Genomic DNA, 121,896 nt, shown 5'->3' with positions numbered 1-121,896 from the left:
AGGTTGAGTCTCATTATTCACAAGAGTTCCCTTCCCAGAACTCACATGGATGGGGAAAAATTGCATTAAAGCAAATCCATTTAAAAAACAATGTCCCTTTCCTAGTCAATTTAAAAAACAGCCTCACTGACCTTTATGATGTAAGATAGAGTCTTTAAGAAGACAATCCATCAATCAGCCTCCCTCCAGGTGCTTAGAAAGGCTTCACTCCAAGCTAGGGACTTCTCCTTTCACCAGTGCAGAGTGATTATCTTTCTTTCACATGTTCATGGGGAAGGGAGGGATTGCTGGCCTTGGAGTGAAGCTGAAGCTGCCTGGAGAGAGAATGATTGATGGATTGTCAGCCAGCTGCCCTTTCTCGCATTAATGAGGCAATTGTTAAACAACCCCTTTGCTTTAATTTAAAGGGCCCTTCTCAGTGCATTGAGATAGAAAAATATGTGGTGAAAAGTCTGTGAATAATTAGGTTATATCTGTAATCGCTTGCACGGCTCTCTCTCTACAACAGTAAGAAAAGCAGTTTTTTGAACTGTGAATTTAAAGGGATATGTTTTTCCCCTTCTCCAGGGATCAGCACATTCTTTCTCATTTGCAGTGGCCATTCATGTTGAGTCAAATTTGTGTATAAAAAAACCCGTGTATAACAAGGTTGGACCTGTAAATAGTTACAAAATCCACATATTTTAGGGACTGTGAAATGATTTAGTAAAAACATCAATTTTTTTTGCTTAGTGAAAAAATTCAAAATATCTGCTGCAATGTGTTGTGTGTATTTGACAAGACTAGATTACCCTAGAGCAGGGTGCAGCAGGGAGCAGTTAGTCCAACTGGCTTAAAGCTGGCCCTGAGTGGCAAGAGTGAAACTGCAGCCTGCTTGCCTAGGAAGCATCAGGAGACCTACGGCCCTATTTAAAAACTCCTTGGGGCTTGGCTTCTCAGTCTGAACTTCTTATCAATGGATGAAGGTGCTTAATAGGCTTGCTTTGTTTGGAAGGCACTGAGATATTTATTTTATTTTATTCAAAAAATATATATCTCACCTTTCCCAAGCCAAAGCAAATGCCCAAGGCAGCTTACAAAGCTCCAAAATAAATGTACAATGTATCAAAACAATAAGAAAAAAAATCAAAATAAAGCATTAAAACATGAATTTTAACATTCAACATGAAACATAAGAACATTAAAACAAAGCAAAGCCCCAAAGCACACATTGTCAAGCCAATGGGGGGACAATGAGAAATTAGTCCAAGGAAGCAGTCAAGGCATAGCACTATTGAAGATGGGCAGAGAGCAAACATCCACCCATCAACCAAATGCCAGATGAAACTGTGTTTTCAGCCCTCACCAAAAAGCCATGAGGAACAGAATAGTTGTCAGTTCCCCTGGAAGGGAATTCCATAACTGTGGTGCCACTACAGAGAAGGCTTGCCCCTGAGCCACCACCCCTCTCACTTGGCATAGAGGCAGCACTTGTAGAAGAGCCCCCTCAGATGACCTAAGAGGGCTGTTTGGAATGTATGGGAGAAGGCAGTCCCTCAAACATCTGCATCCCCATGGCTGGTGTCAGGAAGTGTTCTCTCAGGCATCCATTAACCCTGGGACTTTCATCTCAGAGGAATTATTTGGAAGAATTCTCACCATTCTTAGCTAAGGTTTAGGAGGAAGAGTCCGTTTCATCCTTCTCCCTACTCATCTCCACGGACTGGGTGAGGAAAAAATGGGACAATGCATACTGAGGGAACTCTAACCCAATTTCAGTGATCGTGCAAAGGCCCCTCCGTCCCTGATCAGCTTAAACTGCAGGACACCCAATTGTAGTAGTTTGATTGTGTGTCTAGGAAGTGATGCACAGTGAAGTGAATCTCAAAGTGTATCAGGCTGCCCAGCTGTCAGATCTTCAATTTCTTAAGACCAGAAAGATCCATAACTGGTATAAAAAATAAAAATAAAAAGAGAGAAAGTGCAAAGGAAGCTGTGTTATACCAAATTAGAACCTTTAGGTCAGTATTGCCAACACTGACTGGCAGAGACTTCCCAGGCTCAGAGAGGAATTTTTTTCTACCGTCACCTTCTTTGTGCCCAGTATGTGAGTTTCCTTGGGGCATCTCTGTGTTGTGAATCTAAGGCTAGATGGATATTTTGTCTGATCCAGCAGGGCTTTTTATATTATTGGGGAAGATGATTTTATCAACAGCTTTTAAGCTGGAAAGCCCAATGAAAACCTCCATGTACAGAAGCAGTCTACCTTAAATTGCCAAGTGTCAGGAGAAGTAACAACAACAGAAGGGCTGTTTCTTTCCTGCTCTGCTTGTGAACTTCCCGGAGTTATCTGTCTTCTCACTGTTCGAAACAGGATACAGAGCTAGATGGGCCCTTTTCACTGGTCTGATCCAGCAAGGCACTACTTAGATCCTTCTGTGTTTCTCATACACACAATGTTTTGCCAAGCTACACCTTGTGGTTTTGTATTTGCACCTATCTGTGTCTCCTGTGGATGTTGGCAAATGGGTTGAGTCTTTCTGACACTGGTGGAGGGGGGGGGAAGAGAAGAAAAGATGGCGCTGTTTTGGGTTGGACCAACGTCAAATCTACCCCACCCCCTGACACTCTCTACTCAGTCCAAAATGCCTATAAACACACCCCTTGCTGTACTTCCCATCACTAGGCAACAGAGCAAAGAGGCAGAAATCGTGCCTAAACCGCATCCTCCAGGGAGAAGATTTGTTCAGCATTTCATAAGCAAAGTTTGGGGGGGGCGAAGGAATGATGCAGCAATGTCAACAGAGAGGACCACGGCACCCCCAAAATGCAAGGTGGACCATACAAAACCGAAATGCTCAGCCAACACTGATGTCTCTACCCCCTCCCATTTTATTTGTGCTGCCCTTTTGGTCCAATTTCTCAGAGCCCCCACTCAAAGATGCTCTTATATCCCTTGTTTAATATGCAGCTCAGGTTGTCACCGTGAGAATAGAGGCCTAAGCAGGAAAACAAGCAAAGGAATAAAACCAGCATTCTGTCCTCAGTTGGTCCCCAGGGCTCTCTTTTAGGTTTTCTCTTTAGCCCACTCCTTTGGAGAGACAGGCAGGAACATCCCCAAAGGTCATTGCTTCTCCTTTCTTAAAAAACCCCAAAGCTCTTACCTCATCACCAAAGAAGGTTGAATGGAGAAACGAGAGAATCCACAGCAATCCCATGTATACCGCATCCTTCACCAGGCTGTGCTGACTCTGCCTCCTCTCTGTGGATGGGCTTGGCTTTCAGGAGTAGGAAATGTCATTTGGCTTGCTCACTAGAGGGCAATGCTGAGCTGCGGATGGGTTGCTAGGGAAAATTTTGAAGAAGGTGAAATGCGGGGGGGGGGGGGAGAAAAAGCAGAAGTTGGAGGACCATTGGCTGGAAGGTTCTGAAATAGAGGGGTTTTTTTGTATTCAAGAATATAAAACCATAATTTTGTCCATTTCTTGGCAACCTCTCTATGTTATTAAGGATTAATATGTCAGTTATTCTATCTCTTTTTGAGGAAAGCTGTAGCAAAAATAGTTAATTTGTCCAGGGGAGGGGGAGGTTGGTGAATATTTATTTATTTATTTAAAGAACTTATACCCCACCTTTCTACGGATGATAATGATGCCACGTTTACATCTGGAAGGTCAACGCAGTGGCTACATTGGCTTATTATTTAAGACAGTGGTCTTCAACCTCTTGCATGCCAAACAAACAAAGTAAGAGACTGGGGACCAACCTCCTGGGACCTGATCCACCTACCCTCCTCCCCACTCCATTTCCCCCTACTTATTGTATCTTCAAATCAAACCTGCAAGGTAGTAGCCTGAGCAGGACTGGCCTTAAGAGCTGCAGGGCATGACAGCAAGAAGAGGCTGTGCAGGATTATATAAAAAACTCAGTACCATTATTGGATTGGATCCAAGTCCTCTCTTGCACAGGCTTTGAAAGATTACCATGACCCCCCAAATAGGGCTTCACAACCCCACTGTGGTCAGGAATTCTGATTTAAGGTAGGTTGAAGAACACTGGTTTAAGATACAGCATGAGATGTAAGCAGATACACTTATCGACCAACTGAATTTATCTCAGCTCAATCCTAGACCTGTCTACTCAGAAGTAAGCTCCACTCAGTTCAGTGGGCCTTACTCTCAGGTTAGTGTGTGTAGGATTGTAGCCTTTGCTGCATTTTGGAATATTATGTTTCAAGATTCAGTTTGTACTTTGGCATTTTTGTTACAACATAAAGCTACTGTGCAATATTATATTTTACTTAGCTTTATATATTTGTATGGGCATCAAAGTTTACATTTACATGGAGCATGATTTTTTTTATGTCATACATTGTGTATTGATTTGTACAGCACTTCTGTAGCAGTTGGATGAGTTGCTGTGATAGCGCAGAAATTTCGTGATCATTCCAAGTGTGTGGGGAACACCACTGTAAGGTTTGCTGTCCAGTTTCTGTGAGAGGAGAAGGAACGTCAACTTGACTGAGGTTGAACTCTTGGACTGACCTAAGGGAGCATAGCTTTGAGAGGCAAGTTGAGGATGAACTTGAGGTTCATCTTGAATGGCAGTTCACTTGAGGTTGAACAAGTTCACTTGAGGTTGAACTTGAATGGCAGAATAAAATGATGAGGTTGAGAGGTCGGGAAGCTAAGGGATAGGCAGCTCTGAGGCAAGGCATTGAAGGAAAGGTGCAACATACACGACAGAGAAATGGGAGCCTAAGAATGAGAAGGTGAAGGGGATTCAAACTTTCGGGTGAGACAGGGAACTGGGAGAGGGAGTAGGATGAGGAGGATGTAGGGAGCTGCATTTCACATATTTCTCAAACTTTTTAGCACTTTTTAGAATGAAGTCTATCAGGACCCGCCGGAAGTGATGTCATAGCCGGAAGTGGCATCACCAAGCAGGAAAATTTTTAGCAATCCTAACCACACTTACCCAGGAGTAAGCCCCATTGAGTATCATCGCTAAAAGCATATTCATAGTCGCCTGTTTAAAGGACTGATTTGTCACATTTCCTCAAGTGCAGTCACATACCCTAGCAGCATCAAGTCTAATATATAAAAAATAAAATATTGAAATGAATGGGGACCCACCTGAAATTAGTTCACAACCCACCTAATGGGTCCTAACCCACAGTTTGAGAATTACTGAGCTAAACAGTTTTTGGGTCTACTTGTGCAGCTAAATTCAGATTTCTAGAACCCGGAGAACGGAATTCAAGCAATTCTGATATTCCTGCGAGCAAACAGGTCACAAGCTTTTGTTTTTAATATATTAATTTATTTATATTTTCAATACTTTTAGAATATCTTGAGAGTCCTAAGGTGGTTTCCTAAGGTGGTTTCCAAAACAAATTGCAGATTGTAAGCCCCTCAGGGCAGGGTTCTATCCTCTCCTTCTCTGAAATGCACCATGTCTTTTTACTTTTAATATGTATTATATGTATGTATGTATATCTGTACATAATATACATACATATATAATATACATATTATATGTATGTATATATATATATATATGTATACATACATATATATGTATATAATATGTATAATAAATAATATTTGCAATTGTGCTGCATTTGCAGTGGGGGAGCCTTAATAAAGTGTTAAGAGAATGGTAACAACCAGTTTCCTAATTGCCAGATCCATGTGGGAGGAGATGCCCAGATCTTGTCCTTCTCTGCGTCTCACCTCTTGGTGTTTTTTTCTCTGCATCCCCAGCCTTTTCCACTCCTAACCTGACACCTCTGCTTCTAACTCACCTGAATGTGGATCTCCACCCTGAGCTCCAACCATCACCTTGTTTATATCAAAATATACCGAAGAGAGAAACCATTTCCTGGTTTTTTCATAGTTGTCCTTGAGAAGAGAAAGGGCAGCTTCAGGGAGCCACTGCTGTCAAAGAACATCCACAATCTCATACCACAAGTTCTTTGGAAACATAAGATTTGTAACATCCTTGAGAAACAGACCACCCAAGATCAGATTCAAGAGACAGGTAAGGACTTCACTACTGGTTGTCAGCCTTTTTGGTCTTGAGTTTTGCTTCTTAGGGCTCCAATTCCATGCCAACCATCTCTTTGATGACAGTACGTAAAGAAGTACAAAATTTCCTAACTTGGCATGTGAACTGATGGAGCCCAAACTGATGGGGTCAGTGCAGACTGATGGGGTCTGGCATGAGACAAACAGAAAAAGAGATCTGGGGTTTTTGGCAGACAGCTCAATGAAAACATCAACAGATAGTGCAATTCTATGCCTGTTTACGTGGAAGTCCGTCCCATGGCGTGCAATTGAGTTTTCTCCCATGAAGTATGCATAGGATTGCAGCCCTAGTGTGAGGAAGCAGGGGATTTCTAGGAAAGGAGCTGAAAATTAAACTACCTCGATTGTAATGCTTTTATGTAGCTACACTTGGAATACTGTATACAATTCTGGTCACCACGTTGCAAAAAGGCAGTGTACTTTCTGAATACCAGTTGCTGAAAAGTGACAGCAGGAGATTTGTCTACATGCCCTGCCTTCCTGTTCTTATGTAATAGGTATACAATATTAAGATGACTTATAGATGCAGTCCAGCATTGGGATAGGTATAACTATCTCAATCAGTTGAGCTGAAGTTAGAACTTTAAAACATGCCAGAGATTTTATGAAATTGTAAAACTGATTTTTTTTAATTGCATGTGTTGTCTTGGTTTATGTATGTGTAAATTGTTGTGTGTGGTGAACTGTTATTTTTTCTTAAAATCTAAGTACCAAAACAAAAAAAATTTGATATAAAGTTGAACAGAAAAAGGCACATGTGAAAAAGTCAGAAAAGGAGTGTTATTTAAATACTAACTGGATTTTAAAATATGTGCAATATTACCATTGCAGATTCCCCATGGAATCAGATGCTCTGACAACCCTGGTGAGTGGCATCAGTGCGCAGGCTCCCCGCCTGTGCCGAGCTGGCCTCTCTGTCCTGATGGTGCTCCGGCTTGGGGCTCTAGCTTTTGGAGCCAGGACACTTTGGAGGGATGAGATTGGTGACTTCACCTGCAACTCCACTACTGAAAGCTGCCTCTTGGCTTGCTTCGATGCTGCATTTCCCATCTCACCCTTCAACCTCTTCCTGCTGCAGATGATTAGTGTCTTGACCCACAGTGTGGCCTGCTTCTGCCTGTTCCGCCCACTGGATAGCCAGGGAAAAGGCAGCTGGTGGCGTGTCCACCTCCGTGGCAAGTCCCAGCAGCTACAGCTGCATTTGGTCAACGTCTTGGCAAGGATCCTCTTGGAAGGTGTCTTCTTAATCATCTTCCATGGCCTCTACAGGAGATATCCACAGACATTTTACTGTGCACCTTCCATTTCCTGCCCCAAAGCCCTATTATGCACTGTCAGGAAGTCTAACTGGAAAGAAGCATTCAACCTCTTTGTATCTGGGACCTCGTGGGTTTCTGTCATATTTTGTTTCATTGCACTGTACCCTGCACTGATTGAAATCCTCCAACACACATCCCGCTCTACAAAAACTCAACTGGGCCAACCTCTCTTAGCACGATCTGCTTGACATCTCCTACCCAGTTGGAGCATTGGGAGAAGACTTGTGCTGAACCCAACACAGTTTAGAGTTCACTTTAGGGTCAACTCTGCAGCAGCCCTGGAGTAACTATATTACCATTAAAAGCCTTTAGATTTCAAACTAAGCTTCTTTCAGGTCAACATGCAGCTGTTCAGACATGCACTTGGCCTGGGAGATCAGATCAAGCTTTTTCTTTCATCCCTCTTATTATCTGTTTGGCCCCTCTTACCTCTATTCAGCACTCTGCTTCTCATTGCTCCACCCATTCTTAAACCTCTTCACATGTCTCCTATCTACTCTCTGATCATAATATATCCTTACCCTAAGACATTCCATGATTGCCCCCCCAGCCATACATCCCAACACCTCTCTGGCCTGTAATGTCTACTCAACAAGTTCCATTGCCCTCAGCTACCCTACATGTAAATGAAATAATGGCATCACCTCCCCTCCTTTGTCATCTCCCTTGTAACTCTTTAGACCAGCAATTTTCAACTGCTGTGCCACAAAAGGCCCTAAGGTGTGCCACTGGAGTTTGGAGTACAGCAGCTGAAAATCATTAACTCTTGCCATTTCTGTGGTTCTGTTTTTAAGGCAACTGCCTGCAGGAACAGAGCCAGCAGAACAAGAGGGACAGACTGTTTGTCACTACAGACTGTTGCCCTGAGAACAGAAATACAGAACCTGTAAGAATCCTTGGAAGCGACACCACAATAGATGAAGACCATAAAGGTCAATGTGCCATGAGAAGAAAAAGGTTGAAAATCACTGTTTTAGACTGCGAGGTTTTGGGATAAGGACCTGTCCTTTCTAAGTAAAGAGCTATGCAGGTGGATGGTATTAATGATCTTTATGTGCAAAAATAGAAAAAGTTGTTTTTCTTTTTCAAAGGCATTTTTTAATTTAAAACACACACAAACACATTTTCAAAATCACAAGATTAGAATCTCATTTTAAAAAGTATGGTTGGGATTCTTGGGAAGTTTAATTTTGCATCATTCTGGGCAGTAGGATATACGATGCCTTCAATGGAACAAAGTGATGTCTGTAGACCAAGTCTTCTGTGCAGCTCAGAACAGCACAATTCATCACAGTAGGAAAATTTCCTCAACATGAAGCGACTCAAGTATCAAATGTCTCAAAAGTATCAAAAGCAATTGGGGAGTCTCCCTTTCTAGTAGCATCCCAGGTGCATCTAACCCAGGTGCAGTTTTGAGTACTGTTTCTAGACAAACCCTCTAAGTTGACTACAGTGGGACACAATCCATGCACTTAACCATTGACAAATGCACTGGTTCATGCTCTCACTTTTAGGAACTGGTCACTCCACCAATAGCACTTCTGTTCTGAAACATTCACACTGCCAATTTACTTAGTAAGCATTTTACAGAAGTAACTTTACTGCAGTGCAGAAGAGGGCATCAAAAAGGCTCATGAGGCTGCAACTAGCATGAGAAAACTAGCGCAGGTGGTGGGGAAAGATTTTTGAAGTAGGTAAAAAGGTGACAGAGGTGCACAGACACTGTAGAGGTTTAGAAATGTCGCATGTGGTGCAGAAACTGTACTTCACACAGTGTAAAACTAATAGAACTTCTTGCCACAAGATATACTGATGGCCAACAACCGGCTTTAAAATGGGGATAAAACAAATCCATGGCCTATTAATGGCTTTGTAGAAACACCATGAACAGTGTAGCACTGAATACTAATTGGTGGGGAGCAGCAGAAAGGAGTTCTTTCTTCATGCCGCCTTTGAGGGCTTTCCCACAAGCATAACAATCTTATGTTCTTGGTATTAATCATAGCAGTAAATTGCTATTTGAGAGTGCAGGTGTGAACCATTTCCTCTCAAACACACCCAAATGGTGCATCATCTACTCTCCAAGCTTCTTCAGATGAAGGGTACCAACCAAAATAGAAGAGCAGCACCCATCTTGAAAGTTTTCTGTAGCATAGCTAGAAGTAAACATGACAGACCTGGCACATCTGGCACACACAATATTTGGAGAAACTAAGCTGGTATACTGGCTGTTCAGCTCTTGTTTGGGTGTTGAGGCTACAATCTTTTATCAAATCAGTCTGAGCAGGCTTCTTCAGGGAGGGCATACAGTATCCCTGCCCAGAAAGCTGCACATCAACACCCCCTACTGACTTTGGATTATATCACCGTTTTATCATCATAACCCACCTTGCCATCTCTTTTAGCAAATGGGCATGGTATTCAATATTGTACAGTAGGCAGTATCAGACTAGAATTTGAGAGACCCAGATTCAACTCTCACTTGGCCATGAAATTCAGTAAGTGATGGGCAGTCACTTTCTCTTCGCATAACCTACTTCACAGGGTTGCTGGGTTGATAAAATGGGGGTGCAAAAAAAAAAAAAAAACTTATGCATTAACCTGATGAAAATATAATTGATCTTTTTTAGTTCAGAATTTACACTTGTTTTTTAAAAAAAAACATGCATGGGACAAAGGAGCAGGGTTAAGGGCACTGATCTTGAAGTCAAACTAATGTATCTAATATATTAGTCAAACTAATATACTAATATCAGTCAAACTAATATAGGACACAAAGGATGCCAGAACAAGCCAAGGAGGGACGAAGTGGGGGGAAGGGAACTGTTGTGACTTCTCCTTACCCGTTTCAAACCAACAAATAAAAGCCGTAGTGAGGCCCCTTCATTGAACAAACCAGCCAAGGAGGTATTCCTAAAGAATAGAGCAATTCTCCTCAAAGGGCATACTGTCTAATAAAACAGCCTCCAACTACAGACTCAGAACTAGGGATTGTTGGACTGGTCTCAGTACTGAAACTGAGGCTACACCTTTCATATATCGAGCTTCTGTTTCTTTTGTTTCAAAGCTATGAACAACATAAAGCATACTCTGCCCAGCATCCTGCCATATTTTCACAGAAGCACAAGAAGCCCAGTGTGATGCAACTGATAATTCAGAAAGGTCTCAATACTGCAGAGCCAAGAAGATTTCCTGGAGTCACTGGAATGCCTCTATCCTCAACAAGATGCTCTGTGGGAGCTGCAGCAAGAACTGAAATTCAATACACTCAGGAACCCAACTGAGAAAATTCAGGACATCCCTTGCCAAAAAGAAAACAAGAATAATTGTTGGGAAAAAGCTTTATTTACACATAGAAATTTTCTTCCCAAAATGTCTCATTTTACTTCAGTGGAATGAACCGGGATGAGTGGGTGGCCCCAATACCAGGTCGACCATGCTTCACGGGCTTGTAAGTGATGGAAAACTCACCCAAGTAGTGGCCAATCATTTCAGGCTGAAAAAGAATAAAGAGAAACTATGTCCATGGAGGAAAAAAAATGCAGTTGGAAAAATCTCAGGATGAATTTTCAAAGATAAATGTGAAGCGGCAAAATGAAAGTCCACCATAGGTGTTTCTATGCTTCAAGGAAAAAGTACTTGGTACACAACCCCTGTAATAAATGCAAGTCACAGTATATGGAAAAGTGTAATGGATGGACAGTCAGAGCACTGGAGATGAAAGAGAACCCCCATGTTACAAGAATGGTGGTTAAAATATATGAAACGTAGCTGTCATGTGTGAGCCAACAACTCACATTCATGCTGAAGAAGCCAAAATGAGAAAGGAAGTGGAAATTGTTTAGCAGAATGGAATGCTAGATGGAAGGTAATAAAAGCAACTGACTTTTTTAAATTAAGAAAATATTTCATGATGTAGCAAACATTATAACTCAATACAAAACTGATTAAGAACTCCTGATTATTTTTATTATTGATCTTTGTTTAACAAATGCAAATGAATGTATCAGGTCACTTGCCTGGTCACCTCTAGGCAAGCCACAACGTTCGACAGCCCTGCACTATACTGTATTTCCTGAATGACTCTTTCACCACTTTTCATTTCAAGTTCCAATAAATTAGGAAAAGATTTCCAGTATTCAAGAAATTGGATGGGCTTATCCTCCACAGGCTCTTAAAAGTTAGCTTGGCCATAACCAAGGATTGGCCCATGGAGAGCAATATATACAGACTGATTTAAAAGGCTGAAATAGTTCAAACAATCTGACATAGTAGACAGCCCCTTCCAATATATAAGTTTATCTAGTGACCCAGTGCAGAGTTGCTGATAGGCATTTACATGAAACCAGACTGATTATAAACCTGAAATGTTTAAAATCTAGGAGATTTAATTTCAATCTTAGAGCCCCAATGACATAAATGCCTTAAAATTCATCCAGCATCAACATGCTGAAATGTATTCAACATGCCACACATTTCAGAACAGCCACCAATATTTTCAGGTTAGGACTTGAAAGTAATGGAACCAGAATATTCCATTTGAACTCCACTTCATGGCAAGTCTAGTGTCAACTGCTGTCAATGTAATACTACACCCATGGACCTGATACCCCATGCAGGTTCGAATACCATCAGTGATAACAGAACACTGCTTTCTTGCCAAAGGCTTGTTTGCAGTGCAGCAGAAGGCCAAGTAGAGATGCTTGCTATTTCAAATCAGTTCCTTTACCATTTCCCCCTTCCCCACCAACTGCTCACCTTGATTTCCACCTGGTTGAAAGTCTTCCCATTGTACACGCCAACCATGCTACCCACCATCTCTGGAAGGATGATCATGTCGCGCAGGTGGGTCTTGACTACCTCAGGCTTCTCCATTGGTGGTGCCTCCTTTTTTGCCTTACGGAGGCGCTTGAGGAGTGAGTGCTGCTTGCGTCGCAAGCCACGGTTCAGACGCCTGCGCTGACGGGCACTGTACAGCTGCATCAGCTGCTCACTGTGAAGAGCAACAAAAAGCAACTTGTCATCTCTAGGACAAAAGTCCACACAGAACCCAGAAATGCACAAGATCAAGCCCTTATGTTCCACATGGTTCAATCCAGAACCACCACCATGGAATCAAACCAGACCTAAACACCACAAAAATTCAGAGAAGGTTTTTTTTCAGAGAACTGGAATTGAATCTAAAATCCCTTGGGTGCTTTGAACCTGAACTGAGCTCCTCAGACCAAGAGGTTTAAACCTGTTCAAATTAAGTGGTTCAAGAATCAAGCACTCATCTCATAACTGAGAGATTAAGATTTTACCTTATCATAACTAAGATTTTATGCAGTGGATACAATTTCAACTATGAAGATCCAAGCTCAACTTCCAGCTCGGCAGGTGGTTTCAGGCCACTCACTCTGTGTCCACGTAAGCAGCCTCCCAGTGCTTTTAATCAGGATAAGGGTGCAATCCTAACCCAGATTCCAGCACTGACCTAGTCGCAATGCAGGCCCAAGGTAAGGTAAGAAACATGCCCTTACCTTGAAGAGGCCCCCTTGACTACCTCCCACTGCAGGATGCAGTGCACGCCACATTGGCACAGCTATGTCAGTGTTGGAAAGTTGGTTAGGATTGCGCCCTAAGGTAAGCAAAACACCTCTACTCGCAGGGTACTATCATTGCAGGAAGGGCATGATAAAAACGTAAGTAATGGGGAGGGGGGCTATACCACCAGTGGGCCCATTTGCCAATTTCTTTGAATCCACCCCAACAATCCAATCAATTTTTCAAAATTCAGATCTACAATCTGAATTGAATCTTTTGTATCTACAGATCTACAATCTGAACTGATACAATGTCAATCTGAATTGAGTCTTTTGAGGAGTTGTATTTTTTTAACAAGATTGCGCTCCCATGTCATGACTGGGAAGGGCTATAAAAGGCAGGCTAAGTTGACCACTCCAATCTCAGATCCCAGAGGATGATGCACTTACACCCATGCTAAGGGGCTAACTGACAAACAGAGAAATTGCCTACTAGGACATGTCTAGGAGCTGATCCAGGTCAACACCCCGGTAGGTGAACTTCCTGAAGGTACGTTTCTTCTTCTGTTCCACTTCCGCCTGTCCAGGAGGAGGAAAAACACAATGATCTTAGAACAGGGACACTCAGAAGGAGAACCTCATTTCATTCTCCCACTACTCATTCATGCTACTCCCACATCTCTGTCAGCACACACCCTCAATTGTTCCCCAACCAAAGGCAGCAGCATTCCTGCAGTCACCATTTCAAGTCACCTCCCACACACATGGATCAATTAAAAAGTTGCTAGTTTTCATCTGTAACATCTTATCAAGTTTGGAATAAAGTTATCTGAAGAACTATCTCCTTTCACACCAACTTAACCATGCATTACAGTAAATCCGGAGGCATTGGTGGTCCTACTGCACATCCCAACACTGTGCAAGGTGCAGACAGGAACAGGGATTTCCAGACAGCACCTGGCATGTAGAATTTCGTCTCAGCAAGTCAGGCAAGCCCACTCACCTTGCTTACTTAGGTATTGCTCCTTCCTCTTAATTTTCTTTACTATTGACAGCTTTGCTCTAAATTGTTATGCATGCATACCTATGATTTGTTAACAGCACTCAGGAGCTGCCTTTTTTATTTAAAACTGCTATATCTAACTCTTTAGGACAACTCTTCCCAGGGCAGCTAACACAATAAACAAATCAACACAGAAGATGAGGGATAGAAAGCAACTTATAAAAGAACCATGTTTTGTTCCCAGCATCATCTAAGACCAAAATAACTCATTCTCATACACACACCACAGCTTTTGTCACCCAGCTTACCCACCAAACAATTTCTTCCCTAACATAAACACAGTGTATTCCCCATGCATTGGGACAGCACCCCACATCAACTGGGCCACACTCTTCCCAAAAGAGATGCCTATACTAATGCCTTACCCAATCCTATGCATGTCTACTCAGAAGTAAATCCAATTATAGTCAATAGGACTTACTCCCAGGTAAGCGTGGATAGGATCACATCCTTTATCTCTTTTGGATTTAATAGACTGACACACTAGTACTATTTTGAACAGCACTTTAATGGACTGAATGGAACTCTAATCCAAAACAGTAAGTGTGCTGTAGCACCCTAAAAGCCAGTATATCTACTGGGGAGCAAAACAGTGAGCAGATGCAAAGGTCACAGCAGATGCATTCAATGGTGGGTGCATTCAAATTGCACACCAAAATTCACTACGCAGGCCCATAGGCAACTCCATAGGAGAGCAGCAGAGGGATTTTACTCACCACCCAGACCTCAAGGCTTATGCAACTCCATATGCACACAGGAGAGCAGCAGGAGTTTTCTAGGAAGCAGAGTCCTCAACGGTCTTTGAGGGTGTGTAAGAGACTGGGGCAAGCCACTCTGCTCATGCTCAGAGGCTACCTTCTTCAAACCTCCTTCCTCTCTAAACTGGGGTGTTTCATTGAGAAAGAGAAAACAGGCCCTGCTGGGGCCTAAGCCTATTCGCCTACCTACTAGGCCCAGTTCCTACCTCCCTTCATGTCCCTATTTCCGACCCTCCCCACACCCCAATAGCCCCCTTAGTAAAATCTACCCCACCCCAATATCCCGAATAAGGGGGTCTGAACCCCATATTCCACCCCATCCAGTCGGATGGATCCAGATTACAAACCCCCACAGCGACACCGCAAAGAACACACCATCTCGGCTGCTGTCTTCGCCGGAAAGAGACCGGCCTCGCGCGGGTGCCTCTGGGTATCGCGAGAGCTTACAGTGGTGGGTGGGTGGACAACGTCGCCTGAACTCCTAGAGCGACCAGGTAAGGGCAACGTCAGAATTTCTCACGCTGCGTCAGCTTCAGTGCTTCCGCCCCTACCCCCCAACCAGATTGGAGTCTTAAAGGGACCGCAAAGTAAGGAAGGTGGTATCTTCTTAGCTGTTTCCAAGCCCAGGGTTGAGAAGCGTCCCATTCAAGGACTTGAGAGGGCCTGAAGTTGGAACCAGGGAGGTGTGGTGGGTGGTGAAGCAGGTGAGGCAGAGCCTCCCCGCCCCCACCTTAGTCCTTTGAAAAGCACAGCCACAGTGGGAGGTGTGCGAGCATACACAACCCAGGTGAGGCAGTGTGGGTAGGATTGCACTCTAGGATTGTTAAAAATTTTTCCTGCTTGACGATGTCACTTCTGGTCATGATACCACATCTGGTGGGTCCTGACAGATTCTTATTCTAAAATGTGGGTCCTGTTGCTAAAAGTTTGAGAACCACTGATATAGGTGATGTAGTGTCAGCAGACGCAGTCACAGTATTATTTCTAATGGGAAGAGTTATCTATTTTGATTTTGGGAAAATATCTTCAACACCAAAATGCAGTGTTTTGGGTTTTTATTTGGATATTTTAGAATCATAGAATTGGAAGGAAACAATAGGTCATCTAGTCCAACCCCCAGCTTGTAGTAGGAAATCCTCCTAGAGCATTTCCAACAGGTGCTTGTTGAGCCTTTGCTTGAAGATCTCCAGTGAGGGAGAGTCCATCACCTCTCTCTGCAGCCTGTTCCCGTGCTGAACCATCCTTACCATCAGGAATGCTTTCAGTTCTACTTTTTTTAAAACACAAAATGTGGTGTTTCATGTTTTTAACAAAGCAAACATTAAAAACCTCTAGTGTTTGGACAGAATGGCTAGTTGGAATCTCAGTGAATTCCATTTCATGGATGTCTTCAGAATTTCAGAAGCTGGATATACTGTAGACAACTGTTGCCTTCTTCCAGCATCACAGAAGCATCTGGTCAGCCACTGTGGTGTCTACCAGGGTCTGATCTAGCAGGGCTCTTCTTATGGAAGAATATAAATAGCTATTAGCCATTGCAGCAAAATGATGGGGACAACATGGGAGCCCAATCCTATGCATTATAGGATTATAATCAATGGGACTTACTCCCAGATAAGTGTAGATAGGATTGTAGCGTAACAGGGGAGATACTGTTGCCTTTATACTGGGCTTGCAAGCATATAGCTGTCCACTGTTGGAAACAGGATGCTGGATTAGATGAACTCGTCTGATCTAAGTTCTCTTTTATGGAGGGCACACGTATTGAACTTACATGTTCAGAAGCGCTAATGCCTCTGATTTACAGTTGCTGGGAAGCAACAATGGGGGGTGGGCTGTTGACTTTATTATAGGTTTCATGTAGGCATCTGGTTGACCACCACTGGAAACAGGATGCTGGCTGTATGACCTACCATCTTTGGTCAATCTTTGGTCTGACCTACCAGGGCTCTTCTTGTGTTGTTAAAAGACAAATTCATGACAGAGATAACAATGGCTCTTAGCCATGAAAGCCTAAAAGGAAACTTATGTCCAGAGACATAAAAGATCAGAAGATCAGATGCTGGTGACATAAGGGAAGCGCTGTTGCTTTCATGCCATTTGTGGACCTCCAAGGCATTTGGACTAGATGGACCTTTGGTCTCAGCCAGGGCAGGTTCCTATGATCTGCACTTTTCTCACTGTTCTGTAGGGGACTCCACCCTTAATAATTTGCACAGCAGTTCTTACAACTTTGATTGCTACAGTTGAGGATGCACAATTATTGGAGGTAGTGAGGAAGGGGGGCTTCCCTCCACTTGAACTATGAACACATGCTCCTGGATGCAGATATGCTACACACACCCATGCACACACAATAATAGGATACAAACAGGCACATAAAACAAATAAAAAAAAACCCACTTTTGAATGATCAGCCAATATGACCTATCAAGCAACAGGTTGGATGTTAAGAATAAAGGCAAGGTAGGATAGCACTAAGCCCCAAAGCCTGAACTTTATGGGTTTGGAAATGGATTATACCACACGCAGTTGTATCATACTGATAGGTCCTAATAATGCCTAGACAGTAGCTTTCACATTCTCATCACAAACAGCAATGTCTTAGAGTGGCTACATCTCAAAAATAGGGGTGGGGGAGCACTCATTTCATTAGTTTACAGCCACTCACCCCCTAATTACTTTTTAAAGACATGGTAGGCAGGAACCAGGACAAGAAGCAGGCAGAGGGTCAAACATGTGCTGAACCAGTGCTTCACTGGGACATTCTGCATGAAAGCACATGCTCTGCCACTGAGATGCAGATGCCTCACACCAGGCCCATCTAGGCCAGTATCAACTACTATGATAGACTACAGCTCTCTGGGATTTTACAAAAGGGTCTTTCCTAGCCCCACCCCCCCACCCCCCTTGGAGAACTTTGGGTCTTCTCTATATAAAAGCAGATGCTCTACCACTGAGTTACAGCCCTTTCCAAACGATAAAGTTGCTTTCTGTGGCAGTGGAGCTCAGTACTGTCTCCTCGGCAGACAGAAAAAGTTCTTTCCCATCACCGACTACAGGTTCATTTTAAGTGGTGATGCCTGCAATTGAATGCATGACCTCTTACATGCAAAGCTATGTATAGTGCTATCTCTGCACTATGGGCCTTCCCCCAGGTGCTCTCAGACATCATCCAACTGCACTTGAATCATGCTCTGTAATGTCATTAAATCTTTTTCACAAAATGATTAATCCCCCTTTCCAACCTAGTGTTCACCAAGTTGTGTCCAAATTCATAGCACAATTTACATCACAAGCCCCTGCATGCCTACTCTGAAGTAAGTCCCACTGAGTTCAAGAAGGCTTTCTCCTAGGTAAATGTGCATATACAGCCTTAAAGTAGGAAGCCAATGGCCTGTTGCCTACCTCCTGCACTTATGAGGTCACACAGGCCCACATGCAAGCAAACAATGCTGTTTGAGATGTGTTGTTTAAAACCAGCAGAGTCCAGTAAGGTAGGCCCCAGTTCCCAAGATACATCCAACGAACTGCTCGGCATTTCTGTGCAGCCAACCAAACTTGAAGCTGCTTTTAGGGCAGAGATCAAGCAAGGAGAAAGCACTAGCTTGTTTTGTAACCCACAAGGGAAAGAACTAGTCAGACTTTTTTTTTTAAAGAGTTCAGATGGGGCCTCTATATCTACAGATCTAGCTCAATGCAGGTCCCCTGGACCCATGGCGAACTAGATTAGGCCCTACTTAAGCCTCCAGAGGCTGTGTGTGGCCTCTGCAGGCCTTAGGTCACTTCTGGTTTTCGCGCAAAACCAGAAGTGACTTTGAGGTCTCCCAGAAAGAAGGCTTTCTGAGGCCCTCAGTGGCTGTGCTCAGCCTCCATGGACCTCAGAACAGGCTCCAGAGGTGACCAGAGAACAGTTCCAGTTGCCTTACTGCAGATTTTTATCCTTGGTTTTTTGGTATCTGCAGGGGGTCTTCGAACGGATCCCCTGCAAATACCAAGGCACCACCTGTAGCTTCTTAAGAGAGGAGTGCTGAATAATTAAGTAGCACTATGACTCCTGACATCTAAAAAAAGAAATAGTATTTTTCATATTGATCAAGGTGTGGAGTCCAGGAGGGTAGGAAAAACAGAACAGATACGTATGGAGCTTGGGAGATTCTTACTTTTATGAGTAGGTGTGAAGTTTAGAATCATCTCCATGCAGGAAGCTGCCGAGTCAGAGCATCCTGCCAGCAAGTACGCTATTGTCTACCCTGCCTGCGACACCTCTCCAGAGTTTCAAAGAGGGAATGGAGATGCTACCAGAGATTGAATGTGGGTTCTTCTGCATTTACAAATTGCACAGAATCTCTGAAACCTGCTGCCCATCAGAAACTCAATGTAAAATGTCTTCTTGGAGCATTATGAAAATGTGAGTTCAAGTGTTTGCAGGGAGAAAAAAGTAGAGAGACAGGTTTGTGTTTCTAATCCAAATGTACTTCTCTTTATTCAAACCAGGGGTAATCACTGGTTAGTGCGAAATGCAACCCCCCCATTTTTTTTAATTTTGCCTGAGGGAAATCTACATCTTTGCAAGGCCTCCATTAACCCCCTAATGAAATCCACATCCCCAAAGAATTTTTTAAAATGTTTAAAGAACCTGAAGCCCAGATTGAAACGCTGTGCTTCAGAAGTGACACTGTGCCTTTCAAATAATTCCGCCCTGCCACTGCTATCAGTTTAGAAACTGATAACAAAAAGACTAAACACAGTAGATTCCTTTCCTCTTTTTTTTTTTTTTTTTAAACTCTCAGAGTTTCTGGACCAACCACACTAAACAAAGGAGGTTGGGAGTTGATCCTTGCTTGCTTCTAAGCAGTACTAACGGAAACCCTGTTTTTTTTTCTCTTTTTAAATTAAAAAATAAGCCAGCATACATAGTAGAAAATTTCTCTTAAAAATCTCACAATCTGTAAATGTATATATTTTTTCTTCTTCTTTAAACATAAAGTTTACAATATATGGTAAAACAAAAGGCTCAGGAAAAAAAAATTAAATTTCCAACAAAAATAGAGAAACCTGAAGTTTTTAATTAAAGCTGAGACTCTTTTTTTAAACCCTGTAGTTTGAACCAGTGACACTCTCTTTATTTGTGCTGATGGGTTAAAGAAAGGGGAAAAAATTAAACTGCAGCCCAATCACCACCCACAGCTTTGCTTTCAAAATCAGCCCCTCCTCCCCCAATACCCCCCCAAAGATGTTACATTTGTGGTTTTTCTTCTCCCCCCCCCCCCTCCGGCAAGTAGGTGATTGTCACAAGTTCAGAAGTGTGGGATTCCTGGGTTCAAGCTGGTACCAGATATCCTGCTCTGGACAGAACTCCCTGATCTCTATGTTGGCGCACTAGCGTCGGTAGGGGTGAAAACCTTGAACGTTATGGTTCTGTCCACGGCCAAAACCACTGCCCCCTGCGGGCGGCCCACTTGAGGGTGGTACTGAAGGGCCTCCATAGGAGGGGGGCTGTTGGCTAGGATCCGAGAAGGCTTGTCCAAAACCACTCAAGTCTTGTCCATATCCTAGAAGGAAAAAAAGGGGGGAGGGGGAGAAAATAGAGATGAGCCTCTGTCTCATTCAGTGCCCTCCAATGCCAGAACACCAATGAACAATACATTCATATCACAGTGCATAGTTCTATGTATGTGCAAACAGTCTCCCCCTCCCTCTCACACTAACATTTAGTTTCTGTTCAGTTGATAATTTCCTGTGTTAAAGGGTGGGGAAAGCAAGATTGGGAAGGATGGAGCAAGACTCCCCCCTCCCCCCACGCACACTGGAAGTTTCTCTACTGCCAGTTATTACACAGATCACCACAACCCAGAAGTCTTACCCCAAGGGATCAAGGTGCCCTTGTATTTAATGAGGCCGAAAGATAGCAAATTGCCCAAGACTTGTTTCAGAATAAATTCCGAGTCATTTGGATGCAATTTGCTGAAAAAACCAGAGCCCAATGGAAGGTGATATGAAACTTAGATTATCTGAACAAAGCTTGCTATGGCTGCGATTATGTGTGATCCACTCTCCCTTTAATATGGCAAAATTAAATACATATAAAGAGCAGCAGAGAAGCTATAAAAAGGCAGAGCAGAATGCTGGCATTGCTAACTCTTTGGTTTGTGCAAGGAAGGTTTTCTGTGCTGATTTCTGTAATAAGGGACCCAATCTACAAAAGTTTAAAAACCAGTACTTTATTGAAGTAACTGCAAAGATATGGTAGAACACTTCCGTATTGGGGGCAAGATGGCTGCTAACTACTCTACTACATTATCTAGACAACAGATCTTATGGATTATCTTCTAGGAGATATTTCCAATAATATTCTAGCTGGTGGTCTTCAATAAACCTTTCATGTGTGAACAAGTGTATTTAATGTGACCACAGTCATGCTGGAAGGATGAACTGAGTGAGACTACAGCTGAGTCTGGGAATAAGAATGCTGGCTTTCCTGTCTGCAGGAAGAAAGAGGCCATCTGTGCAGTTTCTCCTCTTCTAACATTACAGCGCCCAAACAAGTAGACCTCTGGAAAGCTCATCATCCCACTTGGAAGTCATGGGTGCCTTGAAGCAAGCAGAAATGGATTCAGAACAGCACATCAGGAGGTGGCAAGAAAGCCCCTGTTGTAAAAACACTCTATCCAAAAGGCAATCCAACTGTGGATAGCAGCTGCCAAGGATCTAGATTACTTCTGCCTACATCTGCAACACATTTTCTATTGCCTTCTCCTTATCTCAAAAGCATCCACTCACAAAAAAGTGAGAGAAAAGTCCATGTCAACACACACTGCTTAATACACCTTGCTGTAATGGCAAAGGCTAGGTTTAAGAGCAATCTCTCATTCCAGCACTGTGGCCTTGTGTCATTAAAACAGAAAAATACATCTACAAGTCTGACCTCTCCCCCACCACTTCAGTGGAGGGAACCACAAAAGAATGCTGCATTCCAATCAACATATGAAGGGAGTCCCAGAAGCTCTCATGGCTATGCAAGACACAGATAAATATCTGATGCTGCCTTAAACAGAGTCAGACCACTGATCTATGTAGATTAGTATTATCTCTCCAGCTGCCTACAACTCTTTAGGGTCTCAGGGACTCTTTTTCATTCTTGTTGCTCAAAATTCTTTTCTTCCTAACTGGAGGACACCAGAGATGAAATCAAGGGCATTCTGGCCAATAAGCTGTGGTCCCTCCCAATAAATGCAGAAGCCTATATGCTTCCTCCAGGAAGGACTGTCACCTCAGTGGTGGTGGTCAGCAAGGTAGGCCAAGTAATGTTCCTGCTTCCTCCCATCAAGCATATCTTCACACATGTGGGACGAACATGTGGAAGCTTCTCCCCGTTTCCTTTCTTCACACCATAATAGCAACCAGCAAAGATGACTAGATGAAAATATACACAGTGAAGAATGCCCTGCTTTTTTCCACCACCCCCATTATTCCTTGTTTTTGGACATTCCTAATTTCCCAGAAGCTTTTGGTGAAGTTCAACAGTTCACAAGCAGTGGGGACATTAGCAGCCTTTTGCCCTTTGTTTAAAACTCCATTTTCTTCCCAGCCATATGTTGGATGTGGATTGGAGTAGTTTGTCTACATAGAGGTAGCATAGCATGCCTTTGCACTGGGCAGCAAACCTGTCTTTCTAGATAAATGGGTGAGGTGGCCAGGTGGGCTCCATGCCAACTATCAGATTACATCATCAAACCTAACTTATGACCAAACACAAGGAAGCTCTGCCAGGTCCTGCCTCTGATAGCTGATTTGTGGAGAATGGACTCACTCTCTAGTAAGTGTAGGGATTAGATTCCTGGGACAAAGTATCTTTGTATCTAGGTTTAGGGACCATATATTTAGCTAGATGCATTTAGGGAATTAATTTTATTTCATTTATTTCTCTCACTCCAAAGCCACTTGCCATATGTACAGTAGCCATATGACACTTTTGGGGAAGGAGAGCTTGTAGCTTTGTTCTTAAGTAGCATCCCGACTCCATCTGCTGGGTGCTACTGGTTATTGCATCCATTTGGTCAAGCATCAACTGTGTGTGCATCCAGCTGAATCTAAGCATTTCTCATCAGCCTGCTTGTACTTTTATTCATCCTGCCTCCTTTCCCCTTTAATTCCTTTTATTTTGGATTTTAATGGACTAGTTACATTGAGTGGATTGTCCCATCTTTTTGTTCTTGCAGATACTACTGTAGTTTTGATCTTTTCTTTTAAAATAAGAACCCCTGGGGTTCAGTACTTTCCCGATAGGGGGTCTTTCCCTGGGGAGCCTTCCTCTGCCTGGTCTCTGTAGCCTGGGATGGTGGCAGCAGATGAAAACTACAAGTTTTCCCCATTCAACTGCTGCCCCTGTGAAAAGAAAAAGTAGGGAGCAGGAACAAATGTGCAGGCACTAACTGCTAGATGATACTCTCCCACCCATTAGCTTGCTTTCTCCTGGTAGCTTTCCCTTCTCTCTCACACAGGATTTTTATTTCTGGTAATGAACTTACATTTTCCATAGTACTCTGGTTAATTACCCTATAAAGGCAAGGTGGATAAATCTGTACTGGTCAGTGGGCCAGCCCAACTATTGAGACTAACTGTATAACTGCATAGGATGCCAAAATCCTAGAAGCAGCTGGCTCACTTATGTAAATGACTGCAGGGAAGAGTGAGGGGGAGGCAAACATTTCCCATGTTTCTAGATTTACCCACTTTCCAATATGCATTTTTAAGTGAAAGGGGATCATAATTTGCTCTTGTTATGATAATGAGCCAGCAGGATGCAGTTGTTATGAGTGTTAGACTTGGCCAGGGAGACCCATCATCCAGTCTCTGTTCCCCAGGGGAGATCTTCAGCCAATCACTCTCTCTCAACCTCATCCACCTCACAAGATTGTTGTTAGGATAAAAAGGGATAATCCATATCCATGTATGCCACCCTAAACTCAGTGGAGGAAAGGAAATATGATTACTACTACTTCAACAAGACATGACTGGGGGATTTAAAAAATCCTTCTCCCTCTACAGTAGAATCCATCCAGTCCCCCAGCAAGAACAGAGAAAAAGGATTAAAAAAAATACTTACATTCACCAAATACAGTGCCCTCACAAAAACCCCTGCATGCTTGACCTAGACAAGACAAGAACTGGGAGAAGACTCTCCCCCTCCCCCAACTAGTAAATTTAGCCTAAGCCCAACCTCCAAGAGAAGTTAACAGATGTTTTCATCTTCCAAGGCAGAAAAAGCAGCAGTTTGGGCCTTGCCAATTCTGACCATGTACTGATGCAACCAAGGGGCATTAGCAAAAAACTCTGACCTCCTGCAGGTCTGATGCACAAGTTGTCACTGAATATTACTGGGATCATTTTGTGTTGTTTGACGGACTCCCTCTATATGGACAAGTTTTCCCACACTACCAAACCAGTAGTATTTACTGGTTTGTTTTTTTAAAAGCATGGTTATCTGACCAGGACCACCAACTAATTTGAAAGGCGTATGGACTCTTCTTGAAAAAGAAGTTGAGCCTCAAATTGCTTGCTCAGGTGTTGTCTGCCTTGCATCCCATCACTTCTTTCAGGGTACCACTGTACACTATAGAGAGGACAACTTCCCTATTAGCAAGTTGTGAAGAGGAGAACTTGAGGGCAGGGAGGGGATCTCTTACATCACTAACAATTCTCCTACCAGTAAATGGGAAAAGAAGCAGGAAACTGACTCCTGGGTATGATTGAGGTATATAAACAGAGCTGAAGATCTTCACACCTGAACAACTCCAAGCTGAAATGTCTAATGCTTTTCATGTGAACACAGCCAGATTCTGGTGCCAAGTGGTAAATTTAAGGGGTTGGGATACATCTGCTGGTGACACAGGGCAGGAGAACAAATTGAACAAGACTAACAAGATCTGTTTTTCTTCAGTTGTTGAAGCAGCCATTTTATTCCATTGATGGTTTTCTTCTTTTACTTTGTGCAGTACACTACAGAGTTTCATTTTTTTAAAATAGTAAGCCGTTTTGTGCTGCAGTTTGTGGAAAAAGTGGGCTGAGAATTTTTAAAGTAAAATTTAAAATAACAATGACTGAACTTGAGAAACCTCCAGGGAAGGGCATAGGCCAGCCCCCCCCCAATCTCTTAAAAGACAATACCCCTGGAAGGAAAAAAAGGTTACTTCCCCCACCCTCCCACATAGATTATAAGCAAGAGGATTTGGTGTAAATAGGCTCCACCTACCTAGGGTAACTCACTTCTCAGCCTGACCATAAGTGTGTAAACAAAGTATTGGCCCGAAGCCTGAAGGGTCTTGAGAATAGGTACCCAGCCCTGGTAAGAAATGGAGGAGACCAGGGTGACTAAACCCCCAAGAGAGCCCTTCACAAAAACCTACAATTCTCTCCGAAAGGGCAAAGGAGAACTTACCCACAACGCAGCGCTCATGGCCGCCCTAGCTGAAAAGAACAGCAGCATTCGAGAAGATGCTGCTCAAGGATTTTGTTAGATGCCAGAATCACTTCAAGTAATATCTATAAAGCTCCATTTGAGGAATCTTAACAGCTATACATATTAAAGTGAAAACATGCAGAATAGGAAAACACACCCTTCCTTTGCATAATAACAACAATAATGCTTAGTACTCAGGAAGTGGTACATATGTGTCAAAGCAAGGTCTTTGAAAGGTGTGTAGAACCATTTTAAACATAGCAGCCTAAGATCTGGATATCCAATGGGCAGTACACTGAACCACTCAACTCCTGGGCACAAACATTTTGAAGAAGACTGCCTTATTTTAAGAGCTAGGGATTTGGCTTTTATTGGTAGTTTGTGTTTTAAGAGTGTAACCAAGGAAAAATTCACACCACAACTCTAACTTAATTGTCTTCACTCTCCTTACATGTTTCTTTCTTCACTATCCTCCCATCCCACTGAGTATTTGGATAGTGCAGTCATTCTACAGAAACTCCCCAGGTACAAAGTTTTTAGAATATAGATATGAGTGTATAGCATTTTAAGACCAAGAGCATACAAAAAGGAATCATGTTCAACCTCCTCTGCTGACCTTCTGCCTCCAACCATTCTCTGCTTAATTTTGGCCATTAAAAACTCCAGGCCTTTTGGATGTCACAGCGGCTTGCACAAAACAGTTTTCAATGTGGTGCAGAATTTGTGGGCAAGAGTTTGCCCTGCCACAAAACCATGGAAGCTTGGAGCTCCTTTTTCCACCACTCTGATCCACTAGTTCTCTCCAAAGGTCAGCATTTCTCTTTCCCCTACAGGCAGCATTTCACTCACAGAGAAAGAAAAAAAAAATGCTGCTTGAGAAAGGTTTTTAAAAGTCAGTTGGAACTACCTAGACTTTTTAGGCAGCCTGTTTTCAACATCAGATAAAGAATCTTTTCAAAGTGAATGGTTGCAGAAGCCTTTTGCTGTTTGGATCAGAATGACAGTCTGGCACAAAATGAGCAGTAAACTTCCTCCATTGCGTGCAGACATATGCTGACAAAAAGACTTCTAGCAGTGCCCAGATTGGCAAAGCTTTTCAACATGCTGAGATTAAGAACATTTTTTTCATCTTTCATCATTTTTCAAAGTTTCACCTTCAACAACCACAGACAGCCCACCTCACACTACCCATTCCCATCAGAAGTCTCCTAAGGGACTAATCAACAGAAAGACTTATTGTAATAGCATAAAAAGACAGGGTGCTCCAGAATCTATCGCAGCATCAACTATGCTCATAGGGGTGAAAGATCTGCTGAGACAGAAAAATTGTGCATTTTTAAAACAACCTTTTCTCTTAAAAGGACTAGATTCAAGGAAGAAATGGGAGGTGCTTCTTAGTCCAGCATATCAGTGTCCACACCACTGGTACAAATAGTGGGAACCACTGAATCTGTACTGGGACTGGTCACTTAAGTTTTGTCAGTAAGAAGACAAGAAAAACATCATGATGACTGCCTGACTTCTCTCCTCATCCATTCTGGGTTTCCTCTTAAACCAAGAACACCTGCAGAGCAGATTGTCTGTTGTTCTCCTCAAGGGAAGGGAAAAAAAACAGTTTACATGCTGCTAACAAAAAGATGGAGAAGGAAGAGATAGGTCTGCATGATGCAGAATGGAATTCAGGAACATATTGGGGACTGGGAGTTCATTCTGTGGAGTACTGTGCCCAAGAGGCAAGGACCCACTGAAGATAAGATGCAGAATAGATGCCTAGCTTCACACCCAGTCTGCTACCTTGCTTCCAGCAAGTGATGAAAGCAGAATGGAAGCTGGTAATTGCTGTCCCGTCTTTGCCTGTAATTTTTCAATTAAGCTGGAAGTACTACCAGGGTCCATAACCCTGCAAAAAAAAGGGGGGGTGCAATCTTCTAAGCAACCCTAGCACTAGTTCTTATTTTTCCAGGAATAACTTGGGTCAGATCTTTAAAATGGTTAGAACACCGTAATTTTTCTACAATTGGGCCATAACCCTAATAATACAATAGCCTTGTGCTACTGAACTTGGAAGACTTCTTTCATCCATATGCATAACCCCTAAAAATCCAGAAGCAAGACTAATCTGGAGCCACTGAGGGCAAGATAAGAGGCAGCTGGATTAAGTTTATATAGTTATTTACTAGAATATCAGAATGTTAAGTAGCTGCTATCAGAAAAATTAGCCAGTTGAGAAAACAAAGGCATGAAGTTTACTAAACACACAGCAAAAGAACTTCAGGAAAAAATATAATAATGGGGAACCATCTTACTAAATTCAAGACATAACTGCTCAACTAAACATCCTACAAAACTTGGTTAAGGTGCTGGAAGTGCCAAATGTCTTCCAGTGAACAAAGGGGAACCTGCACATTGCAGTTATATTCACAAGTTGTCACATGGATGAGCACACTGAGCAACTCCTGCTTGCAAGCTCAGATTCCATGCTCACTTCTGTCAATTCTATGTAGACAAAATTATGAGTCACGAGACATTTGAAGTCTCTTCACAAGTCTGAAACATGCTGCTAAGAGACAAAGGGCATAAAAGCCAGTCTCCACTTAACCAATTTTGCCCAGCCCACAGGTGTACACATTTGGTCCCTGTCGCATATATGCAACTTTGGGCAGAAATGGCTTAAGAATCTAAGGGAATCCCTCCCACACAAGTCCCTGCCCAATTCCTCATGGTAACAGTGATTGCCAGACAGCTGTCATTGAAGTACCAGTGCTCAGATACTCAATTTATCCCTACCCTAGTTTCTTCCCTTGGATGGGCACCATCCCTGGCAGACCTGCCTGTCTGATGTGACACAGTTTTGAGTGGTTAGGGGAAATCAGTTTTCCCCAGGACTGATGTTTATCTAAGTCAAGAACATAGGCAGGACTTTAGAAAACTGGAAAGCACACTCTCAATGAAGGTTTTGTAAATCTTTTGGCAGGTGTAACATGCACACAAATCCCCAATTTTATTGACTTTCCAGCTGAGCGATTAGGAACAACATCATCAAAAAGAAAAGCTAAGAAAGTTCACAGATTCTGGTTCACAGATTCTGAATCAAGACTTACCAAATTGACTATATGGGAATTCTGGTTGGGCGGTCGGTGGTTTGCTCATATCCTGAGTTGGCTGAGATGGCGGTGGTGGTGGTGGGAAAGCTAGTGGTGTTGCCCCAGGGGTGGCAGGTGGTGGAGGAACACCAGGAGGGGCAAACTGATCAGGTGGAGGAGGTGGGGCACCATATCCAAAGCCTGGAGTTGGGGGAGGGAAAAAAGAGTCAAAAGGACAGTCACCACAAGTACAACCTGGATAGGTAAAAGAGGTTGTCCTGCTGTTACCTTACTTATGTGAAAAAAGACATGGCTGCTAATCATGATGACCAGTAGTTATCGACAGGCTTGGCCTTCATGAATTTTTCCAATTCCCTTTTAAATCCTTCCAAGCAACTCACCACCACCACATCTTGTGGCAATGAATTCCACACACTATGAAGTACCACTTCCTCTTCTCTGACCTAAATCTCCCAATTCCCTAAGATGAACCCTAGTTCCAGTAGTGTGAGGGGGGAAAAAACTTCTCTATCCGCACAGTCCACACTATGCATAATTTGTAAGCTTCAACCATGCTCCCATTAAGCACCACTCCCCCCAAAGCTAAAAAACCAAGCATTATAGCTTTTCCCAGAATGAAAAGCAGTGGTGGTTCTGGCCACTGTAGTACCCAGGGGCATGCCTGGAGGTACCACTGCCCCTTCTAAGGCCTCTGGAGGGCCTTAAAATGTCACTTACAGTTTTTGGCTAAAACCAGAAGTGATGTTTTTAAGGCCCTCTGGAGGCCTTAAAAGGCCTTCTGAGGGTCAGAAAGGACACGTGTGGCCTCTTTGGCACTCAAAACACTTTCGGGGGGAGGCAGAGGGCACAGGTGGCCCTTGGGGTAGCACAGTTGGGGTGATGGCAGCACTCCCCAGTCATGCTGCCCAGGCCCCATAGGCTCTCCCCCCAGTATGCAATTAGGAGGCAAGAGTCATTTGTTCTATCCTGGGCCCTGAAGGGGATTGCCAGACTGCACCTCAACCCTCCTAGAGTGCTACAGTCTTGGGTAGGACCTATGGAATGTTTCTCCTTCTCCTGTCTGGCTGGGTTTTTGGGATCCCTTTCAATCCAGAGGGTTGAAGTCCTCACTGCTTCTACTCTTTGTCTCCCCCCGTTTGGCTTCTGCCCTCTCCACTCCATCCTGCCTCTACTGCTGTCGCTTTGACTATCTTTTCACTTCTTCTCTCTCTCCCCCTCGTTCTTCCTCATCTCAGCTTTTTCTCCATCTCTCTCATATTCTTATCCTCCCTCTGGTCCACCTGCTTCTCTTCCTGTCACCCTTTCTGCCTCTCCTGCCTCCTTTTAATATACTGTATAAGTGGAAAACTAACACATACATACACCTTTACAATTGTCAAGAATACTTACTGAAGGGTGGAGGAGTACCATATCCCTGTGGGAAACCCTGTGGGGGTGGGAATCCTCCTGGAGGTGTTGAGACAATGTATGAGGTAAAAGGTGGCGGCGGTGGTGGTGCTCCTCTACCTGGAGGAGGGGGACCATATCCACCTGGGAGAAGGGAAGGCAGAGAGAGAATAAAAAAGCAGAGGATTGAGAACATGTAACATGATAGACTCTGTTTGCTGTAGCAAGCTACTGAAAAATGTGGTCCCAGCATAAAGTAATCTATGAAATTTTAAAGTTTTTATGCCACGAAATATAAGACTTGCATGATAAACCAATACAGATGATTAACTAGTAAAAACAAGTGAATTGTGCCATGATCGCAGATAGGTTGCAGCAACGCTACTGCTGCCATTTTGTTTTGAGGCTCAAGTCTACAAAATTTATTCAGTAGGAGGGGTCTCAAAAGTAAATCACATTGAAGACTTTGGCCTTGGAGAAGGAGCTTTGATCAAGCCTCCCCAATCTTCCACAGGTCTTCCACCTATGCCACAGTATTCCCTCTGCTCTTTGCCTTGCTTATCTTTCTAACTGCAACTTTCAAAACTGCACGTATGCTTCTCTGCCACTCTATGCCCCTCCTTTTCTTCCAAGTGACCTGGTAGGGAAAAAGGGGCAGAACAACATAGTAGCAGTGCATGCTAATGGGCCAGCACTAAATGGGAAAATTAGAGGAACTGTGGCTGCTCTTGAAAGGGGTCCTATGTTGCAGGCTGGGATCTGAGGTGGGTCCCAGCTCTTGACAAGTTCAAGACCACTGCTCTAATCAATCTATTATATTTAACAAGTGAACCAATTAACTACCTATTCTAAATTGATTGTATGTGTCTCAATAATACAATTTACCATTACAAACACTATAGAAAAAATACCAAACAATCCAAGATGAGTCCTAAAAAAGAAGAATTTGGCCACACATTTAAACTACCACAAACCTGCAGTTCCATTTTCTTCCACAATGCAATCAAAATTATTAATATGCAGGTTTCATTAAAGGTTAATAAGACTTACAAACTATGAACTGTTGCAGAAAGCTTAAAACCCTAGGCCTATCACAATAAAGACACAGTAGCACAACTCACTAGATTGCAGAAATTGTTCTGTGGTGCAGAGACTTACAGCCCAATCCGATCCAGCATAGGAGTAGCTGCTTCAAATGGCTACCTGTGCTGGAAATGAGCAGGCAGGAGGTCTCCCTGGGTTAAGGGGACATTTGTCCCCTTATCCCAAGTAAAGTCCCAGATTGCTCAATGAGGCTTGAGTACACACCAGATATTTTGTCTGCCTTAGCTTTTGAACCCGACACAGGATAGGATTTGGCAAAGGAGGTCTCCACTGGTCCCACCCCCTTCTGAGACTGTCCTACCCCCTGTTCCGCCCTCCCTTTGCCCAGAACGCTTCCCCCATGCACCCATGCAGCTCCATGTTTACCTACTCTCCAGCAACAGTTCCCACTGCAGTGTAGATGGGGCGGTGCAGGCCTCTCCGCTAGTGCAGCTTATTTCCTGGGTGGTGCAAACGCACGTTTGCAACACCCAGTGCTGGTGCTGAAGCAGCCCTCTGAATTAACAGAGCTTCCCAATTACTTCCCAAGTTAAGAGAGATGCTGATATGGCTAATGCCCAATCTGTGGATTTTTCATTGCTCAGAAGTCAACCGAGATTTTGAGCCAACAGAAAAACTAGCATGGTAGAAAAATGAAAACCTTTTTCATTTTTTCATGGTAGAAAAATGAAAAGCAACTTTTAATCCAGTTGTTTTTGCAGAGCTCCAAGATGGACAGCTTTTTGAAAGAGAGAAGCTTCAAGTTGTTGTGTTGTGAGAATAAAGACTTAGGGCAGGCTTGTAAACCATATACCCCATGTGTGTTTATTCTGCCCTAGTTTCTCAGTTGGCCTCTTGGTTATGCATTATTATTTTGGACTGTTTTATCATTTGTTACTGTACTTTTTATTTTAATTAATTTTTAAAAATTGCTGAAGTCACCTTGAAGTCCTCTTTGGGAACAGAAAGATGGGGTATAAATTTCAAAATGTATATAAGGTCTAAATAATAATTTGGATTTGCATAATTAACTATGGCTACAACATAAAACTTAGAAGTCCATAAACACACTTACCGAGTGCTTGTCCAGCCGGTACCCACATACCTAAGATGGAGGCAGGTGAGGAAAAAAGAGAGAGGTAACACACAAAAGGACAACAGGTTAAAAAACTACACCTGTTAGATCAGCATAGTGCAGGTGTTATAGAAACTGAGCTTTCTAGAATGAATGGAAAACTCAGGGAACTATGAAGTCCACTTGGGGAAGTCAGTCACATTACGCATAAAAGGTGGGGGAACCTCAAAAGGAACCTTATATGCAACATCACACACTACAGAACTCCCTGTCCAAACTGGGTTGGGATAACACCAAAATCATTTCAATATATGCTGGAAACGTTCAATTCAGCAAAAAAGCACCCAAGGCAGAAAGGGGTATAGCTGAGGCTTATAAAATGCTGTACAGTTGGAAGTGAAAAAACAGATTTTCATCCTCTTGCACGATACTAGAACAAGGCATCATTTGATGAAACAGATTGGTAAGCAAGTTAAGACAGACAAAAGTGCAGCACAGAATTAGTTGTGTGCCATTAATTTGTTGTGCTGCCACAATGTGCTGTCATAAGTTGTGTGATGGCCACTAACTTAGCATCAAAGCACATGTTGCATTACATGAAAGGGCTGACCTATTCATTTACTTTTGTTCTTAAAAAAAGGCAGCACAGCAAAGCCCCTGAAACAGGGTGAAATTCTGATTCCAATTGTGACCTGCCTTGCTGCATGTGCTGTTTTGGAGACCCTTCACCCCTCATTAAAAGTGTGTGTGATCAGAACTGCAGCAGAGGCAAAACATTAAAGTCACTCTATTCCTGTGCTGCAGTATTGCCCTCTTTTGGGCACCTCTCCCAGCACTGTGTAGAAAAACACAGACAAGCTCATGCATTTAATGCAACAATTGCTTTGGCACAGATGGCTTTAAAATAAGATTAGATAAAATAATGGAAAATAGACGTATCAGTGGCTACGAAACATGATGGCCGTGTAGATCATCCATGTTCTGGGGCAGTATCTTTGAATTCTAGTTGCATAAGAAGAGCAGTTGCTTCACTAGGGTTTGTGTCACCCAGTGCGGGAGGCCAGTGTGTCACTCCAATGATAGAACTCCTCCCATGCAGTGGGTGAGGCAATGCCCCAGGTGGGGGCATGGTGATGTACCATCACCTCACCTCCAATTGTTTTTTGGTTATAACCTTTGATAGAATAGAGATATTTCAACTCGGTTTGTTTCATTGAATTCTGCAAGAATTACATCACTAGAACATGATGGTAATATTCAAAAAAACCAAGATGAAAAAATTTTTGGCCAGTAGTGGCATCACCCCTCCCCCCATGCGCATTACCTGGTGAGGCCTGCATCCCGTGCACCCCACTAGCAACACCACTGAGGAAGAGCATGAAATAATTACTGCTTTCATGCCCTGCTTGTGGGATTTTCAGGGGCATCTGGTTGTCCACTGTAGAAAGTAAGATACTGGACTAGACTGACATTTCGTATGATCTAGTAGGGCTCTCTACCTATATTCTTATGTAACCATCAATCAGGACCCTAAAACCAATTTGAAGATGCGTACCTTGAGGTCCGTATCCTTGTTGCCAGGTAGGTGGGGGTTGCCCTGCCCAGCCGTTTGCAGCACTTGGCATAATACGGCTTCCCCACTGGCTGGTGCCTGTTGGCCCTGGAGTCTGGCTTTTGCTATCCCGAGGTTCGGCCCGTTTCACCTCCACCTAGATAAAGAGATAAAATGTTCAGGAGAGAGATGCTGTGAATGAACTTGCCCCCCTCTTCCCTTCACACACACACACCCTTAAATTACATTTAAAATCTATATCTTAGCACCTTATGACTTATGGCTAAGTACTTTAAAACTTATTTTTAAAGGCCACTTAACTTAAATTTTTTAAAAAGTAAGTGTTTCTCAGGTACAATGGATATCATGAGTAATCCATTCCAAGAATCTTAACTTTGTATTTAGGCAGGGCATAATATATATGTGAATTTTTGTTCTATTGTGTTATTTTATCAGTTCATTTTAAAACAGCAGTACCACCTCCTCAATGAATTTTTCATTCCATCTGTAGCTCTGACCTCTTGCTTCATAAGTAAGATAGTTTACAGGCATAGTTGAAAGGAAATGGCAGAAGAAGGTACTAATGTTTTAGCCAGAACTTTTTTTGGGGGGGGGATTTTTTGGGGGCAGGGAGAGCATAGGAAAGGGTTAAAAAGTGGTAGAGTTTATAGCCCAAGTCACCACATCTAAATGGCAATTTCAGCTGCATTCATACCTGAGAAACACACACACATTTGTTTTTCGGTTTCTCTTTTTTTTTTTAAAGAAAATCCTCTTTTAGACTTAAGTTTGGTTTTATTATTTAAAAGTCTAATGGAAGATAGAGACTTACCTTCCCCAGGCTAACGCTTAAAGAACCTCAATTAACTCAAACAATGTCAGAAGGAATGGATGTGATAAGAGAACCTTACATTACATCTAACAAAAAAAGTAAACAAACATGCAGGTAATAAAAAAAATGGACAGTTGAGTCAATAAGAAGCAAAAACCTTCATACTGTGTTAAGTCAGAGGGAAAAGGTTGCTTTGCAAAGAAAGGGGTCACACTGCATTTAAAAGGTTAAAGTGGCCCAGGACTTTAAGACACTAAAACCATACTTGGGCTGCTTAAAATGATTTGCCCAGCCAGTATAATCATTGTTCAAGAATATCCAGTTTTAAAACAAATATGCTGAGCCAAAATCACTCATTCTAGGGTGAAAAATAAACATTCTGAAGTATTAGTGAACCTGAGCAATGCACATAGGAGAAAGGAACAGTAACCTGCCATCTTGATCAAATCCACATTACTGTCCAAGAACACACATAACCATTAGGTTCTTCTTAGTTAACAGTTACATTATACATTTGCCTCCAAAGAGGCCAGGGCGTGGTCTGAAGGCAACAGCACAGGAACTATACTGAAACTAAGCAAGCTTGGGTTTGGTAAGTCTGGATGGAAGACTGCTTGGAAACTCCTCTGAGCTTCCAGGAGAAAAAGGATACAAAATGTTAAATATTAATCAAGTACTCAAAGTAATGATATACGTGGGAGGTTGTACAATTGATGCTGACAAGGGGAGTCCTAATGTCCCCAAATTCACCCTGTCCTCTACTAGGCCTGATAGAGGAGACAATTAGGGGAAATTCTTTTTTTGCAAAGCAATAAAACCCTCATATTCCTTGAGACAACCTGTTTACAATTTAAATTGACAAAGGAAAATGTACCCGGTTTCACTTTCAAATCATAGATAGTAAAAATGCTTTGTTGATATGATTTCATTAATCTGTCAGGTGGTGGCAGTATTTTACCAAGTTTTAAAGCTGCCATTCACAACCACAAGAAGTGATGTGGGGGGAAGGGTGTCAGTGACTTGCACTTGGACTGGTGAACAGGATTTGACCTAAAGATACTTTGGACCAAGGTCTGGAATTTTACACAAGCTGCGTTGAAATGCATTCAACGTCCTCCTGCTTCAGCTCCTGTAAACCAGCACAAACAGCATCACTGCAGTGCCTTTTCTAGACTGCCTAGCAAGTTATTTCCCTTGTTCTGCTGCCATACATACTTTAGGTCAAGAAAAATATGGGGATATTCAACCCTTCTTCAGAGCAAGAGGATATGGAAGACACTGCTATAAAAAACCAGCCACTAATCTAAGGACAAAATGCCTTAGACCTCTAACCTTATTCTTTGTCAGTCCTACACAGAGACTCTCCTGGGTGCTCAGAACTGATGCCAACATGTGACTGAATTTGATTTAGCACCAAATTACTACCAGAACACAGTAGCTCCGAATTCAAGTGTGGATGCAGGTTTTACCCATTATTGTAAATAACACCAACCACTCCCCTGTATGAACTATTTATTGTAAATAACCTTAGTATGCATTTTTTGATTCCAGAGAATCATATGGTTTCTGCTTTCCCTCCCTATTTTAAACAAGCCTCTAATCATTATTATAAAGCTTGAAAATCAGCATAGTTAGGGTCAAACATGTAGTTTAAGACCTCACTTTGCACACTCATCTTTCTCTCACAAGGACCTTTTAAATCCCCATTGATAACTCTGCAGTGGCTTTTTCTAGACAGGCTATCACTAATCATGCCAAGTCCAATGAGACAGCCAGAAGCCTTTTTTAAAGTTTGGCACTAGAATCTCACACTGTCCCTTCAACTTTCCCTTTTCAGAAGCTGGAACAATTTAGAGATTGAGGATGATCTGTAAAACAGGCACTCCTCCTTTGGCCAGCTTCCTTAGGTGAAGCTATGCATAGAGGTAAGCAACTTAATCCAAGCAGGAAGGAACAGTCAATTCATCCATAAAACCCCTGAAACTGCTGACAACACAGTATGAAGATGACAACAACCAAAAGGTCACTTAACTGTATTGTGTTAAAATACATAATATATAAATATATATAAAAGAATATTGTGAATTCGTATCAAAGTCTCACAGTAAGTGACCCATTTTTTTTGTTTAAACCATTCCTTCATGATGCTCTGCTAATTCTTTTGTTAAAATTTCACATTCGAGTGAGCATTGTGCACACCTGGCCACCCCTCCCCCCTCCCCCCTGCTGAATATGAATAAAGAACACACATCTGAAGGAGTGGTATTGGGGAAACTGAGCCTTGGGCAACGTAGAGATTTCACTGGCGGTTTGGAAATCAGCTTTTACCCCAGCTACTCAACACTGACTTTTGTTCATTCAATGATCTCCTGATTGGGGAGGAGGGGATGTGCTCCTAGGGAGTGAAGCCTTACAAGAATACCTGATTTTGTCTGTTTGTTTGAATGTAGCCAAACAGGTATCTTGCATCTGATAGATCAGAATTTTTTTAACCTAAATGGTCTAAAAATTGTCAAATACTATTTAACCATTTTCAGCTTTGAAGGATGAGGGAACCTTTTTTGTAGTCACTGATCTGGTAAAGGGGCCCTTGTACTACACAAAGAATCTGGAAGGCATCTTCTAGAATGGTATACTCTTTAACCACACAGATCAAGTCTTTTGGGCCTAACTCTTGCCCTGGTTTTACAGTGTATCACATTTTCTCTTTTCTCAAATTTCTCCTCAAAATCCCTTCACTTTTTCCATGAAGATCTTGAATTCACCCTTAGTCATCTATAACTTACTATAACTAAGCATCACTGGAACAATCACATATTCTTCCCATTAGCTGCTGCCTCTATTTCCCTCTGTTATCCTGGGATTAAGACCAGCCCAAGACCTCAATACCTGAGGCAGCAAGCCAAATGCTGCGCCCTACTTACCCAATAATATGCCAGCCTCTACCACTCTCCAATGTTCTATCTTAGCACTCTTCTCCCCTCCAAATTTCTTTTTCCTCTCTGCTCCCTTCTTCCTTTTCCAATTCAGGAAATCGAAGGAACAGTAGTAGTAGTGAAAGCAAGTAGGTGGACATAGATGGGTGTCTACCCCCACTATTCTGCTTCCTGAGACATGCACTTCAGTTGGCCTCATGGATGGGACAGCCAACACTAGGAGATATAAAACATAATAGCCAAGGACCTGTCCTCTTGTACTCTGTAAGGTACCAGGGACACTGATGGTCCTATAAAAACAGCTACAACAGGCTCAACTTATTCCTGTTGCTATGTACTGCAGGGGAAGATGGATAATAGTATTGATCTAGAAAGCCTGTCTGTGGCAACTGAGCCTCACCTGTAGGAACCCACACATGTAATGAATACTTGAATAACCCATTCAATATTTTGATGGGGCACTGCTCCAAAATTCCATCTTATGACAAGGTTAAATTAGCCTCCAAGAGGAACAGGGCCTTTTCTGCAGCAGCCCTGGCATCCCAGAACTTTCTACTGAGAGAAATCCATATAACAGGAGTGGCCAAACCACGGCTTAGGAGCCACATACAGCTCTTTGACATAATGTGCAGCTCTCAGAAACATGTTACGGAGTTCCTTTTGGCACCACAATTAATATAGAAGGTAAATAAGAAGTTTTCAAGCTTTATAATTTACCAGGTATAAACTGAGAGTCCACTGGATTAAAACACAAGATTAATGTCCATGGTGAGTAAATATGTTTAAGAAATTAAATGCTTTTTAAATACTGCATCTCTCAAACATCTGAAGTTTATCATTTATGGCTCTAATGTTAAGCAGGTTTGGTCTCCCCTGCCATATAACCTTTTACCTGCTTGCATTTCAAAAGCAGATGTTTTCATTATTAAATGGCCAATATCAATTTTGAAGTATTATTTTTGTATTTTTGTTTTAGTTTTCTGGAAACCACTGACAAAGTTTCACATTAACAGGTGGTATACAAATACAGTATTTAATAGAAATTTTAAAAAAGGAAGTCCTATTAAATGCTGAATATTAAATACCCCTGAGTTATTAGAAACAAACCGAGACATAAAGTCTCCTTAATGGCAAGGTTTCAAGGGAGTTGCTTTCCTTCCATGGAAAGGGTGAAAAAGGAAATATCTATTCCAGTAAAAGGAGACTTCCAGAACACACGCACACAGCAGATAAGAAATGCAAATCTGAATATCAATACAATGGCAGCCTGGTTCTCTTTGTGTGGTTTATTTAAGTTCTTCTCCCGAACAAGTAGACACTCAGATAAAAGTGTGCTCATTTGCTAAGCACACTTAAGATACAACCCACTGAAATTAATGAGACTTGTTAGTCTTTTCTTGTCTTCATTTATTTCAAAGGTATCTAGCCAGGATTAACTTTAAAGACCACTGCCATTATCTTATCCTTTTCTCCCCCCCCACCAAGTGTAGAGATTCATTCGATAATATTTTAAAGCAAATAATTTCCCATTAAGCAGCCATGTTTGTGTTTTTATTTTTTTTCTATGTTTTGGATGTATATGCATTTAATTGTATGCTCCAACTATAATCCTTTATTACTTTTAGAAAACAAAATTGTTTTCAATTAAGTTCATGTTAAACAAAAAACCAAGAGGCACAGGTTTCTGAATCTGGTTTCACTCTCCAACTCTCCTATTACTACCCTACTGACTCCTATTCGCCAGCCAAATTGCCAGTTGCCTCAAGCCTCAGCTTGGTCTTAAGGTAAAATAAAACTACAACTACACACTTTTTTGCCCATGATGTCGTGAAAATGCATGTTGACAGCCTGGTCCACTGATTGTTCGTCCTCGAAAGTAATAAATCCAAAACCTAGCCAACGACGAAGAGTGAATCAAGGTAGCAGGGTGTTGTGACACAAAACAGGATGATGAACAGTATTAGGGACAGACCAAGGGTTCAAGCAAGGGTTTCAGGGGATGGACATGGCATGTGCACACACCCAATAATCAGATCTTGGGAGAATGGGGTAAGTTAGCTGCATGTTACTTTCATTGGTATAAATCTGTCTGGCCGAGAACATACGATGGACCAACATTCCAGTTATGTCTTTCTTTTGCCTAGGTCATTTGTGCTCAAACCGGCCGACCAATTCAGTCCTGGGTATAGCAGTACAACAACTGCCACACACCTGAAAACTATAAACAGTAAAGTCAATTCAGATTTTTTTTTTAAAGTTTGCAGTTTGGTAAACTTAGAGGCACATAGGCACACAAATGAAAAGAAATGGTGGTGGGTAAAATAAATTTTGGGTGGTGTTTTTGTTTTCTGTTTCTGAAACCCCAGATCTCCCCCTTGGTTTCATTTTGCTTTGCAGCTAGTGCTGACAGCAGCCATTTATTGCTCTAAAGCGTTCAACAGAAAAAAAGATACAGTCTTTGTAACAGTTAGTGTCTCTCAAAGCTTATCCAACAGGGTTGGGTAAGCCCATGGAGCCTTATCATAAAGAAGAATTGTACTTAAAAAAAGACACAAAGATACAGGCCAAAATAGACTGCAGAAGGTCAAAATTCTGCTGTCACCAACAAGAGCAAGGAACTAATTAAATAAAAATAAATAGATGGGGTGTGTAATTTAAAAGCAACTCCTGCATACAGGAGGTAGACAACATAGATTGTCAGTATTATAATGGCCTCTAAAGAATGAAATGTGTTTTTTCATCTAAACACATCTAAAGGGAGAAGGAACTCTTAGCAGCATAAAAGCTCTATATGGACCATAACCTGAAGGAACTCACACGTTCCTTACCTATGCACTGAGTTCTCTATGGGGGCTCTCCGCCCAGCACCACCTGCTTTTAGAGTAGGAAGCAAAACAGGGAGAGGACCTTCTTGCCAATGGCACTCGGTCTGTGAAATACCATCCCCAGGGAAGCTTGTGTGGTGTCAACACTAACTTACTTTTAGGTACTAGGCAAATATCTTTTAGTGAAAGTTTTTCTTAGCTGCTTAAGTCTTCTGTTATTTTATATTTTAACTGTTTTTGTTTGCTTCTCTACACTTGGGAAAAAGGAAAGCAGTCAAAAGATTTCCTAAATAAAAACATTTAAAAAAAAGTGAAATGAAGAGCATAACTGCGTCTGACAGATGCTAGTAGACTTAACATTTAAAAATGGTAGGGGGTTGTCAAGGGAAGGTTTATTAATCAGCCATATAGAAAGGGTTCCTTTTTCTTGATTTACTCAAGTTTAGAGAAAAGGAAAAATAATGAGGGGAAAGTGGAAAAAAGCATTAAAAAAATAGAAGACACAGACTGACAATGATGTAAGTCTTGGAAAACTTGGAAAAGGATTTTCCAGATGATGTGGGGTCATAACAAGTGCTGTCATAGAAATGGGGTGGGAGATGTCTTTGTACTCATTTCACAGATAGGACAAGAAATAAACAAAACATGGGAAATTGAAGGTCCAAGTAGATTTCAGGAGGATGAGGACTGAAGCAGACGAGAACAAGATGGTGGAATTCTATCTTCAAGTAGAAGGAGAAAAGGTGGAGGCATCATAGGAATCTAAATATCTTGAAGTAGGGAAAAATTGATTTAAAGGTTTAGAATACCTGCCTCACACGATAAAGCTCTGGAAGTGTTAAGAAGCACTATGCATGGTTTCTGGAAGTAAACTTGGTATGGTAGGCATTAACTGTGCAAACAGATTTTTTCACTTGAAGCCAAGAGGACTCTGACCTACTGGAAAACTGGAGTAAAATGCAAGCAAGAAGCTTAAATACAGGAAGCCCTAAGGACAGGCTGCAGATTAAGAAACTAAAGCAAACAGAAAAGCTTTTCATTCAGAAAAATATAAACTGCACTGACATGTATAGGTATATATTGTCATACTGGGTCCTCAAGTTAGATATTCAAGCCACAGATGTGTTCCTGCTTCCTATTAGTCTAGCAGCCTGCATGTTAGGCTCTTCAGTGCTGCAAGTGCTTCTACATAACACGGAGGTTTGGGGGGGCGCTATACGTACAGTTGTCCCCATATCCACATCTGCAGGGGGCTCCGGAAACCCCTGTAGACACAGGGTCCTGCCTGTATCAGTTTTCATATTCTAAAAAGGAGCACCTAACCTTCTCCGAATTGCATTTAATATGCAGCAGAGTCCACATACCAATAAAGGCTGCAAAACTTTATATACCCCTTCAAGCTCTTGTGGGATATGTTTCTGTTTGTCAGGGGAAGGGAGATCTCCAGGTGCACAAAGATATGCTTAAGTGACAGTATGAATGCAGCAGACTCAATGCTGGATTTTGCTGCAAGAGACCCAAGTTCAAAGCACAGCTCAGCACACAAAGTTCATGGGGGGAATGCCTTTGGAGAGTTGCTACTAGCCAAACCAACTTTAGGATATTTCTTGTTCTCATTCCTTCTTCAGCATAATCTCCAAAAATGCTGGCTTTGACCTCACCCATGGATCGCAGTAACTCATCTACATGGTGGCAGGAGAAAGATTGTCTCTAAGGGAGGAAATGGGAGGTGCCTTGTAATTTGGCCCCCTAGCCAGAGCTTTCTTTCAAAGCCACCACCTGCTAATGGACAAGGAGGGAGAGCACTCTACTGTCATCCTCCTGTGAACAAGATAGGTAGGGAGAACAGCAGGAGCTGGGCAACTCAAGTTTAAATCATAGCTCAGTCTTGAACTCACTGGGCAGTTGTGAGAATACCATGGTGTCTCAAAGTTTACTTATGAGATAAAACACTGACCAAGATACTGTGTTAAGTTTCTGAATGCTACCTGCTGCAGATTAACACAAAGAAGAAATTGAGTAAGAAGATATTTAAAGCAAAAGAAAAAACTGTGCAAAGTCTTGAGGGCTATTTAAGTTCTGGAGCAGAAAAAAGAGATGCCAAGAATGCAACCAAAGCCCATGAGAAGGGAAACAAAAGTAGTTACCTTAGCATTTTCTGAAGGACTGTGGAAGTTGGGCTGGCATGAGGGCTACAGAAATGATGCACTTGAGAATGAAAAGCAAATAGTAGCCAGACTGGCTAATGCTAAAAAGAGGCGCTTCCCTCCTCACTGCAAGGGTTAAATTTACATGACACTTATGGTAAAGTTTATAGTTAAATAACAATCCAATGCTTTCTCCTCACAATCGAACTGGGCATTACAAACAAGTACTTAAAGTACAAGTAACAGAAGCAAAGCACTTGACCAACAGTCCTATTACCTGACAAGTGGCTTGGGGTGCAGTTGCTGAACCATGCCTAGCTGGTTGAATGCTGCAGGCCTTGAGTCAAGTTGGGCCTTCTGTTCTATCATTGTAGCATGGGAAGTGCTGCTATAGCACCAGCCACACTGAGCAACAAGTTCTGCTCATACCCGTTTCGACATGGTGCCTGCAGGCAGAGTGTCACTTTGATTGCCATTCCTCAGATAAAAAAAGTTTTCTGGGTCAGAACAGATTGCAATTTTCACTTGCAACTCATGCAACCATAGCAGCTATTCTAGGAGGCAGCTTTGAAGTAGTGAAAGAAATGCAGATGGATCTTGCAAGAGGGTTCCAAGAAGGAGAGAAAAACCATGTGAACTTCCTGCTTCATTATGAGAAACAAGTCAAAAGGCTAGACCTTCAGTGTGATTTGGTCCAAATAGGATTTGGTGCTCTTTGCAAATCAGAGGGTGTTGGGGTAATGGACACCTGTTGCCTCCACTAGTTAGTTTTTGTTAAACACCACACAAACACACTAAAATATACAAAAAGATACTGCTCTTTGCTGTGTCAGTGAATTTTTCTGCTGAAAACAGTGCAAAGCTCTTGCAAAACAAATCAAGGTATCAAAATAAAAATGACCACCTCCACCCTACCCCATATTGAAACTTTGTTTACACTTCAGTAAAGGACAAAGCCTGATCCCTCCTCGATTTGCGGAAATGGCCTGTACCTCTGTGATTAAATTATCACCTAGAGAAGAAGAAATCTAAAGAGATATTAATCACAAACAGTTCACAGAGAGAATAAAAAGGGAAGGGGAGAGAAAGAAACTTAACGTTTACTGTACTTTTACTATGAAACACTTAAATATGCCACTAAGGATGTATGTCTAAATTAAAAATAAAAACTAAGACTTAACAGCTTAATAAATATGAAGTGAAGAATTTACATATTGCTTTAAAATAATGGAGTCAAGAAGGAGTGGAAAAAGTCCAGATGGCAAACTGTTTTCCAGCATGTTTGACATGCTACAGAGTGGTTGGGTGCAACTCACACTGATGAAGTTGTATTTTAATTTTTAAATTTTAAATACTGCCTCTAAGACCAAAATGAAAGGTGACTGGTGCAATGGAAAGTGGGACAACATGACTACTGCTTCCAGTTGGGGCTGAAGATGAGAAGACATGCTTACCCAAACCATCAAGGAAAGCAACTTCCCCCTTTTGACATAAAAAGCAGCATCTCAAGGTTACCCTGACCCACTGACTGCCTGGGTCCTTATCCAAAGGAATGTTTAAGTAGTGGTTTATGAACACAAAGTTTTACAGGACCACAAATTTCAACTGCAGCCAATTAATAGCAACAGCAGCAAAAACAAGACAAAGCACAACACAGACTAAAATCTGTTTGTGTCTTGTTGCTGTAATAATTCTAACTCTGAAAACAGGAAGTTGCTGGATATGTCCCCCCACCTTCTAAAACTGAAGGTATATTAAAATGCATAAGCAAGTCAGCTACTCTTGCTAACTCCTCTTCCTTTCCCTGTCTGAAACAAGCAGTTCAACTTAGGTGTCATGTTTTTGTTAAAGACAACACCTTTGTTGGGGGGTGGGAAGGAGAGATGGGCATGCAGCATCCAACTTCAAAGAGCATGAACACACTGAATGAAATTGCATGAAAAAATGATGTGAACTAATTTACTGAGGCAATGTAGAAAAAGAAATTACGTATACAAATTTTGGTGGGATTTTTTTATGTTGTGAAAGTTTGCCATCTGACATAGGGAGAGGATAAAGAAATTTCAAAGACAAACTAGATTCTCCTTTACCTCGAGGCCTCTGTTTCTCTGCATCATAGATCATTACCACTTCAGTGACCTGGAAAAGAGAAGACGAAATTCTACTAACACTCCTACCAGGTAAGAACTAGCAAATGGCAGTAGCGCATGGCAACAACAAATATGATACGTGGCTTTCAACATGCATCTTCCAGAGAATAATGTGAATAAGCACTCCTTGGAAAAACTCCATTGCTCAACACGAGTTCTGACATGGAAAGTCATGCTTCCCTTAAGGCACCACACAAAAGATACAATGAATTTTTTTTTTAAAAAGATTAAAAATGGATAATCAAGAGTGCAAAGACTGAAAGGACAAAACATCAAAGAGAAATATTTCAGAAACATGGCCCTATGGGTACACAATCAACTACATTCCTTTAAAGATTCATTGAAAGAGGACTTAATAAATTGCGCTGAGCAAATACGGTACCATTTTCAAAAACATTTCAGAAAAATGTTCAGAAAAGGAATTTTTACAGACTTTTTCTGTATTTTATTAGGAACCAGGAGAATTAGATAACTTGATGTGTTTTTTAAGAGTGAACTTGTCAGTCATTGTTACAAAAAAGCAAAAATCCTCAAGATGACTACGGACTCATTCATATAGAAAATTGTCCAGCACCGAATATCCCTTACTCATGAACTGAAAACCAGTGACAACTGGGGATATCTAATAGCTCAAGTGAGAAAGAGATCCAAAAGATATATATACTCACATAAAAATCGATCACGCTGATAAGTCGAGGGCAAATTTTGAGCCAAAAATCATTAAATTTGATATGAACCATTGTTAAGTTCATTGTTAAGGCAGGAGGTCTGGTCTAGAGGGTAGAGCCTCCATTTGCCTGAAGATTAACATCCACAAGGTCGCCAGTTCGAGGCCACCGGCACCCTGCGACCTTGAAGCAGCTGGCAAGCTGCAGCTGAGCTGTTCCATCTGCTCGGAGCATGGGAGGATGGAGGCCAGAATGTTAAACCAGATCGGAGTGTGACACCTTGAATGTGGTGGTTCTTGAAAGAGAGAACCTTCTTTCAATTTGTAAAAATCCCTGCGTGGATTTAATAAGCCTGCCTGTGTAAACCGCCTTGAATAAAGTCTTGAATAAAGACCAAGAAAGGCGGTATATAAATACTGTATATTATATATTATATTATTATTATTAAGTTGAGTGTAAAACTTAAGGTTTTATGAAAATCTTTGAATTAGATAATTTTATCTGATTTTACTAGAGGCCAGATCCTGGAGAAGCTGGCAGTCATTAACGCATGTCAATTGACTTATCTGTAATTGTTACTTAAAAATTCTACAAATTTGTAAGAGTAGTAAAAAAACTGAAATCATAAAGGTACCAAATGAAAATGTACCTTTTTAATTTTAGGGCCCAATCTTATCCAACTTTTCAGTGTCAATGCAAAAGCAATGCAGCCCCAAGATAAAGGTACAAACATTCCCTTATCTGGAGAGGAGGCCTCTGTGGCTCCCCTCTCCTCACTGAAAGATGCAGCGCAAGCCCCATTGGCATGGCTACATCACTGCTGGAAAACTGGATAAGACTGGGCCCTTGGTCTTCATTTAACACACAAACACTATAACCAATTGGCACAACACACATAATGGTAGGGTGACCCTAGTTGTGTGTTTTAAACTTTGGTCAAGTAAAGCCTGCGAGCCAGATTCAATAAACTTTCTGTTTGAGAACTGCCATGAAAGAAGATTTTCTTTACAGAACGCATTTTGCAGTGTTCTTATCCTATTTTATATGGAGCAGGACATGATGAAAGTAGGAACAAGGCCTATCAGTACCTCACACCTAAGGCAGTATTTGATTATGGCTATTCACAATGCAGCACAGAACCATGAGATCCCCATGAACTGAAGTGTATGGTAGAAGTTAAACAACCTTTTTAGAATCAAAGCATCAATTTACAATCTAGCATGCATGAAAAGATTCAATTTTGGAGGGAGGAACCAAACAAGGATGCCCACTCTTCTTGTTTTTGTGAGAATACTAACAAAACGTGAGAAAATCCTCACTCCCCTGAACACATTGCAAAAATACACCATTGACAGTGGTGCACAAACTCACCTACAGTAGAAAATGGGTTTTAACTTGTTAAGAAGTCAAACAAACTTTTAAGGGTTGATTTTTAGGCTTAAATTTTTTGACTTATATATGAGTATATCTGATACAACAGCAGGATTATCACAGGTGGATGAGCAAACAGATAACCTCGGCAATTTCCCAAAATAGCAAGTAACAGGTTACCACCTTGAATTCTCTGCATGGGCTTCTGATTCAGAGTTCACAACAGGTATCCCCAATTATGTCACTAAACTTTGGTGACCAAAGAGGAGGATGCTATTTAGTTCCATTGTCCTGCATGATGAACAGCAAAAGATCTAAATCTTCAGATGGGCCAAACTGGGGTGGAAGAGGCCTGAACCCAACTAAAAAGAGAAAGAGCAGGAAAGCAGGATTATTTCTCCCCTGAAAGCATGCAGCTTAGCTGGTTCTTTGCTGTGGTTTGAGCTAGGAAGCTTTAGCCTACATTTGGTCCTGTAAGACAGATAGGAAATTAAAGGAGATGCCATCAAATTTCAAAAAGTGTCCACCAGCTGTAAGACTATGCCAGAGTGGCCCCATTCTATACTCAAAAGCAGCTTCCTAGGTCTCAAACTGTGCTGCAGTAAAAGGGTTTTTATTGCTTATACCCCAAGAGGTGGTTTCTTTTGCTTATGCAGACTGAGGCCATGCAGCAGCAGCAGAGAGTGATCCAGGAAAGATCACTGGAAAGGAATGCATTTTTTGGTAGCACCATTCAAATGCCTTTTAGACAGCAAGTGTCCCAAAAGTCACAATTACCCTTTGGCGCTCAAAATACACTCCAGGGGGCAACTATGTATGAAAAGCAAGATGCCCAATTTACCCAGGACAGTGGTTCTTGAACTTTTCTGGCCCTGATCCTTGTGGCCATTGGCTCCCCATTACAACACCTCACCTCAGTTACCCCCAAAATGGGGATGAAGGTGTTATAATTATATGCTAGAAACAAAAAAAAACAGCTGCCGGAACTCTGAGGCTGCAATCCTAACCACACTTACCTGAGATTAAGCTCCACTGAACAAAATAGGACTTACTTCTGAGTAGACCTGGTTAGGATTGTGCCCTGAGTTTGTTAGCAGCACACCTGGAGGGTTTTAGAAAGGGACAGGGGAATGATGAATTTGCTGGGGGAGGGGAAGACTTTGTTTTGTGTGTATCTGCTAATTGCAAACTGAGAGCCAGAGACTGTTTGGCTGCAATCCTAACCTCACTTTCCTTGGAGTAAGTCCCATTGAACACAATAGGACTTACTTCTGAGTAGACCTAGCTAGGATTGTGCCTTTTGTCTTACAATAGCAGCCAACATGGGAAGTACCCTCTCCCCCCCCCCCCCCAGGCAGGAAGAAAAAGGGGGATGGCTGAAAAGGAATGGCTATTTTTATTTTTGAACCAATTTTTGGAGACAAAGCCATCAAGAGTGGTTTTTTTTTTCTTTTTTGAAGGGGGAGGAAAAAGAGAAAGGTGAGGATCCTTGGTTAAGCTGACACAGACCCCCAAGCCTATGTTGGTCTACTCAGAAGTAAGTCCCATTTGAGCCAATGGGGCTTACTCCCAGGAAAGTGTGAAAAGGATTGCAGCCACACAGAGCAAGATTACAACTCACCCCAAAGTAGATGGGGCATGCTCATACATACACACCCCAGCAGATGCTGATGCCACCCCTATTCCCCCCATGCAAGACAGAGGAATGCAGGCTGTGGCATTTGGACACCCCCTCCCCACTAAGAGGGGGCTGGACTCCCTCCTTCCCAAGCGGAGGAAAGCACTGCGCTGCCTGTACTTACTCTGCCCTCTCAGTTTGAAGCCTGCCAGGAGCGCGCCCTGTGCTGATGAGATGCAGCATCTCCGCCTCTGCCTAGCCAGCCTTCTCTCCCACCTCCCCCCACCATGTTCCATAGCTCGCCCCACCTCACAATGCCCCACCCACCTGATTCACAGCTGCAGAAAAGCAGCAAGTCAGCAGGCAGCGTGCAGCTGAGCAGAGCAGAGCAGTGCTCTGCAGACGCCCCTGGAGGCTAGCCACGCCTCCCTAGGGAGCGGGACGCACAGATTGAATACCTAAAACCCAGGACAATGTCTAGTGCTAATTTGAAAAGACAACTCGTTTTGCAGAGATTGAGTTACCAAGCACAAGAGGAAATCTTTACAACTTGGATTAATTCCCTTAGGAGAAACCCAATTATGCCTTGCACACTGCCCCTCCCCCCCAACAGCAGAATTGGGTATCTGGTTCACCTGGGAAGAAAGTAGTCAATCAATTGTTGTTGGATGTATTTGAAGTTTATTTCTGGCTTTTGAGATGCCAGTCTCTTTTTTATAGTCCATCTCAAACTGATTTGAGTTCATTTAACAAATGTAGCACACTCAACTTCACCCCATATTAAAGGAAAGCAAGTATGTGAGTGACCCACTGACCACTTCAATTTGCAGACTAGGGTGGAGGTAGGAGTCTTACAGTGCAATCCTATCTTGCGCTGGAACAGGCAGGCCAGGAGGCCTGTGCTGTATCCAGTGCAAGATATGTGCCCAAAGTGGCTCAGTCAGAGGCAAGGGGAAGCTCTTCCCCTTACCCCCAGGTAAGCCACTGCAGCTCCAATAGGTCTCCTCGAACTTGCACCACCACCCTTCACCTGCTCTCCACCTGCCCCAGAATGCCGCCCTCCTGCCTCCTCCTCGCCCACCCCAGACTCAGCCAACGCAACCTACCTGGGGCAAGTCAGCGCAGAGACTGCATTCAGCATCTATGCTCCAGCGCCTGTGCACTGGCACGGCTTGCTCCTAAGGAAGTGTAAATGTGCTTTACGGCATGTTTGTGACCCTCCTTGGCTGGCACAAGGGGCTTGTGCCAGCCCAAGGGTTCTTTAGGATTGTACCCTTAACTGCATTATGGGAAGCCTTCAGAGATGCCTAATCCCATAGCCACGATGGGTCGTAGGAAGTCATACCACCTTGCAAAGTATATAGACCTGCTGAGAATCAGGCAAGCTTGCAAGGTTGAACCAGCCCTTTCTGCCCATGTCAGTTGCCAATACTCAAGTTACAACCTGTCAATGTGTTAGTCAGCCACTTGCTGGATTATGTCAAGCAAAGTTTCTGCTGGCTTGCTCAAACCAGTTCCAAAATTTACCTGCAATGCTGACCAGCAAAAGCTTAGGTGTAGGAGTGGTTCCAGAATATCAACATTTGATTTTAGATGGTGGGGTGTGCGTGTGTGTGGTCCATGCCTCAATGAACTTTAAGGATTTATTATTAGTTTTTAAAAGGTTATTAGTCCTGATGGTGAACAGGTAGGCGGTATGGACTAGTTCTGATGATGAACAGGGTGGCACCACATCAAGCGCAATGGTTCTTTGTTCCTGAAACGTTGCTATAGGACACCTGGCCAGTGCTTCCAACAATCAAAAAAGCTCAAAACCACACAACTTCTTGATATTATCCTATTCTTACCACTGGATTCCATTGCCCACCTTGGACCAGTTTCTGCTCCATTCTCTGTAGCTGCTGTAAGAACTCCCCAAATTCTTTGAAAAAAAAATATGATTTCAGCAGTATGACAAACTGTGCAAAATAAGTAGAAAAAAAATACTGCTTGAGACCCAGGATGCTGCCTTGATTCAGGAGTTGGATTTAAACCTGAAAGAACCAGGATCAAATCCCCATTCAGCCATGCAGCTTTCTGGGTGCTTTTGGGCTAGTCACCATCTCTCAGCCTCCCCTACTTCACAGGATTGTTGTGAGGACAAAAGAAAAAAAAGGAACCTGAGATCCTTGAGAAAAGGGTGGTATAAAAGTGTGCAAAAAATAAATATACATGCATAATAAAATAAGTGATATTCTAAATTACATAAAAATTGGTGATATTCTAAATTACATACGTAAAGGAAAAAGATTTGTAACACAAACCTTCCTAGCAGCGTGCCTATTCTGAGCCACAGTTTCTGACACTGCTACATTAACAATTCCCCCAAGTCTTAATATAGTTGGACCCTGGTATCCTCGGGTCTGGAATCTGTGGATTTGACTCACCACGGATACCGGCAAACACTGGGGTACAATTTAAATGGCTTTAAAAACAAAAAAGCAAACTAAAATTGAGGTTCCTACCCTTTTTGCAGCAAAACTGTGCCATTTCCAAGCTTCTAGAGCTATTTTTAGAACTGAAAGATAAACTTCTGGGTCATGCAGAGTTCCTTTCTCCTCCTAGCCTCACCCCAGAATTCATTGAAGCTATGACAGGAAATTTCCTTGTTTTATATCTGCCCGTTTTCTATGTGACCTTGTTTTCAAATGTCAGCTAGAACAAGTCAAGGTTTACTGGGTTTGGATGTCATAGAACATCCTGGCTTGTTGTTAAGACACAACTGGCAGCAAAAATTCCCTCCCTCCCATATGCAGGAAAGGGAAAATGGAGTGCGCAACCTGAGAGGGATAAATCATGGTTCTGTGCAACATGTGAACAAGATCTTTTTGGCAATCAACTATCATGGCCATTTGAATGCAACTGCTTCAAAGCCCCATAGTGGTTACAACACAGAGGTTTCAAACCTCTTCAGAAGAAGAAATATGGAGAAGACTGTGTTTCAGAGAGAGTGTATGTGCACGTGTGTATTCCCACACAAAGTAAACACTCGTGGCTTTATGTTAAACCTATGCTAAGCCGCTGCTGTTATAATTAAATTGGCTTTGTTGGATTGACAGAATCCTATTCCTAAAGCTTGCTAGTATCATTAATACTTAAAGACACATGGTCTCACTTCCTCCCAATTGCACTAATTGTCTGGCATACAGAAACAAGAGTAAGGGCTATTCATAGACTGGGAATCTTTAAATTATTTTATTGGTACTCCAGTCAGAAAGGTCTTACAAATAAATTTAGGCAAGACATCCATATAATGAGCTGCATACTGCTTACCTGCTTGGGAAGAGCAGACAAGGGAAAATGTGGACCAGACTCATTCATGAATTTAGCAGGTAAACCAATGGCAGCAATACCAAAAGATGGAAATAGTTGAAGTAAAATGTACCTTGACTTTGAGGTGGATCAGACAGTGCAAAAGCCCTGGTGTAACATTCGAATCAGTGCCACTTGGCAAGCCATGCTTGCAAATGACCAAAGCAAGATCTGAAATTACAGTTTGTGCACAGTGTGGTTCAATGCTACATTTGACCTGACAAACCATAGATGAGGACACTGGTTCACCTTTTGAAGCTGGCACTTGAGATAGCACCCAGGGATTCTCAAGGAAAGCAGGAGAAAGAGAAGCCAAACCAACCAAGGTTTGCCTATACATAACACACAAATCATAATTTGGGGTCCAAGAATAATTGCCTGCAAGATCTGCTTACAGGCTTCCCAGAAGCCTCTGGATAAGCTACTGTGGGAAACAAGTGCTATAGTAGATAGGCCCAATTTCCTCTAATCCAGCAGGGCTGCTCTGGTATCTTAACAGTACCCTCTCATTAATAAAAGGCAAAATGTAGCCAGTTATGACTCACAACACACTTAGGGCACAATCCTAACCAACTTTCCAGCACTAGGTATAGCTATGACAGTGAGGCATGTGCTACATCCTGCAGTTGGGGGGCAGTCATGGAGGCCTCCTCAAAGTAGGGCAATGTTTGTTCCCTTACCCTGGAGATGCATTGCCCTTATCTCAGTGCTGGAAAGTTGGGTTAGGATAGCAACCTTAATATCATTGTAACATGTCTAAACCAAACCGAGTGTAAAAATACCACCTGCCGTATGGCAACTCACCACTCCAAATTTCTTGAAGTATTCCCTGAGCTCTGTCTCACCACAGTTATGAGGGATCCCACCAACAAAAATTTTATTGGATTTGCTATCACTCCTGGATCCTTTCTGCTAGATTAGAATAAAAAAGAAGAGAAAATTCTATTAAAGCAAATTGTCTTGCAAAAGAGCATGGTTTTAGTAAGAGCTGACACCCACTATCAGCTGAGTTTGTGCTCAGACTGCAGAGCTCCTTGCTTATTATTCAGATAATATGAAAGAGTGAGATCCACATCTTTAAGACTTCAATATTCTTAAGTGATTATCTTCAATCTGCAGACTAATGCCCCCCCCCCCCCAAGGTCCTTAGCCTGGTCTACCTTTTTCCACACAAACCTCTTGGTCCTCTTAGGACACTGGGGGGGCATACCCACCATTTTGTTTAGTAAGATTTGCTAGAGCAAGGCAGTCCAACTTTGGGCACCCAGCCACATTCAGCGCTGCCGAGATTATTCAGCAGGCTCAAGGTGGGTGTGGCAGGGCTTTTCGGTCTCACTGCTGTGCCATTCCAGCTTCTCTTTTGGAGAAGAAGCTAGAACGGTGTGGCAGGGAACCAAAAACCAAAAGCATGCCCTATCTCACTCCAGGTGACCAGTGTGAAGACACTCCATACTGCCTTCACACTTGACTGTTCAAATTGGGCAGGACATGCTGGAGAAGCCGGGGGGACGACGACGACACTGCATGCCACCTGAGGGCTGCCAGAACAGGACTTATGGTCTGCACGCAGCTCACAGGCCATGTGTTGGACCACTCCATGCTAAAGCATCAAGCAAGCTCTTCTGCATGGTGGCAACTATGTATGGAACAGTCTCCTGGGTTGTCTACTAGGCTACTTCACTCCCAGCCTTTCAGTGTTTAGCTAAGGTATTTTATTCACCAAGGCTGACCAATTCCTCTCCCAGTCTACTGCTATGTTTCTCATCTTACACCAATTGTATTTTAGGGTTTGCACTGATGTTCCAATTGTAATTTTTATACCTGTTTTTTATACACTGCCTCAGGTAATTCTTTTTGAGGACAAAGAAAGAAATGTTTTTAAATGATAGCTAGAGGTATTTGTTTCCATTAAGATAGGATTACAGTCTAAGTCTTACTGAACACAATGGGCTTACTTCTGAGTAAAATAAATAACACTCTTGCAAACACCTTGACAGATAGAGCCAATACTGTTGGCCAACAGCTTAGCTTAGGTGCTTCCAAATTGGAGATTCTGCACTCCTTCCTCTCCTGTTTCACAAGACAGCATGTGACATGCCCAGCTGCGACCAAGAGATACATAAATATCAAAGCTACAGGCATCCCTCACACAGTCTCAGATCACGGAGCACAATGGACTCTGCTGAGAGTGCCAATAATACTGCTGCCACAATTGGTTGGAAACCCTATGGAGTATAAAGTGGAGCGGCTTTCAGCAAGTAGCGACATCTGGCAAGCCAGCCTCAGTCCCAAGAGCTCCATTTGTTTCCTGCCAACATGCTCAGATTTCACCTGCTGCTTCCAGCAGGTTAACGAAATTCGTCAGAATTTGGACAAGACAACGCAAGAAAAAAAAAATCAACATCCTGGGGAAGAAGAGAACAAAACAATGCCCAAATAGCTCTCTTACCCATCCCTCCTTTGGTCGCGTTCTCTCTGGTTGCATTCCTCGAGGGGTACAGGGCTTTGGATCAATCTGTCAAACAAGGGTGAGTGCGAAACTAAAAGCATTGCAAGTTACAGCTCAGAGAAAGCTGATAAAATGAAGAGTCAGCTTTATCAAGTAATGACATTCAACAAGCAAGCTACAGAGTACCAGCAGTTGTCTTTCCTGCTGTCCCCCATAATTTCCTGAACAGTCGATATCATGCATGAAGAAACTCACAGGGTGACTGACTGAACTTGTATAACAGTGCTCTTGCCCTACTGAGGCAAAAGTGCTTGAAGCTCACTACAGACACAATTTTACAGCAAAAGGAACCAAATACAAGGCCCATCTGTCAATCCTAAGGCCAAACAACTCATTATTCTTATCTTATCTTAGTTATATGAATTTGTTTAAAAGAAGTATATAGATATTCTTAATAATAATAATCTTACCTCAAGTCTATAAATGGCTATTGTCTACGGGCAAGTAAGAATGACTTGCAAGTACCAGGCAGGTAAGAGGACTGGCTCTCTCTCTTTTGTAAGAAGCTAATGTGCCTTAAAATAGTGTTTTTCAACAGGCAGGCTAATAAAAACTGTGGCAAACTAATAGGTTTGGTAATCTATTTCAGATTTTGAATCAGAAACTGGTAATCTATTGGTAAGGCCACCATATTTACAACATTATTAAGCTACATCTTATCTTGTATTGGCATGGTGGAGGCAGCAACCTACCAGTTGTCAAGCACACTTCTCAGACAAGACAATAGTGGATCAAATGCCTGTCATTATATACTTACCCTGACATATGCTACATAAGGGATTCTTTTGGAACTGTAGCAATTCAAATAATAAGGGGGCACACACACTCATTTTGTAATCATAGTGGAAATTGCTCTTCACCATCCATTCATTTCCAGTTATGACTTTAATTTGGTGCTCAAAAAACAGAAGGATCAGTACATTAGATATTAAATAAATATGTATATACTGGCTTTATGCAAGAGTTGGGCTCAGTTATCAGACAGGATAACAATAATATGAAATATATGAATCTTTGAGATTATATTAAATGGTCCACCGGTTCTCAAACACTTTGGGCACTTACCTATGCCAGCACCAACCTCTAGGTGGTGCGGGGAGCCCCATGGACCACTTTGCAGGGCTCCCCGCACCTCACAAAAGTTAAAAACAGCAATCACAACCTATTTCCAGTTTTGCTTTTTTCACTTTCCTGAGGCAAGGGGAGTCCTCAAGGGGTCCGCTGGGATCCCCACATACCTCCCGGAGGATGGTACTGGCATAGGTAATTGCCAAGTCCCCCTTCCATCCCCGGCAGTGGCACAATCACGGTGATTGCATCACAACCATCCTCCTGCCCCTTAAGGGGGCAGCAACAGGCCTTCCCTGGCTGGTAGCTCGCGACCCACCAATTTGAGAACCGCTGCAATAGTCTATTCAAGATAAGATTCCGAGAGCACCTTAAGAGATGAACTCTTAAGCTTTTAGCTTCAAAAACAATCACCTCTGAAAGAAGCAATAACTAACTTTTTTCAGTCAGTCAAGCTGATGGTGCCTTGGCTGTTTTAAGAAATAACTCCACAAGTAGCCACATTTCTGCCCCCCAAACTTAGGGCACACTTACATTTCGGCCATCTAATGTATGAGGTCTGCTGGCTAGGACCGTCCCCACACAGTTGGGATCTTTGAACTTGACAAATCCAAACCCTCTTGATTGATTTGTTGTCTTATCTTTCATTATTACACAGTCGACAACCTCCCCATATTGGGAAAAGTAGCTACGGAGCGTTTCTGTTAAAAGGAAAAAAAGAACACACGTACATACACACATACATGCTTTGGATCAGGATATTGACAGAAATGAATTAAATGTACCCTATTATGCACTATTCTCAAGGCATGTTGTACATTTCAAGAAGGATGTTCTTAGGGATGAAACAAGGCATGCTTTCTTCAAGGAAATCAAAACAATGCACAAACTATAAATTAAAAAGGGGTTTCCAGGCATTCAATGCTTAGAGAAGCAATTAAGCTCTACTGAGAGCAGATTGGTAAACCCAGAGATGGCTATACAGTGAAGGCAACAGGGCTAGTGGACATAGGCCACATTTATACATGGGGGGGGGGGTGTGAGTGTTCCCACTGTAGCAAGGTTTGAGAACTCCTATTTTAACACAAGTAACCACCTTACTCTGCACTATATTTTTGTATACACATGTGATAGTATCTCAGAGAAGCAACAGTTCTTAGGGAGCTCTTAGCAGCTGGGTAAGGGGAAATTGATTTTTCTTGCTGCACTGGCCCTAGCAAAAACCTTAAATGGAACACAGCCCTCTCCAACTCATATTACGATCAAGAACTGCAGTCCACATTACAAGTACACAGAGACTGTCACTGGAAAGCAGAAATGGGCAAGGGTCTGAATTGAGATTTTTACCATCATTCATTAACTTCTGGATAATGATCACAAATACATTAAATAAAATATTTTGAATAAAGTTAAATCTCCATTTACTAGCTTATAGAAAGGGTACTGGTGTTACTTTATCTTCTTATAGCAGCTAAAATTGTGTTTAAGACACTGGAAACCAACAACCCCTACAAAAATGGAATACTTGAGGAAAATTTGGGATACGGTTCAATTGGTAAAATTCATTATCAGATTATAGAAATCCAATTAGATTATAAAAATCCAATTGTGAATTCCAGTAAGTATACAATTCACTGTGAGTGGTAATCAACAAAATATTTGAACAACTGTTTGCTTTTGAAATAAACACAAATTAAATACTTTTTTGCTGTTCTGAAAGCCACGATCAATTCAGAAAGGGATTACCTTGTGTAGTGCTCCAGTCTAGGCCACCGACAAACAACTTTCTGCAATTCAAAGAACACATTGGTTAATAATCTGCTCTATGAAAGCACGAGCCATTTTAAAAGCCCACACACAGCCTTTTCAGACACGCTCTTCTAGCAAAACGTGTGATGCTCCAATATGATTTCTGTTAGTCTGTATGCCTGATCGGCTCAAAGCTGATAATTCAGAATTTCTTCCACATATATAATGAAGCAGCTACCAAGCATGTTGAAACAGTATTTAAAACCTACATACACCACCTAGCTATTCTAGGCCATAAGCGCTATTAAAAACACAAACAGGTTATCAACAATTTTATTGGGTTTCCCATGGTTTCCCAATATTTGTTGTTATTCCATAATCACTCCATCATTTCAAAAGGCATGATTTACTATTGAAGAATGTACAAATCACTTTTTTTGGCAATGGGTCAGTTCTTATTCATCTCAACAATCTTTTGAGGATGGTCATAGGCAGAGATTGCAATTCAGTAATACAGCACATGATCTGTAAGTGACAGGTTCTAGATTTATTTCCTCACATCTTCACTCAGAAAGATCTCAATCAGCAGGGCCAGAAAAACCTCTATTTCAATGCTTGGAGAGGTACAAACCCTCAATGCAGATCATACAAGGCTAGACAGATCACTGGTTTGACAAGGTATAAAGGTAGCTTCATACGTTAATTACTTTTCCCATTTTACAAAAGAAGCAAGTTGCCAAGAAATCCAAAAGGTTTCTAACTCTGCTGAGATTTGATCCTCAATATCCTTCTAAGACACTACTTACTTTTCATCAATCCATTCAAAATTTACGTCTAACAATTTCAATTCCCAGCAAAGGACTTGAACAACAGAGTATCTGATGTGAATGTCACGAAAACTCCCTTGAGTTTGCCAACTAAACACAGTAAATGCTAGAATCCCAGGTGCACAGCAACACAACATGTAATTTGAACACTGCTGCAGTCATACGATAATGGAAACACCATGACTGCAATCATTATGCTTGCTGTACCAATGGAATTACTATATCCAGGGAATAGGAGTTGATGCACCAAGTGCATCACGTTATTAATATTATACCACTTTTCAACTTTTTAAAAAAGGACTCCTGTTAGTCTTCATATAGGTGGGAAGTAACCACATAAGGTGGCTCAGCAGGTAGAGCCACTGTTCTGGGAAAAGAAAGGCATCCTGTTGGTGCAGTGAACCGCTTGTTGGCCACCAGCTTGTATGTCTGCACTGAACACAATCTGGACAGAGAACCTCCCTGCATCTCCTGTTTCAATTAAAGCAAGGACCAACACTCCCACCTTACAATCCCCAAGGGCTAATCAACACCAAGAAGCACACAGTGCTTCATTTGCTATGTAAAGAAGTACATAGGGGCCTGGGGATAAGAACAGGCCCTCTGTTTGGCTGTACTTGTCGTATGAGGCAACTAAACAGTCACCGGGTAGATGGGACTCATTAGCCTGGGAAGTCAGCTCATCTGAGAGAAGGAAAACTCTGATCCCAAACCTCCACTGCCTTGTGGCTACATCCAGTTATGGAAAAGGTTTCAGGAGTCAACCTCGAGGCAAAATCCGGAGCCGGAGTCCCTGAGGCAGTTCATGGCAGTACACAGAACTCCCTGAGGAGTCCCTGAGGCAGAACACAGTCACGTTCTGGCAACTCCTGTGACGCCGCTGGAACCAACCGTATTGGCCTCTGCCTTTCCATTGGACCATTTCAGTGACGTGGAGAGGGGGGATTTGCTGCATGGGTAACAGTCTATCCTCCATATCTACTTTACCCAGGCTTCGCACACTGGAGAGGACACTCTGTTCCAGAACCACCATTCAGAGTGTGATACCATAGTCTTCCAAGACTGAAGAATGCCAACAACAACATAGCTTCTTTATGTACTATAAGAAGAAATTCTATCCCACAGCAAGGATGTTGTAGTGGAGGCATTCTGGCACTGAAATCAGGTAGAGGAAATCACCACTTCCCCCTAAAGAAGAGTACGTCTCCACCTTTGCAGAGGAGCTCTGCAAAGTGATGCCTCCACAGAAGTCGCATTGCTAAAAGGGCCCACATGATAACTGAGCTCTCTCAGTACCTTGGCAGCTTTGCCCTTCTTCACCTGCCTCTTCCTCTGTACCATTCCTCATCTTCTGAGGCCTCCTTCCATCTCTTCTTCCCAGTACCTTGGCAAAAGCAGTGCTGATAAAAGGTTGGCATTGGGAGAGTCCAGCTATCATGCAGGTTACCCTTTCAGCAGTGACACCTCAGCAAAAGCAGCACCGCTGACAGGTTGGTCCACATGATAATTGGGCTCCCAGTGCTGCCATTTCAACAGTGCTGCTTCTGCTGATGCATCACTTCACAGCTTAGCAGCTGAAAGCAGCTGATGATGGCGCTAGGAGAACCCAGTTATAACGGGGGCTGGATAAAGAGCTCCCAGGAGATGTAAGTCAAACAATACCATACATCAGCAAAACAAAGGGATGCTCACACTGCTCACATGCCATATGGCAGAAGTGTGTTGGGAAATTGTGAACAACAGAGATGAAGCCTTCATTTTAAAGCACAACAAACAAGGTGCAACATAAAAGATATAGGCACCATTAACTCTCATCACCTCCATCTCCTGCACTGCACTTCAACTTTGACCCAATTATAAATTGCAGGGATAAATGCAAAGTTCTGCACTTGGGCAAAAACAACCAAAGATGCAGATATAAAATGGGAGATACATGGCTTGGCAGCTGTACACGTGAGCAGGATCTTGGAGTCGCGGTGGATCACAGGATGAACATGAGTCATCAGCGTGATGTGGCTGCAAAGAAGGTGAATGCAATTTTAGCCTGCATTAACAGAACTGTAACTTCCAAGTCACAAGTTATGGTGCCCCTTTGCTCTGCACTGGTTAGACTTCACCTGGAGTACTGTGTCCAGTTCTGCACACCCTGCTTTAAGAAAGACGCAGCCAAACTGGAGCAGGTTCAGAGGAGAGTGACAAGGATGATCAGGGGGCTGGAGGACAAATCCTACGAGGAAAGGTTATGGGAACTTGGCATGTTCAGCCTGGAGAAGTGAAATGATAGCTCCCTTCAAATACCTAAAGGGCTGTCATGTGGAAGAAGGGAATAATGTATTCTCAACTGTCTCTCAAAGTAGAACTAGAACCAATGGGTACAAACTACAAGAGAGGAGATTTCGATTAGCTATCAGGAAAAAATTCCTGAAGGAAAGGGCGGTTCGGCAATGGAAAAGATTGTGAGAGGTGCTGGACTCTCCCTCTCTAGAGATATTCAAGCAGAGGCTCGACAAGCACCTGTTGGCGATGCTCTAAGAGGATTTCCTGCCTAAGGCATGTGGTTGGACTAGATGACCTATTAGGTCCCTTCCAATTCTATGACAGATTTAAAGAATGGTTAAAATTCCTCCCACCTTCCAATTAATGCACTTTACCCCCCAGGGAAAGTTTTTTCAATTTGTCTACCTTGTTCTAAAAAATAACTGAGGTGGGGGGGGAGATAAAAGGCTAGTAGGTGACAATACTTTAAAATGTTCTATTTGTTAAACATTTTCCACTCTTAAATGCGACCTAAGTTGTACAGATAATTAAAAATAGAAAGGGGAGGGAAAATATTTTCATAGCATGTCTACTGACAAAGAATGAAATCAACACATTTGATACCAAACTTAAAAGGCTCCTGAAAGCCAAGTTTTGGAGAATGGAACATTGTGTATCACTGAAGATTTCACTAAACCAAACAGAAGACTAGGTTTACGCCAGTATGGTAGTACCGGCAAAATACAATTGCTATCGCAACTCATTTGCTCTATGAACATACCAACCAGGGACAAAGAATCTGAACCCTGGATACCATTTTGTTGTTGCTGGTTAGCTGCCATGTCTGTCTCTTTTCTATTGCTATACTTTCATTTTGCTGATATTGTTGTAAAGGATACTGTACGTCACCTTGAGCATTTTTAAATGAAATAAAGTACAAGTATATTAACAAACTATACCTGTACCCAACCCGACAGGATGCTATGGGTCACTGCGTCCTAAACTCAAGTTCATTGGGGTTCATCAAATCCACTGTACTGCCTTACCCCTTTTGTTTTAGGAAATGCTAAGAACTCCATCCCCTACAAGTCACCAGGAATAGTGTGGAGAAAGAGATGGCAATTAGTACACTTCAGAGATCATATGCACCTTCTCTGAGATAATCCAACATAGGCACTGTAGTGGAACACCATCCTGACCACAGAAAGATGGAAAAAATTCAGAGAATATTCATGCAACAGAATAGCAATACGTCTGCTCAAATATATAAGCCTGAATAATTTCCAAGTTGCCCAAAAATCTGAAATATTTATGTGAGGATCACATCCAAAATCTATCATTCCCTACTCCTAAAAAAATAAAGCTGGTGCTACAGACTTAGAAATACTATTTCCAATTCTGGCCATATCAATGAACATGTAGACCCTGTGTCTGACAAACAAGAGACACAGGGTAACAGCCATAACAACAACTACATCAGGAAAAAGTTTCAGCTGCTTCATATCTATGCTCGTCTTAAGACTTCCTCTGCCCAAAAAGGATGACTGAGATGGTACATAGGTGCAATGTCACAATTTTTGATGCTCTGTTGGGAATAAAGATGAATCCGGCTGGTCATAAATAAATCACTATATCTAGGCATTCTGTAAAACACCATCACCATAATGGCAACTCATCTTCTTTGTCATAGAGGATTCCATACAATACATATTTAGACATGTTCAGTTAGTTGAGTCTCAGTTGATAGGTACAATCCCATTCCCAATTTGAGAACCAAACTTGAAATATTCACACAATATACAGCATATGGTTACAGGACACTGGTATAATAGAGCCAGAAGAGTAACACATGAAATCTCCCTTGGGTAAAAACTTAGACATTAAAATAAACATCTACTTAGTCAATGGGAGAGACAGTCCATAGGCACCTTCCAATTTAGTTTTTCTGGTAAATATTTTCTTTACAGTTCAGCATTTTAGTGTTACCTTGTTCTCTCCCTCTGGGGTGGGGGCAGATATTACATTACCCAATTCCTACAGCAAGAGCAGAATTGGCCAAAATCCAGCTGTAAGAATTTCATTTTTAATTTATCCCACTTCTTTATTCTAAAGTGAACATGGTGGTTGTTAACACCTTAGGTATGTTGACATCCGATTCTCCCCCCACCCCTGCTTTATACAGAATTCTTCACAAATGAGTGTTTAATCAGAAAGCTCACTCCATCACTTTGAACACAGAGATTGCTCCATGGGATCAATGGTACAACCTACAACCATTAACCCAGGTTAATTGATGGCACACATATATATCTTACAGCAACAAAAAAGCAAGGAAGAGAGTCGAGGCTACTGCACTAAGAAAACAATTCTTTCTCAAGGGAATTTTCTCAACTAGATTCAAACGTATGCAGTGAACTGTTCTGTAAGAGAATATTTCCTTGAGAAAGAATTATCTAAAATGTGTTGGGTACATCAATAAAGGAATAGATCATTTTGGGCAGCTGCTCTTTTCTCTTTCTAAGTATACCTATAACCCATGCTGGCAAGGTATTTTTGGTTTCTTTACTGTGATCTTTGGCTGCAGTGGGAAGGGATATGCAAGGAGCCAGCACAATGCAACCTGTGAAAACAAGGAGGAATGTGTATGTGTGCATGTGTCCTTGGAGCCAAGCTTCCCATGTTAAAGGTTTTGTAAACAATCACCCCTAGAGGAGAAATGGGGGAATCCATAACTGAGAATGAATTTCTTACAGCAACAAAGATGTGACATTCAAATGCAGCAACTGGCCCCAATTCTCAGAATAGGTTGCTCTTCTAGAGGAGCATCCAAAATCAAAACATTTTCTTCTACATCAGGAGAGAAAAGTAATTTTTTGCAGTAAGAAGAAACCAGTAGTTGGACTCTACTGTAGATCTATATCCAATGGGATTGCTAAGAAAACTCAGACACTGATCCTTGGGACCTACTTAGAGATGCATGTGATGTAATAAGCAGGTGTTCTTTAGAAGAAACAGGATCCTTTAGGCAGCAGATAAACAACCCAGACCTATTTAAAAGCCTGTTTCCTCTTGTTAGCACAGACTCAACATCTGCTAGTTTCCACTTGTAACCAGCCTGGCTTCCCCCAACCTATATTCACATGGACACTTGCAATGCAAAGCCATTACCCCAAGGCTCAGAAGTGAAAACCTCAGGACCATGCAACAAAATTGTCAGAAAAGTAAGCTACAATTTGAAGACCTTACAACAGCACTGTAACACCACAGATAAATCAAGTAATCAGAGATGTTTTAAGACATCTAGTAAAATACATGCTTAAAATAAATTACTGAAACTTACAGACTGTTGATAGGCCACTGTTAGACAAAAGCACAAATACAGAACAGGTCTCACAGCCGGCAAACAAGCTATTAGAGAATCCCTGTACACAACGCCATGATTAACCCCACAGGCAGGGGAGCCAGGTGGATAATAGGAGATGCTGAAAGGAAATTTAAGTACCATAAAAACATCTCATTGTATGTTCACGTCTCTCGGAAGGCCAAAATCTTTCAACACAGAAAGTCAACTGAGTATAAGCAGACTGAAGCCACATACATATGCCCCTTCAGCAAACCAGTAAAGTGAACATGCAGTTTGTAAAGCAAATGATGGGTTGGATGACTCCTCATGAATTCTTGGGCTTATTTTGGAATGAAAAACCTTAACACAAAAAGCAAAAAATGTGTATATCCATAAGAATTTAGTATTAATTATGATATAAACATCTTTTAACATAAACCTGATCAATCTGCAGGCTATGTTCACCAAAGCAATCACCTGAGCTTTTGGCAACCTGCAAGAAGACTGGCTAGGAAAAATGGGTCCTTGAGAAGCAGCAGAAGCAGATCCAGCATGACTAAACACACAAATATAGAATTGTTAGCCATGTATGGTGTACAAAGCATATGCCATTGGAAAAAACAGTTTTGCCAACTCTGTCTGGATGCGTGTTTTAAAATTTACAAAATTATGATGACAAGGCTCTTCCTTTAAAAAGACAAGTGCAGCCTAGCTGCAGCTAAGGTAGCAAATCCCTAGCCCCAAGTTAATGGGCTTAACCCACTTGGGGTTTAAATGATCCACAGGGATTCAGAGAGGGAAGTCATGCATGAGCGCAGTCAACAATTGGAATGTCACATAATTGTGACCTTTGGCAGATGGGTTTGGAAAATGAAACTTCCCCATATCGACCCCTTCAATGTGACAAACAGCACACTGGAAATGAAGCTACAACTGAGGTGATAGTACTGCAGCTTCAGCTATAGTTGCCATATGAACATACACAACAAAGCTGTCACTGACTGAGTCAGACCCTGGGTCCATGTGTCTTTATGTGATTACATCAGTACTGTGTACAACAAATGGCAACAGCTCTTCAGAGTTTCAGGTAGAAGGCCTTCCTATAGATGCCAAGAAGTGAATTTGCATGAACTCTGCCATTAAATTACAGCCCCTCCTCTCAAATGTCCACCAATGCCTGCTTCCAATCCATTCAACAGAGGAAGACAGACCAACCTTTGGGCCCACCTCTTCAAAAGCAACTTGGCGCTCAACCCTATCGAACTTTCCAGTGCTGATGAAGTGCAATGTATCCCCTGGATAAAGAAACAAATCTTCCCTTACATTGACAGAAGGCCATGACTGTTCCCCCACACTGCAGGATGCAGTGCACACCCTGTGGGCACAGCTGCATCAATGCTAGAAAGTTGGATAGGATTGGGCCTTAAGAAACTGTAGGACACTTCTCAGTGCAGGTAAGACCCTTCTTTTTGTTTCTATACTTCTCAGGCACCAAGATAAAAGACAGCTGCTATCCTCCCAGATGAGTAAAGGATTTGTCTCACCAGCTTGATCCAGAGGCAACTGGATCTAATCTATAAGTGGGTCACACCTCTGGAATAGCTGCCATTAGACAGCCAGGCCCTGCTGGTAGTTAATTCTAAGAGTTATAGGTGGTTGAGCAAGAAAGGAACCTCTTTGGGGCAAATTCTGCTGGATAAGAAGCCACTGATGGAATCATGAAGTTCATTAACTGAGTACTACTAGGAAGGCAGAACTGATACTCCTCAGTGTAAGGAAGTAGTGCTAGAACAATTGGAGAGAGAAAAAACCCAGCATCTCTTTCCATAACTAGGTATGTTATATGAATCTGTTCCAGGATATTATCTCCTCAGTTTTATTACTACCTGTTACAAAAAAATCTTTGTGAAGGAAAAGTCATGAGTGCAGTAAGAGCCTGCTGGATCAGACCAAAGGTTCATCAAATCCAATGGATATCTCTGGAAAGCCTAGAAGAGATATAAGAAGGCAGTGTAACCCTCTCCTGTTACTCCCCAGCAGCAGGCATTAAGGCAGATTAAGGCAAACATGGAAGTCTCAGACAGCCATACTAACAGTCAGTGACAGACTTTACCTCCTCTATGATATTAGCCAATCTCTTTTTAAAGTAATGTAAGCTAGTATCCATCACTGCATTGTGTGGCTGCGAATTCCATAAATTATGCACTGTGTAAAAAAAATTTCCCTTTTTATCCTGAATCTCCTACAAATCAGTATCATTGGATTATCCTGGGTTCTTAAGGCAAAGTGAGAGGGAGTAAAACTTCTTTATCCACTTTCTCTATAACATGTATAATTTACTAACCTCCATCATGTCCTCCTGTCTTTATTTGCCTCTCCCTCCCATAAACTGGAAAAGCCCCAAACACAGTAACGTTTTCCTGGTAGAGAAGATAGTAATCATTTTGGTTTCCTTTCCCAGCACAAGTCAATCTAAACACAATTCTAACACATGAAGGGCCACTGAGAGTCTCTAGATCAGCGTTTCTCAAGCTTAGTTCTCCGATTTACCACTACTCATGGTCTATCTTAAGTACCACCAATACCAGTGATGTCAACCCATGGCCCTGCCCTTTCTGGTCCCACTGAACCACAAAGCAGGTAGAAGACAAGAAACTTCCATGCTCATACCAGCTGGCAGCTCACTAGCTGATTATTAGCAGCACTGCCAAACAATCAGCTGATGAGTGGGAGCCTGCCTGATAGACAGACCACTTTAAAATGACCTAAAAATTTTATGGTGGGCCTAGGTATCAGAAGTATCTTTTTCAGCCTGTGAAATCCAATGATTAGAATGGGTTAAAATAGGAAAGTATGGACAAATTGAGAGGTCATCACATGGAGAGAGTCTGCCTCAGACAACTTTCAACAATTCGACAGCTAGCAAAACTGACATGCTAACAAAACGCTTTTGCCTTCTGAAACTTTACTCCAAAAATGTAAGCTCAAGAACATCATTCTACTCCAATCCTTCAGCTGTCTTTAATTACGTACACTGCCCATCAATGCTGTGCAAAAAAGACATATCATACCTACAGATGAAGGTTGCTTGGGGATACTATCAGCTGTGCCTCATATTAAAACACATTGTCATAACTGTTACCAAGATAGGACTCTTGCACTCAACATCCACATAACTTCTTTGGCTCAAAGAAGATGTTCAGGTCCTATGCTTATCCCAAAAGTTCAAAGAACTTTTAGTAGGACATAGTAAGACAACTATGCACACGGTACAGAGCAGGGACGGGCAAACCTGAGCCCAGGGGCTGTTTGTGGCCCTCGGGGTCTCCCAATCTGGCCCGCAGGGAGCCTCCAGTCTCCAATGAGCCTCTGGTCCATTGGAGACTGTTGGAGCCCACACTGGTCCACGACTGCTGGTCATGACCAACAGACATGAGCTGCAGGCCGAGTTAGAGCAAGGGTTTTTATATTCTGTGTGTTTTCTGCTTTTCCTTAGGCATTATTTTAACCCCTGTCCCCATTGCCTCTGAACAACTTATGTTTCAATGTGTTTCTGGTTTGGTCAATATGTTTTCACTGTGCATGACAAACAGTTCATAATTCTCATGTGGTTCTCCATGCCTGTATTATAGTTCTCATGTATTCATTCATTCATATTAAGTTCTGTCTCTAATGTATTCATTTAGGTAAATTTATTCAAATTTGAAATGTAAATTAATTCTTTTTTCCCCACCCACCCACCCCCACAGTGTGAGAGATATGTGGCCTCCTGCCAAAATGTTTGCCCACCCTGGTATAGAGGATCACATTAGAGCAGTGTTTCTCAACCAGTGGTACTCGTACCATCGGTGGTACTTGAGGTGGTGTGCAGTGGTACCCACGGGACCCCCCAGGCCCCCACCGCCTGGCGGTGAGACTAGCAAGCAACATGACAAGCACCAGTAGGAGGTTCAGTTCAGTGGGCAGAGCTCCAGCGTGTGCATTTCGCACTCGAAAAAGCCCTCCTTTCTGACCTGAGCCTCTTACTGGTGTTTGTCTCATTGCATCTCGCCTCCCAATCTAGAAGTAACTGGTGATGATATCATCAACCACATGGATCATGTGAAGTGGTACAGTGGGGACAAACGTTGAGAAATGCTGAGTTAGAGGGTTACAATTTACCTGCATACCTCAGATGCCTAAGATTAATGTGAACTGCATATAGAAGAGTACAGGAACCAAACTACAGAATGCTCACATAGTGACCTTATTCTATAGGAGGATGACAATTCAGGCATGCTGCTTACAATAGTTCTTCTGACATTCAACACATGGAGCACTTTTCAAGCCTCATTCACCATCAACAATTCTACAAGGCAAATATCAATATTCTCATTTTATGTTTAAAAAACGGAGGCCAAGAGACTTTAGCCAAGTCTTTAAAAAGTCTTTAGCCAAGTCTTTAAAAAACGGAGGCCAAGACTTTAGCAAGGTCACTAGCTGCTGAGATCAAGATTTGAAACCGAAGTGTTTCCAATGTGGATTTAGTTCTACTTGCCTCTTGTTGTCCTCTATTTTCTCCTTAAAGATATCCTTCCCTCTTATTTCAGGGACTTAACCAAAATATACATCCTTGAAATTTCATTAAAATGACACACAAAAAATAAACATAACCATTTTCCAAACTAGACATTTCTCTGCAAAGAGGAGTTAGAAATGTCACTGAGTGAGAGAACTGGAGTCTGCAAGAAGTGCACATAGGCAGCACTTTTCTTTAAAAAAGGGGGGAAAGACACAAGCTATTAACTCTCTATAGCAGGTATATGTAGCATTATTAGTAGTACCAACTCTCTTGTGATTCTGGCTGCTCAGAAGTGTACATTTTGAGATATCATGTAGCAGTTTGACTGCAGGGATTCTCTATTCTCAATGACCATTTCAGGCTTCCATTCTAAATTATTTCTGGCCACCTTGACAAATATTCAGACAAAAAAGGACAGGGTTTTCTGAGGTCAAGCAGAGCAGCTGTATGTAAATAAAGTACTGCTATTTATACACAGCTCTATAGATTGCCACAAGCTAAGACAGTTTTGGCCTTTGGCTTTGTGATAGATGGATTCTGGTACACTGAACAAATGCAGAATTAAGCAACACTGCAGCCTGGGAACAGAGTGTGAAAAAGCAGAGACAATGAGAGAAGCAAAATACCTTGCACCAAACTGTTCAAGAAAGCCTTTCATCTGCTAACATCATCTGTAACATTTGGCCTCTGCCATCCACCTATTTTACCTGCAGGTCATCTGCTATGCAGTGTAATTCTATCTTCAACTTTCTTTTCAGCTTGGTAAGAAATCTAGAATTTCTGAGGTCTTCTTTAAGTGATCAGGTTTTCCTCAATGCTATAACACAAATATCCCAATAAAAATCACAAATAGTTCAACTAATAAACAGGAATCCTCGAGGAACAAGGTACTGCAGTACACAGAAGGGCTATCATCATATAAGTGCTACCCAAATCCTCTGCGACACCACTAAACTCAACAGAATTACTCTGGGGTAAATGGTTTAAATGCTTATTAAAAATTCTAAATTAAGTGCACTAACATACAATACGTGAGCACTATCAAATATAACTTACTTCCAAGTAAACATGCATAGGATTTGGCTGCACAGCCTCTTGTTCTACACTTTGCCATTTCCAATAATTTGAAGCAGTGATTGTACTGTAGCATGAGTCTACAAAAAGAAACCCTACTAGCTTTGTTGCGCCTATCTACAATCATCATTTGCAGACTTTTTGCAATTTTTTTCCATAGTTCCCCAGCCAAGATCCTTACTAGCCACAGGCAACTACTGACAAGCCTGCATACATCAACTGATATTTGCCCAAGCTCTTGAGGACCACTTACATAATTTAATTTTAGTGCAAATTAATCTGGATTATAGTGCACAATCTCTGCACTATACAGCTCCCTAGGAGTTCACAATCAAAATTTCAACAGTGGAGGAAAAGTTACAACCCAGAAAGGAGGAAGACAGGGTAATAAGGGGTTAAATGAGACCAAATTTAGTTTCACATGCACAGTTTTCACTTGTGGATGATGAATCAGAGATTAAGATAATAACCTCTGCAGAAAAGGTAAATTTGAGATGTCATTCAAGACTCTAGAAACTAAAAGCATCACAATACACAGAACAGATATTTCTCTGATGAACAGAAATCAAAGGGCAAATCATTGTTTTGATTATGGGTCAACGTCCTAGTCAGACTGCCTACTTGCAATATTGGAGTAAACATGCTGCTTTAGTTTTCACATCCCATCCTACATATTTTATTTATATAGGTATTTATATACTACCTTTCTTTGGTCGTCAGATTCCTCCTCAGACTTTAATCCAAGGCGGTTTACATAGGCAGGCTGTTCTAAACCCCAGTAGAGATTTTTACAATTGAATAGTTCTAGTCTTTCACAGAACATATAGACTTGATTGTACAAGAAGTCTTATGATCAAGTAAAAAAACAGTTGTTTCTACTGTATCTCAATCCTATACAAAATGCAGAGCAACACACAAAGCTAATAATCTAAATATTATGGAATTCTCCAAGATTATGGGTTGCGTTTGTGTTTTTAAAAAGTTTTCTATTTTATAAAAGTACAGCATCCAAACCCCAAAATAACATTATTTCAGTGCCCAAGGCAGCCTAGAGAGCAAGGGTTTAAACATATTTTTGGGGCTATTTTCCCATATACTGCAGGCATCCTGCTCAACTCTCTGGAGCACAGTGACTAAGGAGGACATATACATTACGGGGTACAACCCATGATGTGTATGCGCAACCTCCTGATTTTAGAAATGGGTTATGTCAGAATGCCAGATGCAAGGGAGGGCACCAGGATGAGGTCTCTTGTTATCTGGTGTGCTCCCTGGGGCATTTGGTGGGCTGCTGTGAGATACAGGAAGCTGGACTAGATGGGCCTATGGCCTGATCCAGTGGGGCTGTTCTTATGTTCTTATACAGGCGGGGCCCCATATACATTAAAAACATAACTTCTGATAGATAGATAGATACTTTATTAACGGTCATCCGACCAGCTAGTCACAAAACAACACAACAAAATACACAAAATTAAAACCAACATCCCTTTACACATATATAAAATCATAAAATCATCAATTTATACTCTCAATTTTCTTTCTTAACAACTGTGCAGCATGGCAGAAACGGGCCACCCTGAGCGATATATCAGGATTTACATCAGACAGCAGAAAGGCAAGCTGCTCCTCCACCTGCATTCCCGTTACAGCGCCCAAAACCGGGGAAATAAATTTATATCGCAATGGTCATAATTTGGACATTGCAGAATAATGTGGGCAGTTGTCTCCACCATATTATTATGGCAGGTGCACAGTCTCTCTGAATAAGGACGCTTTGCGTAACGCCCCAAAAGAACTGCTGATAGGAGTGCATTGCACCTGGCTTTAGTAAAAGCAATCCTGAATTTTGGAATAACGATGTTATAAAAATACCTGGCAGGAGAAAGCGTAAGAGCTTGATCCCCAAGAAAAACATATGTAGAAAGTCTGGCTCTCAACATAACTTCTGGTTTTACCAAGAAACCAGAAGTGACTTTTTTTTACCTCTAGGGCTCAGTGTGAGCCCAGCAGAGGTTGTGGACATCTGTCTGTGGCCTTGCTGGGTTCAGAGAACCTTCTGGAACCAAGGGGAGCAGAGTTTCCTGCAGCTCCGAGGGTGGGGGGAGGCACTCGCCCATATCCACGGTTTCACTTAACCACGGGGGTCCTGGAATGGAACCCCCATGGATATGGGGGCTCACCTGTTCAAAGCATCTCCACCAGTGAGCTATTTTGAGGTTACAGATTTAAAGCATGAAATCCCTTGAAAGGTTTCATAAAAGTTACTCCCCCCCCCCCCACAACTCCAGCCGTACGTGAACATTGATCTATAGAAGTCTGCCTGGGAACAAGAAACATAAAGGCATATGAGGCAACCCACAAGGTTATCTGCATGTGGCAGACCAAGCAGGGAAGTCAAGAGGAGATACAGAGAAAATCTTCTGGTAAGCTGTTACCCTTCTAGTATGGGCTGTCTCAGCCTCAGAGTCCAATGGTGAATTGCCCCTTTGCCATCATCTCTGAAAGCAAGAGGGGTGAATCCCATACTTCTATAGGAAGTCACCAGTATTCTGTCCTGCACAGATTTCATCCTCCTTAATGAAGTGGAATAAACATGAGATGTATAAAATTGCTCCAGTAACAAGGACTCCAATACTAGGAATCATGTACGGTCACCAAGATAGGAAATGAAGGAGAAGGATTAAGTAACCAAAACGCTATCCTTGGGGGGGGGGGGGGGCCTCTCACAGAACCACTGAAGCTCCTCATACTTTGTGCAAACCACAGGAAAACACAGAGCAGGTGCAGTTTTTTTCAATTAGGATGAACCCCTATATGACCTTGGGCTCCGGCTGCAGAAGTTGCAAAGCTGCCAGTCACTCTCAAGTCTTGGATTTGTATCACCATAATAGAAATCCAGAAACAAAAAACCAAACACATGCAAAGAGAACAAGGTCTCAGAATCTTAAAAGGTAGTGTTTTATCTTCCCTCAAACGACCTAGACTTTTAAATGCTTAATGAACTGTGAACCTATGCATGTTTACTCAGAAGGAAGTCTCACTGTATTCAGAGGGGCTTATTCTCAGGTAAGTGAATATAAAGCTGCAGCCTAAAAATCCCAATTTGATTCTGCATTCATCACACAACTAGTCAAATCCCAAATCACTTATTACCCAAGGGATGACCTGGGGCAGTCTCACCTATGAGACTGCACTATCCACGCAAAGGCATGCATGAACAGACATCCACGCGCCTTCAACAGCTGCATCACTTTCCCACATGTGTTTGGGTGTGGGGAGAGAAAGGTTGAATCTTATGGTGGTAGGAGTCCAACATCTCTGTTGTAAAACAGTAAGAGGTAAAAGGGCCATTTAATGTATTCTTTCCCAATTCTCCCCATTGAAGCATTTTTCCATCTTGAAAGTTCAATAGCCTGAAAGAGAAATTGTTGCCTGTCACATCTAGATATTCCAGCATGAGTGCCTCCCCCAGCCAACCCTAGGGTCAAAATGCCCAATGGCAGTCACACTCTATTATATCCTGCAAAAGCCGTAAGAACAGATAGCCTTTCGTGGCTGGTGAAAAAAGGACAAAGCATCTCCTTCACTCAGGGCCCTGTGTTTCAAAGAAAGTGAAACTATTCCTCCCTCTTCCTCCCATCCCAAATGGCTGCATGTTCTCTACTTTTATAGCAGTGTCAACTACTCCACTGGTACTAGCATGAACGCAGCTTACCACTGCACCCAGGGGCCTCTCCATTGTGCCAGATTGCCCCCAACCTTTGCACTGGCCAGCCACTTCCGGCGTCTGTTGCCCCAGCAAGCTTTGAGCCCAGATTTCCGGGCATGTGTGGCTGGCTGATGTGAAGGATCTGAGGCAGAACGGTAAGCTCCATTCACCCAGGGGAAGGATTGTGACGGGTGGCAGATCTGGTCAGTGGGTTGGGGTTTGGTGTCCACTAACCTACTACTAACCTATTGGCACATGCAAAGAAGCAGTAACTAATCTAGATTCTTCTCCTCATACAAGAGTCATTCAAGAAGTGCGCCACATATGGAACCTTCATGTTTTGAAGAACTGTTCCACTGAAAATCAGTTCCTGGGCAGTATAAGCATGAAAAAGCTATTGCCTTCACACCCTGCTTGAACACTTCCACTGGGACACCTGGTTGGCAACAGCGGAACAAGAGGATGGACGTGATGGACCTTTGGACCTCTTAGACTTGCTGAAATCAACCTACATGGTAGAAACAATCTATGAACAATGGATACCACGACAAAAACCCAATGGCCACCACTTTCATGCTTGAGGGCTTCAAAGACACATCTGGCCAGCCTAGGAGAGATAGGAGGTTGTACTAGATGAACCTTGAGTCTGATCCAGCAAGGTCTATTCTCTTTGCCAGTGCTATCACACTTCCACTTCCAAGCCCTGGCCAGTGGCCCTTCACTTCCCACAACTCACCCTCCTTGTGAGAAAACTCCCCACCATTAACTACACGTGACCCCTATCTAAATTCCCACATTTCCCCAAGTTCGCTGCAACCCCTTAAAAAACAAGCAGGGACATCTTTGTTCATTATTATGAATCCCTCCTACTCTAAAAGGAACCTTTTCTCTCTCGCTCCCCCACTCCTCCAATATAACCCCTCTCTCAATTCCCATCTCTAGCCTTCTCTCACCTCCCAACCCTTCCCAGCCATTCCTAGTTTCTCACCCCATCCCCTCTGAGTACAAGGCTCTAATGCAGGGATGTGGGGTGGCTGAGGAGGCAGGTGAGGCAGAGCCTCCCCAGGTGTGCAAGCACACACAACCCATGTGGGGTGGCTGGGGAGGCAGAGCCTCCCCGCCGGAGTCCTTCGAAAAGCGCCGTGGCCGTGTGAGGCAACCAAGCACCCACAACCCACGCGCTCTGCTCTGCGTGTGGGTTGTGAGTGTTTGGGTGCCTCACACGGCCATGGTGCTTTTCGAAGGACTCCAGCGGGGAGGCTCTGCCTCACCTGCCTACCCAGCCACCAAACATCCCCTCACTACACCCCCAACCCCCAGAGGAGCTCCTCTGAGGAAGCTCCACTGCCACCCGCGCCCCACGTGCCAGCCCACCTCACGCCCCCTCCCTCCTCCACTCCAGCCTCCCCCCCTCAGGTGCCCCCCAAGGATGCTGTCTTCGACTGAGTAGGGACCACACTGTGGGACCCCCCTTTGGGGAGGCCCATCACGTGACAACAGCCCCCCCGCACAAGCCTCCCCCCACCACCCTGGAGGCGCCGCCTGAGGCGAGAGTCTCTCCTCGTGCCCCCCGCCCTCTCACCCGATCTCGTCGGCGCCCCCAACGCTGTTCATGGCGGCAGGGCCGGGGCTGGGCCCGCTCGGCGGCCCCCCTCGTCGTCCTTCTCCTCCTGCTCCGTCCACCGCTGACAGCAGCCCTCGCAGCCGGCGCCTTCTCTCCCTCACCCCCCGGTGAGTGCCCTCTCCACACGGCTCGCCGCCGTCACCGCCGCCGCCGCTCTCGTCCTTCTTCCTTCTTCACCTCACACCAGCGGGGCCGGCTACAGCAGCGGGCGACGCGCGCATGCGCACCGCGCGCCTGTCCTATCCCCCGTCCCGTCCTCTCAGTCGCTGTTGCCAACCGCCGCTCGAGCGAACAAGCCGGCTAGTGCGCCTGCGCGCAAACCTCCTCACATTGTCGCGCGCGCATGCGTAAGTGCGCATGCGCTCTCCGCTTGGCGTCCCGGCTCCCCGCCCTGTCCATCACCTCACCTCCCCACAGCTCATTGGCTATGTTTTCTCTTCCCTCTCCCCGCTTCGATGCTATTGGTCGTTCCCCATCCCTTCACACTCTAGCGCGGTAATTGGCTGCTGTTTCCCTCCCCGCCCTTCTTCCCAGGAGTCTCATTGGCTGCTGTTTTTAGTTCCCGCCTCTCACCACAGTTTAATCTGGGGAGAGGCCGGAAGTAGGAAGCGGGATTTAGGCGCCAGGCATTGTGGGGATTGTAGTCTGAAGATTACATTGACTTTAAGTGTGAAAGCCTGTTTCAACGGAGTAGAATTTGGGCCTAAAGCAATTTCTTTGGAGAGGAGAGGACTCAATTAAAAGGGAGCTCAGCGGCCTCTACAAAGAGTCTTAGTAGCAATAGGGGGCGCTCTGCACATCCTTAGAAGTACATTTTTTCATTCATTCATTCCTATATTCAACCTGTTACATTCTCTTTTTGTTTTGTATGTGTGTGTATACACACACACACACATATATGTATGTATGCATGTGTGTGTGTACACACCCACAAAATATTTTTATAATTGCATATGTTCTTCTTGTATTTTTCAGGAGCTGCTTTAGGGCCCAATCCCATGCAACTTTTGAGCTCTGGTGTAGCTACAATGCAGCCCCGTGGTGAGGGAACACATGTTCCCATACTTTGAGAAGGTCCCAATGACTGACCCTCCGCACAGGATACCGTGCACACCCCACTGGCACAACTGCACCAGCACTGGAAAACTGTATAGGAATGGGCCCTTAGAGCCCAATCCTATGCATGTCTCCTCAGAAGCCAGTCCTCATATTGAGCCAATCCATTGCTCCACCTAGTATTGCACTAATGGGGAGCAGCTCTCTGGGAGGGTGGGGGTATTTCCCAGCTCTGCGTGGAAATGCTGCCAGGGATTGAATTTAGGATCTCCTCCATACAAAGCATGAGCCCTACCACTGAGTTACAGACCCATCCCCATAAGGCAGTTCAGAACAGTGACATGTGCAGGGTGACCAGAGAGAATGGGGGACAGAGTGCCTGTACCTTTAACCACTGTATAGAAGAGGGAATTTGGCAGGTGCAGCTTTTTAAACCCTTCCATGTTGAGCTGCACCTGCCCAAATTGCCTAGTCTATACAGTGGTTAAAGGTACAGGCACTCTGTCCCCCAATGTATCTGGTCACCCTAGACATGTGGCGGTTGGGGAGGCAGGTGAGGCAGAACCTCCCTTCGAAAAGTGCTGCCACCATGGGAGGTGTGCAAACACACACAACCCACATACTCTTGCACACCTACCACAGTGGTGGTGCTTTTCGAAGGACTATGGCAGGGAGGCTCTGCGTCACCTGCTTCCCCAACCATCACAGGTCACTGATTCAGAATGTTTGTTACACTTTTAATCTAAATAGCACAATTTCTCTTGTATGGGACACAATTTAGAATATCAGACTGCTAGGCTAGGCATACCTCTGGTCTGATCCAGCAGAGCAGCCATTTTCAACCACTGTGCTGTGGCACACAGGTGTGCCGCAGGAATTTGGGGAAGGTCATTTATTAATAGGGCCAATGGGAGATGTGAGCCCCACTGGCAGCATGGTGTGCTTTGTCAGTTGTCAACAACCTGGTGGTGTGCCTTGCCCGTTTTAGTGCCTTTTCAGTGCGCCGTGAGATGAAAAAGGTTGAAAATCACTGCAGCAGAGCAATACGTAAACATTTACAGCCATAATGATCTACCTAGGAGTAGCAGTTATGTTCTGCTTGTATTTCTCCAGCAGGTGTCCTCCTCTTTCCCACTCTGAAGATGGGCGTCCCTAAGAGTCCCCCTCCCCTTTTCACTTCAGATCAACTGCCCCTTTTTAACCCTCAGCTGCAAGCTCAGCTTTTCCCTGCCTTATCTATTTAGAGCCTGCTCAGAGTCCAGGAGATTCCTTTCTAGATTTTTCTCTTCTCTGCTTAAAACTTTTCTTCCCCTGCCATTTAGAACTGAGAGCCATGACTTCCTCTAAAGCAAGTTGCCCTATTTTTCTGGAAGGAGAAAACTGCAAGTCCTCTTGGAAAGAGGCCACTGCAGGCTACAATCAAACAGATACCCATTTAGAGATAATGGGGAAGCCAGTTATGGAGCGTTGGGAGACCCCTTATATGCATTCACTTGCCTCTGTGGCTGCATCTAAAGGTAAGATAACAGTATTTGTATATTGCTTTTCCCATGTATTGTCACATGTACTGTATTTTTCACATGCACTGTGATCCTTATAACAACTGCATAAGGGAAATGTTACTATTTCCAAATTGCAAGTGATATTGAGAGGGAATACCTTGCCTACTGAGTTTGTGGCAGAGGTGAGATTTGAACCAGGGAAGTCCTGATTCTTGCAATGCAGACCTGTAGATATGTTTTCAGAAATGAGCTCCATGGAATTCAAAGGAGCTTACTCCCAGGTAAGTGTGTATAGGACTGCAGTCTTAGGAACCAGTTCTATCCAAGTTTCCAGCCTTATGCAGCTGTGCCAAAAGGGTCCTGTGGTGGAAGAGCAGTCATGGAGGCCTACTCAAGATAAGGAAATACTTGTTGCTTTATCTCAGGGCTGCATTGCAGCTGCATCAGTGCTGGAAACCTGGATAGGCTTGAGCCCTTAGTCCCACCAGCTAGCATAGTGTAGTGAGTGGTATTAGTGATTATGTTAGTTCAGGTCGGCACATTTTCTCTGGTCAATCTTTTGAGAGTGGACAGACCTGTCTGGATATCTGCAGCCATGTCACAGTCTTTCTCTGATTCAAGGTCATAAACTTTGCCTGTTTTTAAAGCGAAGTTATTTTTGTCATCTTCTATCCGATCTTCAGTTGTTCATTCAATCCTTTTTGGTGTCATCTTGTGACAGTGAGTTCCACAGGTTAATTGGGCTAGTGCGTTGAGCAAAGCTGCAGGCTCTCAACTTCCTATCTTTTCCATTGGCTAGTTCTGTCACCCACTCAAGAGCACCGCTCATTTGAGAAGTGGAGGGTGGCTTGGTTTGTTTTGGCAGGGATTTGAACTGAATCTAAACTCAAGTCACTTCAGAGAAGTTTTTCAGTGAGTCAAAAACTGAACCTAAACCTCAACTTTTGGTTGCCTGTAATCTGATCCAAGTCCTTGAATGCAAAAAATGAGAATCTCTTTAAAATATGTTGCATTGCTGCTTTTCCCCTATAGGTGCTGTTTGTTGTTATTACTTTTTTATAGTAGTTGATCTGAACGGCCAACTCCAACTGTTTTTATTGATTTTGTTATAAGTTTCCATAAAAACACCAATAATGGGCATTTGTCTTAGCAAAGGAAAGGCAGGATATAAATTTTTTAAAATAAATTTATGTAGTAGTTGACCAATCAGGTACCCACCTTGTAATGGTGTGAATCATGTTTTAATTTTCCTGGATGGCTTTCATGTTCTATGTATTTGGTTGGTACAAGTCTTCTTTTTTTTAAGTTGAAATGTTTTCCTCAAGCAAAATAGTTATTGTCTTAGTTTTTGAAAGTTCCATTGCAGCCAAACAAGTTTGGCATGATTCTGCATGAAGTGCATTGGAACCGGTTCAAAGCTTCTGAACTGGTGATGAAACCACTCATTGAACTGAACTGGAGAGTTAAAGAAATACAAATGGATCTGAACCAGAATCAAACCCACATTTTTAATAGTTCAGCTCCCTGATCTGGGATACTGTTACCTCAATTGCTTTTAATCATTTCTTTGTGCCTGTTGAAAAAGCCTTGCTGGTGAGAGCAATGCTGGGGGCCTCCCAACTGCTGCTTGCAATGCAGCTGGGTTAAGAATAGCCACACTCTGAAATATCTCCTGATTGAACACTTGTGGGTTTGCTTCAGGGGAGGAATTGTTTCCTAACAGCTGCAAACTGAGGCTCCAGATAAGAATGTAAGGAGAGCTGTGTTGGATAGAAACTGCCTCCATGTCAAGTAGCAAGCCAAGTAGCCTTAAAAGCTGAGAGGTGAGGTGTGGAGCAGCTTGGCCTTCTATTGAGTCAGCAATAAGAGCCAGAGGTTCTACTTAGTTATTATGGGTCGTTGTAAAACTCTTCCTCTTTGAGTATACCTGGTCCTTTTTCAAGTCATCTGGTGGCAACAAGTTCCACAAGTTACTGATGAATCATGTGTCATTTCACTATTTTGTTGATCTTGAATCTCCTGCCTGTCCCTTTAATTGGAGGACTCCTGGTTTAGTGTCAGTGGGAGCAGTTTTCCCCCCTCTCTTACATCTATATTCTCCACACCATGTCTAATTTTGTAAACCTCTATCATGTTGTCCCTACCCCCTGCCAAGGTTTTTTCTTCTATGCTCCGAAGCCCAAAAACAAAAGCCCTAAACCTTTCTTTTTCAGCAAATTTACTCTATTCTGATTATGATGGTTTCTTAGTTTCTTAGATACTCAACCTTTTAAAAATATAACTTTCCCAAGATGGTTTACAGAGAGAAATACAAATTTAGAAATGCAGTCATCAATTAAAAAGCAAAATAATGACATTGGATTAAACTGGATTTTTATGCTGATCTGTTTTAAGAACCCATCAGCAATAAAACATCTTGTAGAATACAGAAGTTTTCAGAGCCTATTTAAATGGCAAGAGAAGGGTCCTGAGAGAGTGCCCTGAGGAAAGAATTCTGAAGTTACAGAGCCACCACCAAAAAGGCTCTGTCTTGGGTAACCACTAGTGGGATACTTCCCTAAATGTATCTTTCAAATGGAAGCAGGAAAACCTGCTGTTGCAAGCCATCCCTCTAATCAGCTGGGACTTTCATGGTTGCTAATCAGAACTCCTTTTCTCATGTTGCCCAGGAGGCCGAGTTCTAGAAGTGGGGTTTGGGATGGCCATTGCTGCCACCAAGATTGAAGAGTTTAATATTGAAGAGCACTGGATTATAGAGTGCAATGATGGCGTCTTCCAGCGTCTACAGGAGTGGGCCAAAATTCAGCCGCATAAGGTACAAAGGTGGAGAATGATAAGAGGAACTCCAGGGCTGCAATGAGAGGATGACTGGCTGAGTGGGACTGCCACTACCCTATGGGGATATTTCAGCCCCTTTCCCTGATTTTGCCATAGGCAGGGAGTGAGAAAAAAAAATCCAAGCGGCTCTAGCCTCTTCTTAAATGAAAATGTCTTAAGCGTTGTTCAGATTTGTGGAAACCTTATTTCTTAAGCTGTAACTAGTGAATTGGAGGCAACTTGAGCTTCCAAAGACAAGGGGGATCTAGGGCACCCCCAAGCTATGAACCTAATTGTATGGGAGGAGCCCAACCTTATTGAAGACCAACTTCCTGAACAATACCTCTTCCCTGTTAGTCCAGTCTGTTACTCAGCCCAGGCATGGATTTAACCATTCCACTACCAAACCGGAGATAGATATAAAGGGGAATTAAAATTGGATGTCATCAGCAAATTGATATGTTGCTCCAATTCCTTAGTTTATGTACTTGAAACCACTGAAATTAACCTGGGTAACCAGAAAAACCTTGCAAGCCCAGCAGTGTAACTATTATGGGGCCAAATGGGTCCCCTAGCACTACTTTCTGGCATGACAAAAGCAGGCTGTAACTCAGTAGTGGAACATCTGCTCTGAATGCAGAAGATCCTAGGTTCAATCCTTGGCATGGCAGGTACAAGGATCTTAAGACTCTTTCTAAGATGCTGGAGAGCCGCTGCCAGTCAGAGTAGACAATACTATACTGAGCTGGATGGACCAAAATTCTGCCTTAGTAGAAGTCGGCTCCATATGAAAAGTGATGTTCAAGGTATGTGAGCCTTTCACACTCACTCTCTTAATTCCCATCACTGATGGCCACCCTAGGGCTCCTTATCCAGAGGGTTACACTGGTTTAAGTTTGCCATGTAGACAGTCTGCAGGACTATTTGCTCTTCTCCAGCATGGACTTGCTTTAAGCATTAAGGCTTCTGCTCAGAGGCTGCTCTTTTTTGCACTCAGGAACTAAAGCAGGCTCAACTCTAACCAAACAGAATTGCATAAACAGTTCAAGAAGTTTCCAGCTGCTGAGTTGGTCTATGTTTGGTCACTCATTGACCAGATCTTTGCATACCTCACTTCTGCTTTTGTCCCCAAGGTCGTCCCCTTGAAGGGGTTGTGGGAGGACATTGTCCCGACACTGCCCAAGGAACACTTTGATGGTAAGTAAGAACGTTCCTGTTCCATCTACCACTCACCTTCACCCAAACTGTTCAGAAATTCAGAGACTGACATTGTTATCCATAGTGGCTAGTTCCTCACATTCTCTTTTTTCAGCCAGAGTGGAACTCAAGGACTATGCAGACAAAGAGGTGCTGCTATGCTAAACAGAGACAAGCTCAATTATTAGCTTTTCCTACTGGCTCTATAAGATTATAGTAAACCTATGATTGTAGGCACCTCAGGGCAAGAACCTGCCCTATTATACTTCCTAATGAACCCTGTACATTAACAGTACTATATGTAAATATCATAATCCACAAGGGGCAAAAGCCATTCTACTCCAAGAAACCAGGATCACCAGAGGCTTAGTCCCTTCCTTAACGGAAAGCCACAGAGATAAAGCAGCTTTTTGTCCCTCGCCCTAGAAGATGCCACAGGATCTTTTGCAGGGTTCAGGCTTTATCAGCTCCTCCTTCACTATATAGTAGATAAATATTAGGAGCTTAAGCTATATTGGAGTTCTCATTATATGCTACATATATGAGACAGGCAGAAAGAGAATGAATGAAAGCTAGGGGCTATAATCTTGCCAGGGTTTTTTTTGGACAGTAGCTGGATGAGTAATGGGGTGGTGGTAGGATGCATCTCCTAAGGAAAACACTTAGGATGGTGGTGCTAAATTACCTTTTTAAATTGGCTCTCACAAATCCTAGAACACTTGTGGGGAAATCTCAGCCAGGCATCCAATATTTGGGATCCACATGTTAGAACTTGGCTTAGACCAGTCAGGATCTGAAAGTCAGTATGAAGAATACATATCTCATGCTTGGTGGATGCACTGAAGCCTGTTGGGCACAACAGCTGCTTGCTATACAATTCTTTTTCACAGGAAGAGTCTGCTAGCCATTTGTGAGGATATTCCAGTTTTGGTTCCCCTATAGAAATTCAGATGCTTAAAGTTGTGGGCTTTCCCTGACAGGAATCCTCTATGACACCTATCCGCTGACAGAAGACACCTGGCACACACACCAATTTGGCTTCATCAAGGTGAGACATGGCTGCCTTTCTGTTTTTAAATAAAATGCCCAGTTTCTTAAGATAGCAGAGAATCAAAGCATTTGAGTAATGCCTGGGGGCTTCTTGGATGCCAGAGAGGTGGCTTTACTGGACTTTCAGAGCCTTGTATAACTTCAAGTGGTGACTTAACAGTGCGATCTAATACATAGACACTTGGGAGTTAAGACCCACTTTCAGTGGGATTTTTTCCTAGATTAGTATGCATCAGATTGCAGCCTAAGTGATACAATACAAGCTTACTGGTAGAGCATAGGCCATGCATGCAGAAGATCTGTTTAATTCCTGGCATCTACAGCTGGCAGGGCTGGGAAAGACCTCACTCTCTCCATAATCTTGGCAAACTGCTACTAGTCACACAACATTGGGCTAGATGTACCAGTTTGACTTGATAACTTGACTTAGCAGCATCTTTCAGTTTATATGATTCCTTGTTGGGCTTCGTCTTGCCTGGATGCTTTTCCTCCCAATAGATGGTGACACCAAAAAATGTCCAGCTTCTAGGGCCTAGAAACAACGTGCTCTTTCTCTGTCATTGCAGGAACATGCATTTCACCTACTAAAACCAGGTGGGGTGCTCACTTATTGCAACCTGACATCATGGGGTGAACTGCTGAAAGGCAAGTACTCTGACATCGAGAAGATGTTTCAGGTGAGAAAATACTGGGCCTATAGTTCTGATTGTACCATGGTGCTGACACATTTTGGCCAGCAGAAGACTGGGTTGCAAAAATAAGAACCAGGGCTAGGTGAGGATTGTAGTCTGGTTCTCTGTAGGTGGATCCACATCATATGTATGCTGATTTAATAATTGTTTCTCTACTTGCTAGACAACAGGAGGCAAGCCATGCTAGTAAAAATAAAATAAAGCCACTGGTTTGTAGTGCTGATATCTTTTGTTGAACTTTTTTGTTGAAAAGTATATAAATATCTGCTGAGTTGGTTTTTTAAAAAGATGCTTTTGGCTTTTTTTCATCTTCATCCCACTTTAGTTTCAAGAATGTCCTGGCCTTGTTTTTTCAAGCGCATTAGCAGCTGGGAATCTTGATTGCATTAGGAATCTTTATTTGTCCTTTTATTTCCAAATCACCTGTGCATGTGCAGTTTTCTGCACCATTCAATTGTTTCAGTTTATTCCAGCCTTTTCTTCAGTGACATGCACATGGGCATTAACACTATAAAAACAAGCTTGCATCTGCAATGCTTGCACCTACAGCAGTCACCCAATTAGATTAAATTGTAGCCAATTAAGCCAATGATGTAAACTTACGCATAACTAATATGAGGGGAGGCCAAAAAGTTGTTACCCTCACCATGATCCAGATGTGCTAGGGATCTGAAATTTGGTCCACTGACTTTTCCTTTTCTACATCTCCATCTCATAGGGCCACACACTTCTAACATTTGTGGAACAGTCCTTTAATTCCATTGTTGTAGAAGTCTGCAGATTTGGAGGCAAACCAGCTCTCCAAAGCAGTAATGATCTTAATTGTGGAAACATCTTTCTTATGTTTTTTCATATTTGGAAACGGCAAGAAGTCTGAAGGTGCCAGGTCAGGAGAATGCTTGTTCATGTATAAGATGTTATACACTCCCTACTAACGTTCACCTCCCTAGCTATGAAATTAACAGTCACTTGTATATCTTAAAATACTAGCTGCTCAACTTTTGCCACCACAGTTGTTTCAGTGGCTGTTGATGGATGGCCTTCTCTTGGGTCATCTTGTAGACTGGCACAACCACATTTGAATTCAATCATTGACAGTTTCATATGATGGACATTCCTCACCACACACAGCTGACATCTTTTCATGGATTGTGCAGATTTCCCTTGAAGATGGAGGAATAGTTATCACAACTCGCTATTAGGTTTTGTTCAGCCTGACACCTTTGCCTACTCTTGTGGTTCTAACTCTGGTTTAATAAGACCTGTAATGCCAAAAACTGACATGCATATTATGAAGGTCCACAGCTATAATTGTGTAAAATTAGATATCTAGCACACTTAAATGCAGTGAGGGTAAGAACTTTTTCACCTCCCCTTGTACAATCATTTTGAAGGAAAAGTGAAAGACTGTCTTCAGGTGATGCATGTGGATATTGTTGCAGATGCCATTTTAGAAGAGGGATTCCCTCCTGCATGAAAGTGCCTCTTATGATGCCTACTGTCATTAAATAGTACACATAAATGTTGCAGCAAGTGCCATATTAGAGATATTGTCCTGTGCCTGTCACCTGCGCTTTATTATTACTACTGGTGTGTGTGTATATACACGTTTTTCAACTAAAGTACTTATCTGCAAATCAAACATTTTTAGAATTGTATTGCCCAAATGATTGGTAATGCCTCTTTAATCAATTGCAGTGATTTAAAGAATCACCATGCCATTGCTTGTTTCACATACAAGCCAGACTTCCTTTGACCTTAAACTGTTGTCTTCCTTAGGAAACGCAAATTCCACACCTTGTGGAGGCTGGATTCAAGAAAGAGAACATCCATACCTCCATCATGGACATATCTCCCCCGGCTGACTGCAGATATTATTCCTTCTCCAAGATGATCACTCCCACCCTCATCAAGTAAATTGTAGCCCCCTCCCTAATGCAGTCACACCAACTCCTATGGGGGAGAGAAAAGCAGAAAAACTACTATCACCAAAAGACTGGGTCTAAACCACTAAACAGAGGAGAGGATGGGGAGGTACTCTCTTTAGCATCTGGAAAACTGAACAGAATTGTTTAAGAACTGCTTAGTGCAAAATAATTCATTCTAACCTTTTTTCCAAAATGTGTCTCTTCTAATCCATATCACTGCAGTTGGGCTACAGGTAGTCTCAACATATGAAGCTGCCTTTTATCATGTCAGACCATTGGCTCATCTAGCCCAGTGTTGGTTGCTTTGCTGGCAGCAGTTCCCTAAAGTCCTAAGCAGAGAAGCATCTTTTCCCTACTTGCTGCCTGATCTTTTAACTGGACACATACAGTTTTAACTGGACACATATGCTTTACCACTGAGCTAAGTCCTTCAACCTCAAGGTCTGAGTCTACTTGATCCAATAATAGATGCTTCTTCCAATGGTTAAGAAGCACTACTGTTGGACACAATGTGGCAATTCTGAAAATCATGAAGTTTCTAGTTCATGGTGATGAACTTGGAGCCATCTGCCTTGTGCACTGTGAAGTTTCTAGTTCATGGTGATGAACTTGGAGCCATCTGGCTTGTGCACTGTGCAGCCCCAGAAGCCAAATGTAATAAGGGATAGGAATGAATCAACCGCTTCAAGTAGTCTACATAGCTTCTCTGTTTAAGTGTAACTTTAGGGATACAGTGATGGAATGGGAGAGGAGCTGCTTTGATCAGGACACTGAGAAATGGAAAACAAGAGGAGCTTAGAACCAATATATATCCAAGTTTATTGGGAAAGTTTGTGCAAAGTGGTTTAAAGTGTGCGCTATAGATTACAATCAGGGCCACTAGCATTGAGCCAGTGGCTTATAAATACACAACTTTTTCAGGTACTATTTCTGTAACATGCTATTTCCGGTACCAGATCTGGAGCCTCTTCTCACGCTTGATCTTCTTCTGGAGCTGCAAGATCCCATAGAGGAGAGCCTCAGCTGTAGGTGGGCAGCCTGTGGAGGAGGGACACAGAAGTTTAAACACTTCTATCCTAAGCTTTCTACTCCTCTTGGGCAGGCACACCCAGACCTGAGCTATGGCATAAGAGGTGGTACATGTCTGTGTTCTCCCATGGGGCATTAGCATGACTGCAGTCAGAATAATTAAGGGCTGGAATTCAGTGCACCAGAATTATTGGAATTGTAAATCAAGAGCATAGGAAAACCTCTAGGCAGTGGTTCTCAAACTTTCCTACCCAGTGATCAACCTTTACTATGGAGTTTGGCAACCTAGAAGTTTCGGCAGTGATGTGATATGTCTTCACCAAAACTTCTGGGCTGCAGAGCTTTCACATTTTTTAAAAATGCAAAAAGCCTGCCATGGGAGCTTCTGCACAGCAGTCTTCAGCCCATTCCGGGCCTTGTCCCATCATGTTCTTGATGAGAAGTGTGTTTTTGTCAGTGAGGACACAATGCACCCAGGCCAGAGACTGCTGTGCATGCAATAGAAAGCAAAAGCTTAGCAACCCAGAAGTTTTGGTGGGGTGGCAGGCGCCATTATGCAAACCACCAAAAAATAGGTCATAACCCACAGTTTGAGAAACACTTCTCTAGGCTGATTTGTTTTTACTTTTATATGTTTGTTTACCGGGAACATAGATGTCCACAGGCACAATCCGGTCACAACCGCGCACCACAGAGTAAGAATAATGATAGTAGCCACCACCATTGGCACAACTGAAAAAGCAGAAACATTCTTTTAAAAAAAGTTATAGCTACAAACAGAAGAAGTAAAGCAACATCCTCCAACTCTGAACAGCTATATAAACATGGGTATTATACCAGCGATTTTCAATCTTTTGCCTCTCACAGCATACTGACAGGGCCCTAAAATTTTTAGGGCACACCAGCAGTTTGACAATTGACAAAGCACACTGTGCTGCCAGCAGGGGGCTCACATAGCAAAAAGCCCTATTAATAAATTACCCTCCCCCAACTCCCTGCACCATACCTGTGGACAATCTGCTGCATACCAGTGTGCCATAGCATGCTGGGTTAAAAATCACTGTATGATACAATTATACCTCCCATAATGCAACTTCCTTTAGTGCTGATTTGTTACAGCACCTTGGCTCAGTGTGATTAGTAGCCATAGCTCAGTGGCAGAGAATCTGCTTTGCCCTGGGGTTCAGTTCTTAATCTTCAGGGAAAAAGATCACATGTTAAGAATTGCTTAACATGGGGAATATGGGGAATTGCTACCAGTCAGAGTACATGGTGCTGACTAGCTGCACTATGGTTTTAATATGTGCAAGGCTGCTTCATGTGTTGGGGAGAGCCCACAGCTCAGTTGCAGAGCTTTGTATGAAGAAGATCCCAGGTTCAATTGGCAGCATCTCCAAGTGACTGGGAGCAATACTGAGCTAGATGGACCAAACTTCTTGACTCAGTAGCTTCGTATAATGGTAACAGTAATGTGTACAAACTATGAAAACATGAGTTCTGTGACTTGGCTTGAATATGCATATGACTATGAAATATTAAGAACCAGATACTTTACCTCCCCATAGACACAACATAACGTGGCTCAGGCATCTGGTCGTATACCTACCAAGACAAAAAACATAAACTTTACACTCTGAACTTCCTTCTGTTAGAGGCCGTCAGGCTACAACACTCCCAGAAATCAGAATCATTCTGATGAAAATGACTGAGTGTCCAGTTTGCAGAGGCAGCAGACTAGGGTCATGAGGTTAGATTGAGCAGCTTTTGATATACTAAGAAGGTGCCCATGGTTAACTGCGCAGTTGTTATTATACAAATATTGATGAACAGTGGCGCCACTAGGGTTCGCGTCACCCACATGCAGTGGGCGGGGCAACACCCCAGGTGGTGGGCATGGTGATGTACCATCACTCCGCCTCCACTGGTTTTTTGGCTGTACCTTTTGATAGAACAAAGATAGAACACATGCTGCATGAAATTACGCATTGATTGATATATAACATGCTGGTATTATTCCTCCAAACTGTGATTTTAGTGATTTTGATCACAAGTGGTGTCACCCCCCCCCAAGGGTGTCAACTTACTAACACCTTATTGCAGCAGTTCTCAAACTTTTAGCACTGGGACCCACTTTTTAGAATGACAATCTGTCCAAGTCCCACCAGAAGTGATGTCATGGTGGAAGTAACATCATCAGGCAAATTAAAATAAATAAATATAAATAATTAAAGTAAAACAAATAATTAAATTTATTTATTTATTTATTTGTTGGATTTGTATTCCGCCTTTCTCCCCGAAGGGCACCCAAGGCGGCTAACAATCAAGTTAAAAAATACAGATAGACATTAAAAATACAAAACATTTAAAAACAATTAAAAACATAAGATACATAGCAGCGTAAGTTATAAATTTATAAAAACAGCCCTTATGGTGCCTCGAAGACGTTCCTGAATAAAAAAGTCTTCAGGCCCCGCCAGAACGCTAGTAATGAGGAAGCTGCTCTCAATTCAAAGGGGAGGGAATTCCATAGTGCAGGTGCCACCACCAAAAAGGCCCTATTTCTGGCCGCCATTCCCTTCACCAATGACGGCACAACCAACAGGGCCCCTTCTGATGACCTTAGAGAACGGACCGGATTATACGGAAGAAGGCGGTCTCTCAAATACGCTGGTCCCAAGCCATTTAGGGCTTTAAAGGTCATAACCAGCACCTTGAATTCAGCCCGGAAACGAATGGGCAGCCAGTGCAGCCACTGGAATAGCGGCGTGATGAGTCAAACAGCCGACCCCCAGCAACCACATGAGCCGCTGCATTCTGCACTAGTTGTAGCTTCCGGACCGTCCTCGGGGCAGCCACACAGAGTGCGTTACAATAATCTAATCTTGATGTCACTATGGCATGGACCACCGTGGCCAGATCTGCTTGAGACAGGTACGGCAAAGGCGCCCCTGGCCACAGCTGACACCTGGGCATCCAGGAGGAGCTGTGAGTCCAGGAGAACCCCCAAGCTGCGAACCTGCTCTTTCAGGGGGAGTGCAACCCCATTCAGAGCAGGGCGATAGTCCAGCACCCGCATCGTGGATTTCTGCACCAGGAGGACCTCTGTCTTGTCCGGATTTAATCTCAGCTTGTTTGCCCTCATCCAGATCCCAACTGCCTCCAGGCAGCGCTCCAGGACAGAGACAGCCACCCTGGAGTCAGGTGGAAAGGAGAGATAGAGCTGAGTGTCATCAGCATACTGATGGCATCCAACTCCAAATTCCCGGATGACCTCTCCCAGCGTTTTCATGTAGATGTTAAACAACATGGGGGACAATATAGAACCCTGTGGCACCCCACACCTCAAGGGCCCGGGGTGCCGGAGTCCCCCATTACTACCATCTGGGACCTGTCGGCCAAGAAGGACCGGAACCACTGCAAAACAGTGCCCCTGATCCCCACCTTGGCCAACCGTCCCAGAAGGACACCATGGTCAATGGTGTGGAAAGCCGCTGAGAGGTCCAAAAGGACTAGCAAGGATGCACTCCCTCCGTCTAGTCCTCGGCATAGGTCATCCACCAAGGTGACCAAGGCTGTCTCCGTCCTGAAGCCAGGCCTGAAGCCAGATTGAAAGGGATCCAGATAAATCTGGATCCAGGGATCCAGATTAAATAAACAGAAGCCAGCCCTGTTCCACCAAGTGAATTTCCTATGTAGGCTGCCTGCAATAAGACCCCCCACCCCCTCCAAAATCAGTAAGGTTTTCAGTCCCACCCAGTGCCCAGTTCAATTTAACAACTTCTGTTTAAACCAGATCACTGTCAGGATCCACCTGGCTTTGCAAGTCTTAAAAAGGTTCACCTTATCAGTTGAAGCCTCTGTTCTGATCATTTTTAGTGGGGGGGGGGGGGGAGACTGCTTTCTGGAGCACTTGTTTAACTCCAGGTGCATAGGATCAGAACCATTCTGGTAGCCTTGCACTTTCCTTCACCTGATCTTCCACATCAGCCAAGACATGTTTGCTTACTCGAAAGTAAACACAACTGTGAGGCTTAGTTTCGCTTTCCATAGGGCGCAATACATTCATCTGCTTGGAGGGAGGAACTTCCTTCTCAGGTGTTTTTGGGGGCTGCATTCATTGGATCAGGACCATTCTGGTGTCATTGGATTCCTCTCAGCCTGCCCTTTCCGACGCACTAAGGCAGGCTCACCTACTCACGAGTAAACGTGCAATACGGCTCACTTTCCATAGGGATCCATGCATTTTTTGTTCTCCAGTTTTTTTGGCCACAACTTTTGATAGAAAGGAGATATTTCACTCTGGGTTTTTGCATTGCATTCTGCTCGAAATTCCGCATCCAATGGTATATAATATGATGGGGTTACTCCTAACCACCACAATTTTAGCATATCACCTTCCCCAGTGCGCGTCACCCCCCCATGCACGTCACCCTGTGCGGCCCGCACCCCCCCGCGTGACGCCACTGTTGATGAATACTGCAAAGTGCAAGAGAGTTTCCCTCCTGCAGGCGATTGGGAAATGCCTCTTCTGAGATGATGCCTGCTATGACATGCACGTGCAGATGGCAGGCATCACCTTCGAAGTGCCATTCTCCTTTTTCTCTCACACAGGAGGCAATGTTTCATCTAAGAATTGTTTGGGATTTCCTGGCTCATGTTTCTGTCTCCTCACCAGTACTCTGCAGTAAATCTGAGCTGCTGGTTGTGACTTCGAGGTGAATATGGACACACTTGCTGCTGGCCTTATTCTCCTCCCACTTTGCATCATAGTCCTCCCCACCCCCATTTTATCCCCACAACAAACCTGTGAAGTAGGCTAGGCTGTGAGAGTGTGACTAGTTAAAGCCACCCACTGAGCTGGGACTTGATCCTTGGTCTCCCAAATTCTAATCTGATCACTATACTAATTAAACCAACACTTGGCATATGCTCACAGTTTCTTTCCCCTCCACCCTGGACTGAGCATCAGCATTACACATACCTTCCTGAGGGCAGGTGCCATCTTGTTAGTCAATGTGCCTGCCACAATCATGACATCAGCCTGCCGGGGACTGGCTCTGAAGACCACGCCGAAGCGATCCATGTCGTAGCGGGGAGCAGCCATGTGCATCATCTCGACAGCGCAACAGGCCAAGCCGAACGTCATTGGCCACAGGGAGCTCTAGGGAAGCACTGCAGAAAATTAATGGCACTAGCCCATCAAGAGCATGATATCACCTTTCCTCTCTCCCAATCACCTGAATACCTATCAGGCAGCCCTGAAACATTGGGAGAAAATAAGCAGACCATATTTCCCCTAAGTTTTCAGGGCTGCCTGAAAACTGTTGAAGAGTTTTAATTTGTTCTAATTATAAACAGAAAAATGAGGTGGGGGGAAGAGGAATAAATCTATAAGTACTAGGAGTGATACAGATGGATCTCACAAGACCTTTCTAAGTCCTGTATTATTCTGTCTCCAAGAGACTAGTCAGATGAGGCGAAGCAGAACATAGGGGATGCAGCTATCTCTTGTTTGTTCCCAGCATGTGGTCCTAAGGCATGTTGTCTCTGAACATGAAGGTTCCACTACCAGGACCAAGCTAGATGCAACACTGGGGAGTGACAAAAAGCATAATAGCAGCTGCTTTGCTGTTTTCCGTGGCAGGGCAAAAAGGAGATTGAGGGATTGGTGGGGAATAGAATTTCAATCAGGTAAACCACCAAGGAGAGGGGGATGATTTAAGCTCCCCCCAAACCCATGATTCCATCTGAATTGGGCTTCCCCATGGACAGTCCAATTTTTTTTTTTTAATGCAGGAGATCCAATTCCTTGTAAGTCCCTTCCAACTCTATGATTCATGGATCTCCCACATCACATCTAGTTTCACCTTTACTTATCATAGTCCAGAGCCATTACTAAGACCTGTCCTCTATGAATTAATCTAATACTTTTGTATTACAAACTATTGTATTCACAACATCCTGTGATGAGTTTCACAGGTTAATTCAATTGTAAGAAAAAGGAGGAAATGCTCAGTAGGTACACCAGGTACCCTATAGGAAGGGACTATTACATGGGCAGGCTTGCTGCGGGACAGAAGTTCATTATAATCTTTGAGTGCTTCCAATTCAAAAGTTCTGGGATCAGCCCTTCCTGACATAAGAACAACTGTGTTACTCTGTTTCTTGATTCAAATTCTTAGGACAGCGTGAGATTCAACCTTAAATCAATAACTGCCTCCATTATTCTGAGGGCCAAAAATTTGCTCATTCCAATTGTATTATCCAAAGCTAAAAAATGTGAAGCATTTGAAGCATGATGCATCCTTGGGCTCTGGCCAGGATGTTGTGATGTCACAAAGCATTTGCAAGTCTTCCAGCTGCTAAGGGCGTGGAACTTCCAGCAACAGAATACTCACAATTCAATCAGCACGAAAAGCAAAAGATAAGAACATAAGAACATAAGAACAGCCCCACTGGATCAGGCCATAGGCCCATCTAGTCCAGCTTCCTGTATCTCACAGCGGCCCACCAAATGCCCCAGGGAGCACACCAGATAACAGGAGACCTCATCCTGGTGCCCTCCCCTGCATCTGGCATTCTGACATAACCCATTTCTAAAATCAGGAGGTTGCGCATACACATCATGGCTTGTACCCCATAATGGATTTTTCCTCCAGAAACTTGTCCAATCCCCTTTTAAAGGTGTCTAGGCTAGACGCCAGCACCACATCCTGTGGCAAGGAGTTCCACAGACCGACCACACGCTGAGTAAATAAATATTTTCTTTTGTCTGTCATAACCCGCCCAACACTCAATTTTAGTGGATGTCCCCTGGTTCTGGTATTATGTGAGAGTGTAAAGAACATCTCCCTATCCACTCTGTCCATCCCCTGCATAATTTTGTATGTCTCAATCATGTCCCCCCTCAAGTGTCTCTTTTCTAGGCTGAAGAGGCCCAAACGCCGTAGCCTTTCCTCATAAGGAAGGTGCCCCAGCCCCGTAATCATCTTAGTCGCTCTCTTTTGCACCTTTTCCATTTCCACTATGTCTTTTTTGAGATGCGGCGACCAGAACTGGACACAATACTCCAGGTGTGGCCTTACCATCGATTTGTACAACGGCATTATAATACTAGCTGTTTTGTTCTCAATACCCTTCCTAATGATCCCAAGCATAGAATTGGCCTTCTTCACTGCCACTGCACATTGGGTCGACACTTTCATCGACCTGTCCACCACCACCCCAAGATCTCTCTCCTGATCTGTCACAGACAGCTCAGAACCCATCAGCCTATATCTAAAGTTTTGATTTTTTGCCCCAATGTGCATGACTTTACACTTACTGACATTGAAGCGCATCTGCCATTTTGCTGCCCATTCTGCCATTCTGGAGAGATCCTTCTGGAGCTCCTCACAATCACTTCTGGTCTTTACCACTTGGAAAAGTTTGGTGTCGTCTGCAAACTTAGCCACTTCACTGCTCAACCCTGTCTCCAGGTCATTTATGAAGAGGTTGAAAAGCACCGGTCCCAGGACAGATCCTGGTTTGGTGGTGAAGATCGGTTTGGTGGTGAAACATCAGGCAGAGGCCCAACAGACAGGTGGGCAGAGTTAAACAGCCAAATTCTTGGCTACAGGTTTAGCATTTTTCTTCATGTCTCAGCCTCATTGAATTTGAGGGGGAAGAAGGCAGAATACCCTGCCTTCAATTCAGGGGAGACAAGCTGTAGCCTGTAAGTGGAAAAAGGGTAGATGGATAAACCCTTTCACTCACCCGACGAGCCCAGTTGATCAAGTCATCCAACTTGGTGATGACATACTCTCCTCGGCTGCTGGGGAGGGAGGTCTTCTTTTGAACAATAGCAGAGCTTTTCTTCTGGACCTGAACAGAACTATGGTACACACAAAGTGCAGTCAGAACACAAATCTAGTCAACAGTGCAAGTTAACTTCAGCTCCTGTTAACACTCCCAACTCCTCTGAAGAATATAAGAAGAGCAACGTTGGATCAGACCAATGACTCATCCACCCAGTATTCTGTTCTTTCAGTGGTCAACCTGATGCCTCACTGAGAGACTCATAAGCAAGCATGAAGGCAATCACTCCTATATTCCCAGTAACCGGGATGTAGAGGCAGATTGTCTTTGAACCAGGAGAATTTATTTTTTTAAGCTTTCATTGCCAGTAGCCATCAACAGACCTAAAATATGGATTGCACTGCTGGCTCAGACCAAAGGTCCACCTGTGGACAATGAGTTTCTTCCAGGAAGCCCACAACTGGGTCCATGAAGGCAAGAGGCTTTCTCTGCTGATGCTCCACAGGAACTAGGATTCTGTCATGTTGCTTTTCAACACAATAGCCTCCATCTAGCCATCTCTATGAAGTCACCCAATTCCCTTTTAAGGTCATCTAGGCCAGTGTCCGTAACCACCTCTCATGGTGACAAATTCCATGTAAGAATTCTGCACTGTGTGAAGAAGTCCTTCCATTTTTCTGTCATGACATCCCTGCCCATTAATTTTATTTAAGGATTCAGAGTTCTAGCTTCATATTAGATGGAGAAAAGCTTCTCTTTATCAAGCTTTCTCCACATCTTGCATCATCTATCATATCCCCCTCTTGGTTACCTTTTTTTTTCTGAACTTATACCACACACATCCTTAAAAACCCCGCTATATTCTTTCCTTGTAGGGAAGATACGGTCACTCCCAATCAGTCTAGTTCTATGTGCCCTACCACTGAACCATAATGGCCACCAGTACCAACTGCATTTATATCGAGTAAGATCCTTGATCCATCTAGCTCCATCTTAGAATCCTAGAACTGAAAGGGACTTACAAATCATCATCCAACCCTCTCCCAGTGCAGGCTATCCACAATTAAGACATTTCTGATAGATGGCTATCCAGCCTCTTCTTAAAGGCCTCCAATGATGAACAGTCTACTACACTGATTTGTAGTAGAGCTGCTCTCCAGGGTGTCAGAGAAGGGCCTTTCCTAGGAGATGACAAGGTCTGAACCTGGGACCTTTTGCATGCAAAGCAGATACCTCAACACTGAGCCACAACTTCATCAGTGGCAATGGGCAAGCTGTCTTTCAGGGAAGATCATCACCTGCTGTTAAGAATCATCTCATGGAAGTTAAAAACCCCAGATAACCTTCTGCTTAATCCAGAACACCTACAAAAATCCCACTGCTGAAGAGGACGTGGGAGGCAAGTCCGTCACCCTTGTCACGACTCCAAACAGTATAATAATAATAATAATAATAATAATAGTACAGGTGTTTCATGTCATGTTGACAACCTTCAGTCTTGAAAGACTATGGTATCGCGCTCTGAAAGGTGGTTCTGGAACAGCGTCTAGTGTGGCTGAAAAGGCCAATTTGGGAGTGACAATCCCTTCAACACCAGGAGCAAGTGCAGTCTGTCCCTGGTCTGTCTCCATGGCTATGGGCCTTCCTTCTTTGCCTCTTTGCCTCAGACTATTGGCAAAGTGTCTCTTCAAACTGGGAAAGGCCATGCTGCACAGCCTGCCTCCAAGCGGGCCGCTCAGAGATCAGGATTTCCCACTTGTTGAGGTCCACTCCTAAGGTCTTCAGATCCCTCTTGCAGATGTCCTTGTATCACAGCTGTGGTCTACCTGTAGGGCGCTTTCCTTGCACGAGTTCTCCATAGAGGAGATCCTTTGGGATCCGGCCATCATCCATTCTCACGACATGACCAAGCCAACGCAGGCGTCTCTGTTTCAGTAGTGCGTACATGCTAGGGATTCCAGCACGTTCCAGGACTGTGTTGTTTGGAACTTTGTCCTGCCAGGTGATGCCGAGAATGCGTTGGAGGCAGCGCATGTGGAAAGTGTTCAGTTTCCTCTCCTGTTGTGAGCGAAGAGTCCATGACTCGCTGCAGTACAGAAGTGTACTCAGGACGCAAGCTCTGTAGACCTGGATCTTGGTATGTTCCGTCAGCTTCTTGTTGGACCAGACTCTCTTTGTGAGTCTGGAAAACGTGGTAGCTGCTTAACCGATGCGTTTGTTTAGCTCGGTATCGAGAGAAAGAGTGTCGGAGATCGTTGAGCCAAGGTACGCAAAGTCATGGACAACCTCCAGTTCATGTACAGAGATTGTAATGCAGGGAGGTATTTATATACCGCCTTTCTTGGTCGTCAGATTTCTCCTCAGACTTTAATTCAAGGCGGTTTACATAGGCAGACTGTTCTAAATCCCCGTAGGGATTATTACAATTGAAGAAAGGTTCTATCTTTCAAGAACCGCACAACATTTCAGATGGATCTTTTGTGGTCTGTTATCACTTTCTGGCCTCCAGATTCCTCCCACGCAGGCTGACAAGCAGCTCCTTCCCTCTCCAAGAGCAGATGGAATAACTCGGCTTGTCAGCTGCTTCAAGGTCTCGCCATTCATGGCCTCGAACTGGCGAACTTCGGATGTTATCTTCAGGTAAATGGAGGCTCAACCCTCTAGACCAGACCTCCTGCCTGGTCTCATAAAATAACGTGGCCAAGAGTGGGTCAGCCCCAGCAACCTGCCCACACAAAATGGCAGGTGGACCCCATCCCCAAGTACATAATAAGACCCATTGGAAGAAAGAAATTCAGAAGACTTAAACTTACCTGTCCGCTCTGTCTGTCACAGGTGTCTGGTGCAGAGAGGAAGCAGGGGTAACAGACGTCACAACAGGCCTATTAAATGGGAGAACTGTCAATGCTCATGGTCGAAGTTAAATAAAACTAACGTTTATGGAGAGGGCCGCTGGTGCATGGTACTATTCCTCCTAATCCATCCTATCCTGGACATATATCGCCTTATATCAAATTGGATCCATGGTCATATAGCTCAGTACAGTCTACATTAGGGGTCTCCAAACATTTTGGCCAGAGGTCCGCATGAAATATCTGGTGCAGTGCTGAGGGCTGAGAAAAAATTTAAATATAAAATTTAAATAAATAAAGTAAAGATGGGACTTAGATGAATGAAAAAATGAATGAGTGGGCTTTTACTCAGCCTCTCTGGCCCTTAGAACATCCTCCAGATGCAATCAGAGCACAGCTCTGGTCATGTTCAGTTGAGAGGGCCAGAGGCTTTCTGGGGACAAGAGGCTGGCCACAGGCCGGATAGAGGCTCACTGCGGGCCGATCTGGTCCCCAGGCTGGGGTTTGAAGACCCCTGGTCTACACTGATTAGCACAAGCTCTCTAGAGTTTCAAAGTGAGGGATCTTTCTTGGTCCTACACAAGACTGAATCTGGGACCTTTTAAATGCAAAGCAGATGCTCCAGCACTAATTTGGGCCTTGCCCTTCCCCTTGATTTGTCCCAAATTGAGAATCTCATCAACTCAAAACTGATTTGGTCCATTGACCAAATTATATTTGATCATGTATTTTTAGAAATATTCATTAGAACCAAAAATGATACTCCAATTATCTCCAGGGAATAATATCCACCATGACTGCAAAAGCAAATTAGTTAACTTATTGCAAAACAATGACATTTAACTTTTTTAAAATAAACTGGTAACAAATTATTAGAAATCTTTGAACAGAGGGGAGATTTCTTTAAATGTGAATGATTTGCTGGAAAATGATATGCTGGATGAGCCCCAAGTTAAGTGGAGTTAACATGGACATGAAACAAAGAAATACCAAGTACTTTTTTTTAAGTCCGTTGTTTTGAGAAGGCAATAGGCCAGCGCTTTTCAACCAGCGGTAGGTGAGGTGTTGTCCAGTAGTATGCAAGGGTCCGCAGCGCCATGATGTCCGCAGCGCAACATCACTTCTGAGTTTGGTGAAGAAGCAACAGCTCCGAGCAAAGCAGAGAAGCAGTCACTCTGCCCTGTTCTGCGGCCACTACAAGCTTTAGCTTTGCTGCTATGCTCTCACAAAAACAGGGCCAGCGACTGCTTCTTGGAGCAAAGAAGTGACCATTCCAAGCTTTGTGAACCTGAAAGTGATGTCACAGCCCCTGGTATTTTAGGTATTGGTGGTACTTAAAACAATTACAATGTGAGAAGTGGAATATCAGGAGAAAGAGGTTGAAAAACACTGAAATAGGCCAATTCTTTAACAATTATCAGCATTGGGGCATTATGTAATTTTTGAGAACAGGAGGGCAATTTACACATCTGACTGATCACTTGATCATTATGCCAATCCTAACTGGTCCAACAGTGAGCTAGTGGAATAAGGCTGGGATTTCCTGTCAGAACCAATTGCCCCAACCCAACATAGGCAGCCCACAGAGCACCACATTCCATTTCCACCTTAACAAATGAACAATTGCGAACCGCAAAGCCGATCTACGAATTCAAGCCCCCAATTTTTATTTTCTCCATGAGTTCATTGTACTAAAGATATCATTTTCAAATGTTAGATGCCACTAAAGGCATACACTTACCTCAAACGGAATAAGCCACGTGAGGCCAAGCAAGAAACTGAAAATAAACCAAAAAAATACACATTTATTTCAATGATAGGTTTAACTGCAGCTGACTACATCTGATGTTACTAGGATATAAAGGTGCTCAAGGCAACTGCAGGGTTTTTCATAGGATCAGCTTGCCCATATTCCTCCCCACCTCTCCCTGCAAACTGGCTAACAGCAAGATATATTGAAACCAGGACAGCCAAGACCATATTAGCTCAGCGCCTGTGTGCCTGTTCTCCACTTGCTATCTTTTAAGGACTAATTCCCATCCGACTCCCTATCACCACTTCCATTCATCATCTTTTGAATACAGAGTTCATGTTCTCTCCCCCGCAACTTGATACCTCTCAAGCAAGCTAACAATTCTGTGCAAGAAAAGCAACTGTCTCCTACACCCTTCCCAACAAACCAAGGGATAATTGGCTTTTTTCCCATTATTACAAATTCTACCTTCAAAGCAGTTTAAAATATCATTTAAAACATATTGTTCATAAAAACCTTAAGACCCAGCCATAATTAAAATGAGTTCCAACAGAGGAGAAAAAAGCCTCAGAAAAAGCCTGTTGAAAGAGCCTTCAATCTCTGGCAAAATACTGGCAGAAAGGAAGACAGTCACACATGACAAGGCAAGGAATTCCACATTTTTGGAGCCACCACTGAGAAACCCTTGCAAGTCTGAGGGCCCAATCCGATCCAATTTTCCAGTGCCGGTGCTACTGTGCCTATGGGGTATGCACTGCTTCCTGTGTTGGGGATGCAGTCACAGAGGCCTCCTGAGGTACAGGAACATTTGTTATCTTACCCCAGGATTGCATTGTGGTTGCACCGGTTCTGGAAAGTTGGATAGGATTGGGCCCTAAGAACTTAATTCATATCCCTCCTCAAAAAGCATGTTTTCTGTGAAGTCTTTGTCATAGCCTCCTAGTTTCAAGTGAAGTCTACATACTGTTAACTGAACTGTTTGATCAGATTCAACTCCCTTCATCCATATCTAGTTACAGACTTTAAGCCCCTCAGTGCAGGGATCCATAGTGCTATATTAAAATAAACACAGTACATATTTTTCCATATGTTTGCCATTGCTTCAGTCTTCCTACCTTTCCTCTGTTCTTGCCTCTGTATAAAATTTTAGCTTGTAAGCCCTTCAGGAGAGGGACCTGGCTCACTTTGTAAAGTGCCATGCACATAGATAGCAATATCTATAACAGATACAGGATGGTATCATGGTTCTGGTGTTGGACTTAGACCTGGAAAGATCCAGGATCAAATCCCCATTCAGCCATGGAGCTTCCTGGGTGACCTTGGGCCAGTCACTATCTCTCAGCCTCACCTACCTCACAGGATTGTTGTGAGAACAAAAGGAAGGAACCACCTACAGCACACTGAGCTCCCTGGGGCTCCCTTGCCATATAAAAAATGTGAAAAATAAATCATATTTCAATAACAAATACTTCATTATTAGTCACATTCTTCACAACAAGATACCTAAAGCAATGTACAGTGAACAAATGGTTAAATACAGTTAGCCCCTGCTAACTGGATAAGAGGCACTTTTTCCAAGGGGGTGCTCCTCTTTTATTTAGCAGGGCCTCTTTTATTTAGCAATTATACAGTAACTGGCCCTCCTTACCCCAGCAGTGTCTTTTCTAGTGGCTTCTGCTGGTGTTCTTATATATCATTTTAGACTGTGAGCCCTTTTGGGCAGGGAGCCATTAGTTATTTGATTTTTCTCTGTAAACCGCTTTGTGAACTTTTCACTGAAAAGCGGTATATAAATACTGTTAATAATAATGATTTCAAAAAACAGCAGATCTTGATCTCACTTTCTTAGCCAATTCCATAAGGCCTAGTGCCAATTCCTGACAGAACAGTAACACTGTGTTCATACTGAATACGTTTATACTGTAGTATATTAGATTGTTATGGGGGATGTCTACCTGATTAAAAAAGGGTAGTTTGGGGATGTGCGATGGGTGGGGAGGCAGGTGAGGCAGAGCCTCTCCACTGGAGTCCTTTGAAAAGCGCCGCCGCCGTGGGAGGCGCCCAAGCACCCACAACCCACGCGCAGAGCGAGCAGAGCAGTGACTGCAGAGCACGACTGCAGAGCACGTGGGTTGTGGGTGCTTGAACCTCTCCCATGGCAGTGGCGCTTTTCAAAGGACTCCAGTGGAGAAGCTCTGCCTCACTTGCTGAGTGCATGTGGGTGCTTGGCTGCCTCCCACGGCGGCAGTGCTTTTTGAAGGACTCCAGTGGAGAGGCTCTGCCTCACTTGCGGAGTGCATGGGTTGTGGGTGACTGGGTGCCTCCCAAGGCAGTGGTGCTTTTCAAAGGACTCCAGTGGAGAGGCTCTGCCTCACCTGCACATGAGTTGCGGGTGCCTCCCACGGCCATAGTGCTGCGTTTTTCAAAGGACTCCAGTGGAGAGGCTCTGCCTCACCTGCAGAATGTGTGGGTTGTGGGTGCCTCCCGAGGCGGCGGTACTTTTCGGACGACTCTGGTGGGGAGGCTCGGCCTCATCTCCCACTGCATGTCCCTGGTGGATGTATACACTGATGCGCGTTCCCTTCCCGCCTGGCGGTGCTGACGGGCGTGGGCCTTTCGAGGGCAGCGCAGGGGCCTGGGCAGCGCTGCTGCCCTCAGAAGGGACTGCCTCAAGCGCTGGGCTCCAGCCCCTCCCCAGCGATCTCCATCCCGGGGTCCTCCTCCTGCTGCTGCCGCCCCTCTCCAGGCAGGCGCTTTTGCAGGCTCCCCCCTCCCCGCGACATGCCCCCCGCGACGCTCTGCTCGCACTCACCAGGTAGAGCGGCGGCGGCGGCCATGCTGGCGTCCTCCCCTCCCCACCTCCCCTCCCGCAGCCCTTCAAGCCACCTTTGCCTCTAGGAGCGCGGCTCTGCCCGGTGCCAGCCCGAAAACACTCCGGGTGGGAACCGCGCCGGCCTCCCAGTGTTCCTCGAGACAGAGGCGCGAGGAGCTGCACTGCCCCCTGGCGGGCGTGGAAGGAGCAGACAGGCACGGGGGTGGCTGAACGATTCATTCCACTCCATTCTGACACTGTGGGTCGGGACCCACTAGGTGGGCCCCCATTATTTTAGTACATCAGACTTGATGCCGCCGTGGTATGTGACTGCATTTGGGGAGACCCTGGGAGGCTCTGCCTCACCTGCCTCCCCACCCGCTGCACGTCCCTGCTTTGCACCCCTTCTAGCTACGCCACTGCAAAGGATCGCTCTGCCTCTGCGTTCTCCATTCTTCCGCCGTGGGGCGCCGCTGCCTCCCGCAAACCCCCCCCCCCGTGCCTGTTAAACAGAAGAGTGCATAGGGAGGTTGGGGCGCATTTCCTCTGCGTTGCTTGCAGGAGGCTGGCCAAGGAATGTTTGCAGGAGGGGCTTGAGCTTGTTTGCAACAAGGCTTGAGCTTAGCCGGAGGGACGTGCCTCCTTCCAGAGGTGCTGCCCCCTTTGTGCCAGTGCAGGCACCTTTACGGTGGGTCTCACCCTCTCGAGAGCACCTGGAGAAGAAATCACAAAGTCTCAATGGGAGGCTCTTTGGTCACGTGTCTTGCAACTGTCTGTCGTCAAGGTGTGTTCCCCTCCCCAGCTTATTTTTAAAGGAACAGTGAGAAAAAGATGAGCTTTCCCGTCCCTGGGTGGGCTCGAACCACCAACCTTTCGGTTAACAGCCGAACGCGCTAACCGATTGCGCCACAGAGACCCAGCTGCCTCAGCTCTTTCTGCGGCTGCCCTTAGAAATCAGGAATTGCAAGCAGGCGTCGCCCAAAGCTACTGAACGAGGGTATCAGTAGAAAGTGGCCAGCAGAAATGCTTTTATTTGCTTAGATGTACATTTTGCATACATTCACAAATGGTTTGCAGCTGACTGAGGATGCAATCCTATGCACACTTTCCTGGGAGTAAGGCCTATTGGACATACTGGGACTTACCTCTGAGTAGGCTTGTGCCCACAGAGCCCAATTCTATGCCAGTCTACTCAGAACTTTCATTTTAGACAATGGGGCTTACTCTCAGGGCAGTGTGCATGGGATTGCAGCCTAAGTTCTGAAGCACACAAGACAGCACTCTCCCCTGAATATTCACTGCTACTCCTGTTCCAGGATTTGGAGCACTTACACAGGACTCAGGGCCCAATCCTATCTAACTTTCCAGTGCAGCAATGCAGCCCCAAAGAAAGGGAACAAACATCATCTCACCTGGAGGAGACCTCTGTGATCACACCCCTACCACAGGATGCAGTGCATGTCCCATTGGCACAACTGCGCCAGCATTAGAAAATTGGATAGGACTGGGCCCTCATTTCTTGCTGAGCCACAAAGCTTGCTTGAGGGCTAAACCTCCTTGTTTAGAGACAGGCAGGCCTCTGACTGCCAGTTGCTGTGGAGGCAAACAACATGGGAGATGTTGTTGGCTTCATGTCCTCCTGTGGGTTGGGCCAGCTGATCAGTGAGAACAACTGAGGTGGTTGCCTCAGGCAGCAGTGGCAAGGGGTGCCCACCACTGTTTGCCCACTCACCTCCACTGCTGCTGCAGCAGCAGCTCCTCTCACTCCCTATATTGGAAAAAGAGGCACCTAGTCAAAGAGAGTCTCTTACACTTTGGTGTTTCTCAACCAGTAGTACAGGTACCACCAGTAGTACTTGAGGTGGTGACTGGTGGTACTTGCCAGGGCCCCAGACAACTGCCATCTGGTAGCAAGATCAGGAACATGTCACAAATAGCAATAGGAGGCTTGGTAGGCAGAGCTCCAAAGCATGCTTTTCTGCACTTGAAAAAGCCCTCCCTGAGCTTCTTACTAGTGTTTGTCACATCACACCTGACCTCCAACCCAGAAGTAACTGACAATTATTTCATTGCCAGTTACTTCCAGTGGTACTTCAAATAGGTGGACCATATGAAATGATGACAAACACTGACAAACTCTGCTCTAGCCCTCGACTCTCCTCTATGCCTCCCTCTTCCAATCCAGAGAGTGGAATGAGCAGCAGCTGGTACATCAGGTATGGGAGGGCAGCACTTAGCACATGGTGCAGAAAGTCTTGGGTTGGCACTTCTTGTAGGCTTCAAGGATACAGCTGATTGGCCACTACAGGGGGCTTGGCTAGATGGACCTTTGGTCTTACACAGTAGTGCTCTTATTCACAGTGATTACTAAGCAAAACCTCTATACACAGAGGAAGTCTACCATGCTTAGAACAATTGCCTTCATGTGCAACTTGCAGGTATCTCAAAAGCATGTGGCCATTATGGCCTCTATTTTGGTGCAAATATCACTCCCCTCCCATGTGTGTGTTGTGTCAAGCTAGGGTCTTCACTCTGCTCAGAATGCCTGGGTCTCTGCAAAGCTCTTCAAGGACTCAGGTAGATGCAATTGCACTTCAAACTCTTACACTTCCCCTACCGCTCCAGCATCCTATTCCTCTATCTCTCCCCCTCCTCTGTCTTAGTCTACCCTAGTCTTGGCTTAAAGGAATAAGGATTCTCTTAAACACTTTCTCCTGAATGTTGTCCTTTTATTTTCCAGTTCTGTGGAAACCCCACTTAGAAGCTCATTACATACACTGACCACAAGTTAAGAACTGATTACACGTGTCTTTGGGCAAATAATTTCTGTAAGGTTATTTGATGTATTGTTTAGTATCTTTTTCTTTATAACAAATCATTATCATAAGCACACAGCCCAACAGAGCTGTGCACATCATTTTATTTTTCTCCAGAGGTTACAGCAAGAGCTAGTGCCCCTGCATCTTTTTAGAGAGAAACAGTAATTCTCCTACACCAGCTCCTTTGGCAAGATTGACCTTGCTTATTGGTTTTCCTAGAGGCATCTGGTTGGGCACTGCTACTCCAGCCAGAATATGTCCTTAGGGTAAGATCTACCAACATCCATTTAACCAATTTTTGCCCAGCCCACATCACAGGCGTACACATTTGATCCCTGTTGCGTATATCCAGGGCTTATTTTGTAAAAAAAAAAAAAAAAAAAAGTGCAGGAACTCACTTGTTAATCTTTTATTTATTTATTTATAAACCATTTTTTATTGGAGAAATAAAATATTTTTTTATGTGCTTCCCCCTAAAGATGAACTTACTTCTGAGTAGACATGCATAGGATTGGGCTGTCAATCTCCACATCCCCTTCCCCCTAGCTACTTTTTCTACACATGGGGAAAAATACTGTACAGTTGCACTTGTAGTGTGTAGTGTGGCACTACTTCGAGGAGAGGAAGCAGTGAATGGATTCTGAAAAATGGCTTACATGAGTTCCATGTAGTAAAATTACTCTAAGCAACTGTGGGAGTAAGAACAAAACAGGAATTCTTACACGAGAGGGGTCCTTAGGTGCACACAGAAACAGCTACATTTGTAAACAAGGGATTAAATATGGTTTAATTCAGGTATCAGAATACTCTGTGTCTTTGGGAAGGCACTTGGCATGCAATTGTATGTTCTCTGCTGCCCTGAGCAGCTGCTGTGCATTGCTGGAGAGGAGCTGCAAACGCTGGCTGGTGGAGGGCATGCTTGTGGGGGAAGGATGAGGAGGATCTCTGGCAAGGCTGGACAGCACATTGTACACACGTAGAATCCCTTTTCACCTGCCCTTAGCATGTGAAAACGGATGCAGATATATATCTCTGCCAGGATTAAGAGCCCAATCCTAGGTATATCTACTCTGACGTAAGTCTCATTCTAGTCAATGGAGCTTACTCCCAGGAAAGTGCCTAGGATTGCAGCCTAAGAGCCCAATCCTATGCATGTCTACTCAGAAGTCCACTTTAGTGAATGGGGCTTACTGTGGATAGGATGGCAGCCTTAGAGTCCAATCCTGTGCCTGTCTACTCAGAAGTAAGTTCCATTATAGTGAATGGGCCTCACTGTGGATAGGATGGCAGCCTCAGGGCCCAATCTTGTGCCTGTCTACTCAGAAGTCAGTCCCATTAGAGTCAATGGGGCTTCCTCCCAGGAAAGTGTGGTGAGGACTGCAACCTCAGAGCCCCTCCTGTGCCTGTCTACTCAGAAGTCAGTCCCATTAGAGTCAATGGGGCTTCCTCCCAGGAAAGTGTGGCGAGGACTGCAGCCTCAGAGCCCCTCCTCTGCCTGTCTACTCAGAAGTCAGTCCTACTAGAGGCAGTGGGGCTCACTCCCAGGAAGGTGTGGAGAGGACTGCAGCCTCAGAGCCCTTCCTCTGCCTGTCTACTCAGGCTGCAAGGCTATGACACTTTTTCAGGAGCAAGCCGCATTGAGCACAATGAGACTTACTTCTGAGTAGACACGCCTAGGCTCCTGCTGCAGATTGGCACGGGGCTGCACCAGCCAGCTTCCTTCCCTTTCTCCTCCACCAAGCCAGTACCTGGGCGCCACAGCCAGTCTCCCTGACTGTCCTGTCCCCTGCGCCCTCCACCGGCTTGGAAGCTGCACGGGGGAGGCGGGCTGGGCTCAGGCGAGAGCTTGGAGATGGGGGCAGGAGGGGGTTGTTGTGCGGTCAGGCAGGGGCCAGGCGCCCACCCACCCTGCACCCCCCAGCACCCACCCAGCGAATGCCTGTTTTGCTCCCCCCTCCTGGAATGCCTCCGAAGGGGCCCCTGCAAAAAGGTGCTGGAATTCCATCCCCCCCCCCACGTTCCATTAGAAAAAAAGCCCTGCGTATATCCAATGTTGGGCACAAATGGCTTACCCAGGAAAGGGAACTAGAACCTTCAAGTCTAAAGGCAGTCTAACTAAGTATCCAATAGCAGGCATGAAGGCTATGGCATTCATGTCCTGCTTGTGGATTTCATATTGCTGATTAGCTGGCCTTTTGTTTTAATCTAGTAGGGCTAATATTTTGTATGCAAGGCAGAGACGCTGCAGTACAGCTACGTTTATTTGGGGGGAGAGTTCATTATAAGCTGGGGTGATCAAACTTATCATAAGAGCCACATACTATGAACTTCAGATGTTTGAAAGTCACAATATTTAAGAAACATTTAAATTCTTAAATATATTTACTCACCATGACCATTAAGCTTACATTTTAATACAGTGGACTCTCAGTTTATACCCAGTACATTATAAAGCTTGAATTGTTTTAAACTTACCTTTTATATTGTGATGCAAAAAAGGAGCTCAGCTAGCATACTTCCATGAGCCGCACATTCTATGTCAGAGCTACACATGGCTCGTGAGTCACAGTTTGGGCACCCCTGTTATAAACTAGATGAAACTGGAAATTAGAGCTACTGCTTTAAAAAAAAAGGCTCTAACTTTGCGGTGGTGATGGAATCAATTAGTCCCACACACAAAGTCATGTTTTGTTAAGAACTTTACTGCAACTAGAGAAGAACTGCAGCCATCATTACACAGGCAGAACAAGAAGCCAGGAAAAAAACTGATGAGGTCTAGTGAATGAGAGCAACACACAAGCCTTTAAACTAGCAACAAGGCAGGTTATAGCTGCCTCTGATGGCAAGGCTTAGCATATACCCACACTCACTGACAATATACCGGGAGGCTCTGCTCACCTGCTGTTACTCTTCCAACACTAAACAGACTTAGCAGAAGCTAGTGAAGTTTAGACCTGGTTGTAGAAAGTTCTCAAATTATAATACCCCTTTACAAGCTCTTGACTCCAAGGAGCATCACTCTTCATCAGCTTTGCACAGTTGTCCTTAAAACAAGTCTGGAAGGGCTGAACCATCACAGAGATTGTTGTGCACCCAGACCCCTTTCAAATAAAAGAACACACCGTAGCCCTTTTTGTTTGTGTTTTGGAGAACACTCAAAGATACAAATAAATACTAGCACGTACTGATTGGATTACAGTTTATTGTTTCCCAAATAAAAAAAAATTGTATAAGGCAGAAGACTGGGGGTGAATTCATAGTGCAAGTTGCAAAAATTTGAGAGCATTTTAATTCGTGGGACCCAGGAAAAATACTGCATCTTTGTCTACCAGGTTTATAGTTTTAAAAGTCTATTGAAAGCATCTTAATACTCCTGACTGCAGCTGGTAGGTTAGAAGCAATTTCTTGTCATAGAAGTATTCCATAGAGCCCAAACTGTTAGGAGGGATTTGCTGAGGGGCGAGGCCAGCCATTACAGAAACAACAGCAATTCAAAAGGAAATTAGTTACCACAAGAAATGCAATTCAAAATGAAATTAGAGTTCTAAAAAAGGAAGTGAGGCAGCATAGGGATTACACCCACCTACTGAACCATATCTCATTCATATATATATATATATATATATATATATATATATATATATATATATATATATATATATATATATATATATATATATATATATATATATATATATATATATATAATGAATTTTAAAAAGGAAGTGAGGCAGCATAGGGATTACACCCACCTACTGAACCATATCTCATATATATATTGGCATTCATTATATATATGAATTGGCATTCATTATATATATATATAATGAATTTTAAAAATAAAGTTCTCATCTTCTATACAAAATAGTTGTATTATATACATGTGCAAGGCCTGTGCAGAATTGGGAGGAACCAGCCATGGCCAACTTTATGAACTGCCTTCTGGAGGTGGCAGCTCGCACTGCAGGTGCCTTCTCCTCTTCTTTTCCAAGATTTCTTCTTCAAATATTTCTCGTTCCCTGAAGAAAGCAAACTAGTTTTACTTTCTTAGAGTATTACTCTATAATCCTAGAAAGCCAGAGACAGAAGGATATTGTGGTTCCTTTTAACACACAAAGGAAAAGCAAGATGTTTCCATTATGGTCACCCAGACATTCTCCTTCATATTAGATGGCTTATCTATTTGGAAATGAGAATGTGCATCTCATCCTTCTGTGCAAATGGAGAGGGCAAAAATAATCATACTGGGTGCAATATGCAGCCTCCCCACCCACTCCCTAACAAGAATAAGAAATGGGAAGGTATTCCTCAGCTCCTTCCTTGTGGGCTTCTCAAGAGCACCTGGTTGGCCACATGACAAAAAAAGATGCAGGATCCAATGGGCCTGATCCAGAAGGGCTCTTCCTATGTGCTTCGCACAATTGCTTCTTCCTAACTTCCAGGAAATAAGTTACCACAAGCAGAAGCACCCTCTTAAATCAGAACACAGACTCACCAAGTCCAAAATCCCATTTTCCATAACCCACTGCTATTTGCCTTCAGCAATTGGCATTCAGAGGTGTACTGCTTCTGAACACAGATGAATATCTCTGAAAGCAGCCCTGCAATCATATTCCCTTAAGATTCATATAGCCAAGAACCTGCAAGGAATGCAGGAGCACATCCATACTACAGACTTGGAGCAGTTAGTGAGGAAATTTTTCCTAGAGAACCCCTAAGAACTGTAGTTCTGAAAGTGAAGGCTAGAGGTCTTCAGCAAGAAGTTCTCACCATCTCTCGTCAGATTACAATTTACAGGATATGGGGGGGGGGGGAGACCACAGCAACTGGTACAGAACCAGTATAAGTGTGGACATCCTTTACCATTTTTGAGTGTCCCCGGAGCTATGAAGATTGGACAGAAATACCTCTGGGTCACCAATGGTCCTCTCTTGTATTTTTCTTCTGCCTTCTTGTAGTCAATATGATCCACAGCTGAAATTGCATATATGATTGCCTGGAAAATAAAAATGTAAGTTCACACAGCCTGTTCAAAAGAACCTTTCTGCAACATTAGGAGGAAGGAGACACAGATAATATAGTTGCACAGAAAGGGTTGGTTCTCTAACCAGCTGGGTGGGAAGGGACAGAAAAGAGTGACCCTAACCACAAGTCAGACCCCCAATACTAATGCATCTGGTAGCCAACCCCGCCCGTCCCCCATCAAGTAAACATTTGCTATCATTATGAAAAGGGCTCTACACACAATTATGAACACTAGTAGACAGAGATTCCCAACCGCACACAGCAGCACCTATACATGCAAAGCATCCCTTTCATACCGGCATCCAACTGCGCCGGTATGGAAAGGTCTAGTGGAAAGGATGCTGCCAAAGTAAGCAGCCTCATTTTGCCCCCATGCATTCTCTGAACGTGTGTGGGATGGGGCGACGGACAGAAATGAGGATGAGAGAACAGCCCTAAAAATTACACAGGCACTCTATCAATATTCCCCCTTCTTATCTAATGCCCTAAGTACACTGGTCCACATTGGATGCCCACCATTGCCTGCAGACAGTAAAGCTACCCGTGTTGCCTTGTACCCCACAAGCAAGAAACAAGCAGACCCCATGATAGCTATGGTAAGCAACACCATTGTATAAGAATTGTGAAGACTCACACAATTGGGCTAAATCTCACAGCAAAAGTCCCAACCTGTGTATGTGTGTCTGTGTGTGGGGGGAAGACTTTATGTTTCTGCTTTATGTTAAAAAAAATGCAGTGGTCAGGGAGACTTGAGAAATCAAGGCTTATCTGGATGGCTCTTTAAGACACTTTCTGGAACAGCTGAAAGAATGATGGATGTTAACATATGTGAAGTGTGCTATGAAACAGAGCAAGCGAGGTATGGCAGACGGAGAGATCTGGGTCTGAATCCCTACTCAAAACAAGCTCACCATGGGCCAATCACTTTGCCTCATTATGCTTGTCTACATGGCAGGAAGTCCCATTTTCATCAGTGGGGCAGACTCTCAGGAACGTGTGCACAGGATTGCAGCCTAAATCTACCTCATAGGAGATGTTGTGAGGAGAAAAGTGGGTGGGTGAAAAAGTACACTCCTCAGAGCTTCCTTGGGCTCCTAAGAGGGGAAGGCTACCAATGAATAGTTACTCTGGAATAGGAGTAGCTGGTAGGCAGAGCTGGGTGACCTTGTGCACTGTTGGCAAGACAGCACTGCCTGTTTACCTCAGGAAAGAGGACGTCTAAGATAAGCCTGATACTATCTCCATTCCGCAGCCTCAGCTTCTTGGTACCAACTTCTTGGTAGACCTCACGCAAATAGTTGACCACCAGTTCCTGCTGTCCATCATCCTCCAGGTATGTCTCTATGCAGTTCAAGTAGGGAGGGGGGTCGAGGAACTCTTTTAGCCACTGTGACTGTTTCTCACACTTCAAAATGGCCTGGAGGTGCTTGTCAGCCCCCTTGGCCTTCACAATGAACTCCACGAGCTTCTCATTGGCTTTGTCCCTGGCTGGCCGCATCCTGTCAGGAAGGACTTTTTTGGCAGGCTTAGCAGGCATCACCTCCAACAAAGATTCTTTGAAGTCTTCCTCCTCCATTTTGAGGAAGCTCATCTGGAAGAGATTCTGATGGGCCTCTTTTCTAACTGGGTAGCCTTCAAAGAAAAAGCCAGACCTGAACATATCAATTTCTTACATTACTGGTGTCACTTAAAACATGACTGAGAGGTGGAAAAGATCACGAAGTTTGTACATGTTCCATATGACCAAAAAAAAATCTTGGCAACAATCTTACTAAGTTACATTGGAGTACTGTACAAGGCATTTTCCAATCTTAAAGGATTAGCCAGATCTTCATCAGGTGCCAGGAGACAAATGTACCCATGGGGTAACATAGCTGAGGTCAGAAGAGCTGGTATACACTACTGGTATACACCTGGGGGATCTGCATTAGATTGGCAAGGTTTTCTGACTTCCTAATTCAGTGATTCCCAGACTTATTGTGGTCACAGCGCTCTTTTTTCATCGCAGCCTCTTCTTTCCAGCTCTCCTGGATATCACCGTCTTGGATCTTGCAAAAATTGTGCAACATCTCAAGCAATCCACAATGGTAGTGCCCAGGAGTGCAAGAAGAGGCCACCAGGGTTCACTGCAGCACACAGTTTGAGAACCACTTCTCTAATGGTTTAATAGCAAGTAAAAAACCCAGTTAGCCCTCTAAGCTCTCTAATTGCTCATCTCCCAACTTTAACATTCTTTCATCTGTAAAACAAATACTCACTGGCTGCCTTTGACCAGGTCTTTGTGCTGTTCGCCGACCCGTTTTTGTGTTGGAATCCCTGCTCTGCATGATCTTGTATACATGCGATTACCTCAACCTATAACTCTCAAGGTGTAGTAGGTCATTGGTTCATTAGTAGGTCATTGGTACCACCATTTTGTATTCTGTCTGTCCAAACCACTATTTTGCTTCTAGCTCTGGCTGATGAACCATGGTGTCCCAGTAAAAAAACTCAAAGAATATTTTTGTGAGCCTAAAGTCTGCTCACCCTGCCAGGCAGGCCTCCTTAGGGAGGCTGTAATGCCACAGCTAAAAAGTCATTATTTGTGTCTTCCCATCAAAAGGAGCCTGAGCAGGACCTTAAATGCTGAATGCTGTTAAGAGAAGGCATACAATTGATGAAGACAGCCGTGGAGATGCCCAGGTCCCAATTCATTTAGATTTTTTTTTTTTTGAAGCATTCAAATGGTCTTCAGAGATTCAATATTGTAGTTACCCATTTCTATAACGCACTCCCCTTTTGAGTTTTCAAGCCACAAGCTTCCAACAGGGGTTGGTTCTGCCCAACTCCTAGGCATTGTAGGCCAAGTGTCATCCAAGGAAAAAGCAGAACTGGCTCAGCAGAACAATCAGAACCTTGATGCATACTCACTCATGTCATCAGCACAATACTCCAACAATGACCCCATGAAAGAATGGCAGCCTAGAGAAAAGAAAAGTTTTCAGCAACAGTTTTAAAGAGGAAAAGATTCAAGAATCATGTTACACTTTGAGCTTTTCTTCCCCCTTCTGAAGAAAAGCCAATACATAGATTTGAAGAACGGATAAATGGTCATATTCATAACACCCAGTTTGTGGGCTTCAGATTTTTGTTCCACTCTAGTGCGGATAAGGGAGCTTAAGAAGTACTAGGCCAGCAGATCCCAAACTGGATCCACCAGTGGGTCATGACCCAAATTTTGCTGAATTGCAAAACCGATAGGGCAAATCAGGCTATGTGCATCAAGGTTGAAACTAGTTGCTACTGGGGGGAGCATTGCTGCCCAATCACCATTATAGCCACACCCCTTGGCATTTATAAATCAGGCATCAGCCTTTAGGGCAGTGGTTCCCCAACTGTGGCTCAGGACCCACCAGTGGGTCGCAACTCGATTTTTGGTGGATTGCAACACTAACAAGGAAAGTGTATTGAGCCCTATGGAAACTGAAAGGAGCAGCACATGCAGGTTTACTTGCAAGTAGGTGACTGTGCCTTGGTCCACTTCAAAGGGGAGACTGAAGGGAAAACACCACCACTAGAATGGGGTCTGTATTATCAGATCGGAAACTGCCTCTCAAGAAGAAAGTCCCCTCCCACCAAGCCTACAAGGAAAACGTATTGAGGTCTAGGGAAAGCAAAACTGAGCCACACATTTGTTTACACTCATGACTAGGCAAATATGCCTCAGCTCTTATCAACAGCCAGGCAAAAGGAAACACAAGGCCATCAGAGTGGGTCCAATCCAATGAATGTGGAGCTTAACGAAAGCTCCAGAAGGTGGCCACCCCACCATAGCAGAAAGGATAAAAACAGAAGCTTGAGTGGCTAGTAATCTGAAAATATTTGTTTTATGTCTCATAAAGCTAGGTGGGTCCCAAAAGGGTTGTTTAAGAAGTGGGTCCCAGTGCTAAAAGGTTTGTGAACCACTGTACTAGGCCAATTTCTATCAGCAATCAGCATGGCACATGAACCCATTAATTAGAACATTTTGTACAAAATATGGTTACTGAACATAATTTAACTTCTAACCATCAACAACTCCTGAATGAATGGCCGATATCAAAACTGTCTCCAACTTAGGCCCAAATTCTCACCAACTTTCCAGCACTGGCATAGCTGTGTCAGTGGGGCATGTGCTGCATCCTGCAGTTGAGTGACAGTCATGGAGGCCTCCTCAAGGTAAGAGAATGTTTGTTCCCTTACCTTGGAGCTGCATCACCCTTACCTCACTGTTGAAAAGTTGGTTAGGATTGCAGTCAATTCTATGAGCTTTAGTAAGTGACAAGTTTGCATATGGGTAAATACAACCATTCTGTACTGTCACAGCAGGAATGAGAGGACTAGATTCCTCTATTTAGGGACAAAGAACCCTGCTTCTTTGTCAGTTTCATGTTTCCTCTGGGAGGAAAATAATGCCAGACAAACATAATTTGCTGGACTCTCATTCATAAGAAAAGAGACAACTACCACTAGGCTGTTTGCTTACCTACTCTAATTCTATAGTCTGTTATCAGGTCAATGCACCAGTTGATTTCACCGCAGTAGTTCTCTCGGGCTTTGTCCTAAGAGAAAAATGAAAATGAAACAACCAGTTCGTCCCCTGAAGACTCTAGCAATTTTTTCCAGAGGGGGGCGGGAATTAAATGAAAGCAAGGGTCTGCTGAAGATTACAATGTGATGCAGCCCTTGCTTACAGGGAGACACAGATTGCATTCTACCATTAAATTCACTGTGTGCCTTTGGGTCAGTTGCACTCCCTTGGCCTAGCCTACCTCATAGAGTTGTGAGGACGAAGTTATAGGAAAAGAACCTTGTGGCCCTCTTCAAGTTCCCTGACAAGGTAGGGTTAAAATATTCTAATGATAAGTGTGAGGAATAGGTAGGATTGTGAGGAATCAGGCTTTGGCCTGATCCACTTTTGAATAAGCTTGTCTTGCTGATGCTCTAACTTATGCCTGATTCCCCTTTGAGCTGTTTGCTCATTGCGTCAGCTGTGAGAGTTTAATTAAGGGTAGTGGGGGAGGAACTGTTCGATTGGTATAGAGCAGTGTTTTTCAAACTGTGGGTCTGGACCCACTAGGTGGGTTGCAAGCCAATTCCAGGTTGGTCCCCATTCATTTCAATATTATTTTTAATATATCAGACTTGATGCTACCATGGTATGTAACTGCATTTGGGGAACTATTACACATTTGTACTTTGAACAGGCTACTCAATACATATGCTTTTAACAATGATAGTAAATGCGACTTACTCCTGGGTAAGTGTGGGTAGGATTGCAACCTAGATTGTTAAAAATTTTCCTGCTTGATGATGTCACTTCTGTTGGAGTTGGTGCAACTCTGTCTGCTGTCCAGAGGGGGCAGGATGCTGTACAGAAGGAGTCAAGCTATGGCCCAGTGACTCTGACCTTTCTACTTGTTCTCTCTGTGATCCTTGTGGGATGTGGCCCTAACCCTTTATCCTTCCCTTCTCCTCTGAGCACTTCCTCTTGTCTTCTGACCACCAACCTGTTAAGATGGCGCACACAAGGGCTCTGATGCCCAGGCCATCTCAAGCACAAGGCATGCAGGGTGAGGCAGCTCCAGGGCCTTGCTATCTCTAAGTAATAGCTGAACCTCTGATCCTAATCAGATGCTGTAAATATACACTCAATGGAACTGTAAGTAAATAACTTCTTTTTTGCAACTTTGACAAGCCATTGCCTCTTTGTCTTTTTTATTGATTAGCAGTCAGCCAGGTGAGGGAGGTTCCTCCCTGGAGGGGGTTTCTGCTGCTTAAGCTACTCTGCTTCCCCCCAAAGAGGAAATTTTTAATTTCCACCAACAACTTCCTGTCATGACATCGCTTCTGGTGGGTCCCGACAGATTCTCATTCTAAAAAGTAGGTCCTGGTGCTAAAAGTTTGAGAACCTCTGGTATAGAGCTTGGTTGAAAGTGTAAGAGTGAGTGTAGTTGTGGCTAGAATCCTTCCTCCTAACTTGCATCAGCAGAGGATGTGTTGTAGGCCGAGGAAATTGCTCTTATTAAAATTCTAAGGTTGAAATGTGGGGTGAGTGCTAGAGTAAGTTACTGTGAGGAAATTAGTCCTTGTTATTTTAAAACTATGTGTCTTCTGTAATGTTGAATTGCCTTTTTATATTGGTGCAACATTATAGTTTTAAAATAAATTGGAATAATCTGTTATCAGCTTGGTCTTTTAGTGTATGAAGTGGTGGGGTGCACTTATATAGAGGCTGGAATGCTGACATCCTAATTTAGCCCCGACAGTGATCATAATAAAAATGCCACCACCTTACTTACTATAAGCATCTGTTTCTCTTCACAATCAAAGTGTTTCAGGTTTTTGAAAGAGATGAAGAAACTGCACAAAGAAGGGAAGAGAAACAAAGAAACATAAGACCCCTGTTGGATTAGTCCAAAAATCCACCTAGTCCAGCACCCTGTTTCCCACAGGGGCCAAATCAATGCCTCAGGGAAGCCCAAAAGCAGAGCACAAAGGGAGCCCAGTGGCAGACCTTCCATTATAGACAATGGGGCAAATGCCCTGGGCACGAGCCTTGAGGACCTTACGGAAGCCTCTCCGAGGCTCCCAATAGGGTCAGAAACTGTGCTTCCATTTTTCCAGAAACATGGTTTAAAGCCTTGGGAAAGTCTCAGGAAGCTTCCCCAATGCAGCCTCCTCCTATTGTTGCTCCCCAGAAACTGATAAACAGAGGAATACTGTCTCTGAACAGAGTCTGGGGCAATATGGTTGCTTCCATATTCTTGGCCCTCCTAAGAATGAAGGGCTTCTACCCACATCACTGGAATTTTCTTCTAAAAAGCATAAGCAACAGTTCTTCCTAGTATGTGTATGGAAGTGATTTTTTAATGACCATTCCATTCCTTGGACCCAGGGCATTCTGAAATACAGGCCTGTTTCAATCACAAGGCAGCCTGTTCCAAGTCTTGTACTGGGTTAGAAAAGGATAAGGATAGATGTCTGTTGGTTGCTGCATGTAAAGGAAGAGTCTGAACATTCAAACCTGTGTAGTGTTAACTATTCTGTATTCCCAATGATACCTGACCTTCTAAACCAGGGGTGTCAAACACATTTCATACCAAGGGCCGAACAGCATTCATGGTAAATGCTGGGGGTCGGAAGTGATGTCATTAGGCAGCAAATGATGTCATTAAACAGGTCATAACCAAAAATAAGCACTTTTTCTCACTTAGGAACTCAATAACTGCAAATGACAGAAGAGAAAATACACAAATCTTGAACATATTTCAAGATATGGGAGAGCCCAATTTTCATGTGGGCTGTCCTTATAGCAGTAACCTCAGCACTGCTCAGCAGCTGAGAGCCTGAGGGCCGGATAAGAAGCTTCCGCAGGCTGCATCCAGCCCCCGGGCCTTATGTTTGACACCCCTGCTCTAATCCATACAGGGTGTGGGTAAGGTAAGGGAGGCATACTTGCGTATCAGAGACACGTACAAATCATCAGCAATCGTATTATGCCTATCTAGGGCACAGTTGCCTTGGAGACTATCAGAGGGAAACCCAAGAATGTTCATCATGGAAAAATCTAAGCTCTGTCTTATTCTTGCCTCTTCACTCACACCCCTTTGCTTTTTGGGGGTCAATTCCTTTCAGGAGCAGCAAGGAAGCTCATGGGTGTTCTGCAACATCACAGCATCTCAGCCAACAGAAGGATGCCTCAGAAGTCAGCTCAGCAATTGCAGTGCTAAGAAAAAGGTCACAAAACCGCATTTGAGCAGCAATATTTACCCCAGTTTCTTGTTGTCAAGGTTTTTTTCTATGAAGAGCACACTGGCTTTCTTTGCTTTCTGCTTCACCCTCTTCACCTGTTGGAATACAAATCCTGAGCTCCTTGGAGGAAGTGTGGGATTAGAGAAAAAAAGTCAATGAAGAAAACAAGTAGCGAAACCAAGGTTCTTACCACAGCTGGCCAATATGGGTAACTCCGTAGCTTGCACCAAACCAGCATCCCTGCTTCAAACGAACAAGGTTCTAAAGGTACAAACACACAAATGGGGAGGTTACGTGAATAAGGCTTGCAATGCAATCATGCCACTGAAGGTGCGATTGGGATAAGGCATCAAGAAGGCTTTGGTTGCCAGAGTGGTTAATCACTCTGCTCCATATATAGGGCAAGGCCATGAGGCACAACAACAGCAGGAAATGGGAAGTAAAGACTATGGCAGAGCTCACAATATACATTCATGTTATACGTGTGTCATTACATGGTCCTCTTTCGCAACTATGACAACCTCCTCCTCTGGTCTCTCATCTCACCACAGCTACCTCACTGCCAACCTGCATTCTGTTGTCAAAAAATATCATTCTCTTTCCTGTTGCTCTGGGCAAGCAACATCCTTCTTTAAACACAGATATCAGCTTTCTGTCTGACCTCAGATCCTACACAAGCGATTATTACACATTTTCAAAAAACTTTCTGTGCCTTGCCCCAACTTCCTTCTCCTATCCCAATTCACCAACAACTATGAGCTTCACTCATCTAGATCCACCATCCAAAGAGATCTTACCCCCTCACTGACTTTTGTTCCTTCTCTCCTCCTCCCTTTATACCTGAAATTCTATCTAGGAACTTCATAGATATCCTGCTACCTCAAGCACCTCTGTCCATATTCCTTGGTTGTTACTTATGTCTAAAATAACCTCCCAGAATTCTTCCTCTCATATCCTTCAAATTCCTCCTCAAAACCCACCTTTTCTATGAAATTTTTGATACAATGCCTTAGGCACCTATACCCTACCATAATTAAGCCCAAGTACACACAACTGCATATTCTGTTTACCCCACCTCCATTTCCCTCCCTGTAATGTCTCTGCCCTGTTGAATTAGTTAGTCCTTCAGGGGAGGAGCACATTGTCCTATAAAACAGCTACAGCAGCTATACTTTTTAAAGTAGCTATACTTTAAAAAAAAAATCATAAAAGTTTGTCTCACCTTGATGCAAGAGAATACTGGGAATACTGGGAAGTTCTTCCTCTTCCTCTTCATCCTCATCCCTGAATGCAGAACTGAATGAGCTTTCTTTTTCAGGACTAAGCCTCAGGGACAGATCAGAGGTGGACTCTAACCCTGTTACTGAAGCAACAAGCACCAATTTTGCTTTATAACAATTAAGATGGTATTGAAGTATCACATTTTAGTCTGTTGTGAAGAGAAATAAAATACATCTATATTGCAAAGAAATATACAAACTGCCTCTTCTGTCTCATGACCCCAGAAGCCTTTTTTAAAACTGGCATTTACCTGTGAAACTTCTTCCTACCTGGTTCACAAAGGGCTTCTTCAGTGATTAAGAACCATCTTGAGACCAAAGAAAGTTGGAGTTCAGTCAAGAAAACCTGGCTGGGGATCCTCATCATCTTATGGCGAGAATTATTGAATTTTTTTACCCCGAGTTTTAGGCTGTTCTAAAATTGTGCTACTCTAGAACACCAGTTTATTAAAGAAACTCTTCCATTGATTAAATTAGCTGATAAACTTCTACAATTAAGAATTCAAATGGCATACATTTGCATTTTTAAAAGTTCTGGAAAAGTCACACACTGGATGTGAGGGCGATCTGGCTGCAACATCTGTCACCCCATTGATTGCCAGGGTTGATTTGTCTGATCTGGTTGGCTAGGCGGGTGTCCCTCCCTCACCACTCCATGAGAGTCCTTCCCAAAGGGTGGAAGAGGATTCGCTTGGTGGAAGAGGATGACCATCCCAGATAGGAGTGTACTGTTCTTTGGTCAAGGGTATACAATACACTGTGCTTAGGGGATGCAAACATGTCGCAATCAAAGAAGAGGCATTCCCTCCTATGTGAAAGAAAAGGAAGATGCCTTTCTTCTAAGATAGCACTTGCCATATGCACATGTGTCATAGAAAGACTTATCTTAAAAGAGACATTCTGTGATTGAAAAACAAATGCCTCATTACAGTCCTACAATAACTTGTATTTGAGCAAGGTTAGACAATCATTTTACAATACAAACGCAACAAGAAGGAAACAAGTGCATTCCTTCACATCTCTTAACATGCCATTTGCCACCTGCAATTTGTATATGTTCTTATATTTAAAAGATAATTGAAAAAAAAAACCCCAGCTTGATGAGTTGGGACACCTTGTTGGAGATTGCTGAATCACTTAATCCAGGGCTTTTCAAACTGGGGCAACGCCCCAGCCTGAAGGCCCTGGCCTCAACCCCCTTAAGGGGTGGGGGCAGCGAGGAGGCAGGGATGCTAAGAAGGCTGCAGGGCCTTAGCTGGACTTACCAGAGCCTCCTGCATCCTCCCAGGGATGCCGGGAGCCCTGTACGAGCATCTGCAGAGCTCCCCAGGTCTTCAAAAGTGAAAGCGGAGCAATTGCACACCACTTCCGCTTTCACCAAGGTGAAGCGCAACCGCTCTGCTTTCACTTTTGAAGACCTGGGGAGCACTGCAGACACTTGCGCAGGGCTTCCTGCATCCCCCGGAGGCTGCAGGAGGCTCTGGTAAGTACAGCCAAGCGCCAGCAGCCCGCGTAGCCTCTTTCCCCCACCCCCAAAAGGACTTACTGCAGGGCTCAAACTCCCTTTGAGTTTGGGAACCGCTGACTTAAACCAACCAATGAAACATGGAAGCCCAAAAATGATCAGGATTTTAGCACCAGGATTTCTCAAAGGTGTATCCTGAAATGCTGTTAACAGCTCTGGGAGTTGTTTTACTTAACCAGATTTAAAAGGTAGCAAAACCCTTCATTTGACTCATTCCAGAAAGTCAAATTCTCTTCTCACAGAGTTCTAAAGAGCACCCCCTCCATGCCAAAAAAAAAAAAAAAAAAAAAAAAAAAATCTCAAAAGTGGCACTGAACTCCTAGTTTCACCCAAACATACACTACCTTCATCTTCAAGATCTTGAAGCTGGAAGTTTTGAAATGTATTATCACTGCTTTGGTTCTCCTTCTCCTTGTGTTCCAAAACCAGCCCATCAAGAGATGGTCCACAGTTCAAGGCCTTGGGACAACACCTGCATTGCCTTTCCTGGGAGGCAGATAGAGATGCACGGTGTTGTCTCCTGCAAGTTCTTTCTGAATCCCCCAGACATCTGCTGCCATCTGAGGCTTTGCTATATTTCTTTGGTGGAGTCTCTTCTTGCCCCAGTGAGTAGTCTGCCAGGTTGGTTGAGGCATGTTTAACAGGCGAGATCACCAGGACCCTTCTAAGCCCAGGTTTAGGGGTTGATTTTTTGCTTCTCTGAGTTAACCTTGGACGGCAGTTGTGAGAAGCAGGGGTGCTTGTTCTTCTCAAATGTAGAGAGGCAGGTGAGGGAGAACGGCATTCCCCTCCAGACTCGTCTCTTTTTTGATGCCTCACATTCTTCTTTAAGGAACGTGGAGATTTCTTGCCTACACTGGATTTGGGAAGTGGTTTATGCTGAACATCTTTTGGGGGTGTTCTCTGAATTTTTGTTTTGGAAATACTGTGGGGGCACTGACTATCCAACTCTCCATTACTCTGATGGGGCCTCAGATTACATCCAAAGGGTTTGCAGGTGGAAGCTTCCTCAGTGTTTTGTCTGGAAGAAACATTACATTTATTTGTTAACAATGCAGCCTGTGGTGCATTTGAGGTCTTTTCCCTTCTTTTCCTCTTTTGGGCATTTTCTGAAGTGGAAAGTTGCTCATGGCTAGCCATTAATGTTGTCAACTGTCCCTCTTCAGTATCCTTGCAGGTTGCTAGCTTTGCTCTTCTCCCTTTTGAAGGGCTATCTTCTTCAGCTGGAGAACCACAATTCAAAATATTCAAAGCTGTCAGCAGTGCTCGCCGGTATGTCAGCTCCTCCACAGGCTTGTGGTTTCTCTTGAGTTCTGTTAAGGGGGACATCCAGAAGAACGCATGAACGCAATTTGGCAAAAAAAAAGCAGCAACCCCCCCCAAGCCACATATGCTGTCCTGAGCTTCTTTGATTGAGGGTGGGAAACAAATGCGATTTAAAAGAAAAAAAAGTCTCACTCACACATCTAGTCAGATATTAGAACCGAGTTGAGCTAGAAGTTCTTATAAGAATGTTTGGCTTTGGGGGGGGGGAGTAGGTCAACATTTTTATTACCTGTAAGCTTCCTGGAAATAATTCCATGCGATACAGCATTATTCCTATGGAATTTATGGGGAATTAAAATAAAGGCCACCAACTACCTACAGGAGAGCTCAGTATAAGGCCCCATTTTGTTCCCAAACTGAAAATTGCCAAAATGCCCCCCACTCCTGCTAGGTATTGACAGCAAGGGATACATGATAGGGCAGGGATACATGTGTGCGCCTCCTTGCGCAATCAATACAACAGAATGACCTTCAAAAAATTCCACACCTAACTTAGAAGCAATATCTTCAATCCTCTCCTTTTTCAAGGGTTCCGTATCTGCCCTTCTCACAATTGCCCTGTAAATACAAAAAGGGCAGAAAACACGCATAAGAAGAAGCCAACAGCTGAATTTGTTATACTCTTAAGCAATACATATTGAGATTTAAACTCTTTCTCTGCACATCTGAGTCTTTAAAGAGGATTATAACCCTATTTGAATCAAGTTATTTGCATTTTCAGCAGGGGTAAGCATCTACCCTAGAACAAAACAGCAGACTCCCACCAAACACCTGACAATCTAGGGTAGGGGTGCCCAAACCCCAGCCCTGGGGCCACTTGCAGCCCTTGAGGACTCCCAATCCAGCCCGTGGGGAGTTCCCAGTCTCCAATGAGCCTCTGGCCCTCCAGAAACTTGCTGGAGCCCATGCTGGCTCACCGCAGCTGCTCTCAGCATGACAGTCAACTGTTTGACCTCTTGCATGAGCTGTGGGACAAGGGCTCCCTCCACTGCTTGCTGTTTCATGTCTGTGAGGCAGCAGCAGCAAAGAAAAGGCTGGCCTTGCTTTGTGCAAGGCCTTTTATAGGCCTTGAGCTATTGAATGAAGACCTTCATTCATTCATATAAGTTCCATCTCTAATATATTCATTTATGTAAATTTATTCAAATTTGAAATGTAAATTAATTCTTTTTCCCCAGCCTCTGACACAGTGTCAGAGAGATGACGTGGCCCTCCTGTAAATTATGTTATGATTTTAAAAAAATGTTTGTTTTATTAAAGTTTTAAGGATTTTTAGGGCAGAGCATGATTGTTTTTAACTGTGTTTTTACTTTTTGTACCTGTATATATATATAGTTTGCTTTTGAAGGGTTTTAACAATTAAAAAAAATTAAAATAAAAATTTTTCCTCTAAATTAAAAATACTACCAAACCAGAACAGGCACTGAACCTGCATTTTTAAGTGTGTGACTTCTTGCTAACAAAGCAATATGATGTGTGCTTACTTGGAAGCAAGCTTCAAGGTCTTCAACAGAGCTTGCACTCTACTACACTATTTAAGATCACAGGCCTGTGTCATTCAGGTTGCAATGGCCACCCAGCCATGGAAATAAGCCCATCAAACTCACTGCAACCAACTAGCTCAGGCAATGTATAAACAGACAATAG

The 121,896-nt window shown here is 43.5% G+C and overlaps 5 protein-coding genes and 1 non-coding gene across 11 annotated transcripts in view; 1 reads left to right on the top strand and 5 right to left on the bottom strand.

The window, feature by feature from the left end:
- Positions 1 to 10,710: 10,710 nt before the first annotated feature.
- RPS15 (ribosomal protein S15) lies at positions 10,711 to 15,192 on the bottom strand. The gene is made up of 4 exons (XM_066635648.1): positions 15,109 to 15,192; positions 13,406 to 13,491; positions 12,146 to 12,380; positions 10,711 to 10,883 (listed from the first exon to the last, which is right to left on the bottom strand). Exons 1-4 carry the CDS (start codon positions 15,109 to 15,111, stop codon positions 10,770 to 10,772), a joined length of 438 nt encoding a protein of 145 aa, XP_066491745.1. The 5' UTR covers positions 15,112 to 15,192; the 3' UTR covers positions 10,711 to 10,769.
- A 4,818-nt stretch (positions 15,193 to 20,010) lies between these two features.
- Positions 20,011 to 74,287, bottom strand: DAZAP1 (DAZ associated protein 1). Of its 4 annotated transcripts, XM_066635532.1 has the most exons (13): positions 73,975 to 74,287; positions 56,617 to 56,657; positions 55,405 to 55,571; positions 53,743 to 53,808; positions 52,098 to 52,205; positions 44,226 to 44,274; positions 38,973 to 39,055; positions 33,399 to 33,552; positions 31,844 to 31,873; positions 29,689 to 29,829; positions 28,297 to 28,479; positions 24,989 to 25,078; positions 20,204 to 20,288 (listed from the first exon to the last, which is right to left on the bottom strand). In XM_066635532.1, exons 1-12 carry the CDS (start codon positions 74,004 to 74,006, stop codon positions 24,999 to 25,001), a joined length of 1,134 nt encoding a protein of 377 aa, XP_066491629.1. In that variant the 5' UTR covers positions 74,007 to 74,287; the 3' UTR covers positions 20,204 to 20,288; positions 24,989 to 24,998. The 4 variants fall into 4 exon arrangements, with proteins under 4 accessions (XP_066491627.1, XP_066491628.1, XP_066491630.1 ...); XM_066635530.1 differs by lacking the exon at positions 24,989 to 25,078 and having other exon boundaries at positions 20,011 to 20,288; positions 73,975 to 74,284; XM_066635531.1 differs by lacking the exon at positions 24,989 to 25,078 and having other exon boundaries at positions 20,011 to 20,288; positions 52,098 to 52,202; positions 73,975 to 74,284.
- A 1,967-nt stretch (positions 74,288 to 76,254) lies between these two features.
- On the top strand, positions 76,255 to 87,659 carry GAMT (guanidinoacetate N-methyltransferase). 2 transcript variants are annotated; one of them, XM_066635091.1, is made up of 7 exons: positions 76,255 to 76,589; positions 79,244 to 79,389; positions 80,525 to 80,588; positions 81,569 to 81,636; positions 82,205 to 82,315; positions 83,049 to 83,216; positions 84,110 to 84,197. In XM_066635091.1, exons 1-6 carry the CDS (start codon positions 76,406 to 76,408, stop codon positions 83,205 to 83,207), a joined length of 732 nt encoding a protein of 243 aa, XP_066491188.1. In that variant the 5' UTR covers positions 76,255 to 76,405; the 3' UTR covers positions 83,208 to 83,216; positions 84,110 to 84,197. The 2 variants fall into 2 exon arrangements, with proteins under 2 accessions (XP_066491188.1, XP_066491189.1); XM_066635092.1 differs by lacking the exon at positions 83,049 to 83,216 and having other exon boundaries at positions 84,110 to 87,659.
- Positions 85,054 to 100,581, bottom strand: NDUFS7 (NADH:ubiquinone oxidoreductase core subunit S7). Its single transcript, XM_066635094.1, has 8 exons — positions 100,502 to 100,581; positions 97,678 to 97,714; positions 95,898 to 95,966; positions 93,043 to 93,160; positions 90,269 to 90,448; positions 86,843 to 86,889; positions 85,931 to 86,019; positions 85,054 to 85,296 (listed from the first exon to the last, which is right to left on the bottom strand). Exons 1-8 carry the CDS (start codon positions 100,524 to 100,526, stop codon positions 85,199 to 85,201), a joined length of 663 nt encoding a protein of 220 aa, XP_066491191.1. The 5' UTR covers positions 100,527 to 100,581; the 3' UTR covers positions 85,054 to 85,198.
- Positions 100,582 to 101,343: 762 nt separating this feature from the next.
- TRNAN-GUU (transfer RNA asparagine (anticodon GUU)) lies at positions 101,344 to 101,417 on the bottom strand. The gene has a single exon. It is a non-coding gene; the product is annotated as a tRNA-Asn (tRNA).
- Positions 101,418 to 106,502: 5,085 nt separating this feature from the next.
- PWWP3A (PWWP domain containing 3A, DNA repair factor) overlaps positions 106,503 to 121,896 on the bottom strand; it is a 23,344-nt gene continuing 7,950 nt past the window's right edge. Inside the window, exons 5-15 of one of the 2 annotated variants that reach the window (XM_066636340.1) lie at positions 120,737 to 120,807; positions 119,268 to 120,236; positions 117,341 to 117,481; positions 116,309 to 116,379; positions 116,137 to 116,213; positions 114,666 to 114,726; positions 112,850 to 112,925; positions 111,256 to 111,306; positions 109,547 to 109,977; positions 108,228 to 108,316; positions 106,503 to 107,339 (exon numbers count right to left, since the gene is read on the bottom strand). In XM_066636340.1, the coding sequence (XP_066492437.1) occupies positions 107,249 to 107,339; positions 108,228 to 108,316; positions 109,547 to 109,977; positions 111,256 to 111,306; positions 112,850 to 112,925; positions 114,666 to 114,726; positions 116,137 to 116,213; positions 116,309 to 116,379; positions 117,341 to 117,481; positions 119,268 to 120,236; positions 120,737 to 120,807 (2,128 nt within the window). In that variant the 3' untranslated portion in view covers positions 106,503 to 107,248. The remainder of the gene's footprint in view (positions 107,340 to 108,227; positions 108,317 to 109,546; positions 109,978 to 111,255; positions 111,307 to 112,849; positions 112,926 to 114,665; positions 114,727 to 116,136; positions 116,214 to 116,308; positions 116,380 to 117,340; positions 117,482 to 119,267; positions 120,237 to 120,736; positions 120,808 to 121,896) is intronic. The other variant, XM_066636341.1, reaches the window with a different exon arrangement.

This window comes from Tiliqua scincoides, chromosome 8 (assembly GCF_035046505.1).
Source record: "Tiliqua scincoides isolate rTilSci1 chromosome 8, rTilSci1.hap2, whole genome shotgun sequence".
Classification (NCBI taxonomy): Eukaryota; Metazoa; Chordata; class Lepidosauria; order Squamata; family Scincidae; genus Tiliqua; species Tiliqua scincoides.
This window is presented reverse-complemented; position numbering and strand designations above follow the sequence as displayed.

Bases quoted from the DNA above. Each gene is read 5' to 3' on its own strand.
- RPS15 (XM_066635648.1), bottom strand. The intron at 12,381-13,405 runs GTAGGCAATTTC...TGCTCTTCACAG, and splicing joins CAGCTCCTAGACATGTCCTA to TGAGCAGCTGATGCAGCTGT. The intron at 10,884-12,145 runs GTGAGCAGTTGG...ATTCTTTTTCAG, and splicing joins TCAACCAGGTGGAAATCAAG to CCTGAAATGATTGGCCACTA.
- DAZAP1 (XM_066635530.1), bottom strand. From the start codon at position 74,006: ATGAACAGCGTTGGGGGCGCCGACGAGATCGG. The intron at 39,056-44,225 runs GTAAAGGAGAAT...GTCGTTGGCTAG, and splicing joins AGAGAAACAGAGGCCTCGAG to GTTTTGGATTTATTACTTTC. The intron at 28,480-29,688 runs GTAAGTATTCTT...CCCCAACTCCAG, and splicing joins TGGTACTCCTCCACCCTTCA to GCTTTGGATATGGTGCCCCA.
- GAMT (XM_066635091.1), top strand. From the start codon at position 76,406: ATGACTTCCTCTAAAGCAAGTTGCCCTATTTTTCTGGAAGGAGAAAAC. The intron at 76,590-79,243 runs GTAAGATAACAG...CATGTTGCCCAG, and splicing joins CTCTGTGGCTGCATCTAAAG to GAGGCCGAGTTCTAGAAGTG. The intron at 82,316-83,048 runs GTGAGAAAATAC...TCCATCTCATAG, and splicing joins ACATCGAGAAGATGTTTCAG to GGCCACACACTTCTAACATT.
- NDUFS7 (XM_066635094.1), bottom strand. From the start codon at position 100,526: ATGGCCGCCGCCGCCGCTCTACCTG. The intron at 86,020-86,842 runs GTAAAGTATCTG...CTGCTTTTTCAG, and splicing joins TATGTTGTGTCTATGGGGAG to TTGTGCCAATGGTGGTGGCT. The intron at 85,297-85,930 runs GTAAACAAACAT...CCTCCTCCACAG, and splicing joins TGTGGACATCTATGTTCCCG to GCTGCCCACCTACAGCTGAG.